Below are 144,179 nucleotides of genomic sequence, written 5' to 3'. Positions count from 1 at the left end.
TCAGCTGGTATTAAACACATCTTACATTTCTTCCAACTATTCTTAGCAATATGTTTTAACAAAAATTATTTTTCTTTCCATTTATTTTCCATTTCTAATATTAATCATTGCTTTATACTGTTGTCACTATTACACAGTACTTCAACTTGTGACATAGCTGAATGTCTCCACTTGGACGAAGCTGAATAGAGGAAACCAGCTTGTCACCTTCCATCCTCTTTACTGCTATGGACTGCTTATTCCAAAAAGTCACTTAAGCTGTTGAGAACCTTGTCAACATGATGGATTTTCTGTCATTTTACTGAAATTCACAAAAGTAAACTTACTAGATTGCTGGCTGAGGCCACAGAAATGTTCCTGGTTTCTGCCCACCACTGCCAAACAGTAATTGTAAGGTCCTTAACTTCATCTCAGATAGTTTTCACAGGAACTGCTTGAAATTGGATTCTACTGAATGTTCTGGTTTTGTCTGCGATAGTTAATTTTCTTCCCAGTAGCTGGTGCAGTGCGGTGGTTTGGCTTTAGTGTGAGAATGCTGATAATACGCCAATGTTTCAGTTGTTGCTCAGTAATGCCTACCCTGACCAAGGACTTTTCAGTCTGTCCTGCTCTGCCAGTGAGAACCGGCCTGGGAAGCCGGGAGGAAGCACAGACAGGACATCTGACCCAAACTAGCCAAAGGGGTATTCCATACCACAGCACGTCATGCCCAGTATATAAACTGGGGAGAGTCACCCAGAAGGAAGTGATCATTGCTCAGGTCAGGCTGCGTATTAGTCAACAGGTGGTGAGCAATTGTATTGTGCATCTCCTTTTAGTTTTATATTCTCTCTTCCTGTTATATCCCTTATCATTAATATTATTATTATTATTAGGAGTGATAGTATATTGTGCTTTACCTATTAAACTGTTCTTAACCCATGGGATTTACATTCTTTCCATTCTCCTTCCCATCCTGCCCAAGGAAGGGGGAAAGGGGGCGAGCGAGCAGCTGTGTGGTGCTGAGTTACACTGAAAGACGGTCTGAGCTGTAATCTGGGATCAAACCCTTGCTAGAGACATGCTGGTAAGCCAGTCACTGGCTGCTCTAACTTGACACACATGATTTTGCCTGCTGGTAAAGTCCCTGGTTTCTATTTAGGTGAGACTACCTGGACCTAAATAAAGCTCAAAAATTATAAGCATACATTCCATAAGACAGACACAGGTTTTTCTTTTGATTCCTGAAGAAGCACTGGAGGCACCTGTGTGAAAAATGAGAAAGAAGGACTAGAGATTCTGGGTAAACCAGAAACACCAGCTAGACTAACCTTCATGACTACAGCTGTGAAGCAAGAGCCTAACTACTAAGGCAGAATAACTTGTGCCAGTGAACATTGTTAAGACATGTAGACTGGTGAGGGAGGAATAAAAAGGCTCAACTGCAAACCCAAGCTTGTATCATCACCTCATGCTAGTTACCTGAAGCCAACCTAAAGCAATGAGGAACTTATAACCAGGACTGGATACAGTCGGCATCACTTATTATTCCTACAAGGTAAAATAAGTGGTTATAGTGACACCAGTGATGCTGGGCACTAGGAGATGAAAATCCTCAGGGAGAAGCATGAAGAGGCATTGACTGACCAGGGCTCTAATAGAGTTAGGGAGAAGAGGAAAACCAAAAATTTTATGATTAAACATATCTAAGCGGTGATTCAAGAGACATGTTTATGGTACATGGAACTTAAAGAGAAGCTTGCAAAATGGAAAGAAACTAAGAAGGCTTTGCAGTGAGGTATGAATTTAAGGGGGCAAAGAAGAGGTGAAGCAGCAACATCTTATGCATTGCAGATTAATTGCAGTGCTAACAGGAGAGAGAAATTGAGATTTAGAGAAATTCTTGAGAGAAGTTATTTGACACACAGGAGAGATCTTGAGAGTGTCTTGTATAAAACCAGAAATAAATCAGGATTAGAAGAAAAAGGGATAGGATATCTTTCCTTTAAAGGAAGTAAAAGAATGAGAAGGGAGGAAATATTGAAGGAATAATTGCCCAAAGGCTGTACTTGGTGAGGTTCAATTAAACAGTGGACAGGGAACGGCTGGACATCACAGAGTCAGCATGGGTATGACACACATCCTGAGCTGTGTCTACACCCAACAGAGCTTTTTTAGTGAGACTGGGAAATACGGCACTACTCAACAGCAGTTGCACACCTCCAGCATTTTCATTATCTGTTCATAAAGAGAAATAGAGGGTAATCTTGAGGCAGACTGAGCAAAAAATCTCCAGTTCTTACACATTATTTTAACTATCTAGAAAGACTGGCAGAAACAGCCAGTTTCAAAGCTGCAGTTTTTCCCCACAGTTGGTAGATCAAAGTCGGGATGCTCATCAAACTGATTTTTTTTAAATTTTGAGACTACCAAGTGTTTCAAGGCAACTATCATCACTCTCTGTTCTGGAGCATAAGGAGTTAACTCATTTAAAACTGACCATAAGTAAAATGGAAAAAGAGTTTGCATACACCAGTGCTGATCTCCAAGTACTGAGGAAAGCAAACAAGCCTGGGTAGATGAATAGGTTATGCAGCGCAAAGTCTTTCTGAATCCTTGGCACACACGAAAGCCTTGCAATACAGGTTTTCTGAAAGAAGTTGAGTATGCTTCCTACTAGCTGATAGGAAAAATGCCTAAAACAAGCGTGTTCAAAGTGCTCCTTGGAGTAACTGTATTTGCATGTAGGAATACTGCATAAGTACTTGTTGAACAAGAATCAGGAGAGCTTTGAGGGTAGGTGTAAAACATTAACAAAGTCAGATTACACATTTGGTATTGCCACAAAGTTCCTTGAGGCGGGCATGTAGTAAGCCTCCCACAGACCTGACGCAAAGCTCTCACAAGTAGTAGTAAACGCCCATAGATTTGAACGCAGACTGCAGATTAATAAGTGGTAAGCAATCAAATTTCAGTTTAAAAAAATAATTCAAGAAGCACATCACTGAAGATACAGGATTACATGACAGGTCAGCACAAGTTGTTCATGTATGCATGGATCTGTGTGTGCAAATGTGCAAGCTTTCTAAAGCTTTGGGAATAGGGGGCTAAAACCTTTGGAGAAGTCAATGAGGTCTTGACTTTTAAAGTAGCAGCAGACTTTTTATCCTCTGTTGGGAAGATTACCAGCTCAGTGATCTCTCAGGCCCTACAACCCTTTTTCCCCTTCAGGGTTAGTAAATGGCTCTGACCATATCCAAAAGCTTCTCACAAATCTACTCTCCTTTTGTGCAAAGACAAATCCTTCTATGAGGATTCGGCCAGCTTGCCAGCACACGTCATTAGGATCTCTGTCACTTAATCATGAGTGCGGTCTCTGCCTTAAATAAGTATTTTGGCTGAAATTTCTTTCCCTGTATTTGCTGCTGAGCCTCAGCCTGCTGTGCTGGACAGAGGAGGTTTCTGGTAGTGCAGTGGGAGGTGTGCTCCACCTACAATTCACAGCAGTGGCACACGGGTAGTGTAGCGTGTGTGGGCACAGCTTCAGCCAAACCCTGGTGTCACTCGGGGCTGTCTGCAGAGGAGCTGGGAGGGAAGGTGTAATGCCCCACACCCAGCATGTAAGGGGAGACATGAGCAGTAGACTTCCTGTCCAGGCTTTTCCCATACACTGCTGAGGCTGGCTGCCCATATCTAAACTACTGAGGTGGCATATGAACGGATGTCCATTTTCACAGAGCTCAAGAGGGTCCATCAATCAAAAGCAAATGCACAAATGCCTCCTGCCCAGTTATTCTGCTACTGTGGCTGGACCCAGCTTTCCACAGGGAATGGTGGGATTTCCTTTCCCCTACCTAGAAACTGAGCACATGTCAGACTTCCAGGACTGGAGCACCTGTCATATGAAGACAGGCTGAGAGAGTTGGGGTTGCTCAGTCTGGGGAAGATAATTATAGCACCCTTCTCTTCCAGTACCTAAAGGGACCTAATAAAATCTTGAGGACTTCGTGCAAGGGCCTGGAGGGATAGGACAAGGGATAATGGCTTTAAACTGAAAGAGGGTGGGTTTACATTAGATATAAGGAAGAAGTTCTTTACTGTGAGGGTGGTGAGGCACTGCACAGGATGCCCAGAGAAGGTGTGGCTGCCCAGTCCCTAGCAGTGTTCAAGGCCAAGTTGGATGGGGCTTGGGGCAACCTGGACTAGTGGAAGGTGTCCCTGCCCATGGCAGGGTGGGTGAAACTGTATGATCTTTAAGGTCCCTTCCACCCCAAACCTTTCTGTGATTCTATGACTGATTTCCCAGCTCTGGTCTCTCAGCACAGGCAAACCCAGCTCTCGATTTTGGTCGTTCTAGGCCAATCCTCTGTGCACGAAAAGCTGTGGCTTGATTTTTTTTGTTGGTGATGGTTTTGGTCACTTTTTGGTGGAAGCACCAGGTCTGTAGTGGAACTGAGCTTTCCCCTGGCAAAAAATCTCAGTCACTGCAACCACTCATGTTGAAGCCAAACTGAATTGTGGGTGTGGGGCTGAAGCATGGCTGTGGTTCAGGAACCTCCCTGGTGAAGCTCACAAGACTCAGCGAGGCTGAGTCATTGGGCTGACAGCACCAATTTTCACAAGTATGGACAGAATCATGTAGCAGAACTCTGTGACATCACTTATAATTTGCTGTCTTAAATGAAACTGGATAATTACACGTAAAGGCACTGGCATTGGCATCACTGCTACTTCTTTGTTATTACTATTGTTGATCAGGCATATCTTAATTATTATTAACCTGGTGGTGGTGGTGGTGAGCCTGCTGTTTGGTGAGGAAAAACTTCTTGTAAACAAGGCTCCCCTATGGAAAGGCGGCGCAACACGGACACACGGGGTCCGCTGCCCCCCAATAGCCGCCCTCTGCCGCCCGGCCGGACCGGGCGTTCCCCCCTGGCCAAGTGGTACAGCCGCCCCCTCCGACCTCCCCCCCGCGGCGCCCGATGGTTCGCGCCGCCGGGCCAGAGCACAAGGGGTGGTGGCGGCGGCGGAGCGGCGCATGCGCAGAAGCGCGTGTGGTGGCTGCGCTGTTGAGGGCGGTTGCGGGGGGAAGTGCGGCTGGTCGGGTCGGTCTGGGCCGGGCCCTCCCGGGGGCCCGTGGGGGCGGCTTGCCGCTCGGGGCAGTCCCGGAGCCGGGAAGGGCAGGCCCCCGATCTCGGGCAGCGCTGTGGATGAAGAACGGCGGGTGTAAGCGAGGTCTGTGCGCCGGATCCTCACCCCAGGTCTGCGTGAGGGGCTCGGCGGCCGCGGGGCGGGCGGGGATGGGGTTGTTCTGCCGGTGTTTGCGTGGGGATGCAGGCGTTGCCTCGGCCCTGCTGCAGCTGGGCTTGCCTCAGTGGATCGCGCTGTTCAGGGCCTGCTCCTGCCATCGGACTGGTGTGTTTTACTCTGTTTTTTCTCCAGAGATCTGGGGGAGGAGGGTGCTGCCGGGACTCCACCTTCGAGTCGGTCTAGTCCGGTGTGAGGCTCTGGGGCGGATGTGGTGTCCTCGGACAGAAGCTACCAGCTCACTCCCCTGTTTTGGACAGGGGCATCTGCGAGTACAGATCCCTCGAGTACAGATCCCTACAGGGTGTGGGTTGATGGTGGCATTTGCTGCTTGGTGAAGCAAGACTGGGGCATCTCACTAGGGGATCTGAACTCGGTGGTCGCTGTGGCTTTTTCATCTAGCTCCTACCAAACTCCCAAACGCGTTGTAGTTTGGAGCGTTTGCAGGCTGCAGTGGGTCTATTACCTGGCTTTTCCCTCCCCACAAATCCTGTTTTTTGAACTACAGTGTATTCAAGAAGTTTCGGCTGACTTGAGGCACTTACTGCTGGGCTGTTCAGTTAATGACACTAATGTTGTTAATAATGCACATTAATGTTGCTTGTCTGCATTCCATACTCTTGCATTTTTGGAATACGTTTTCTGTTGGAAAGTTGTTTAATATTCGGAGACTGATTGCAAAGTCTTGAGATATGATCCTGAAAGCCCTTTTCTGTGTACATGGTCCTGCTCACTGGATTCAGTTTTGTAGTTTTATGCCTTAAGTCTGTATCTGAATTGCACCCAAAGCCATAGGAAGTGGTAGAAAGTCAGTGAGAGAAAAGCAGGAGGGTAGGAGAATAATGGCATAGGTGAATAACTGCATGGTGCTGTTGAAGTACAAGTTCCATAAGTAAGAAAACAGGGCTTGCTTCTTTGTATTTTGTCTTCCTCTTTCTTGCCTTCCTAATTTATCCTCCTCGGCTTTTGTTTCAGTGCACTACTTTGTACTAATACAGATTTTGCAGGACAATTGTTATACACGTTGTTAAATACACTTAAGTTTGGGGGGGTTTTTTTGTCTGTCTGCCTGTATTTGGGATGACTGTGCCTAATGCAACAGGACTAAAGTTGTAACTGCAGTGGAACTGAGTTCTCTATGGTTTAGAATTATGTATATGGATGGCTTAGAAATTCACTTATTTTTTTTCTCCTTGTTCCAGATGGAAGAGTTCGTGGTTTCTGATTTGCATAATAGCAGAGGCTGAATAGGCATAAAGGAGACTATAGTGCGGGTGAGAAGTGTCAAGAAGAAATGAATCCTACAAATGCTGACCCAGTGTTTGAGACCACTTTTGAATGGGACTATCTCTTGTGGGAAGTTCGTTTGACATTTTTAGCTGCTGGCTTTTTAATCTATTTGGGAGTCTTCCTTCTGTCTCACTGGTTGTCTTCATGGATAAGTACCACTTATCATGCCTTGTATGCAAAGGAGAAGGTGTTTTGGAATATGGCAGTCACACGTGGTGTGTTCGGACTTCAGAGTTGTGTTGCTGGGCTATGGGCTTTGCTCGTAGATCCTGTTTTTCATGCTGACAAAGTGTATTCACAGCAAAATTGGAGTTGGTTTAACTGTTTAATAGCTGCTGGATTTTTCTTGCTTGAAAATGTAGCTGTTCACGTGTCCAACGTTATTTTCAGAACATTTGACGCGTTCTTGGTAGCTCATCACTTGCTAGCTTTTGGTGGCTTGGCTGGTCTAGTGATTAATGTGAAATCTGGACATTACCTGCCTTTGATGGGAATGTTGCTGGAGATGAGTACTCCCTCAACATGCATTTCCTGGATGCTTTTGAAGGTAAGACCACAGTAATTTTGTTTGTAACAGTTTTCATGCATCTCACTTTTCATAGGTAATCTGTGCAGTTTGTTTACGTAGCTTTTAAGTAAAATTGCGTTCATATAACTGGGACCCATGTTAGTTACTGTGATACCTTCTTTTTATCTTCATGGTATTTCTGTAGTCCTTCATACAGGTTTTTGTGTGATAACATGTGCATGTGGATAGTGAGATGGTATAGATCTGTTCTGAGTTTGGGGTGTGGTATGCATGTGGAGTTTCATAGCTCTGCATGAAAAAAATGCCTGAGAGCGTGTGTTCGTGAAAGCTGGGTATTTGCATTAGTTCTAGAGATTCCTCAGTTCACTATCTTGAAGTAGCAATCTCATTTCTGCATACTTTCTGTTCTTGTTTTTCTAGGCTGGCTGTGCTAACACCTTTTTCTGGAAAGCAAACCAGTGGGTGATGATCCACCTGTTTCACTGCCGCATGATTCTTACTTACCACATGTGGTGGGTGTGTATTTTCAATTGGAATTCTGTGGTAGAAAATCTGGGACTTCTTCATTTTACTGTTTTATTCTCAGGATTATTTGCTGTTACACTAATACTTAACCCATACTGGACGTACAAAAAAACTCAGCAACTTCTGAACCCAACTGACTGGAATTTTGAAAATAAAGCAGTGGAAAATGGAAAATTAAATGGTGAAACACAACAAAAGAAGAGGATGTGACACTGAAACAGCTGTTTCCTTGTAGGGTGGCAAAAGAATACAATGCAGAGTAATTCTTTGCCTGTGAAATAGAAGCTTTTGCTTGAAGCTCATTAACACAGTGATTCCTTGCTGGTAGGATTCTGTGTGCACCAGAAGTATTTTAATGCATTTTTTCTGTTTCATATGTGCATGCACATAAGATAGTCAGCCTCTTAAGATATACACCAACGATTTTGTCAGATTGGACAGTATTTCAAGTTCTAGTAGTGATGTGCTCTCTAATGGCATCCTTTGTCCTAATGCTTCCAAGTGGCTTTACAGTTAATTTGTCTATTAAGCTCAGCTTGAATCAAGTTTAGCTTGAATCCTATTTCATATGTGTCAGAGATACTGTTACTGGAAGTTATGTTGTTTATTAAGATCAATTATGAAGTGAGTTAGGTATGCATGGGTACCTAGTTCCTGTGTGCCATTTAGTCATTCCAAGTGGCTGAATTGGTCAGTGGTAGAATGCAGTCACAGCTGGGGTGTGGGGTTTGGTTTTTTTTCTTGGGTGGTTTTTTTTTTTTTCGTTTTGGGATTCTTTTTTTCTTCTTTTAAGTGCACTTGAGGAAGATAATTGAGTGTTCGCTGTCAAAGTGAGTTGTAGTTTCCAGTTTGCCCTTAGTATGGGAGGAGTTCATATCCACCACAAAGATGCATGTGGGGATCCAGGCATTTATTATGCTGGTGATCTAGCCAGGTGATCATAGCGGTCCCTTCTGGACTTGAAGTCCATAAAATACAAAAGACAACAACAGAATGTTTGGCTCCCTTTCTGTGCTTGAAAAGATAGCTGGTTGATTAGTAAGATTATTTTCTTTGTAGGTACCACGTGAGAGGTCATGTAATTCTCTTAGTGCTTTTGTTATGGTTCCTCTTATTTTTTTAAATTTTCTTAGTTAGAACCTGAGGGGGCTCCTCTGTGGAGGAAAGCCTGTGTTGCCTCCTTTAAGAGTTCAGTTATGCTTCCACTATTTTTATTTTCCTTCAAAGAACATACAAAGTGGCAGTAACAATCCTTTGCACTTTATCTGCTACATCACTAAGGCTTTCCTTGACCTAAGGAATAGGGTCGCTTTTCAGATATGGACTTGGCAAATTGTGGTGAGTGTTCTCCCACTCATCGCATTTCTTTGATGGCTTCAGGGTGAGGTGTTGGACCTCAGACTAACGTCTAAAGATCACGACAGAAGACAGTGACGCCTAGTGGCAGGAGAATGGCAAGGCTATTAAGTAGTTTTGTGCACTGAGCTAAGGAGATAAAAAGCCTGTCGTTTGAAACTTTTGTTTTATAGTGTGATGTGACTGCTACACAGATTTATTTTCCAAAACAATAAGACTGGGCAAGCCTGAGCTATGAAGAATTTTAGGTCAAGGCATATGTTAGAGGCTTTATGTGCTGATCTGTGGTGGAGCTCATTTTAAACATGTAAGGGAAGCACTGTTTAGTGTGAACAGCACCATGTTACTAATTTTTGGTGGAAATGTCCTTGATTTGATTCTGAGTGAAGGGAGGAAACTAGTGGTCAGGGTGTTGTGTTCCCTTATTTACTTCATGCGAGCACAGAGTTGAAGAGCTGCTCTGTGAGGGAAAGGAAACTTCTCACTATTAAGTCACAAATATAAGGCTAGATGTTGTTGATAATGATGAAGTGGTGAATGTCGGAAACTGACCATTTAGAATCAGGCTAATAATTTTGCACAGCAACCTGTCTGTTGTTCTGTTGATACTCAATAAAGAAATCTATATTTGTGCTACCTTCTTCTAAGCAGGCCAGAAGGGAAAGTGGGGGTGAGGGGAGCAAGTGGCTTTGTGGCACTTAGTTGCTGGCAGGGGTTAAACCACAACACAGTGTTTTGGCACTATAGAGCCTATATGAATGCCATTCTATAGAGAAAAGGGTTCTCTAAAGCTTAGAACTATGTGCTTCTCCTGAGGAGCTGTGTGTGGGAGAGTAATGTTAAAAGTGCTTTAGAAGAAGGCAGGGGATGAATTCCTTGGGAACAACCCAAATATGTAATCCAAATACATACCTTGCAGAGTCCAAACATCATTTGCAAGAGTTCCAGAGGAGAAGGCAGGGGTTAAGTCACCAGATATCAAAATGCTGGTGTACTCTGTGCAGCTTAAAACTGGAAGGTTTGAATTCAGTGAAACTAGGTGTTGGGGTTTAAGCTGAACCCAGGACACCAGGTAACAATTATGAAGATTTCAGCTATGGAATTCTGAAGAATCCTAGCAGAAAATGAAAGCATTAAAAGAAAAGTAAGTTTTGGCCAAGTATGTGATTCTTATAGTGGCTGGCTGAAGGAGAAGTTTCTGTGTGCTAAGATAAGAGAATATGGAGGGCTGGGGTTAGTAGTGAATTTGGGAATGAAAATTGAAATTGTGTGGTCCAAGTGGCACCAGCTTTCTAAAGTTTAGTACTTTGTTTTATCAATTTGTGTAGTGTTATGTGGATTTTAAATATCTCATTAAAAGTGTTTTTTATTATAATAAGGAAGTCTGGTTAGTATGCATCTTAGCAAATTTCTTTTCATGTAAAGACTGTTATAGCATATCTCAAATCTTTTGCATGTCTCAACAATGTAATTAATACCCCAGATCACCTGTTAACTTAAACATTGCTAGATCTACTAGAAAAAGGGAGCTATGCAATAAAGCAAATAACAGCACTCATTTCTGTTGGTTTGAGTGCACCTTTACCGTCCACCAAAAAATACAACAGACCATAAAACACAGACAACCTTTATTCTTCATCTTGATGGCCTAGAATTGGAGTTACCAGTTCTGTTACACAGGGACTTTTATTATACTTGAGTGTTTTCTTCCCCGCCTTTTGTTGCTCACTTTAAGGGGATTTTCTGGTTTGTGATTGTGGATGATTGTCTCATTGCTTTGAAACAAGACTCAAAAAGGTTCTCTAACTGAGGGGGTTGGTGTCTAATTACTTGTATAAATAAGTGCTGCTTTTCAACCCGAAAGTAGACTAGCCATAGTTTGTTTATAAATTTTATTAATGTGAAACTAACTCCAGTCCTGCTCGGCCTCACTTGTAAGGCCTCATCTACAATCTGATGTCGAAATATTCACACTTGGCTTCAGTAGTGGCTGGATCAGGTCACAAGGTGTGCTGCTGCCATGATTTGGAAAAATCTTGCATAATATCATTTTGGGTATATTTTTTTGTTTGCCTAGGTGACTACTGGAGACTTCATCCTCCCTTATTTTTTTGGACAAGCTTATTCAAGGAGTCCTGTTTGTGTCAGCTTTCTGGCTGAAGCTTTATAAAAAGCAAAACCAAAGCCACAACAAGGAATAAACTGTGATAGGGGTGTTTGGCATTTGGGGTTTTTTTTGGGGGGTGTTTTTTGGGGGCGGATATTTTTGTTTGTATTTAAGAAAAATGCCTGATCTAAGACACCCTGGCCAGACATCTTGTTCTTACCATATTCATACAGCATTCCTAAATCACAGTTTGTGTGCTTCTGTTTGTGTCCTGTCTTAGTTTTTTTTCCAAAACCTGTCATCCTTTCCCTTCCACCAATCTTTCAGTAATATTTACTGTCACTTGTAGTACAGGTCATGATCTTGAAGCAGGCGTGTTGCCACAGTGATATCTCTAATAGTTTTCAGCATGTACTGTTGTGCTCTTCTTCTGCTAAGTGCAGTGTCCAAGTCTTCCAGGTTTTCTTGCTTTTTCCTGGTAACACTGATCAAATATTGATGTTACATGCAGTAATAAGACACCTTTCTTAACCTCAGGGAGACTCCCACTTAAAGTGAATTTAGAAGTATTAAGCAAATTTAAGTTTGCTCTTATATAATAAAATGTTTGTTGAATGGCACAGCATCTTTACACTTTGTAAATAAATAAAAGTATTTTATTGAATAATTGTCTCCTGAGTTTCATTTACTCATGAAAATAATGTCTATTTTTTATTTGCTGTTTATTACTTTAACAGTTTTTGCAGTGCACACACTAAAGCAATGACTTGTTTATTTTGAAGTACTCTTGTTAAACTTGACAAAGGCAATATCATACCCATGTAAATAGCTATGAAACTTTGTAAACTTCAACTTTAATATATTATTACATGAACTTGTTTAGTTACATGACTAGAAGCTGTGACATATGTATGTATTAAAAATGGTTAAAAAGAATCACTTGCAAATGATATTTATGACTTGTTTCTTTGAAGTGTGGGTTCCATTTTTTTGTTAGGCTCTAACTGTGAAGACACTTTATTTGGTACCACATGCCACTGCAATGTTTTCGTATGGGCCACCTTAAAAACAACAAAACCCACAAAGCAACAAAACAAAACACCCAAACTTGTTTCATTGCTAAATAACAAAATGTATGTATTGTATGGTGCTTTGAAGGAATTAATTCCTGATGGTTTTTAGCATTAATGAGTTAAAGAAAAAAAGCATTGTTACTGGCATTTTTAATTATTATTCTGAGAATGCATTGTGTAGGCAACTGATTGGGATGATTTTGCTAGCTGTTCCTGTAGTGAAGTCCCAAGATTAACTGATGTTCATGTGTAAAGCTCCACTGTGGAATGTGTGTGGGTACAGACTGGGATGAGAAGAACAATGCATAGTAGTATTTGTATGAATAAAGTCCTTTTTTTGTAAATAATCTGTAAAAGGAATTTAAATGTTATTGATGTTTTGCTAGTCAAATGTTTTCAGTTAATAGGTAAGTATATTTTACTTAATAGCTCTTGCTGTATTCCCAGAAAAGCACACTTACACAGGCAAAGTTATTCAGCAATTACACTTTTTCAATCTCGTGTCATGGCACAAAAAATAACTGATGGTCATTAAAGTAAATGATTCCTGTTTCTGTAGGTGTCAGCATCCAGATGGGTTTCCAGTGTTGGAAGAATCATTACGTCCTTGGGATCTGATTGATGAATTAGCATGTTTTGCTAGCAGTGGTGTCACAGAGTAAAACCACGTGTTCGTGCAGCACATTGAGCCTTCCTCTTTCCATTAAGTAAAACCATGCTGAGTGAGGTAGACTGATAAAGATAGTGATGCAGCAAATGTGTAAGGACATAATGGTATTCAAGTTTGCAGACATGCCTATCTTCAAAGGAGAAGGGCCTGCTCACATGTCCACAAAGAAAGCAAGGAAATGTGTGTGTGTGCATGTTCTGATGAGTCAGCTGATGTCACTTCTGAGTCCTTAAGGACATGACCTGAGCAGAGAGAGCGGAAATTTAATGCTAGCTTTATTAGATATAGGATGCAGTACTTTGAAATATTTATTCCTCATGATTCTAGCTGCCTTTGCTCCTTTGAAGGCTTAGTTCATAGTAGAGGTCTGTATAAGCCCTCTGACACTGTTTTCACCAGTATGGTCTCTGATGTTTTACTGTCAAGACTCGAGTGGGGATGTGCCTTGTCTTAGTACTGGTAATTGATTGTGGCTGCTCCAGGTACTCACTCAGACTGACTTTTATATTGCTATATAGATGTGCAACTTCCCTCTCCTGCTTTACTACTTCTGCTGCTAAAACCAGATTACCATGTGGGCACTGCATTTTGTCACCAAAGCTGTGCTCACTGACGTTTAGGCATGGGGCTTGCACTGAGCGGGGGGGAAGTACACCTGAGGAAGTGCTAATTTTGTTGGAGGACTTTTGTTGACTTTCCTACATTTCTGAACCATGTAGTTCTGCTGTCAGTATCAGACAGTAAGAGTAAATCAAGGTGTGATCACTACAATACCTTGAAAAACGAAGCCAGGCAAGCAAACTACAGAGAAGTGGCTTGCATAGAGTACACCTGGAGCATCTGACAACAGCTTGATCATCTTGTCTTGTCAATCGTGTTTACAGGACGAAAGTGTTTCCTGGAAAGCAGCAGTAGCCTTACTTAGGAGTCATAGGATATAAGTATGAAGAAAATTAGGATGCTTTGGGATGAGTTAGCTGAAACTATTACATTGTACAGTGCTGAGCAGATTGCAGTTGGACATTCTGTGAACATGTAGATTGTGAGATGCTTTAATGCCTTTTTTGTCAGCAACATATTGCTTTAAGAATCTCTGTGACACTGGTTAAGGAAAAGTTTGAGGACTGTTTTTAGGACATCAAAGTTCCCAAGTAGTGTATTGCCCAAGACTGAAGGAGCCAACAGTGTATTCTAATTTATAATAATTTATTCTTGTATTATCATTGCCTTTTTATCTTACACAATTATATTTTTAGCCATGGAGTCTCTTTTGCATATTCATGAGTACAGATGAATCTGCTCTTTTATTTTCCTTATTTTCCTTTTCCTTTTTTATTATTTTCTTTTTATTACCCTAATACTTTATATTTGCCTCTTTTCCTACTTGAATTCCTTTTCCCGAAATACTGGTGGCTTAGAGTCGTACACAGTACTTCATATAAAGTCTTCTCGGAACCTTACTAGTACTTCTTTTCTGCCACTGGAAATAGCTCTGCCTCAGCCAAAGGCTGCATTTGTCTTTCACTGTTACATGACCTTAATGCTTCATGGTCCAATCACAGGGTATGGTTGAGCCCCCCAGCCAAGGTGGTGGTACCTTGGGGAAACATATGTAGAAAGAGCAAAACCATGACACAGGCAAAACGACTAAGGAAAAAAGTGAAAGAACCAACTCTGCAGGCACGGGTGAGTGGAGGAAGAGGGGGAGGCAGTGCTCAGCAGCCAGAGCAGAGATTCCCCTGCAGTCTCTGGAGGAGCCCAGGAAGGAGCAGGTTTATCCTGAAGGACTACAGCCTGTGGGAAGGACCCACTCTGGAGCGGGGGAGGAAGGAGGACAGGGAGGACCTGTTATGGACTAACCACAGCACCGGTTCCTCATCCCACTGTATCTCTTGGGGTGGGAGAGATAAAGGAGTTGGGAGCGAAGGAGTCAATTTGAGCCTGGGAGAAGTGTGTGTGTGAGGTGTTTTTACTTTTGTCTTTGTTTCTCACCATACTACTCTAATTTTAATTGGCAATAAATGTAGTTTCCCCAAGTTGAGTCTGTTCGGCCCATGACAGTAGTTGCTAGTGATCTCCCTGTCTTCATTCTGACCCATGAGCTTTCCATCTTATTTTTTCCCTGGTCCTGTTAAGCGGCGTGAGTGAGAGAGTAGCTGGGTAGGAGTCCAGCTGCTGGCCAAGGTCAACCCGCCACAAGAGGTTATGGCATCTGCTGTACTATTGCTCGTGCGCCACCCATGACAACAAGGAGCTGATGTGACACAAGGACTCTGGTGCTGAGGAATATTAAAATTTAGGAAAATTTGTTCCTAGTCTGCCTATTGGCAGTCTGAGAATTTGACTTGCAAAGGCTCCTCGTAAGCAGAGACCTTTTAAACGCATTTGTGAAAGAAGTCCTAGTGCAGGTAAAACATTGCAGTATTATAAAACTCAGTTGTTAGGTTAACTTGTACTGGTATGCTTAGAATTTACAAACTCTCCCAGTAGGCGTGCTGGTACATTAGGGAGATCTGGACAACAGACCGGCAGTGAGCACCTGATTAGAACATAAATGAGCAATGCTTTTATAAAACCAAATGTTATTTTGAGGTACTGGTCTGAATTGAAGAAAGCTGTGTGATTTGTCTTTAAAAATATTTGTGAACATACATATATATATAAAAATTTAAAAAAGTATTGACACTCAGCCTTGTTTGGTAAGGGCAGTAGAGGGGATCTGTAACTTTACAAGGCTCCAGCATGAGCTCGAGTTAAGCAAGGCTGTGGGATGTTCTGGCTTTCAGTGGTTTCTGAAGGATTATGGTAAGCAAATGACATACTGGTTTTGGGACATACACACACACACACACACGACAGTTGAGAACAGGAGAAAAAAGGTTTTTTTATTTCTAGTGGATGAATGAAAACTCTCTAAGAGAAAATGCTGATTGTAAGGAGAAGGAAGAAATCAAGAAAATCAGGCTGCACTGGAGAACTTGGCAACCTACATTTTAGTTATCCTGTTCAGATTTCATGCAGCATTTTGGAAAGCAAGCCATAGGAATGACTTATGTCCTTAGGTGTCATAAATTTCAGTTTACATTCAATCACCCCAGTCTCCACGGAGACAGAAAAAAAGGACTGTCTTTTTCACAGCAGTGTGTCACATGGGGCCAGGACACTGCTCAGTGTCTGTGGTGTCCTTAAGATGCCCAGAATGCATGCTGGAGTAGTTGCAGGATCTGTGGCAGCTTGGAGATGAAAGGCAGCTTTGCTGAAGCTGGAATGGGTTGTGCAGGGAAGCAGGCACTAGAACAGGTTCCCCAAGGAAGTTGTTGCTTTCCCACGCCTGTTCAAGGTCAGGTTGGATGGGGCTTGGAGCAACCTGGTCTAGTGGAAGCTATCCCTGCCCATGGCAGGGGGGTGGAACTAGATGATCTTCAAGGTCCCATCCAGCCTCAACAATTCCATGATTCTGTGAAGCCCCAGTAAGCACCAATGACGGTAAGTAAATTCTGGCAAGTCTTGTATCACCAGTAAAACAAATTTTAACATCATCTTCCTAGGACCTGGTTATGAAAAGCACCATGTTAACCCTGGAGAGAGCCATTATCTGAACTCTGGCTATCAACAAGTCATTATGAGTGGATAAATAATGAATTTCTGATTGCAATGATTAAGGCGCTAATTATGACTGCTATTAGATGTTGCCTTAAAACACTGCAGGAAAAGTGCAAGTTATTTTGGAAGTTAGTTTTGCTTTTTTATGAATTGATCTGCTATTGTTGGATTTGCCCAACAAGGTTTCCACAGGAACCTTCTATCAGAATTAGAGGATATTTATGTATGATGACCAGAATCAAAGAAGTTGTTGTCAAAGATCAAAAAGATTCAGGGAAGAAATAAAGGAAGAATTTGAAGTTTCTCTAGCAGTGAAAGATAATTATGAAAGAGAAAACCGAATGCACATGGATAATGAATTGGCTGCCAAAAGGAGAAGGATATTGCTAGTAAATTTTTAATCATGGAATTGAGTTAGTTGCATTTAGTCTAGATACGTATCTGTTCTTTATCATGGCCTTTAATGATAAGCAGTCGTTAAATAGTTTGCCCAAGACTGATTCCCAGCCATTTCAGTTCCTGAAATGATACCTGGATGAGAGTGAAGTGCAAAATGTTTAACAAAATTACACAAACAACAGGATGAAGTGGTCTCTCTGCTGGAAGCTGAACTGAATGCCATAGTGGTATTCCTGGCCTCCACCTTTACATATGACCCAATTTTCCCTATTCTTTCATTTGCAGATCCTATAGAGCTATGTGAGAATTATTTTAAGTTCCCACTATGATGAACTACATTAAAAAGAAGTAACTTTGTCAAAATGAAAACATTTTGGAAAGTGATACTTCTTAATATTTGTCCTGGGTTCAGCAGTAGCAGTCATTTTTTCTCCTTCTTAGTAGCTGGCGCAGCGCTGTGGTTTTGACTTTCGGCCTGGGAACAGTGCTGATAACACCGATGTTTTTAGTTACTGCTCAAATGTTTAGTGTGACCAAGGACTTCGTGAGTCTCATGCTCTGCCAGGGAGGAGGGGAAGCCAGAAAGAAGCAGAGACAGGACACCTGACCCAAACTAGCCAAAGAAGTATTCCATACCACAGCACGTCATGCCCAGGATGTAACTGAGAGTTACCCAGAAGGGCTGGTTCCCTGCTCAGTCGGGCTGGGTATTATCGGTCGGTATAGTGGTAAGCAGTTGTATTCTCTTCCCTTGTTATTTCCCTTATCATTATTATTATTGGTGGTAGCAGTAGTGATTTGTGTTATACCTTAGTTATTAAACTGCTCTTATCTCAACCCATGGGAGTTGCATTCTTTCGATTCTCCTTCCCATCCCTCCAGGAGTGGGGGGAAGAAAGGGTGGGGGGGAAGTAGACTGTGTGGTTCTGATTTATGGCCTGGGCTTAGACCACAGCAATATTTAATTTGTAATTCAGGTTGTATAAACCCACACAAAGATATGGGCTACTTAACATACATTCAATATTCATAAACTATAGAATGAAAAATGCAGGAAAAAGGTGGATTAATCAAGGATCATTTGAAATGCCACCATTTCCACATCATGTCATGATAATGAATTTAGAATACCTGGGCATGTTTCACTACTGCTGCATCAAAAGGAGCATGACTAGCAGGTTGTGGGAGGTGATTCTTGCCCTCTACTCTGCTTTTGTGAGACCCCACCTGCAGAGCTGTGTTCAGTTCTAGGCCCCCAGTGTAATGATGTTGACCTGTTGGAATGAGTCCAGAGGAGAGCCATGAAGATGCTTTGAGAGCTGGACCACCTCTCCTATGAAGACAGACTGAGATAGCTGGGGTTGTTCAGCCTGGGGAGATGTTAAAGCAGACTTCCTATGCCTAAAGGCGGATTACAGGCAAACTGGAGAGGGGCTTTTTACAAGGGCATGGAGTGGTAGCACAAGGGGGAATGAATTTAGGTTAGGTATTGGGAAGAAATTTCCTATGAGGCTGGTGAGGCACTGGCACAAGGTGCCCAGAGAAACTGTGACTGCCCCATTCCTGGCAGTGCTCACGGCCAGGCTGGATGCAGCTTTGAGCAGCCTGGCCTATTGGAAGGGGGTTGGAACTGGATGCTCTTTAAGGTTCCTTCACCCTAAACCATTCTATGATTCTATGAAGATCAACGACTTTCACGTGGAACATCAGATACAATTCCATGACCGGTGCCGTGGTGCATCCTCGCACGCTGGGTTTGCCTCGCGTGCCCGCGTTCTTCTTCTCTCCTCCCGCGGGGCTGCCTCCGCCCGCAGGTGCCCGTGCGGCCGGTCCCCGGCGGCGGCATCACGTGCGGATGCAGGAATGCGGAGGGGGGTGCAGAGCGAGGGGGGTGTGTGTGGAGGCGGTGACCGCGACCGGCGGGCTGCTGCGCCAACTGGGAGGCGGCTGCGTCCCGCCCTGCCCCAATGGCGGCGGCGGCTGTCCCGGGGAGGCGGTAACAACGGCGGCGGCAGCCGCGGGCGGGTCTCCGCCGGGATTCAGCAGCTGCGCTCGGCGGCGGCCTGCAGGCGGGGCGGGTGACGTGTCCAGGAGCGGGGGAGCCGCCGGAGCCCGGGCGGAGCAGAGCAGAGGGGGCCTGGTGGTGGCCTCAGAGCTCCCGGTGTCGGCGTTGTTCGCGGTGGAGGAGGTGGGTGCTCGTTCCTTCCGCGGCTGGCTGCAGCCGGCGGGGAGCGCTGGGGCTCGCTCCGGTGTGTGTTAGTCACGGGAAGTTTGGTTCTCCGAGACTGGCTCGGGGCAGCCTGACCCGTCCCGGCGCTGCGGATGCCTCGGCGGTGTTGTTTTGCCCGGCTGGAGGCAGGAGGAGAGGAAACGCGGTGTTTGGGATGTATCATTAAGCGGGTTTTGCCAGTGTAACGCGGCTTGGCGAGCTGCTGTAGCGAGGCTGCCAGGATCGCTAGCAAGCGCATATACTCTTTACCCGAACTTCCAGCTCTTGATCCTTGGTGAAGTCTCTTCCCCAGGGTTTTCGCTGGGGTTTTCTCTTGTGTGTATCTACCTCTTCGTGTTCGCGGCACCGGGAGCTGCCCGGGTCCAGCTCCTCTCCCCTCTTCAGCAGGTATGGATAAGGCTATTGAAAATCCAAACTCCCGCGGGGATGTAAGTTTCTTTCCACCCCCTTTCTCAGAAACTGCGTTCAACACCAGCTGTGTAGATGGCATCTGCAACTAAATTGGGTTTATTGACACAGGAGATAAATACTTCGGCACAGTAACAAATGTCCATTTATGTATTTTTTTTTTTTTTTTTTGAAAGGAGGTTTTAAATTGTCCTTGGTTTCTTTGTAACTAACGCTTTAACTGTTGGAGGAGTTACAAAGGTGCTTGTGGTGATCCTGGACCATATAGTTACTCTTGAAAGATGCCCTGTTCTTGGTAAGGCAAGAACAGCTTTTAAGGCTGGCCAGTCATTCACCTGGGCCAGTGAGTTAGCTTTGTCAGTAGGCCATACCAAGTGCTTGGAATGACAGCTGTTAATAATTTGCCTATAGCAAAGGCTTATTTTAAAGGCCTTTAGGTGGTGCTTATCCATCCTAAATTCCTTCCTCTTTCATTTAAGAATTTGTTCAGTCCATTTTGGTTTTCTTTCCCCAAAGCTACAAGGATCCTGGCTTTTATCTTGTGCTAGCAGGTTTGAAGTTATATAATTGCAACGTAGAAATCATCTTCTTTAATTCTTTCAGTTGTACAATTTAGCTACTACCATAAATGTTGTAGGGTTTTCCTGCATGATTCAGGAAATAAAACTGACTGTTTAACAACTGTCTTCTGCTGACTAAGCACAGTGGGGATGTACCAATGTATGTTAGTTTGTGACTGTTGTTATTGTAAAGAAGCAATAATAATGTTTTCTCAAAGCCATTACTGTGCTTAGTGAACCCCAGTGAGTGTTCTGTTCTGCAGTAGAAATGAAGTATTGCATCTTTCAAATTTTCTGTTGGTGCTCAAGAGACACAGATTTATTGCCTGAACGTGGGACGTGTTGGGCAGCTACAATTGCAAGCCCATTATTCAGGCAGGGGTTCTGGCTGTTCAGCTGTGTTCTTCAATGGGCTCTTCATTCTTTTCACTTGGGTGATCTGTTTGATCTTGATAATCTGTCTGACTTGCTTTGTTTAATCTGTCTTGTCTTTTTCTTTCCTTTCTGCCCTTGGGCTCAGTAGCCGATGAGCTAGTTACGTGTGTTTTATCTGGTTATGAACACTAGTTCTTTAGATGCTACAGTAAAATCTGATATTTCTGAAGGCTTCTGAAGTGAGATTTCAAGACTTTTCTAATATAGTCCATGGATTTCTGAGCTTCCCTGTGGTGCTGTATGTGAGATATGATCTACTATGTGAGTGGCAATAGGTGTCGTGTGATGGGGCAGGCACTGGCTTTCGTGGCTGATACCCACAGGTGGATGTAGTGGGAGAACAGATTGTGGAAGCAGATAGATGCTTGAAGCATGTGCTGTCTGTCAGCTCCTGCTGAGTGCAAGGACCTGGCAGGATCCTGTAGACTGGGGCTTAGGGAGTTCATACACTACAGGATGCAGGGAGGAGGCGTAGTGCTACGTGATGGGTGTGTGCAGGCTGGTCTCGCAGCTCTGAGGCAGAGACCAAATGCACAAGTCTTGTGCTACTCCCTGCAATAGGTCAGTAGTGAGCACACTCACGTAGTGAGGAGGCAGTTGCCTCCCTCAAAGTCCATGCATGGGAGCCCTCTTCTCAGTAGTAAGTGGTTACTCCCAGCAGGTGGGATAGGGTTTTGCTCATCAGTAAACTGTGACAATCCTTTCCTAGAGTAGAATACTGTGAAACAAGATGTAGCATTTATTGAGATTTAACTTTAAAAATCCAGAGTATTACATAGATAGTATTAAGATTCTGATTTTTATTGTAATTGAAACCAAGGTACCTCAGCTTTTTGGTTTTTTTCCTTCCAGCCCATTAACTTCACTGGAAATGTACTGACACCAGTTTGAAATACTAAGAACTTACTTTAGTCATATGTCAAATATAAAAGGTTCTGATTATCCTAAGCCTAGTAGCTGCATAGAATTGTAGAATAGTTAGGGTTGGAAAGGACCTTAAGGTCATCTAGTTCCAAACCCCCTGCCATGGGCAGGGACACCTTGCACTAAACCATGTCACCCAAGACTCCATCCAGCCTGTTCTTGAACACTGCCAGGGATGGAGCATTCACAACTTCCTTGGATAACCCATTCCAGTGCCTCACCATCCTCACAGTAAAGAACTCTTTCCTCTCTTTCCTTATATCCAATCTTAACTTCCCCTGTTTAAGTTTAAACCTGTTATCCCTTGTCCTGTCACTACAGTCACTAATAAAGAGTCCAGTCTTCAGTAAGATATAGCCTTAGTTTTGAGTAGGCTGAATGTTAGACATAACAGCAAGTTACTCTTTTTAACAGCACTTTTTTATTATTTTTTTTTTTATGTTTTTTTTTGGTTGGTTTTCAGCTGTTTAGGAATCCTTACATAGCTGAAGGAAGACAACAAGCTTGTCTAAAACCTGAAAGGCTATTGTCAAACTTCATAATTGTTAATGGAATTTAATGCATCTGAGAATAGTGCATTACTCATTTGTAAAACAGGAAGTCTATTAACTGCTTCTATATAAAGTAGAAATTATTTTTAGAACTCATTTTAAAAAAGTTATAAACTTTAGTTTATTTCTGAAGAAGCCAGGAAGCAAATTCTGCAATCCAGGAGGAGAAAGGGTAGTTTTGTTTCAGACTTTCAGGTTAAAATTTATACATTGTGCAGAGCTGCAGTCAGTTTATTCATGCATCTATAATACTACTCTGCTCTCAGTTTTGTATGTGGTGGAGAAACGAGCTGAGTGTAATACTTACTTTGTTCATTTTTACATATGTAGAGTAATAATTTTCTTCTTCTGTAGAGTGACTTACGATTCACGTTTTGCTTTTTCTTGAATTATGGAATCATAGGATCATAGAATAGTTTGGGTTGGAAGGGACCTTCAAAGCTCATCTAGTCCAGTACCTCTGCAATGAGCAGGGATGTAGAATCATAGAATAGTTAGGGTTGGAAAGGACCTTAAGATCATCTAGTTCCAACCCCACTGCCATGGCAGGAACACCTCACACTAAGCCATGTCACCCAAGGCTCTGTTCAACCTGGCCTTGAACACCGCCAGGGATGGAGCATTCACAACTTCTCTGCGCAACCCATTCCTGCCTCACCACCTTTACAGTAAAGAGCTTCCTCCTTATATCTAATCTAAACTTCCCCTGTTTAAGTTTTAACCCATTACCCCTTGTCCTATCACTACAGTCCCTGATGAATAGTCCATCCCCAGCATCCTTGTAGGCCCCCTTCAGATACTGGAAGGCTGCTATGAGGTCTCCACACAGCCTTCTCTTCTCCAGGCTGAACAGCCCCAACTTTCTCAGCCTGTCTTCATACGGGAGGTGCTCCACTCCCCTGATCATCCTCGTGGCCCTCCTCTGGGCTTGTTCCAACAGTTCCATGTCCTTTTTATGATGAGGACACCAGAACTGCACACAATACTCCAAGTGAGGTCTCTTGAGAGCAGAGTAGAGGGGCAGGATCACCTCCTTCGACCTGCTGGTCACGCTCCTTTTGATGCAGCCCAGGATACGGTTGGCTTTCTGGGCTGCGAGCGCACACTGCAGCCGGCTCATGTTCATTTTCTCATCGACCAACACCCCCAGGTCCTTCTCTGCAGGGCTGCTCTGAATCTCTTCTCTGCCCAGCCTGTAGCTGTGCCTGGGATTGCTCCGACCCAGGTGTAGTACCTTGCACTTGTCATGGTTAAACTTCATCAGGTTGGCATCAGCCCACCATAGAAGCGTGTCAAGGTCTTTCTATGTCTTTCTATTTTACAGTTTTAGATTAGAACTTCAGAAGGGATCTCATGGGGAATTGTCTTTACATGTAGAGGCTATAAGACATTTTGAAACTGTAATTCTAGCTTCCTGTTGTCTTTTACAGCCACAAGTGGATTTCCTTACTGTCCTTGGATGTTTCTTATGGAATATCTGTTGCTGCAGCTGTCCCTTAGAGAAACTTCCTTTGAGTTACAGTGTAAATTAAACACTGTGAATGCAATTGTTGAACCTGTCTTTTCAACCATTTTCTATGTTATGATGGGGCAGTAAATGAAGCTTCAGTGATAGTGGTATGAATTAGTCTCATTTTGTATATTTTCTGCAACATGTGGGGGAGGCATTTTCCATATCCAAGACCACCTTTTGCTAAAATCAACATTCATTATAGGTATTTTTTCCTCTCCTGTTCCTGTTCATTCAAAGTCTTTCTTGTTATTACACCTGCTAGTGAAAAATTAATGTTGGTAATTTTGTTTCTGAATCTACAAGTTGTTTAAAGCATGGAAAAGCTGCAAGCCTTGGTGCTTGGAAGTTAGTAGGGGTTCGTAAACTGAGAATTATGGAGACTGCAGGCATTTTATGAAGGTGCTCTTTATAGTAAGGAGATACTCTTTATAATAAGGAGGGGGGAGGTACATTAGCAAGACAAACAGAAATCCTTAGTGTGGACCTATACAACTGTCTTCTCAGTAATGTTGTTCTGTGCACGTGTGGTTTGTAGAGAGCAAAATCTTGAGACTCAAGATCTGTCACGTATCCATGAAAGGCAACTGCTGCATTATTAGCACCTATTGAGGTTTAAATAGCTTGGACATTTTCTTACAGTAAAGAATCTGAATTTTATTCATGCCAAAATACTTCAGATTATTTTGAAGCCAGGGACGTGTAAAAATACAACTTTTTGTTAAGGGAGTGATGACAAGTAATGATAAACAAGATTTGAAAAGTATGTTTTCAAATATGTGTTTTTTAGATCAAGAACTTGACTCATATTTTATTCTGAATTGCCTGAATCAGCATGATTCAGTGTGGGAAGTGATGCATAACTGCGCAACATTGATCCGTGTCCTGCATGTTCGCTGCTCATTCAGGAAGCCTGAAGCTTAATGTCAAATGTGTGGGTGAAGCAGTTAACGAGAAAATAAGTTGTTCTACTTATGTGGTGCTGAATAGGGGCATTATCTCGGGAAAAATCTGTTTCAGTGACTTGCTGTACTGTACAATACTTGTTACTTGGGGCTGAACCATGAATACAAGCTATTAGAATGCAAGCTCAAGGTCAAACATTCACTTTTGTTTCTGTTATGTACTCTCTTTTCTTGAAATGCTTTCAGCAAGATTGCAGAAATCATATTTTTTTTTTTCCTTAGAGATAGAGAGTACATGTGAGAAACTTCAAGAGAGTGGATAAACATTATTTTCTCATCTCTAAAACAGGATCATAAGTTATGGAGAAGTAGATACCAATATTTAGGTTTCCTTCTAGGACCACATAATAAATATTATTGTACATAATATTTAATGTTGCAAACCACAGACTAATTTGAGTTGTTAAAACTTCACTTTTGGACTATAGAAGGTGAAGAAGAGGTTTACTCAATCATTTCCAAATCAACAGGAGAATGAAGATGGCAGATATTAGGACTAGATGCTGAACTTAGGCTTCCATGGAAAAATGCCTTAGACATTATACATTTTTTTAAATTGAAGTCTGTTTGGTGCAGGTGTTCTTATTTAATTGATGTTTTAATGGCTGCATTACCTGGTTTATGATATATTTGCATAATATTTTGGTGTTATAAAAAGAAAATAAATGAAAATTGTTATTTTCTAGAGCGTGCATTATGACTGTATGATTAGAAATGTATTTCAGTATTTTACTCAAAATATTTTAGGAACACAGGAATAAGACTCTGTATTTGTATTAATAACTTTATTCACCAGGTGAAATAAATGTGTTCAATTGGACACTTCTGTAATTATCATGTGTAATGAGCTGTCCTTGATGAGAAACGGTGATTACTTTTTCAAGGACAGTAGTATCTAAGAAGTGAAAATGTGTAGGAAAAGTGTCTCTGTCAGGACTAGGTTTGCAGAAGATGGTAGGACTGATCTTCAGATCAGTGTATCATTTCACTTGTGTCATGAGAAAGAGCTTCTGATGGAAATTTTCGTGTTGTCGTCGGTATCTTGAAAGACAACCCATGCTTTGTAGAGCTAGGGGTCATGAATTTAATGCAGGTTTGACTAACACTTTCTGCTTTTGCTAAGAACTTGATTTACTGGGGAATCAAAATAGGTTTCATGAGGGGTCATTTTCCCTGTGACAAAAACACGGTAATTTGCATACGAGGCTCATCAGAATTACTAGAATAAATTATTATTTTTGTGTAATTTTTTTATTATAAAGCATTTATAAATCTCTGCATTGTAATTACATGTGCATAATAACATTTATGCAGCTGAAGCATATGCAGGTTTATAATGCAAGTGTTACGCCGCACTGAAGGATCTTCTCAGCAAGATTTCAGTCAAATCAGATGAAATTTCCAATTAAGGTAGTGCTTGGTCTGCAGTATTGAAAGTGTCTAGTTTGGATTAAGTTTAAAAGAAGAAATTTCAGAAATATGACTGCTTTTCTAGATGAAATTACTTGATTGCAGTAAAATTTAGAGCAAACTAAGAAAAATGCTCTTAGTGTTCATTTATATTTTATTTTGAGATAAAATATGTGTGCAACGCAGGTTATGATCTTGGACTAGTGATACAGTCCTCTAGTTTGTGTGGCACAGAACAAGAAGGAAAAGCTCTAAACCAGTTCTGGCTAGCAGTATGTGACGACAGCATTCAGTTTTAATTTTTTGGATGCTTGTGTTTGTTATGGTACACTTGACCTCCAGGATGGCCTCTAAAACCCAGGGTGGTGCCCCTTTTCTTCCTTTGGGTATTCAAACATTGCCAGCACAAAAGGCAGAAGCTAAGACTTATTCACTAGAAGTCAGGTGCCCTATGTACATGTTCAGGAACCTGTTCTTTTCTCTGGTTTCAGTAATTTTTTACCCTTACACCCTCTCATTCCATGAATATTTGTAGCTCTCAGCTTTCCCATCTATAAGCTAAATATAGTGCTACTGAGTTTACTAAAATCCTGTGTTCATGTTGGGTTCAGCAAGGTCTGCAGAATGTCATTATGATCTGGGAAGATGTATTACTAGACGGGTGAAAACTGGTGGGGTGATTGTGTTAGAGATGGCTAGTTGGTTGTAACTTACATGGAGGCTGGTAACTGGTGGTGTGCCTCACTGTTTGGAACAGGATGTGTCCTGTTTTATGTTTTGTGTGACTTGCAAGTCAAGCAATCCACAATTGCTCATGAAATTTGCAGGTGACACCAAACTGGGAGAAGGGGTGAGCAGTGGATGTGCTTGAGATACAGGGATGTCGCCCAGAGGGACATGGGCAGGTTGAAGGAGCTGGCTGGCAGGAGCTTTGTGAATTTCAGAATGATGAAGGCAAGGTTGTGCACGTGGGAAGAGGAGCTGCTCCAAGAGGAAGGTTCCCCTTCACTCAGCGCTTGTCAGACCACACCTGGAATATTGCATCCACACCCCACCCTGCTTCAGTACAAGAAAGATGTGAATAAACTGGAGCAAGTTCAGCACAATGCCACCACGATGGCAAGGGGTTGTAACACTGCCCTGTGGCAGAGGCTGAGTAAGCTGGGCTTGTTCTGCCTTATGGCAGCCTGCACCTGCCTGCTGGCAGGTTATCAAGAAGGTGGCAAGACAATGGCCAATGGTCATAAATGGAAGTAAGGGCAGTTCTAACTAGGTATAAAGGCAGTGTTTTTCTCTAGGAGGATGACCAAGCAGGAGAACGTGTTGCCTGGCAAGGTTTGAAGTCTCTGGAGATTTTCGGGATCTCAGTGGATAAGCAGCCTGGTCTCACCTGATAGATGACCTGGCTTTGAGGAGCAGGTTGGACTACATGACCTCTGAAGGTACCTGTTAACTTGAATGAGTCAAGCAGTGATTCTGTATCTTGCCTTGCAGTAATGATCTGTAAAGGGGAAGAACATAAATACTAAAAAATCCATAATGCCTTCTGCTTGTGTTGTGGGTAGGAGCCTTCAGACAAATCTGAAAAGGCAGTCTTTGCTTTCTTCCTCCTTTCCCCTCCTTCAGATGAAGTACTGAACAAGACTTAGCTTTAGGTGAAGAAATGTAAATAATACCCTTTAAAAAGAAGGAACAGAAAACCAGTCTTCAGCCATGTTCTTGGGGTTTGCTGCTGCTTGTCTGGGGTTTGCTGCTGCTTGTCTGGGGTTTGCTGCCACATTGTTCTCTAACTTCGAGTAATATGCTGCTTGGTGTGAGAGATGGTGGCAGAAAATAAAGTGAAGTAGTGTTTGGGGAAGTGGATTGAGCATGCAGTCTGAAAAATGTGCCTCTCTGTGGATCTGACATTGTTTGCACTGCAGCTGGTAATAGAATTTCCCCTGACTTTGAGTGAGGAACTGGGCTTTGTATTTATTTTCTACTTGAACATATGCAGTTCCTTATCTTTCCATTGCTTATTATTTAGGTAATTTTCTTTGATAAGCTGAAGAATAAAATCAGTACAGTATAGGGCTTTTACCTATGGATAAAACCAAATATACATTAAAAGAACTAATGTCCAGTCTTGATACAGCTTCGTTCAATGGTTTGCAGCATGTGATGATAGGCTGTCATAATATAAATGCCTGCTTCATTCACACCCACTATAGTATAAAAGCATTTCTTAAAAATACCCTACAGTTTGTGTTTCTTAGGAATGGTCTTAAACAGAGAATAAATTGTGCAAAACCCCCTAATTTTTTTATTTTTTTTCTGTTTAACAAAAGCCATCTTGAGGTATAGGGGGGAAAAAAGGAAATTCTTTTTTTTTTTTTTTTTTTTTTTTCTGCATTCTCTTCTTTTCTTGCTTCTCTGCACCCCCAAAAGTGTCTATATATCAAATTTCAGCCAGATTTACTTCCCAGTGGGAGTTCTGTAGTTACAGCTGGAAGAAGACTCAGTTGGGCATTACACAGCAATATTCATTAAGTGACATGAACACAGGAGGATTTTAGACACTCACGGGCTTCGTCTTCACAGTTTGTGGTTTGTTTTTTTTTATTCTTATTTTATTTAAGTTGTAGGCCTTCAGGCTTTCTCAGAGAAGGGACTTTGCAGCTTGCCTGCGCTAAGCTTTTTCCATGAGTCACAGTTCCTTGGAAATCAGTCTCCTTGTTTCATCTTTTCTGTTTTGTTTTAAAAAATGCTCACTGGCTCATTCTTTCTGCAGTGTTGAGTGAAGAATCCCGATGTCACTGCTGTTACAGTGCACACTCCTTAAAGAGAAGGTATGTTGCCTTTACAGTTCTTAGGATGGTAGAGCTGCAAAACTTGGCAGCGTGTGCCCTTTGGGAGCTCAGTGTATAGGTCCTGTGCCACAAGGTCTGAATGCTGTGCTGTATCGTTGTTTTGGCGGAGTTTGCATCAGTCCTGTTTCTGTTACCTATTGACTATTGTACAAGTAATGACTCCTGGAAAATAGTTTTGATGAAGTGTAAATGCAGATGTTGATCAGTATTTGTATTCCTGTAGCTGAGAACTGGTGGTTTGTTTTTTGTCCCACAATTAGAGGAAACTATTGAATGAAATCTGATGTGCAGCCATAGCTGAGAAACCTAGCCCTGAAGACAGAAAGAGTTACCAGAGGTAATGAGAGGGGAAACTGAGTCACAGAGAGAGACACTGGTTTTATTCTATAGTCTTTGGACAAGCACACAGGCATCTTTGTTTCTTTGCTAAAACTGCCATTTGCTGTGGAATTAGGATTTTAATCTAATGGATGCCAGGCCACTAGCCTCTGTTACATTAGCACTCTCAGATGGTAAGGTCTGCTGTGGGACATTGCAGGCTTCCACTTCCTTCCATGGAAGTCTGACTAGCTTTCATGGACGAAGGTGAGGGCCGAGAGGTGGAAAATTTGATATATGTTGGAGATCACTTCATAGTCAGCTGATCCAGAGTGAGTGCCATTTGAGGTCTAACTCCTTCAACTGCATGGGACTTCTCTCTGAGAAGGGAACAGTTTGAGTCATTAAATGGAGGTTATACTACCTTTGAGAAATGAATTTTATATGGGGAAAAAAGCTCTGTATTTTTATAACCCGTGTCACATCCAGTACATCAGGGCGGTTGTTCAGTTTTCAGATTCATAGTTTTATAATGCAGTGCACATGAACTTAAGAATAGCTCATGTGTTTCATGTTTAATAGGTTATATTTTCTATTTGCAGTTTCTAAATTCCTTTGGAACAAAATTTTAGTATTGTGTCTTGAAAGCACATAGCTGTTCAATTTCCTAAATAAATTCAGGTTAAAGTAAATAACATCTACTCAATGGTCACAGCATTGCATCTGGAATTCAGTACTCACTGTTGGGTCCCAGTACAAGTGGCAAACTGAAGCCAGTCCAGTGATTGCCACCACCATGGCTGTGGGAGGGAATAGGTCAGAAGAGGCTCAGGGAACTGGGTTTGTGTTGTTTAGAGAAGAAAGGCCTGAGTGGGGTTGAATTGCAGTCCTCTGCTCCCTAAGGTTAGCTTGGAAATAAGATGGAGTCAGGTTTTTTTCAGGGGTGCACACCAGCAGAATGAGAGGCAATGGCTGCAAGGTGCTGCAAGGGTAATTCCAGTTGGACATAAGGGGAAAAACTCTTTCCAGAGTGTCTGCGTAAGCACAGGAGTGGGCTGCCCAGGAAGGGGATGAAATCTCCACCTTCATTGGGTTTCAGAACTAGTGTGGAAAAAGCCCTGAGCAACCTGATCTGTTTCTGAAGACACCTGTGCTGCCTGTATGTGAGAACATTGAGAGATCCCTTCCAGTTTCATTTGAGCTGTAATTTCCATGATAGTTTTTTGAATGCACCTCTGTAGCTATGTGGTATGCAACTGGTTTAGCAGCAGAATCTGTGGGGAAACCACTTGAGCAACAAACGCAAACTGTGCCATATGCTGCTAGTCAAGTTAAATCATTTGTCTTAATCTTGATTTAAACATCTTCAACTTGAGTTAGTTCCCCTGCCTCTCAATAGAAGAGTGAAAAACTTCTCTTTGAAATATGGTGCTGTCAGAGATCGCTCATGAGCGAGCTGTCTGCTACATAAAATGGCAATTATTTTTATGGAGGGTATTACTGGAATGTGCAATACCAAGCTCTTTTCGCTGTTGCAGTGTTTTCCTCAGCATCTGAAAAGTGGAGAAAAATATGTGGAACTTCAAGATGAATTAATGCAATATATAAGTCAACACCTGAGGCATTCTTAAGCGAGAAATTGTATCTTTCTTCTTGTGAATAACTGCACTATTCAGATGGGAGCAAGCAGGTCAGTGCCTAGGGCTCTAACACTGGCTCTGTGTCCTTCCTTGACACAAATCTTGTGTAATTTGAAGCGTGTCACTGTGAGCTAGATCAAACTGAAAAACAAGCTGAAAACTTCCATACCTCTGCATATTGTTAGTGAGGAAGAAACGGATTTTAAAAGTCATTGTTGAAGTTAATTTCCACAGGTGTTTAGAATTTTTCATCATACATTTAAATAAAAATATAGCCTTTTAGCTACTCTTACAGAGGTATTTGGAAGAGATGCTGAGACTAAGTGTCAGGTTTCCTGGTTATTGCATGTTTCATGCTTGAAAATCTATGTTGCACTGATGATGCAACTTTAAATGAATAAAGAAGAATAGCTTTTTCTTCAGGCCATAATTTTCCCTCATTTTGGCTGACAGTTTTGGTGTGGCAAGGCACATTCCAGACATTTGTAAGCAGGAACACGCCTCTGAGCTCTGCAGATGTAAATTGCGGAGGGAGTCTTTAGAAGGGGCACTGTACAATGAAAGCCTGTAATGGAATATTTTGTGTTATAGAGAGATGTTGTAAATGTGGATGAATCCTTTCTGAGCCTTGGCTCTGAAGCTACTTGGTTTTATCTGGTTTAAAAAATTATTCAAATATTAATTATTTGATTTATTAATTATTTGATTTAAAAATTATCAAAGCTTTAGACAATTTAAGAGGAATGTTGTATGTTCAGAAAATGCATCTTGTTATGAATTGTCTCATCATATGAGGATCTTGAGCTACCAGAGTTGTTATCCTTCCTGGCATGTCTGCCCTGATGATTTGCCCTTGCATGCCTGATGTCAGGGAGGTAAATTGCCTGGTACCTCTAAGAATAGATCCTTTTTTGAGGCATTTCCTTCTCTTCACTGCCACATCTTCTGTAAGTGGCAATTGATTTGATGCCTGTATCCCAATTCATTTATAGAATCATAGAATAGTTAGGGTTGGAAAGGACCTTAAGATCATCTAGTTCCAACCCCCCTGCCATGGGCAGGGACACCTCACACTAAACCATGCCACCCAAGGCTCAGTCCAACCTGGCCTTGAACACCGCCAAGGATGGAGCATTCACAACTTCCTTGGGCAGCCAATTCCAGTGCCTCACCACCCTTACAGTAAAGAATTTCTTCCTTATATCCAATCTAAACTTCCCTTGTTTAAGTTTTAACCCGTTACCCCTTGTCCTGTCACTACAGTCCCTGATGAATAGTCCCTCCCCAGCATCCTTGTAGGCCCCCTTCAGGTATTGGAAGGCTGCTATGAGGTCTCCACGCAGCCTTTTCTTCTCCAGGCTGAACAGCCCCAACTTTCTCAGCCTTTCTTCATACGGGAGGTGCTCCAGTCCCCTGATCATCCTTGTGGCCCTCCTCTAGACTTGTTCCAACAGTTCCATGTCCTTTTTCTGTTGAGGACACCAGAACTGCACACAATACTCCAAGTGAGGTCTCTTGAGAGCAGAGTAGAGGGGCAGGATCACCTCCTTCGACCTGCTGGTCACGCTCCTCTTGATGCAGCCCAGGATACGGTTGGCTTTCTGGGCTGCGAGCGCACACTGCAGCCGGCTCATGTTCATTTTCTCATCGACCAACACCCCCAAGTCCTTCTCTGCAGGGCTGCTCTGAATCTCTTCTCTGCCCAACCTGTAGCTGTGCCTGGGGTTGCTCTGACCCAGGTGTAGGACCTTGCACTTGTCATGGTTAAACTTCATAAGGTTGGCATCAGCCCACCTCACAAGCATGTTGAGGTCCCTCTGGATGGCATCCCTTCCCTCCGGTGTTATCAACCGAACCACCCAGCTTGGTGTCATTGGCAAACTTGCTGAGGGCGCACTCAATCCCACTGTCCATGTCACTGACAAAGATGTTGAACAAGACTGGTCCCAACACTGATCCCTGAGGGACACCACTCGTTACTGGTCTCCAATTGGACACTGAGCCACTGACCACAACTCTTTGCATGCGGCCATCCAGCCAGTTCTTTATCTACCGAGTGGTCCACCCATCAAATTGATGTCTCCCCAATTTAGAGACAAGGATGTCGTGTGGGACAGTGTTGAATGCTTTGCACAAGTCCAGGTAGATGACGTCAACTGCTCTGCCCCTGTCCATCAGCTCTGTAGCCCCATCATAGAAGGCCACCAAATTGGTCAGGCAGGATTTCCCCTTAGTGAAGCCATGCTGGCTGTCACCAAGCACCTCCTTGTTTTTCATGTGCCTTAGCATGCCTTCCAGGAGAATCTGCTCCAAGATTTTGCCAGGCACAGAGGTGAGACTGACTGGTCTGTAATTCCCTGGGTCATCCATTTTCCCCTTCTTGAAAATGGGGGTTATATTTCCCTTTTTCCAGTCTTCGGGAACTTCACCTGACTGCCATGATTTTTCAAATATGATGGACAGTGGCTTAGCAACTTCATTCACCAGCTCCTTCAGGACCCGCGGATGGATTTCATCAGGTCTCATGGACTTGTGCTCATTCAGGTTTTTAAGATGGTCTTGAACCAGATCCTCTCCTACAGTGGACTTAGAGTCTTCATTCTCACAGTCCCTGCATCTGCCTTCCAAGACTTGGGGAATTTAGTTTATTATTTCCCCACTGTACCTTGAACTTCACTGTGTCCTTTAACTTACTCTTTTATACTTTGACTATGGAGGCTTTCCAAGGGCTAGAGCTGTTTTGTGTGCTGTAGCTAGCAGATGTTGTAGCTTCTTGAGGTTAATATCTATGGGCTGTGCAAGAGTAGCACAGAAAATTCAGCATTGTTTCTTCTTCTTCTGGGATGGCTTTTGGAAACTTACTTTGCCCCCTCAGCCTCGTTCTGAAATGTTTTTGACTCTCAGTCTCTTGAGTTAGAGTGAAAATGGGTTTGGGGCAGAGTGTGTGCATTGCTCAGCATAACAGGTCCAGTCTTTCCTTCCAGATGATACTAGAATATCACAATTAATCATGTGTATAAAGTGTATACTTAAAGCTTGTGATTTCTGTTTGCCAAATGGAGAAAAGCTTTATCAAAACTGATGTTTCCTAGAATTTTTATCCCTCTCCTCTTCATGAAGATTTTGAAACAGAATATGCACTCCAAACAGGCACTAAAATAGCATGCTTTAGTGATTTGCTTGTGATTGCCACAATGGGAGCTGCAGAGTACGAAATAGTTTTGAAAACTTCATCTTTCTTCAGCTGGCTTATTGTGATCATTAAAAGAATTGGCTCCAGTACTGAGGGCTGTGTACATAAAAAATTGCACTAAATGTATTTTGAAGCCAGAAGCCAGGCACATTTCCTCTCTTCCATAATGATATTAGCTAATAGGTATGGACTTGGCCAAATTGAAAAGGAGTGTCTCAGTGTTTGGAAACTATGTTAACCTACAAACATGTTCCCTTCATTTCTGCAGGGTTTTTCAGTCTGCTAAAGGCACGGTGGATATACTAGGATGGACACAGAGGAATTCCCTCCACCACCACCAGAAGGTAATTGAAATTGCTTGGGGTTTAAAGCCAATTTTCTTGTAACCATTTGATAAGATTTCCAAAACTGTTTTACCTCCCAGATTTCCATTTCCCCATATCATCTTAAGACTTGGCCACAGTGGTATTTTATTGAAACATGAGCTCCTGTCATCTACTCTGTCTTGTTCTTGGACCTTGCTTGCCGCTGTTGTGAGAACATGATGGAAGAAATCTGGGGAGCGAATTGTCCTTATAGTCGAAATCTGCAAATACATGTTTTCTGAGGCACCATGTGTGAACCACATCATCACACTTTTGTCATGTGCTGTGGCATTCTCAAGTGTTCATGCACGTGGTACCCTGTAGAGAAAAAACAAGTGAAGCCTTTGGCATGGGCAGGATATTTAGGCCTATGTTTCAAATGCCTGGACAAGTTTGGAGCCTGAATTGAGAAGACAGAGAGAGAGGGGTAAGTTGTTTTCTGTTAGGGCATGTGCTGCTTCAGCCAAGCATACTTAATCTGGGCAATACCTGCTAAGGGCAGTAGCTGAAGGACCTTCTTCTGATGCTGCAGCTCTCTAGCTACAAGCATTCCCATGGGAAGCAGAGGGGAAGCATGCACAGCTGAACCTCTGTGTGGTAGAACACAGGTTTTTTTGGGAGAGTATTATGTATGCTGGACTATGGAGCTGGTTCTGTAAAGTTAATACTCAGCGCCCCTTGCCTTCTATATGCTGGTAGCAGTATGGCCACTGGCGTGCCCCAGGTTTCAGAGGGCACAAAGGCAGGATCTACAAAAACACCGTGTCATTGTCTTCAGTGTTTATGCTCTCTCTAGGAGAATATTGCATGTGGCAGTTTTTTCCTGTTTGATTTCCTGTAAACACACCCTTGTGGAGTGCTTGTTATTATGCATCTTAAATCTTAAAAGCATTTGGCTTCTGGTAGGTAGATGCTGGGAGACTTCTTAGGAGAATTATTGTGTGCTTGTTCTGATCATCCCAAAGCACAAGTTTATGGAGACATGAGTTTTGCAGACCTGTGATTGAACCTGGTACAGCTGTTCTTAGTTTGGTAAAGCTGCTAGCACTGTTTGTACAGGTAGTGACTTTCCCATAAATTTTTGATCTGTCCCTTATATATGACATCATTACTTATGGACTTTCACTCTATTATATATCTTGCTATATGTGTGTATACATATAAATAATATACATTATTGCTTATAAGACATTTTACTTGTTGTTCACACAGAACTTATACCTATGTGAAGCCACTTAAGTATGAAAGAGGGTTTATTTTTTGTTGTTAGGAATTTGGGAATTTCCATCATAGATCAAACCTGCTTTCTCTCCATCTTAGACACTGCCACAAATAGAGATCTTGTACGAGATGCTACCTAGGAAATTTGGAATATGAAAGAAGCAGAAAGTTATGAAATCAGCTTTTAATGGGTTGGATTTCTGGCCAGCCTTATGTACAGTTTTGTCGATATCATGAGATATCATTGAGGTTCTTGTTGACAAAAATGCTTTTCCTGTCCTTATCCTAATCCTTGTGGTCAGGACCCTGAATTTAGCTCTGTTTTGTCTAGTAACAGTTACTGTGAGACTGTTTCTGTTGGATTATCCATCTCCAAAGCAATGTAGTGCAGTGGGGGAAGAGGCATTCCTAAAGAATCAATATTTCCACTTGAGCAGGGGCTGCCGTACTTCAAAGACAGCTAATAATTGCTGCAGCAGCTCCAGCTTTCTGCAGCGTGTCAGTGTGTGATTCTGACAGAAACTGAGTGATGTAGTTCAGTATGATTCCAGAATTCATGTTCTTTCTTTGCAAAGCTGTTTGTAACATGCTGAGCTATGTGTACTGTGTCCTTACCTTCAGACATGTCACTCCTTAATAGGCTGTTAAATAAATAATTTATTTAACGTAAATGAAGATTCTGCTCTACCTGATCTTGTGTCAATGGATACTTTCCCTGTCATCTCAAAAAGCTTTGAAACTATTAGAACTTGTATGTTGTGGTTTTTTACTTTACCGTTGGTAGGTTTCTTAAAGCATATTAATAAAGGGGATATCAGTGAATATAAGTTTTAATAAGGATACTAAAATACACTTTAGTTCACTTCCTAGGTAACTCTCATGAGCCATTTTGCAGGTGGAAAATAAGTGAGGATTTCAGGGCCAAGTTCAACCGCAAATACACATAACAATTAAAGGAAGGAAACACGCGGGATTTGTTTGTAATGATTGAGGGATTTTTTTTGGCATGCATAGACACTGGCCACCCATAGTTTCTGCACAGAATGGATGAGCAGCAGCAGCCAGTGCCATCTGAGGGGTGGGTGCATGGGCAGGTTATTGTGGCTCATAGTGAGGATGAGGCTCATGCTGGGTGCAGGACCCAGCATCATAAAAAAACTGTTCTTAACTTTTACGTAATCATTTTAAAATCCTGAACTGGGGCCACAAATGAAATCAGTGCGGCTTTTGGTTGGTGGTGTGTGGGTTTTGTTTTTATTTTTTTTTTTTTTTTTGGGGGGGGGGGGGGGATGCATGTTGGTGTGGGTTTTTTATTATTTTTCTTATTTATTTATTTTTTTTTATTTCTTGTGACCTCACAGGAATTTTTTCTCTTACCTGTTTGTTGTCCTAACAAATCTAGATGCAGTGTTGAAAGTCACATGGGTTCCTTTCCAGTTACAGGTGTATACCTTGAACTGTAAATCTCAATTTTATTCTTGTCAAGTGGGTTTCTACAGTTTTAACAATTCCACAAACTTATTTGTATCAATCCTAATGTATCTGAAGGGCAAAAATAATGGTAAGCCTTCAACTGTGCGTGGGGATGTTGTGAGAATGTATATGAAAGCTGTGGAATTAAATTAATGTTAAATAATGTCTTTTCATTAACAATAACTATCTGAATCTATACCTTGTTTCAGTTAAGATACAGTTAAAGTCAGTAGTAGGGCTTCTTCTGCCACTTCTTGATTGGGAAAAACTACATAAGCTAAAATAATGGAGTGAAATAACATATTTTACCTTTATTTAATTAATTTATTATGCTTACACAACATATCTGCTCATAGCTGTTTGGACATTCCATTCATTGTTAACTAGGCAGTGGCAAGTCTGTGCTAGTTAATTCCCCTACCCCACAGCAAAGTAAAGTACTGAGTAACTTTAGGAAAATTAATGCCCTTATGCTCCTTCCTCCAGACTACTTTAAAGAGTTGTTTCTTCTAGCTATGATTAAAAATTCCCTGATATCTTTCTCTGTATATTTTGAATGAATTTATTTGTTAACAACCCAGGAACACTGGATGGGCGTAGATGCAAAGACTTCCTTGACTAAGAGCATAATCCAAAAAAAAACAATTTCCAAAATTGACACTTGAGATGATATTGCTAGTTTGTGTTCCCTTCTTTAGTGTGTCTGTGCATATAAATGTATGCACAAAGTGCTGGTAATTAAGATTTCATACATGAAAATATATGATGTCCAAGTGGAGACCAGTGATAGGTGGCATTGCTCAGCGGTCGTTACTGCGATTGGTGCTGTTTGACATCCTTGTTGGTGACATGGACAGTGGGACTGTTGTACCCTCAGCAAGTTTGATGATGACACCAAGCTGTGTGGTGTGGTTGACACGCTGGAGAGAAGGGATGCCGTACAGAGGGACCTGGACAGGCTCAAGATGCGGGCCAGTGTGAATCTCATGAGGTTCAACAAGTCCAGGTGCAAGGTCCTGCATGTTCCCCATCCCTGGCAGTGTTCAAGGCAAGGTTGGATGGGGCTTTGAGCAACCTGGTCTAGTGGAAGGTGTCTCTGCCTGTGGCAGGGGTGTTGGAACAAGGTGGTCTTTAAGGTCCCTTCCAATCCAAACCATTTTATGATTCTAGATAAAAAATTCCATGGCTATTTTGTAAAACAGAGGATAATTCTAGTTCTCTCAGCAACAACAAAATAATAGTTTTTAAAAGTTAAATGGAAATGACAAATTTTATCATGGCTGTAAGTTGTAGTTATGTTTGTAATTGGTTGCTGTAATGGTGTGTCCTTAACCAAAGCCCTTTAGACAAGAAAGGGATATGCTGTGCGCTGCAGACTGTGCAGGGAGGAATTAAAAAGCTGGTAATTCCAAGAACCAGCAATCATACTGTGCTTCTCTTGTAGAGGAATAATCTGCACTAGCTAGAACCAGAGACTGGATGTTTAATGGTAGGATGGTGTTTGTGTGATAGCCTGTGCTTGTGCTATTACTGCTTTATTAGACTATGTAGTCTCCGGCTGTTTTTCATTACTTTATAAACATCTTAGTATCTTGCAAAGTGGAAGTCCTTTTCTTTAGGTATAGAAATGAGGTGTTTATCAGGTCCTATTTCAAAAGGAAAACCAGCTTTGTTTGCTCAACAAGATGGATGCCTGACAAACAGATTCTTGCCCAAGGGAAGCTGGGGTGGGGTGTACTCTCTGTGTCAGATAGGCTTCTGGTTTTACATTTTTGTCTCTGAACAGATCTGTTTCACTATTTCTGGTACATGGCACTACATCTTGTGTGATTTCTCTGTGAAAAGTATTGGAAAGTGTTGGATGTCTTTGCTCATACTGAGTATACTTGGAAAGAATTCATTTCAGTTGTCCTACACAGAGTTGCCTTGTACAGTTGCAAGACCTAAAATAAGCTTTAAGCTTTGTTTTATAATTGAGTCTATCAAGGTAGACTAGTATATAGTAATGAGATTTAGAGTATGGCTGCATCACAGTATAGTTCTTGAATCCTGAACAAATAGTATAGTTTTCTCATAGGAATTAACATATCATTTATATTAAATTTTTTAACTGAAATGCTGAAATTTTAGTGTCCGTACAAGGACAGTGTGAGAATTAATTTGATAGCAAAGTCTTCATATTATTGCCAAATACTCTCTTCACCTGAGAGAGGATCACTTATAACTCTTCATTTTGGAAGTATGAGGTACCCTTAAAGACCAGGTCTGGTGGAGTGCTGATGTTCACTCACCCACACCAGTGTCCCAAATACCATGGGTAAAGTAGGTGAGAAACCTTGTTCTGCTGATATTTGGAGTTTAAGATGTTCTTCAGTAGAATGAAATTGATCTTTTGAACTGAAAACAGACTGAGGGTATCTTCTAGACAATGATCACAACAGCATTTTGTACACCTTTTATATATAAATGTTCAGCTCTCTAGGGCTGTGAGTGGCATATTTCTTTGTTCCTGATACACTGAGACACAACAAGGAGGCCAAGGACTTAAATCTGGATATCCTGTATGTGATCGAGTGCTGTGATTGTCTTTCCGTGGTTATTTTTTGTTGCTTGCCTGGCAGTGCCGGAACACTGAAATAGTCATAGTTCCTCTGTCCCTGAGAAGGAAGTCTGGCTTGAGTCTAGGCATGAGAGTGAAGTAGGAATAACTGTACTCTCGGAAGAGTTCCAACTGGGATGACTTTACATATTTTAACAACAAAACCAGCAACTTTGGAAAAAATTTTTGGTTAACCTTAGTAGGGAGCTGCTGGAGGGCTGCTGTGTTTTGCTGTAGAGACACTATTTCTCTGTCATGTATATATTTCTTTCATATTATTTAGTTACCTTTTGTGCTGTTTAGTGAATAATCTCATATTTTATTTAGGTTTTAACTGTTTAAAAAGCTAATTTTGTGACTAAGACAAGGCAATTCAATTGGGGCTTTTATAATATTGGCAAGAAAAGCGCTTGTATGTTTTACAGTTTAGTTTTTGGAAGTGAAGAACTCTGTGGAAACCTAAGTTTGTATTTCAGACTAAAGTAAAATAAAAAGATGTTACTTACTATGATTGGGGGATTGAAATAAGAACTCTGCTTAAATTAAAATGCAGCTAAAAAGGGAGTTGGTATTGGGCTAAACAGCATTGTTTGTTAGATATCTATTTCCAGCATACAGACAGTTACAAATGATGGTAAAAGGGGAGCCAAGATTTCAAAAGAGTGAGAACAGCATATGAATTGTAGTTATGAATGGTCCCTTGTTTTTCAAGCTGGCAGTAGCTTGTTGGTGTCTGACATCCCATCTGTAACAGAACAATTTATTTATTTCTAAAGATCACATTTCTCTCAGTAAATAAAGGAAAATGCATTGTTTAAGGTAGAGATCAATTATTTTGCGTGACAATTCAGACAAGCTGTGTAACAAAGGCTAACAAGAAAATTCCCATTGCAGGAATGCAGCTATGGTGTCACATGTCACTCCTAATTATGTGGGTTTTTTTCTAGCCAAGTATATTTGAGCCTTGGGAAAAACATGACATAATAAGAAAATGAATAGGTTAATTAAAAACTTATTTCTGTTTTTAGTATCTACAAAGGAAACAGTTTAAATGTAATTATATCTTACTCTTTTTTTTAAGTAGTACAGTAAAATCTTTGCTAGATAAATATATGTTAAATGATCAAATGTGGTTTACTGTCAGATTTCCGAGTTTGACATCATCATCAGTACTTTGATAGTACTTGGTGTTTTCTTTCTGAGTAGTAAGTTACAGTTGTGTTTTCCAGTTCACTCAGCTGCTCTGTAAGGTGGCTGTCCTGACAGTGCTAGCTGTGTGTGCAGGGACAAGGTCCAGATAAGTTGATCAAAAAGAGCAATTCATGATGAGATAAAGGGCTTTCAAGGGATTGCAGCCTTTTGGTCTGGAGCAACTAGTATTGTTTGCTTTAAATACAGATTGCAAAGAAATTTGTACTGATTTTGGGATATTCTTTCAATGGATATTTGTGTAAGCTAAGTTTTGGAATTTTAATTTTGAATAGTGGGCCAACATATAAGGAGAATTATTTTTTTCTCTTGTGCTTTTGCCTTTTTTAGGACTCTTTTTGGGCATTATTAACTGGCCAGGATAGATTGTGCCAAATAACTGAGGGATTTTGTGGTTTTTTTTAAATTCTGTTTCTCTGATGCTGATCCCAGTAAATATTCACTAACCATGCCTAAAGCCTCTGTAGTGATTCCGCTTTACAATTTACTGAGTGAATAGCTGTTTTTACACATCGTTCTAATTCTTTTATGTTGTTCATGAGCACCGGTAAAAATCTGAGTTATGGTAAGTTAAATAAAATGTCTGAATTAATGAATAAAACATACATTAGGTGCTGCTTGCTTTTGCTACAGAGAGGAACTGAAACTATGCCAGGCAGTATGAAGAAACCATACTTGATAAACATCTTTTTAACTCTCCAACCACCTCTATAGGTTTTCTTTTTGATTCCTTATTGAAACAATCTTTCTAGGAAATGTGGCCATGTCAGTTTCATCTGAATGAATACAGAAGGTGATTTTGTCTGTCAAAGAAAGTTTGTTGCAGGAATACATCTCAATGTTAAATATTCTGTTGTTAAGCTCAATAACTTTGGTTAGGTGAAAGTATAATAGTTCCTGCAAAGAGTCTTCTGTTACGCTGTTACAGTTTTCTCCAGGGGCTGGAAGAAGGACGTGTGTGCTCCTGTGCCACAGGAATGCTGACACTGACAGGAGGCTTCCCAGTCTCCGTATTTCCCAGTTCAGTATGTCTGAGGGAGACAAGGTGAAATACAGGTGCTGTCCTGGGAGCAGTGAATTGGTTCAGTGTAGCATGTCTGGAGCATCTTAGCAGTCTGCTGGATTGCAGAGAAAGGCAGAAGTAAAATTAACTTTGGCTGGTATTGCTTTTTGCCACTTGTATATCTGATGGTGACCCACTCGTTTGCATAGGAAGAACACTTGCCAGCCAGATTCTTAAGAAGGCTCTTCATATTGGAAGAAATTTCCCCCTGTCTTCCACGTGGACTGGCTGAAGCTCTGGTTCATGAAGTTTGGTAACGGTGGTTGTCTTTGGGCAATGTTAGGGCCAGGACAGGGCTTCCTTCCCACTGGGTGCCTAACAAAACGAAGCAATGAAGAGGAATGTGAGGCTAATGGACTGAAAGGTCTCAAGGAAACACCATCACTGCCCAGCTCAAGCCAATGTTGTCTCAGGTGATAGAATTTCTGTTAGAAGCTGTGTTAAAAGGGTACGGTAAAACAGGGTTTTGGAGACTTCAGTTAGTGAGTCTTGATGTAAGAGTTACTGTTTTCTTGGGTTTGCTTGAGTTCCACAGATGTATAACAGGACCATAGTATGTTAGGGCAAAGAAGAGCAAGACATAATAATTAAAACAAATGCTAAGAAAGGGGATGCTATAAAACTCCCCATTAGTTGCTGGGGTAATGGATTTGTCAAGCTTTGAATGTATTAAACTTTGTTTACAAATCAGTCTGTTTAGTGTTGGGTGAAGGGGTAATGACAGAAATGACTAGGTCAGAAACCAGCTGAAATCCAAAATATTTTCAGTGTTGTCCTGAATTTACAAGACGCAACCATTCTGTTCCAGTCTATAATTTTTTTCTGTAGTAAAAGATGCTGTAAGTTGCTGTAAAAGTTCATTTCTAGACTGCTTCTTTGCTCAGAATATACTGAGGAGAAAACACAAGTAGTTAAATCTAAGTTATTTTTAAGCATGTTAACAGATTGTGTGCAGTGCTCTGGGAGTGTTAGGTGGAGTTACGGTTGGGAAGAAAGGAACCTGTGGCAGTGTGTCCAAAAAGACAGATTGAGCCATGAAGCTGCATGCATCTTCTGAGCCCAGCCTTGGCCATTGCCACAGAAGGAGTCTGAACATATGAACACTTCTGATACTGATAAGGAAGCCAGGTGCTTTTAGGTGTTCAAAGTTCTGCTTTTGGGAGTGCCAGCAAGTGTTTCAGTGGCGACATTGCTAGATAAAGGGTTGTTCATCCTGGACCAATGACACAGAATTTACTCATCCCTTTGCCTAAGTCATGTGAAGGTTCAGTCTGGGAACTATGTACAGTTGTTGGCAAGGTAGGGAAACAAACATGATCTAAAAATGAAGTCAAATCCCTTGCTACTTCATATCCAAAAATGTGTCAACCTGGTAGAAAGATGTTGCTAGGTGTGATCCAAGGCCTGGGATACTTAAGCTTTTGCTCTGGATGGGTTTCAGCTCTTTTTAGTATGATATATGGTTGATGTCCCTGAACTCTGTGCTTTTTTTCTGTAGAACTGGAATCTTGTACTCCCTGTTTTAGGTCTCCGTGGTTTCTTTCTGCCACTTCCTGCTTCACAGGACTCCCAATTACTCTTACAGTCTTTGCAGCCCAAGGTATTATCAGATGATACAGCAGTTTTATGTTGCCAATTAGAATGAAACAGACTATTAGAAAAATCCATATTCCTCATACCACTGAACTGTAAGTGCTTCAATGTAAAAAGTAATTGTTTGTAAAACTAGGTACTGATAAATGATGTCTGCTAGAAGGTGTGAAGAAATAAAGAACAAACCAGACTGTTCCCACTGGTGGAACTTTCCTTTAAAATGGTTGTTTTATCACAAATACATCAACTACATGGTCAAAACTGCATTTCCTAGAAAATTTTCCTTTTCTTCACATGATACTTGTATGCTGTGGTTAGTCAATGTGCTCCATCGCTGCACTGCTGGAGTTGGATATTTCATTTTCCTAATGACTATGCAGTCATCCTGCTGTTTCATTTCTGTTTTATTAAAGCTGTGTGTTTTTCCCAGTCCCTCTGTGGATTGTCCATTTGGCAGCATGTCCTAGGTGAGTTCAGCAGCTCATATGCACAGTAGCCGAGGCTATGCTTGGCTACACGGCCAGCACTGGCATCTATCTCTACCAACAGACATGTTGTACAGAAAGGTAGCTTTTGTGTTTTGGCTGCTATACCTCATGTTAGATGCCTGGTGGCATTTATACTAATTCAGACTGGTAACCTTGGTGCTATTAAGTATTATGTGTATCAGTATTCATAGAGTCATAGATTAGTTAGGGTTAGAAAAGACCTTAAGATCATCTAGTTCCAACCCCCCTGCCATGGGCAGGGACACCTTCCACTAGACCATGGCACCCAAGACTCCGTCCAGCCTGGCCTCAAACACCGCTGGGGTGGAGCATTCACAGCTTCCCTGAGCAACCCATTCCAGTGCCTCACACCCTTACAGTAAAGAGCTTCCTCCTTATATCCAATTTAAACTTCCCCTGTTTAAGTTTTAACCTGTTACCCCTTGTCCTATCATTACAGTCCCTAATGAAGAGTCCATCCCCAGCATCCTTGTAGGCACCCTTCAGATACTGGAAGGCTGCTATGAGGTCTCTATGCAGCCTTTTAATACTGATGGAAAGCTAATAGCCTTTACTATGGGTGATTGTTTTTCAGCATAGATGGGGACCTATCATGTATTTATGCAGATTTCCAAATAATGGCTGTACATACTTTCCTTACAGCATCTCGTTTTAAGACCTTTGGTTGCTGCACATCAGCAATGCTTCTTGATGAAGTTTTAGTGGCAGGTTTTACTAATATGGTGCTGAGGTGGAAGAGATGCTCAGGATTAGGCTAAGCCTACATTTCTGGCTGTGGCTAGCAATGCCAGTGTTACCAGTGTGCCGAGTATAAAGGCAGTTCAAGGAAATGGTCATGAAATGCTGATTTTTACATAACAGCCTTTCTGATTGTAACATAGCCAGCACCGGCAAACAACTTGTGGAATTAAAGGTGTACAGGTCTGGTGTTGTTGCTGCCACTCTCTGGGCAGCCTGGTTCATGTCTGATGTTTTTATTTCTGATAACTTCTGATCAGACTTGTGATTTTTTTTCAACTTGGTTATTTTAATTTTTAGCTAACTTTAAGTTTAATCTTTAGCTGTGTGAGCGGTTTGTAAGGTGCAATGTTTTTGGTATTTGTAAATCTTAAGATTCACAGATCTGAGCTTTGTTTCAAGAAATAAGATTTTTTTAGTATTAGACATGCTGTTGTTAGCAGTCGCTCTCTGATACTTGAGCAGGCAGATTCATCGTGTTTTTTACTTCAATTTTGAGTTTTGTTTTTTATCCAGAAGAATAATAATCCATTGTGAATGCTTGACAACATAATTAGTATGTAATGTGTGTATTTATGAAATACTAGAGAGACACTTTTACTTGTTTGTTTGTTGTTTATTTGCAGGGAGAGCCTACTAATTTGTGTGGTTTTGCTTTTGTTTCCATCACTGGAAACACTTTTAGCATGAATGTGTACTGTTAAGTTTTGTTGTATTTTTTTTTTTTTTCTGTAGCTGTTTTCCCCAGAGACTTGTAACACTGACATTGTGATCATGCCTTGGATGCGAGCATGGGCTGTGTGTAATTAGCAGCGTGCCTCTACCCCACGGAGTTTCCTGCAGCTCCAGCTTAGCACAACTGCAAGTGAAAGGGGAATGAAAGTTGTTGGTTCCAGTCTGCTTCCATGGGAAAGAGTGCTTACCTGTGTGTGTTTGTATACACAGTTTTGCGATCGATGTTTCTTCTACCCAGGAAAAAGGATGCTTTGTACCTGTGTGACTGCATGAGGAGCTGATTTATGGATGCCAGTGGTTATGTGGCAGGTGTCATGCTGTGACTTGAAAGTATCAGTGAAGGGCAATGTTTGCAGGAGCACTTGCTCCTAAAAGCCAGCCTTGCTCTTATGGAGTCCCTCCTGATCTGCCCTGTCACCCTGCATACCTCACCCCTCTCCCTGCCCAGGTGCTGGTAGAGCTGTCATTTGGGGAAGGGCAGAAGAGAGATGTGGGTACCAGAGTGAGAGCTGGGCTTATTCAGCCTGGAGAAAAAATTTGGAGGGGATGTTTTACAAGGACATATAGTAACAAGACAAGGGGGGATCACAGAATCACAGAATCCCAAGGGTTGGAAGGGACCTGGTTTTAAACTGAAAGAGAGTGGGTTTAGATTAGATATTAACAAAAAATTACTTTCTGTGAGGCTGGTGAGGCGCTGGCACAGGTTGCCCAGAGAAGCTGTGACTGCCCCATCCCTGGAAGTGTTCAAGTTCAGGCTGAATGGGGCTTTGAGTAACCTGGTTAATGGAAGGTATCTCTACCTATGGTAGGCGGGCTGGAACTAGATGATCTTTAAGGTCCTTTCCAACCCAAACCAAACCGTGATAATTCTGTTATTTAACTTTAGCTTCCTCTGCTGATACTGAAGTAGCGGTAACAAGTAGGAGATGTGAGTGGTAAAAAATACCATGTTACTTTCTAGCTGCAGGAATGCAGTCTAATCAGTGCTAAAAAGCAGGTTGCACCTTGTCGTGGTTTAAGCCCAGGCTGTAAATTAGAACAACGCAGTTTCTTCTCCCCCCCCCATCCCCCAGAGGGATGGGGAGGAGAATTGAAAGAAAGTAACTCCCACGGGTTGAGATAAAAACAGTCCAGTAACTAAGGTATAACACAAATCACTACCGCTGCCACCAATAATAATAATGACAAGAGAAATAAAAAGGAAAGAGACTTCTAGTTGATGGGCTATAGCAGGCAACAGCGTACAATTGAGTTCATTGGCTGTTTTCCCCTAAAATCAAATCCCCTTGAGGTACACATCGGACTTCCCCATCTTCCCGCATTACCCACCAAGTATATCCGGGTCCCTGAGCAAAAGCAATCCCACGAGTGGGTTTGCCTTTACCTGAAGCAGGAATAACCCAGACTGTCTTCCCCAGCAAATTCTTCATGTGCACCACAGGAACTTTGTCCCCCTCTACAATATGTAAAAGTTCTGACTGTGCTGGGCCAGCCCTGTTGGCAGATCCTCTGGTGTTGACCAACCAGGTGGCCTTTGGTAAGTGTGCATCCCAATGCTTGAAAGTTCCCCCACCCATTGCTCTCAGTGTAGTTTTTAACAGCCCATTGTACCGTTCAATTTTCCCAGAGGCTGGTGCATGGTAGGGGATGTGATATACCCACTCAATGCCATGCTCTTTGGCCCAAGTGTCTATAAGGTTATTCCGGAAATGAGTCCCATTGTCTGATTCAATTCTTTCTGGGGTGCCATGTCGCCACAAAATCTGGTTCTCAAGGCCCAGGATAGTGTTCCGGGCAGTGGCATGGGGCACAGCGTATGTTTCCAGGCATCCGGTGGTTGCTTCCACCATGGTAAGCACATGGCGCTTGCCTTGGCGGGTTGGTGGGAGTGTGATATAATCAATCTGCCAGGCCTCCCCATATTTATACTTCAGCCATCGTCCTCCATACCAAAGAGGCTTTAACCGTTTGGCTTGTTTAATTGCAGCACATGTTTCACACTCATGAATAACCTGGGCAATAGTGTCCATTGTTAAGTCCACCCCTCGATCATGGGCCCATCTATATGTTGCATCTCTGCCCTGATGACCTGAAGTGTTATGGGCCCACCGAGCCAAAAATAATTCACCTTTATGTTGCCAATCTAAGTCCATCTGAGCCACTTCAATCTTAGCAGCTTTATCCACTTGTTGGTTGTTCTGGTGTTCCTCAGTGGCCCGACTCTTGGGTACATGGGCGTCTACATGGCGTACCTTCACCACCAGGTTCTGCACCCGGGCAGCGATATCTTGCCACAGTGCAGCAGCCCAGATGGGTTTACCTCTGCGTTGCCAGTTGCTCTGCTTCCGTTGCTGCAACCACCCCCACAGGGCATTTGCCACCATCCATGAGTCAGTATAGAGATAAAGTACTGGCCACTTTTCTCATTCAGCAATGTCCAGGGCCAGCTGGATGGCTTTCACCTCGGCAAACTGACTCGATTCACCCTCTCCTTCAGCAGTTTCTGCAACTTGTCGTTGAGGATTCCATACAGCTGCCTTCCATCTCCGATGTTTTCCCACAATACGGCAGGACCCATCAGTAAACAAAGCATACTGCCTTTCACTTTCTGACAGTTTATTATATGGTGGGGCCTCTTCAGCACACATCACCTCCTCCTCTGGTGACATTCCAAAATCTTTGCCCTCTGGCCAGTCCATGATGACTTCTAGAATGCCTGGACGACTGGGATTTCCTATTCGAGCTCGTTGTGTAATTAGTGCAGCCCATTTACTCCATGTCGCATCGGTTGCATGATGTGTAGAGGAGACCCTGCCTTTGAACATCCAGCCCAGAACGGGCAACCGGGGTGCCAGCAGGAGCTGTGCTTCAGTGCCAATCACCTCCGAAGCAGCTCGAACCCCTTCATAGGCTGCCAGTATCTCTTTCTCAGTTGGGGTATAGCTGGCCTCAGATCCTTTGTATCCCCGACTCCAAAAGCTGAGGGGTCGACCTCGAGTCTCCCCTGGAGCTTTCTGCCAGAGGCTCCAGGTAGGACCATTCTCCCCAGCTGCGGTGTACAGTACATTTTTTATATCTGGCCCAGTCCGGACTGGTCCAAGGGCCACTGCATGAACTATCTCACGTTTAATTTGCTCAAAGGCTTGTTGTTGCTCAGGGCCCCATTTAAAATCGTTCTTCTTCCGGGTTACATGATAGAGAGGGCTTACAATCGAACTGTAATTTGGGATGTGCATTCTCCAGAACCCCACAGCACCCAAGAAAGCTTGTGTTTCTTTCTTATTAGTTGGTGGAGACATTGCTGTTATTTTGTTGATCACATCTGTAGGGATCTGGTGATGTCCATCTTGCCATTTTATTCCCAAAAATTGAATCTCCTGTGCAGGTCCCTTGACCTTACTCCGTTTTATGGCAAAACCAGCTTTCAGCAGGATTTGGATTATTTTCCTCCCTTTCTCAAAGACTTCTTCCGCTGTATCACCCCACACAATAATGTCATCAATGTATTGCAGGTGTTCTGGAGCTTGCCCCTGTTCCAGTGCATTCTGGATCAGTCCATGGCAGATGGTAGGGCTGTGTTTCCACCCCTGGGGCAGTCGGTTCCAAGTGTACTGGACACCCCTCCAAGTAAAAGCAAACTGTGGCCTGCATTCTGCTGCCAAAGGAATTGAGAAGAATGCATTGGCAATATCAATAGTGGCATACCACTTGGCTGCCTTTGGCTCCAGTTCATACTGAAGTTCTAGCATGTCTGGTACGTCAGCACTCAATGGTGGTGTGACTTCATTCAGGCCACGATAGTCTACTGTTAGTCTCCACTCTCCATTAGACTTTCGCACTGGCCATATGGGGCTATTAAAGGGTGAGCGGGTCCTGCTGATCGCTCCCTGACTCTCCAGTCTACGGATCAGCTTATGGATGAGAATCAGGGAGTCTCGGTTGGTGCGATACTGCCGCCGGTGCACTGTTGTGGTCGGGATTGGCACTTGTTGTTCTTTGACCTTCAGCAACCCCACAACAGAGGGATCCTCTGAGAGACCAGGCAAGGTGGACAGCTGTTCATTTTCCTCAGTCTCCAAAGCAGCAATACCAAAACCCATCGGTACCCTTTTAGGTCTTTGAAGTACCCTCTCCTGAGGTAATCTATGCCGAGGATGCGTGGAGCCTCTGGACCAGTCACAATGGGGTGCTTTTGCCATTTCCTCCCAGTCAGGCTGATCTCAGCCTGCAGTACAGTCAACTCTTGGGATCCTCCTGTCACTCCAGAGATATAGATGGGTTCCACCCCTTGACAGCTTGACGGCATCAGGGTACACTGTGCACCGTTATCTACGAGAGCTTTATACTTCTGCGGGACTGATGTGCCAGGCCATCTGACCCACACAGTCCAGTAAATCCGATTGTCCCCTATCTCCACCTGGTTGGAGGCAGGGTCCCTCTAACAGTCATCACAATGTTGGACACCTAAGTCGTGTTGAAAGGGATTATTCTTTGTTATCACAGGAGCTGGAATAAAATCAGCTCTTCCACTCCATCTGGGAACCTGCTCACCATAGACTGAAGCCGCAGCTCTCATGGGATGATTAGTCTTGACCCTTGTTCCTATTTTCAATTCACGCACCTGTTCCTCCAAAGCTGAAGTAGGTTTTCCATCCCACTTCGTCATGTCTTCTCCATGATCCCGCAGGTAAAACCATAGGGTGGCCCATGGTGTATGCCTTCTGTATCTTCTCTCTCGAACAATAGGACGTCTTTTGTCAACAGCTGAGACGTGTGTTGGTACACGTGAGGAGCTGGATAAATCAGATAGATCGTCCCTCAATTGTCTGACATCCTGGGACAGTTTTTCCACAGCTGAGATGATGGAAGGGGTGAGATTGTCTTTGAACTCTCGGAGTTTATGAATCATTTCACCCACTGTTAATGGTATTACGTCATTCCAGGTTACTGTTGCCAATGAATGGGCATATGATGACGGTGCATTCCGTGTAAGTTTTCGCCACATGGGTCGTGTACATTCGACTTCATCTGGGTCTATGGGTATATCTCCGTTATTCGGTTTGATGTGATAGATCATCTCTACGATGGCTGATTCCCTCAGAGACTGGATGCCTTTGTCTAAAGTAGCCCACTTGGCCGAACGACTCAGAACATCGTCCTTGTATGGAAACCTTTCTTTCACAGCTGCCAAGAGCCGCCTCCAAAGACTGAGGGACCTTTTCTCTCTTGCAATTGCTTTGTCAATTCCCCCTTCTCTAGCAAGTGATCCCAGCTGCTTGGCTTCCGTACCTCCTAGTTCGTGACCATCAGCCCCATTGTCCCAGCATCGGAGCAACCAGGTGATGATGTGCTCCCCTGGTTGACAGGTAAAATCTTTTCACATATTCTGTAGCTCAGTTGAGGTCTGAGGTCGAGAAGTCACCCCTTCGTCTTCTTCATCATGGGATGATGACTCCTGATCAGATGGTGGCCCGGGTGGTGAATACATTGTTTCTTCATCTTGCTTCACCCTTCTTGCCTCTTTTTTGCTTTTTCTCTTGCGTAGAGGGGCAATCGATATTGGTACGAATTGGTCTTCTGGTTTAGCTGCAGTCATTATCACTGTGCTTTGAGTAGCGGCTGTACTTGTCGCTGGGGGTGGTGTAGCTGCTGTGGTTGGAGCTGGGGTAGCTTCGCTGTCTGTTGCAGTCGAAGTCTGAGTAGTGGCTGTACTTGTCGCTGGGGGAGCTGCACTGTCTGTTGCAGTCGAAGTTTGAGTAGTGGCTGTACTTGTCACTAGGGGTGGTGTAGCTGCTGTGCTCGGAGCTGGAGTAGCTGCGCTGTCTGTTGCTTCGCCCTCAGATCCAGGGACATTTTTTTCCTTTTGAAGGTGCTGGATAGTGTTGAACAAGGCCCGGTAAGCATAGGCCAAGCCCCAGCACGTTGACATGATTTGTCCCTCTCTGGTATGACCAGGATGACAACACACCTCATTTAAGTGTTTTACTAATTCTGCTGGATTTTGCAGTTGTTCGGTGGTGAAATTCCAAAACACTGGAGGGGCCCACTGACCTAGATACTTGCCCATACTATCCCACATACCCTGCCACTCATGGCTGTCCAGCCTCGGGGAAAATCTCTCGGTTCCCCTATTTTGTCGTCTAACCCCAGACAAGACCCAAACCCGACTCTGCTTAACTCTTGATATCAGACGTAATGGTTGTGGACAAAACACACTCTGTACGCATGCCAACATGGTGACCCCCATCACAATCAGCAAACAGGTCTCAACAATATTAAAAGGCCATTCAAAACCTTCAAAACTCTCAAACGATGCTGTAAATGGTCTGGGAGGGGCACTGGTAGGGTAAAAGAAGGTCTCCTTCACAGACTGACTACCCGAGAAGCAGAAAAAAGATGTGTAATTGCTAAGCACTTGTATTATCTACTTCCCAAAGTATAAAGGTGGTGACCACACAGGGAACATAAGCCAGATCAGTTTCATGATCAATTTTTCTATTGTATTACAAGTCATTACCATAAAATACAATGAGACAATAACCTTAGCCCAAGCCCCACACTTGAAAAACACTAACACAGCAAATACCGGCTCTAAGTAAGCTACGGCATATTGAAACTGTGAGGTCAAAACCAGCAACTTTGAGAGCCAATAAATCAGCATTGTGACGAGTGACTATTAATCCAAAACACTGAATGCTTATCACAAATATAATTAGACACACTCCGGTCAGATCTGTTGTTATCTCAACCCTTCGTGCCCCACGTTGGGCACCAAAAAGAACTGTCGTGGTTTAAGCCCAGGCCGTAAATTAGAACCACGCAGTTTCTACTCCCCTACCCCCAAGAGGGATGGGGAGGAGAATCGAAAGAATGTAACTCCCACGGGTTGAGATAAAAACAGACCAGTAACTAAGATATAACACAAATCACTACTGCTGCCACCAATAATAATAATGATAAGAGAAATAACAAGGGAAGAGAACACGATACCGCCCGCCGGAAAAGAGCCCGACAGAAAAGAGGACGTGCCCTTCCGGGTAGCTCCCAGTTACATCCCCCAGCATGACGTGCTGTGGTATGGAATACCTCTTTGGCTAGTTTGGGTCAGGTGTCCTGTCCCTGCTTCCTCCCGGCCCCTCCTCCTCCCTGGCAGAGCATGAGACTCACAAAGTCCTTGGTCAGGGTAAACATTCTGACCAGCAACTGAAAACATCGGCTTTATCAGTATTATTCCCAGGCCGAAAGTCAAAACCACAGCACTGCACCAGCCCCTAAGAAGAAGAAAAACTGACTGCTGCTGCTGAACCCAGGACACACCTAGAAGCTGTGCAAGTGGTGATCAAGTCTCTTAAAGCCTTTTTGCAAGTTCCTGCTGTATATGAATCAGCGGTCATTTTCCGGAGGTTTACAAGTTGGTCAAAATGGCAATGTCTGCATGTATGGGTGTTCCTAGCATAAGGTTCACCTTCCTAGCAAATGCCAAGCCTCTGTTACAAAATTTCACCTGAAATAAAACGTGAACAGCTTGAGAGCCCATTCATCATGAAGCACAGTCAGCATGGTATGTTAGGCCCCAAATGGTTAGTTTTACAAAAGTAATGATAACTTCAAGAATTAAGTTATATCCTGTTATCTGCATACTTCCATTTCTTATTTTTACTGAGTGCCTTGCACGCTACATAAAGAGCTGGGCAGATTGTAACCCTTTAGAAATAAGGGTCTGAAAGGGCAAGCGTCTCACCTGAGAGATCTCTGGAATGTGTGACGGTTAAATAAGTACTCAGATTGATATGTGTGGCTGTTTGCTTTGATTTGCAATCTTTGTAAGTTATCAAATTTTGTAATACCTACAAGTGTTCTGAGATAGTAAACTTTTAATCCTTTTTTTTTTTTTTTTTACTGAAAAGTTCTGCCTATTTCAAGGTACTCAAGGATATGTAAGGAGCTGAAACATTTGGGGAATTTAGTTCAAAGGAAGGTGGGTCCATGCAGTCCCAAGTGTCTTGTTGCAATCCAAACTACATGAGTAAAAAAGATAGATGTTTTAAATGCACTTTGGAATAAGAACAAGCAGCTTCTGCCAGTCTGCTTAGCTTTGACTGTATTAATATTAATATTTTTCCATTGAATTATAATTATGTGTTTTCCATCTGAAGCTCTGATTTTTCTTCATTGGTCAGTGTAATGCGGTGATATGGTAAAAGCGACTAAAAATGTTTATCATTAGGGAAAAAAAAAGAAGAAAATTTGACATGTAGTATTAAGATTATATGATATCGCTAACATACTTCTTCACCCATGAAATCTGTATCAAGATATAAGGAAGAAATCCTTTACTGTTAGGGTGGTGAGGCACTGGAATGGGTTGCCCAGGGAGGTTGTGAATGTTCCATCCCTGGCGGTGTTCAAGGCCAGGTTGGATGAGGCCTTGGGTGACATGGTTTAGTGTGAGGTGTCCCTGCACATGGCAGGGGGGTTGAAACTAGATGATCTTAAGGTCCTTTCCAACCCTAACTATTCTGTGATTCTATGATTTGTTGAATATACAAGCTAGATTACACTTTAGAGGGACACCCCCATCCCCTCCCCCCCAGAAAACAAAAGTGTGTTGGAAGAAAAGCGACTCTTAGATGGGAAAAAGGATAAACACTTTTCCCTTCTGAGAACATGCATATTTACAATATCCTGTAGTCTTTAGAAAATTGTTTATTATGAATTCTTTCAAATCTAATAGATGAATTTCCTCTTTTTATTCCATAGTTCCCTGCTAACTTAAATAAAAAAAAGGGACTGCAACTGATTGCAAGGATGATATTCCTAATTATACAGAAGCCTTCCTTCGATATCTTTCAAACCTTAAAATGTAACATAAAATATTCATATTCTTTGATGGCAGTGTGCCTGTTTATGTCTAGGGCTTCCAGGTTTGTTACTGTGCTCCAAACTGAACTGTTCATGCTTGGGGTTCTGTTTCTTTCTTCCTTTATTGTGGTTTTCCATGGAAAAAATTCAGTTGACTTCTTGAAGATCATCTCTGATTTATACAATTGCAAGAGAGGGCAGTTTTAGGATGCTTCCCCCTATTTCCCCCTTGCTGTGGTTGCACTGTGTTCAAAGTGCACTTGATAAGTGCAGAGCTATTCTGTCTTACTTCTCTAAAATAAACTGTTGAAGAAAACTATTATTGAAGTTTCACTAACTTAATCTCAGCTTTAAAATTAATGGCACTCTTCTAACTCTTTAGCTGTATTACGCTGAACTATAATTTAAGGAAAGTGAATGGGAAAACAGATGGTGCAAAGAATGCTTTGCAATTGGCAGATTTTTGTTTAAATTTGCTTATGCCCCAGCAGGTCTCTAAACACAGCCTAAATTAGCTTGGTTTTGAAGTAAGCTAAAGAAAAAGTAATTTCTTTGAATAGCTTACCACAGAAAAACCTCAAATCCATGTGTTGTGCTAATAATTGAAAGTATGTATTCCGTTTTCTAAATTTGCACTTTCACATTTAATTGTACTTGAAGGAAAGTTTTCCATTATATCAGATATTTTTTTCATGCTTTAAAACCCTAAATAGAAATTTTTTAGAAACACAAGAGTTTCCCTGAAGCATTAGCAAAGCAAATGCTGCAGAATGGTATTGGCATAAGATTAAAAAGTTTAATCAGTTATTGTATTCTCATTGCTCTCTTTGGCACATGTGAAGTTTCAGATGTGAGTAGTGAAGAAAGGGCAAATTGGATTTTTAGTAACTAATTTAATTATTCAAAGTAATTCCAGGTAGACTCTGTAATGCCAAGCACTCTGATTATTAATCTGGAAAAAAAAAAAAAAATAGTGCATTTTAAAATTGGGTACAAAGAAAAAAGTCATTCTCTGTGTGGCTTCGGGGGGGAGGGATTGTCTTTGGGAATTCCCTTCACCACAGTTTTTCTCTGCAAGCACAGTTGCTTGGAAATGCACTTTTTGGGTTGATCCTTTTGATTTACAGGTAAAGGGTTGAAAGAACTGGGGATTTCTTCATAAGCATGAATTTCTGCAAGATGTATGACGTAGTAGGTATTTATCTGAGGTGCTGGGCACCTCTTCAGTTGGAGCAAAAAGCTGCCCACCCCTCTTTGTTATGAAAATACGTCTTCCCTCATGAAATAGTATGCCCTTGAGATTAAAAGCTTAAAGGAGAATATTTGTATAAGGTATGAGACTGAAGGGATCAGTAAACTTAAAGGGTTAAAGTTTATACCTGCAGAATTGAGCAAATGCAGTTGTGCAAAGCTGAAATGCAGTTTTAAAATTTTCTGAAGTTGAGGGTGTTTGTCTCCAGTGTGCCCTTTCTAAAGGACATGCAATCTGAGGCAGGAATTTATCTCTCTTTCTGTCCTAATCTTTGTAATCTTAACCCACTGTCCCATCAGTGATCCAATTTAGGAGATCTTTTCAGCCTGTTGTGCCCAATTACAGGGTTCTGTATCTTGTTGATTCATGATGCAAAGTAAATGTTTCTGAATAAACAGAAACAGGGCAGCATTAACAGCCATAACAGGAAAAGATTAGGTGCCATCCTCAATTACCCAAGTTGAGAAAATAAATTCCTATGTTAAGATTTCTTCCCACAATCATAAAATATGGGTTGGTTGCTCTTTTAGAGAGAATGGGGGGTTGGGCATGTTGAAGGGGATTTGTGCATCAGTTGCCCACGTTTTGCTCCTGGGTCCTGAGTCATTCCTTTTGCTTTTAGTATCTCAAATTACCTTTTTTTTGCCAGTGGCAGGTCTTGTCTGTCTTTGAGAAATGTCCCTGCACTGGACTTGAGTGCCTTGGGAATTGTATCAGTGTAAAAGTGCTGGAGTAGAGAGTTATCAGGTGTCTGATACCTAAGTTACATTTATATGCCCTCTGGGAGTACTTGGATCCAGAAGCTCCCTAACCTAGCTCAGAGGTGCCTACTACTCCTGCAGTTTTCCCTGTGTGGCTCAAACGTTTTGTAAGCATACATGCTTTTTCTTTTCCTGATGTCTAGAATTCAGCTCCAGTGGGTTCATGGCTCTCAGCTGAGCCTTGCTCCAGCAATGCCCCAAGTGTCCCGAGTGGCCTAATCCTGCAGGAGTGATCAGCTTATTCCAGTAACCTCATCTTTCCCCCCTCCCACTATACAAAGTGCTGACAGTGCTACTTTATGTATTTGAAGCAGTTGCTGCTGTGGTTCACTTATATAGTACAGTGGGAGGAGTGGCAGATAGCAGTGCATATACCTGGAAAGTTGTGGGCTTGTGGCTGTTACATTCTTGTGACTGCCATCTACCTACTTATCTGCCCTTGTCTGCATGACCTACCAACATTTCACACACTGGTAATCACAAAAAGCACTCTACTATTTCACAGGTTTGCATTTTCCAAGTATATGCAGGCATACTGAAAACAAAGAAATGGAAAACAAACCAACAGAAATAAATCAATGCTACCACCCCCTTTTTCTTTCTTTTTCCCATTACTGTCAAGCAGCAAGTAGTACAATCTAGTCAGATGGATGCTGAATCGGGAAGAATGCTGTGATTGTCTTGAATCACTTGGAAGAGCTCTGCAGGATTTTTTTCCCATCTTTTAGGGAAAAAAAAATTTGGACAAAAGCAAAACTGAAAAGCCTTAATCCAAAGGCTGACTTTGCACAGAAGGATTTTTAAAAAGCATTAAAATTTAATTAAATGTCCTGCTGCCTCAGCCGTAAACCATGACAATAAATGTAGGATAACCCCTTTTTTGTTCGTTAGTACTTTTGCAATTAGTTCACTTTTTCTCCTGCAGAGAGACTGCATGAAAGATCTTGTTATTTGTGGCTGTGATAAAATATGCTGGCTCAGCCTGCCTGAAGAAACAGAAGCCTTGGCAGGAATGCTGATTACCATGACAATCTAAGCAGCCTAGAGCTGTGGTTTGTGTGGGTTTTATCATAAAGATACAAAACGTGTCCTGGATGGTAGAGTAGCTGATAATATCATCATGACTCAGGAGACCCAGTTGTCCTTCCAAGACTTTGGTTTTTTTTCATATTGTGCTGCATGAAGAGGGGTGGGGGGAGCCCTGTCAACTTCATGTATCTTTTTGTAACATATTGGTATATTTACATATTTATTTCAATATATATTTTTATGCAATGGTTACCTGTTTTTTTTTTTCTAACATTTTAAATACATTAACACCTGTGTAAAAGCTAGGTATTGATCATGGGTTTGAGGAAGAGTTTGAGAGGAAGGTCAGCTTGCTCCAAAAAAAATCTTCAGATGACATTTCTGCATCAAGGGGATCTCTGGTAAGAGTTTTTCCTCCAGAAGGTAGGAGAAGCAGCTAGGGCAGGCCTAGGGAGGGAGGGATGTATGAAGTCCTTTTGTGTTGGGGAGCTGCAGTGAAGGCTTCTGGAAGCAGGGAGGAGGCTGGTGGGTTTGGGGAATCCCTCCCTGTAGCTTGTCTGCCTATGACTCCTCTGTGCAGTGTCTGTGACAGAAGCTTTGGACGCTGTGAGCAAGCTTCTTGTGTTGTGAACGCGTGGCAAAAACAGTGGTAGGTAAGGCAGTGAGGGGGTTTAAATCTTCATAGTTCTCCAGGCTCCTGTGGTTATGAACAATAGCACAGAGGGAAACTGCCCTGCACTTCTTCCTGCTCCCTAGCAGTGTACAGTGGCAAATCTGTGCTGCAGTGTCTTCACAAGCAAAGACAAAAAAACTTCCACACTCCCACTTCCTGTGAAGTATTAGGGTGTAATTGTTTCAGCCTTTACTTCTTCAAAGGTAAGAACTGCAAAAATCAATCCCTCTACCTCCAGTGAAGCACATCTTCTGTGTGGTAGTAGGGCTAATGGCATACTGTGTAAGGTCATTGGTTTAAAACTGTCTCAGGCTGGAGTAGGAAAACCAGTCTGCTGGTGTCTCATGATGTGTGTGAAGAAAGTTACTGTCATTTTGACACTGTTAAGAAATAATAGACTTTGAAGTTTGAGTTGGAAAGGAAAAATGACATGAAAGTATAAAGTCCCAAAGTCCCTGCACAAATAAATCAATTTGTGAACTTTTCTTGTCTAAAGAATCAGCTACTTAAGTGTTTTCCTAAAAGTGTTTTGCTTTTGGTTCATTATGGCAAAAGCAAGTGTATTTGCATTACCACTTCTGAATTGTTTTCCAAGTCATTTAATTGTTTACACTAAAGGATTTATTGAAAGCTGTATGAGGTTATCAACATGTCAAGGAGCTTTTGATCTGTTCCAGTAACCTGGAAATCGAAGGGCTCATTGTATAAGCTTCACTTGTAATGTGGAATGCTTACTGGTCCCATGAAATCATTTTCAAGAGCAAATAACCAACAGCATATCTTTCTGCCCAGTTCTAGAGCATGAACCAAAAGCTGTGGGTACAAATGCTGAAGAGGAGGATGAGGGAGAGCAGTTTGACTTTGACAGTGGAGATGAGATACCAGAAGCAGACAGGCAAGCCCTTGTGCCACCTTCTGCTGGTCCTGGAAATAACATAGAGCACCAAGAGGCTAATGCCACAGGTAAGTCAGCCTGTTGGGCTGTGCCTCCACTAGGCTGAATAGACAAGGATGATTATAGGATGCCTTTTCTTGACAATGCATTAAAATTACTTGTAAGAAGAGGTTTCCATGGAGATACCATACAAGTGTTCTGAATATTCCTGCTGGTTACACTCATAGTAGATTTGACAAGGCAAATAACCATCACATGCAATTCCTGTGAGGTTTCCCATCCAAGTGTGACATCCAAGCAAATGGATTGGTCCCAGTCACAGTGTCGTGTTACGGGAAAACTTTATGCCCTTGCGGTTCTAATGTCATGTGGATGGCTCAAGAGAAGCTGCTCTCACAGCTAAGCTTGCTGGTTGCTGATCTTAAAGATGACATGCATAAAAATAAATGGAGTCCGAATGTATGATTTTTGTTCATAAGCAGAAGTCTTATTTTATTAAAGCATTTCTTACAACACATGCTAATGTTCTCCGTGCTGAGGTGTAGTCTGGAAATCACTGTATTCTGCTCAAATTGACTACAGCTGATTTTTGCTGCCTTTGATCCAATTTCCTTTTGCAAGTGGAGTCATTTGTGCTCGTGGGAGTTAAAGACAGATAACTCTTCGGGTGACTGTACACTTTGAAAGCCTGGAAGTTAAATACCCCTTTCCATGAAGATTTGTTGTGCTTTTATGAAGTTGTACTCCTAGCTCAAAAACTTTGATCACTTTGATCACAATTTGCTTCAGAGGGGCCTTTGGTTCTGCTGTACCTTAGCTTGTCTCAAGAAATACCAGAAACTTTGTTTTCAAGGTGGAAAACTTGGAAAATTATTTTATTTTCTCTTTTCTTGACAGAGAATTTTCAGGACTGTTCTTTGAGGACTGTCCTAGTGACCTTGTTCTCTCTTCATGGCTATTCCTAAACTGTTTCTTGTATTTGTGTTTATAAGATCCAAATTCATCTAGAATCGGGATTTTAACCTTCAGGGTTTAAGGCTGTTTTGAGCCATGTGCTTATAATAAGTACAAGAGGACCTTGGTGAGTTGTCAGAAATCCTCCTATTCAGGATTTAGAAACCAGTGTTTCCATAGGCATGCTTGCAACTCAGCTTGCTTCACTGCTGTTGCATTCCTTATGTGTAAAATGGGGTGGATAGCACTACTGTGTGGGAATTCTATGAGTTTGCCTATTGAAAGCAACTTGTATAGTAAGGATTGTATCAGTGTTTAGAGTGTTTGCAAAGAGCAATATTAAGCAGCTTGAACAGGTCCGAAAAATAACATACTAATTTTTGTGTGATTTTTTCAACTAAAGGGGCTGGTAATTTAGAGAGCAGGGAGAAGCTGCGAACATCAGAACCTGTTGCAGAAGGCACTCCAGCCAAAGTCAGTCCCTACTCAGTCATAAATATTTCACCAATACAAGACAAAGATCCATCCTCATCGCCAGAACCCAGTCCTCAAGAAGAATGTGCAAGTCCAAACTTAAGTGGATATTCGGTTCCTGTCCCCTGTGGCTATGCTGTGCCATCTAATTTACCTTTGATACTGCCAGCGTACTCCAGTCCTGTCATAATACGCAGTGTTTCTGTAGAAGAAGAAGGTACTGTACTTATCCAACTTACTTTGTTTGAAGGGGAATCCTTGTTTAACTTCAGGTGCCTGTGCTGTTTTGTACATGCTTGTGTAAATGCTTGTGGAGCACTCAGTCTGGATGTGTAAGGGAGATTTTGTGTCAAAATAGAAAACTCTCTCCTGCAGTATGAATTAAAATTTCTTGTCTAACTTGAAAGGAAGATGCCAGTATATTTTGAAAGAGTTCCTACGGGACTCTGCTTGCTGTGCAAGGGTTGAGATACCCAAGTACAGATGCATTGGAAAAAAAGAATGTACGCTGTCAGTTCTTCAGCCCTTCTTTAAAGGTTTTTTTTGCCAGCACTGTATTACAACACATATAGTACAAGGGAGGACTTCTGTCTTACCTTGTCACTAAGAATGATTAAGGCTAATTCCGTTTTAATGTAATGAAATAATTTCCAGAGCCATAGTTCAGCGTTCAGGCCAAGTGGTTTCTTCTCCCACCTTACCATGCTTGATCTGGGTCCTGGCAGAGATCCTGTCCCTTTTATCTTTCCTATGTGCACTTCTGTTTGCTTGTTTATTTTCCAGTCCTTGTGGATTTAGTGTTACATTGGGATTTTTCCTTGAAGATTTGGCAGACTCTGTCTGTTCTGTGTGTTGTTACAGAAAAAGGAACATTCTCCTATTTTGTAACCAGAATTTGCAAAGCTGACAACTTAATTTCAAGAGAGCACGAGGAACAGAAAGCTCCTCAGATCCTGCCTTTCCCCCTGCCCCTCTTTATTTCTTGTATTTTGAATATAACCCTTGCTGTCTATCACCACCAGGAATATTGACAAATAAAAGCAAATGTTTGTATTTTTGTTATTACCTGTACAGGAATATACATTTGAGAGGTTAGAATTAAATGCATTAGACATGGTAATTTCTTCCTAACAGCTCTTATACCAAATCACTACATCTCTGAATTCTTTCATTTGTAAAAATGGATTGTGTGAAGAAACTTCTTAATGTTGTATAGAAGTAGATTACTCATTAGCAATGAACTAGTAAAATCAGTGTATGCTAAAATGTATCTTTTGAACCATGCTGGCACTTTGGTGATTATACATGTTTTTCTACTTAACAGGTACTCAGTCAGCAACTGAAGAATGTCATTATAATTCTGTAAACTCGGAGGAGCCTCAAAACGGGTGATTGTCAATCCAGCATGTTTTAACTACCTGCAAAACTTCAATTCCTAAGAAAGCTTATATTTGATAAATATCTGATTTTTACTGTGTGACGCTTCCATGTGTACTTTTTTTCCTGACTCTGTAACTCTGGTCATGTACCAAAATCAGCACTGGTTGAGGTCTCGTATATATAAACATGCATGATATTTTTGAAGGAACTAGGTTTAATTTTTAGTCATAGCAATGTCAGCTGCACCAGGCTGCTGGAGATCTTTTAGTGTGGCCTGCTGCTTTCAGAAGGACCACTGCCAACACTTTGTTGGATCAGCCTTGGCCTTGGTAGCTGAGTCTTGAAAACATTCAAGGATATAGATGTTGCAGCTTTCCTGGGCAGTCTTCCCTGCTACCCTTTGGTGCGCTTTCCCCTAATGTCCAAACCAAGTCTTCCAATGTGCGGTTTGCTGGCCATTCCCACTTGTGTATCATCTGACACTGAAAAAAACCCCAACAAACCCAGCCCAAAACTCAAAACCACTTCCAAACCAAAAAAGCCAAACCCCACCTCCATCACCTCTAAAGCTCTCTTTGAGATAGTTGTAGCTGCTGTTGGATCACCCCATAGTGTCCTTTTCACCAGATTAAATAAGCCTCATGTCTTCCACCTCTTTCCTTTTAGGCCATATGCTTTAGTCCCTAAATCCAATTTCTTCATAGTTTCTCAAGAGGTAGCTTCAATTTCTCCACAGCTCTCTAGAAGGAGAGTGTTGGGAAGCCAAAACTGGATGTCCTACTGCAGATTCAGCCTCACCAGCACCAACCAGAGGAAGAGAACAGTCTTGTTAAGCCCATTTGCTCCTGATGTAGCCAAGAAAGTGTTCAGTTGTGTTTGAAGTGAAAGAACGGCTCTCACTTCACTGCTTTCTAAGAGAGAGCTTTCTGTGTTCTGGTAGGGGAACTCTGAAGCAAAATATTTCTTCAGATAGGAAGGGAAGCGTTTTCAATTCCTTTGCTAAAGTTGTCAGACTGTTAAACAGAATAGATTAATAATCTCCTAATTACATGCTGCAGCAGCATTTTTGAGTAACCAGCAGCCCCAGAGTGGGAACTGGAAGGCAGAAAGATATTTGTCTTGTCTTCACGGTTGTTTAAAAACATTGTGGTGTAGCTTTTAATGTTTTTATTTTATGGCCTTTTTTTCAAGTGAAGATAACCAGGCAAAGAGAGAGGATGATGCACTGGCCAAGTGGGTTGCAGATCCTGCAAATACAGCATGGATGGAAAGTAAGTATCGATGAGCACCAAAGTGCAACTATATGAGAATGTCAGTTTTAAGTTGTGATCAACTAAAATCATTGTGTATCTTATGCACACGTATATGTTCCAGAGCTAAGTTATACCAGTTAAAACATTTGATGGTAATAAAAGTGTGTATTTTAGAATAAAGGCAACATTTACTTTTTCATGGAGTGCTTTTTGGAGTCTGGAGTCATTCATCACTGTCTTAGGGAAATCATTTGGCTTCATCAATACGTGTACAGTGGGAATTTGCTTCAGTTCAGAGTCTGCTCTGTGGCTGTATGTATCTTATGCAGTAATTGATAAGTTCTTGGAGAAGGTGGAAAGGAAGGAATTGACACTTTTTCTTGATTTGTGCCCTTGGCCGGCAGCTGTGTTTTAAACCAAAATGGAGACCATGTGGTTGGACAGGTTTTCCTGCCTGTCCTCAGCTCTTTCCACTGGGCTGGAGGTTTATCTTGCATGTCACTTGAAGTAACTAAAGAATTTGCATCCTTATTCTACCTCTTTATGTGCTACAGCGATCGTTACATTATTTAGTTTTGGGCCTTTAAAAAAAGTCTATTACAGCTTCTCTACAGCCATTTAGTAAGTCAATGAGCAGCCCTCGACAAACACAGAACATACGATAGAGCTGTAAAAGGAGAAAGAAATATTTGCTGTTGAATTGGATTTCTTTTTCCAGGCTACCAAAGATCATAATAAACTATGCAGATAAAATAGTGCGAAATTTCACCAATTCTTTATGCTGTTTTTGTGTGTTATTGTATTATTTGAATTTATGATTAGGTGTAATGGCAAGTGCTAGTGGAAAATGAGTCATATCTCTGTTGTATTCACATATGCCAGTATAACCACAATTCTTTAGAACGGAATATTTCAGTTGGAAGGGATATGCAATGATCATCTAAGTCCAACCTCTTCAGGACTGACCAAAAGCTGAAGCATGTTATTAAGGGCATTGTCCAAATGCCTCTCAAACACTGTTTGTTGGTCCCGTTAAAATTCCAGGGGGTTTCTCATTTAGTGTGTATTTTATTTTCTTTTCTATTTTACTTTTAGACCCAGATGAAGTAATTTATGATGACGTGCCCAGAGAAAATTCAGACTCTGAACCAGGTTTGAGGTCTTTGTAACATAGCCTTGTTGAAAGCAGTGTAATTTAGAATTATGTGTGTGTATACTCAATAGGTGTGTTAATTAAACAGTTAAATTATATGTAAATGGATTAAGACTGTCCGTAATCAGTAGGCCTTATGAAATTCAGAATTAAATTAACTCTTGAAAGCCTTTATCTCAGCAGGTGTCCTACACCACTCTTCTTAGAAGCTGAGTTACACTTTATTCTATAGATACTGTCCCGAATGCTTGAGAATTCTGTATATTAGAGAAATAGTGTTGGGTGTTGTAGCTGTAGTGACCTAAAGAAGGCAAGGTAGGTAGGAAAAGGATGTTTTAAATAGCTAAATAATGTATGATAACGTGTCATTGTTGTAGTTGTACAGAGAAATGCTTTTCTCTTGAATTCCCCTTCAACATAAAAATACATGAGAGATGGGAGCGCGGCTGTTTACCATCCTGAATGTGACGTTACAGAAATGTTTTATTGCAGCTTTGAAGTGGTCCAGTCCCTGATAGTGTGACCATGTGTGTAAGGGACAGAACAGATCTTGAAGTTGTTGCTGAAGCCAAGATTTTACCTTTATTGGAAATGGTGGAGTAGAAGCTCAAAAAGCTTATTTTGAGTTCTCACTCAAATCTGGTTTTCAATTTTTGGTTATAGTGAAAACTATGCTTAAAGACTGGTTGCTATTAACTGATGTGTTTGAGTAGATCGGCTTATTAGGAACTCAGTATCTACTTGCTCTCGAGAGGATGTAGGAGTATAATACTGAAATTGTAATGATTCAAGAAAACACTTCAGCTTTCTTCTATGAAAACTGTATTTATTTTTAAAGCTGTAACATTTTCATTTCTTGCCCTTAGTGGTGTGCAGGCAAGGTGGTTTACAAATTATTACTGAAATTTGTTTAATTTATTGTTTGAAGACATTGTGTTAAATTTGTGACTCATTACTGGAAGGTCCCGCAGTGGGCTGCATTGCTGTGGGCAAGGACATCTTTGCATTGTTGCTGCTCAGTCAGGTCTTATTTACTATGGTGCACGACTATTTGTTGTGCTAGATTGCCACTAAAATGTTTTCTTCAGTAAGTGTCCTTTAAAGACAGTATGATATATATAGAGGTTTAAAAAATTTCTGGAGATCTGATTCTTCCAAATTATAGGATATTTGTCTGTGATAAAGACAATTAATATTAAAATAATTGGTAAAAATGTAGTTTTTAGTCCCAGAATCCAGGTTTTAGGCGGATGTGTAAAATAAGTCAGCTTTTGTTTTGAGTATGTATTTTTTTCTCTTTTAAAATTCTTTAATATTAGGCAGGATTATGGGCAAGGTAACCTGCAGATATGGGAGACTCCTAGTGGCTGGTCGAGCTAAAGGAATGATAAGTCATGAAATATCAGTGTAACATTTTTCTTATTAGTTTGGTCTGTTATTCTTGAAGTAGTGACATTCTTGTTTGACCCTTGCAATGTTTTAGCATTTATCGTTTGAGCTGCTGCTGCTGATGTCCCTAAGACAACAAGCCTTCAAATGGAAGGATGCTTCTTCTCAGCTCAGACGTGTGTTCATATCTACAGTTTGAACTTCCTTTGAATTTGTTCTAAAACATGTTGTGGGAAGGACATAATGGTGCATTTTGAGTGGGGTGTGCTTTTAAAAGGATCATGGTGTGTACCGGTAACACTATCCTCTTTCAATACTCTGTTTCAACAAAGGCAACCTACTTTGCCTGCTTGACTGTTGGAATTCATTTATATTTAAAAATGTGTGTACCAAAGCTTAAAGTTCTTTGTAGTACATCCTGAGCAAGTTTTCTTATTTTCTAACAGACAAATTTCAATGGGGCTTTTTTCTAATTATTATTATTTATTTTGGTTTAATTCTTGCAGAGGAAATGATTTATGATGATGTTGAAAATGGTGATGATGGTGGAAACAGCTCACTGGAATATGGGTGGAGTTCGAGTGAGTTTGAAAGCTATGAAGAGCAGAGTGATTCTGAGTGTAAAAATGGAATTCCCAGCTCCTTTTTGCGAGGCAACCACAAGAGACATGTATGTATCCCGCAGTGCTGCTCAGTCACTGAGGTTACCCTCATTTCCAATATTTGCCTTTCTCACCTTTATTTCCTGTCTCAGTTCAGTTTCAAATACCAACAGCATCTTTTTAAAGGAGACACGAATCAGTGTGGGCCTGACAGTCCACAACAGATGTAATGGGGAAAAGATGAAAACATTAAATAGAAGCTCCTTAAAAATAAGCAACTCAGATTGGATAAAAGTGAAATTAACGAATATTTTTGCTTGTGGGCAGTTCCTCACCTTTCTTCTTTTGCAGCTACTGGATTAGTGTAAGTAGTAAATGAGTGTGGAAAACAATGTGAAGAACAAATGGGGGTAAGCCTGACAAGACTTAAAGTCACAAAACTGTTCACCAGTGTTCCCTGTCTTTCTGTGTTAAATCTGTATCACCTTGCTTGTTTGAAAGTGGCTGAGCTTAACAAAAAGAACCCCAAAAAAACCCCCAAAAAACGCCCCACCAAAACCCCAAAATAAAAGGTTTTTGTGATCAAAGAGAAGTCTGTAACATTTATTAAGAGAGAAGAGAGGTGGCCTGATTAAAATCATCCATCTGTGACACATCTCTGGTCTAGTATCTTTGGCTCCATCCCCACTGCAGGAGGCAGGAAGAACCTGACCGCATGGGTGCCTGCCCTTGCTGTGTATATCTGATTATACATCGGGAGGAGGGCCCGGCTCCCACGCTCTCACTGCTTTGGCTCCTCTCCTTCTGCCCTTGTGCCCTTTCCATGAGAGGGAAGTCTTGCCTGAAAGTGGGGCAGCCTCTTGCTGCTGGTCCTGTGCTCTGAGCGCTTGGAGGATGGGGGTGCAGGGAACAAGTGGGGACTGGCAGGGCTGGGCTCAGTGCCCAGAGTCACTGCAAAATCGTCGAGGCACTCCAGTATGTGCTGGGTAGAGAGAGACACCCACGAACCACTTCGCTGCTGCATACTGTTAGCTCCTCGAGCACCCTGTGGCTGGAGGATGGTAGGGGTAGAGGCCAGGGTGTCCTTCTGTGATACCCTTATTTTCATTTTGCAGTCTCTTATGATGAGAATAAAAGCCTCATTTTCTGTATATTCTTCCAATACACATTATCTGCACTCCTCCTACCTCCATCCTTGTTGCTCACCATTTGGAAAACGGAGTGAGCAGTTAACTGGTAGACTTGAGCTCCCACAAATCAGCAGTTTATAAGCTGAGTGATCATTCTCTAATTTTGTTTTGGTGTGTTTTTTTAAATCCTTTCCTGTTATCTGTAGCTTCAGCTTTGGCCATAGTCATAGGATTCTATTTACACATCTACACAAAGTGAGACTTAAAGCAGTTTTTTAACACACCAAGTATACTTTCATCTGTCACAGGAAACTGTTGGCAGTCAGTTGAGAGTGATGATGCTAGGATCAGGCACAATGTCTAAGCAAGAGACTGAGAAGTAGTGGAGCAAAGAGGTGTACTGTGGGATACTACCCTGCTGCTGACTTTTCCAGCCTGTGACAACAGGTTTTGAGGATTGGCTTGTGAGGATGGGGATGAGGAGCCTATGAACACATGGCTTGGTGGATGGAGAAGTCAGAGGCTGCTGCACCTACATGGGTTACTGGGAAGTGGAGAAGTCAGGAAACTAGAGAAGGGGTTTGGTGGAAAAAGTTTGGTAAACTTTTGGACTGCTGAAATGAAAAATAAACAAACCCCTCAACTATCCCTGCACTGGCACTTCAACACATACAGGAACCCCTCCATTTCATACCTTTTCTCTTCCCTTCCTTGCCGTAACTCTTATTTCTCAGCTCTTGTGACGTGCTGGGAAAACACTGTAACATCCATTTCCTTCTGTAGCCTTTTGGAGCCTGTGAGGGACTCGCCTTGCTTATTATTACTGGTGTCCATTGAAAAGAATGGGAAGGTTAGAGGTGGGATTTTTAATTTTAAGTCCTGGTGTGACTTTCCTTAAAGTCACTTTTTTTGTTATGACTCTTGATTATTATTTATTTATTTAAGGGTGGGAAGGCTTTTGTGCTATTCAGTATTTCTAATCTGTGAACCAGATGCTGTTTTTAATTAGACTGCTATAATGCCAAAATCCTCATGCTGGAAGTGATCGCATCCTGACCCAACCTAGTTGAGCTAAATGCTGGACCTCTCCCCTTGTTTTCAACTCAGTAGGCCTTCTCTTTCCTAATGCTTTCATCTCTTGCCAAATGATTCTGTTGACATCAAGTTGAGGGGGTTTCCTTTGGACTTCTGTTATAGGGTACACCAAATATTTTCTTGGTTTTCTGGTTATATTTTAACCTCTTACATCTGGCCTTCTCAAAATCTTTAACAAATAGTAATTAGTATTCCAGAGCATTTCTCCGTGATGGTTTCCTTATTTTGCAAATGGATATACTCATGTATGAGATGGTTACACCCATAGTCATACAATGAGGCTATGATAGATGAAATTACACAACTGTGCATCCTCCCCTGTTAGCATCTCCTTACCTGACTCACTGTCTATCTCCATCTTTTCAGGTACCAGCAACCTCAGGTTCTTCAAACTTTAAGAATTCTTCCAATTCACTGTTTCAAAGGACAGTCAGAAATACGTTCACTGGAGTGTGTGCTCCAACAAATGACATGGTTAAAGCTGATGCGTTGTTTCCATACAGTTTATGAGATGTGTACAATATAGTTAATACACAGTTAGCTTAGCCTAAGTGACTTTGTTCCTCTCTTTACATAGTTGCCAGCATAGCAGAAAGGCGCCTGCCTGGGTTTCAGAAAGTTCAGTGATGCACAGGAGTGATGATGGTCCATTTGTCAGGTTGGAGCTTCCCTACATGATAATTTTCCCTCAGTTGTTTGTGTATCAGTAGGCAGATGGGGCAATGTGCATGATATACGTGAGTGCTTTATCATGAAGTTTGCACTACAGGCTTTTTGAAAAGATTGTGTCTTTTTATACACTGTAGCTTTCACATGACCTAACGCGTTTAAAGGAGCATTATGAGAAAAAGATGAAAGATTTGATGGCAAACACTGTGGGAGCAGTAGAGATTCAGCAACTAAAGCAAAAACATGAGCTGAAGGTAGCGTAGTTGATTTTTGTAACTAGCTACATTTAACTGATTGCTTTTCCAACACAGACAATGTTGTCTCTTTTAATAATAATTTGAGAAAGCAGGCAATAACTTGTATGAAACTAATTCTAAATGTGCTGGTTCATTATTATGCAGTTTGTCTTAAAAGTACTTTGTAAAGGACCTTTTCTCATGCTTATTCTTAATGGTAACAGTTTTAGAAAATGTGATAGGGCATCATTGTCCTTCCCTGCTGACCAGTGCCCTTACCGCAGAGCATGAGCGAGGCGTACAGCTCTGGGTAAGATCTAAGAGTTAGCCTGGCCCTGGCTCTCCAGCCATGTGGGATCAAACTGTGGGAGTCAGAATCTTTGAATGGAGCCAATATGAAAAGGCTGTGGTTTTGCTAAAAGCTTCAGCTCAAACAGACAAATCGCTTGATTGCAGCATGACAACTTTGTGTGTGTTCTGATGTCGCTGATGATGTCAGCACAGCTCTGACAGTAGTGGGGATTTTTTGATGTTGTGGCATTTTGAGAAAGCAAAAGTGCCAAGCAGTTCTTTTAATAAACATTTCTTACCAAAGCAACAGGAATTCTTTTTACTGTAGTAGTGTACTATAAAATTATGAAGTTCTTAATTAGAATCAACTTATTTAAGTAACGAAATTATTAGTTGTAAAGTTTTCTTCAAAACAATGTTTAAGAATATAGTTAACATAGAACTGAGTCTAGGGGATTATCTTTAGATCAGAAATATTTTGGCAGAGTTAGTAGGACATTGGAAGATGGGGAAGAACCCTGGCCATTAATGACCTGTTCATAGTTCATTTGTTTATTATATAATGTAAATCTGAGCATTTAAGGCTATTTTGAGTTCAGATTTTTGGTGCAATTTTTTAAGCATTTCTGCTATTTTAGGTTTGCATACAATATTGCCATGAAGTGCCTTTCTCCAGGTTTGATTTTAAGAGAAAGTACACGTGCTCAGATCTGAGCTTTGATGGATCTGTGTACTTGCCATATATTACTTTGACTGTGGGCTATATTTATAGCCTAAAATACTTGACAGTGTTCTTTTAAAAGGTATTTTGATCAAAAGTATTTTGCATGGTGTGCATGCTAAAACGCATTCTTATTCACTGAATGTGTAGACTGTATTTTTTTTATCTTAACAGATGCAAAAGCTTATGAGAGCTGCTAGAGAAGGTACCAAAGATGGGCTTGAGAAGACAAAAGCAGCTGTGAAAAAGGGTCGTTCTTTCATTAGAACAAAATCTTTCATTTCTCAAGGTATGTGCTATTTACAGTGTTTGTTACTCTTTCTGGTTATTTCTGAGACATTAAGTGAATGGCCTAGCAGGTTTTTGTACTGGGAGCTAAGTACCAGATGCATGAAATCAGCTTTATAACAGGAAGGTATGGTATACTAGTCAGGTCAGATGACAATATGGTCAGTGCATCTTGAGTAGTTTTAGGTTTGGGGCATCTGAGTGATCTGAGAAACCTGAGGACCATAGGGGAGGATCCACTTAAAAACAGCAAAATCCCACTAAAACAGTGCCATAGATTCTATCTAGGTATGGAAATTATGTTTAGGTACCAAGTCTGTCCAGTTCCCTCCATTGAACAACTCCTGAACATCAGGAAAGTTTGCTGTCATGACATGGTTTTCAGTGGAGTGATAGCTGACTGTTTAAAACGTCTGTTGTGGTCAAGGAATACCAAACATTTTCTGCGCTAAGGAGTTGAAGTAGGGGAAGAGGCTGTTCTGCTTTATCACTGTTTGGTGATTTTTGATGAAAGCTGAGTTTGGATTGGGAAAACAGAAAGTGGGTTGAAGTCAAAAAGCTAAAAGTATTTGTATTCTTTCTCTAGTTAAGAACAAACATCATTACTTTGTCATGAGCCTCAGCAGCAGCAGTCCACAGTTAAGTTTTGCAAGAGGTAGGGGGTAGTAGCTGAATACAAACTTACTTATTCTTTAGGAGAAGTCCAAGAGATAGTATGTATTTCTGTTCACGTTTCTGCACAGCTAATTGAATGGTTGTAACTTCAGAGTACTATTTTAGGAAGCTAAAACCACAAGACTAGAACAAGACGTTTTTTAGTGAACAAGCTAATGTAAAGCTGCATCCTATCTGTAAGGATCCGGACACACCTCATATCCTTGTCATGGCCTCTGACTGCTTCTGAATTTACCTAATTCACAGACAGAAAATAGAAAGTTAGTTGTACAGATTTCAGTGATCAAAAATGTATCCTCAGTGTCTCGCTGTTGCACTGGAGAAAATGATAAGCTTCAGCAGGACAGTGTTAGAGTGAACCTGGCATTTTGCCTTGCGTTTCTAGATGTTAGGTAGCAGACACAGTGTATCTGTGGCTGGTTTAAACCAGCAGCCATTTATCAAACCAGCAGGGAACTAGTGACAAATTTGTCAAATTCCTTCCAGCCGACAAATCCGCTTCCCTTCCCTTTTTGTTCTGAAACTGTTTCTCATATTATTCTCTCTTTATCTCTAATTTGCTCCTGCCTGCTTGTTCGGCTGGCTGCACACTGCCACCTATCGCTGCACTTTGGTGTTGCTGTTTGAGTGAAATTAGTACATGAGGAGCAATGCAGAACTCATTATTCTCCTTTGTGATAAAAGCCAACATTTTGGTACATTTGGTTACCTACATTAGTTCAGTTATGGAAGGGTGTGTGGAATTTTTAAGCTTGATCATATTGTGGGTGTGTTTAATTTCTTCCCAAAGGTAATTTCTTTCAAAAGTGCTGGCCCTTTAACAGGGGTTAAAATACTGCTGCAGTATTTTATGTTATCATGTCCTAGTTATCATGTCCTGCACTCTGGACAGCCCTGTTGTGGCTGTGAACAGGGAGAAAAGGTCAAGCAAAAGATAGGTTGTTTCATGCCAAGTGGATTTCAGGATGCCTTTGAAAGATGCTCTGTGTTAGAGTGCCTATCAGTGGTGGTATTTATGTGATTCGCAGGTGATACAGAAGTGCTGTGAAGTTTCTTTTGTTTGGTAAGTGAAAATAAGACTGTGTAATTATTATGCTTGGAAGATAGAATCTTTTCTTTTTATTTTTCTTATTTTCTTCGTTTAATCTACATGTTGTGTAAGTTGATGTTTTGGTTGTTCAATTCCTTGTAGATCATAGATCATCATGTCTGGAAGAAGAGGAGCTAAATTTATTTATTGATGTGGACTGTATACATACAGAAGCAATTATGACTCCTATGCCTGAAGGATTATCACAGCAGCAGGTAGCAGGCTTTTAGAAATATGGTCTTCTGCCTCTTTTTCCTCCCCTTCTGCTCTATATCAATATTTCCCAGGTGCCTTGCTCTTCAAACATATTGGTGTTTAACATAAATTAAGTGGACATCAAATTCGGAACGGAATAAGTAGTTTGTTTAAAATTGGTATGTGGGCATATAGTTGTATCAGTCCTGAACACAGCCAGACATGCAAAATGCTGGTTTGCATTAAAAAATTTTAATAATTATATTGTTTCACTACCTGAACATTTAAACTAAATGTGGTGATTTTGAATGAAGAAGAGTTTAATCATTTTTGAGTCAGATGACATTTCCGTAGATGCTGTGGGATTTCTATTTAAATGTAGAAAATATCCTGTATTCTCTCTGTATCTTAAGGTTTCTCCTGATTAAAAAAAGTAACTTGTCTTTAATAAAGTCAAGTCTACAGAAAGAGTATATTTTGCTGTTTTACCTCAAACTCCGTAGTCACTATGGAAACCACTTCAGCCTGGACATCCCAGCTGGAGAGAGCGAAGGCCAGGAGCCCTTTCCAGCCTGGACTGCTCGGCCACGAACAAGCAGACTTTACGGATATGTTTTTTTTAAACAGCAGGTGGCACGATAGCTTTTGTTTAAAATCTGGTGCCTGTTCAAATACTATGTCCCTGGTTGGTCTCAGTCATGATACCTCTGCTTCTGGGACCTGAGTTCTTACCACAAGTTGTTTATGTTTGTATGCTACTGTTACAAGCAAAAATGGGAGTATAAATTTAAGACTTGCATGCAAGCCTCTTGTAAGTTCTGTTTTTCTATTGCAGTAACCTGGAGGCACTATTAAGTATCTATTTTGTGTATTACAAAGCCTGAAAAAAACCTCACTTTATACAGATGTTTATTCTTTTCAGAAGAGTGAACTGTGACTAGAAGTAGTTTCCTTTACAAGAGCAGCTGATATAATAAATAAAACACTGCTAAATCCATTTTAAACACAAATTAGACCAACTAATTTTACCGTATATGTTTTTAAGCAAGGTCTAAGATAATTTTGAAGTCTTTTGAAATGCCCATGCTTAAAAGAAAATCCTCTCATAACCTGCACTTAACTTCAGAATGTAAATCGTGGAGAATTAAAGGCAGCTGTGACAGAGAAGGCAGGAGGCCATGGAATGAGGAGCAGAGAGAAGCAAGTCTGAGACTTGAATTTCATGGTCATTTAGGCTAGCTGAAAATAGCAAAAGAGGCAGTTTTTGCTTCCTTTCCTTTGCAGTTGTTGGGAGTGGTTTCATCCTTCTGTTGTGCTGTCTTCTCTCTGAGTCTCACTTTTGAAAGCTCTGGAATGGGCTGGATTAGGAAATGGATTGGGTGAAAACAAATCCTTAAACCCAGCAAGAAATCTTATCAATAACAGAAGTTTAAATTTTAAACCAGAATGGTTCCCTATTCCTTCCTGTCATGTCACTTGTGCATGCATACAAAGTGTGTTTCAGCTGAATTACAGAAGCAGGAGATGGAGAAGGTGTGATAAATAGCCTGTAGTTTGTAAATATGAAATATGATAGCATTTCTTGAAGCTCTTACTACTTTATCAATAGGTATGAATATAGATGAGACAGGGTTTTCACTTATGTATGGTAATACCCAAAAAAGAATGCTGACTTACTTAGATACTTTCTCAGTGGTACAGTTCATATGGCCTTACCAAAAGGCAGTTAATGTTTGCTTTTGTTGCCCTTCAGGTTACTCCTAATAAATTTCTAAAACATATTTAAAAAAAAAAAAATTAGTCTTGAAGACTGATTTTGAAAACTGGTTACCTTTTTTATTGCAGCAATTCACTGAAGTAGCCAACATCATTTTTATACCTATTTATATTAATGCCTAAATTTATACATCTAAAATTAAAAGACAAGTTTCAAAAGTAGAGCTTGGAATTGCAACAGTTAGCAAAGTTTATAGATACAGATACAATAACTGTTGTGTTCTTTAAATAAATAATTTTAGAGTAATAGTAAATTTAATTACTTTGAAGAGATACAGTAGTATTTTATTGCAGTTCTTCTAGTTTTCTTCTATTGCTTTGTGTTTCTTGTGGTTCGTTAATGTGAGAATTTTATCATCAGCATTCCCAACTCTGATGAACATATTACCTGATTAGAGTTTCAGACAAGACTTTGTTTCTTCTACAGGTTGTTAGAAGGTATATTTTGGGCTCTGTAGTTGACAGTGAGAAGAATTATGTGGATGCTCTCAAAAGAATCCTGGAGGTACCTTAGTATCTTTTTCATTTTGTAATTTGGAAATTTGAAAAAATAATCAAATCTTTAAAGAATCTGTAGTGCGACTTTCATAGATTTTGCTACAGATGCTTCGTGCCAAATGTTTAGACATTTTGCGTGTGTACTGCTACATAAATGGGGTTTTTCCATTTAAGTCTTTTTTGTTGTTGTTATTTTCCCCACAGCAATATGAGAAGCCCCTTTCAGATATGGAGCCAAAATTACTGAGTGAAAGAAAACTCAAAATGGTCTTTTATCGAATTAAGGAAATTCTTCAATGCCATTCCATGTTTCAGATTGCGCTGGCGAGTCGTGTATCTGAGTGGGACTCTGTGGAACTGATTGGTGATGTCTTTGTTGCTTCAGTAAGCATATGCATCCAACCAGATAATCTGTTTTTTTATTTTATGCTTGCTATTCTATCTCCCTATCTTTCTATCTAACTTGGCCACATTATTCCTGTGTTCTCCAATGCCTGTGGCAACTGTCAGAGTGTGCGTGTACCATACTGGTAAGGAAACTGACACCAGCACTTGCCTTTGGCTTGGTTGGTAGATGTGAAAGGATTATGAGCAAAATTTTCAGGTTTCAATCAAGCTTTCAGATATTTAAGTAAACAGTTTCATTTTTTGGGAAAACAGATTCACAAACCCAACAAAATTAAGGTGAGATTGAGGCTTAGCATCTCTTAAAAAGTAGGTAGTCATACATAGTATGTTTGTTGGGAGTACTAAAAAACGTATTAGGTGATGTCCTGAATTCTTGGGGTTTAACTGAGACTGGGACACATGTAAAGAGTATTTGTAAAACAATATCCCACTCTTACTGAAGTCTCTCCAGTAGAGGACTGAACTACAGAAAGCAAGAAGTGTCCTTGGTTGATAGAACAACATTGTTCCTACCACTGGTGTGTGGATGGAAAAGGTTGCCTGGCTGCTGGTTTGAGTGCCTTGTTTTGCGGCCACCCAGCTGCTGGAAATTACTACCTTTTCATGCCTGCTCTAAAAGAGCTGGGATATGTGTCTCTGAGTGCTTTGACCCCATTTCAGTCAAAATGAAGTGGTTAGTAAAGATTTGCTGTTTAAAGCAAACCTGCCCTGTTTTGACTGAGCAAGTTAAGTATTGGTAATGAGATTAGCTCTGCAGAAGAAAGGGATTACTAAGGCAATGGGCAGCAGTCTTGCCCTTCATGCTGCTGTTTTCAGGCCACACAATCTGTCTGCTTTCTTGGTAAACTCTCACCAGCTGAAGATGGGGCATTGAAGGCCCTGGGACTTTGCTGGTTCACCAAGTGTGGAAGATAGGCAGCAGTGGGATTATCTGGGTATCCCAGCAGCTGCTTTGAATCTCAGTGGATGCCCTTTGATTGCCCATAGTCCTCAGGCTCTGCCCTAGTGTTATAGCCAAGATGAAGCTATTTCTGTAAATTTACATTTCTTCTATCACAGCTGTTATATCTTTAGATTTCCAAACTCTCTTCTACAGAAAGAGTATTTTGGATGTCACCAGTGTTGCTGTAGATCTAGCACTAAGCCAAGCAAAGCCCTTAACTCTGAGCAAGGCGAGTCCTTAACAGTCAGAATTCTGTCTAGTTATGCTTTCAGGGATCTTTTGTATTTATAGTTAAGGTTTACCCTTTTCTCTTTTCAGTTTTCTAAATCTATGGTATTGGATGCATACAGTGAATATGTAAACAACTTCAGTACAGCAGTAGGGATTCTCAAGAAAACATGTGCCACCAAACCTGCCTTTTTAGACTTTTTAAAGGTGAGTTTAATCTTAAAACAGCTGGGCATTTGATATAAATAAGACAGTGTAAATTATAAGTTAGGAGAAAATTTGACAGGTAATACTGCATATTGTGTGACTGGTTTTATGAACTTTGATTTCATGTTTTATGGATCTGGCACAAAAAAAGTCCCCATAGAATTCACTTCCACTACTGTATTTTCAGAGAATGACATGATGTTAGATCTAGGATGTATTTTGAACTGCAGAGTAGTTTTGTCGTTGTTCAGATCAGTTTAGTTTGTATGACTACTTGTGAAGGAATCCCTGTTTTGCCATCAGGTGAGCTTCAAATAATATTTCAACATATGAGGCCTCTTCTTATTTGTGATTTATTTTACTTCTAACTTCTTTATTATATTGTGCAGAGTAGTGTAACTAGATCTTATTTCCATTACAATTTCCTAGTATTTTGAAAATCGTGTTTCCAATTTAGAGTTGAAATTTAAAATTTCTGTGCAGAATACATGCTACCCTAATGAACATGATGCTTCTGATGATGTGCGCTGAGTGCTTGGTACATGCAGTAGAAGTTCTGTGAATCTCTGGGACAGATACCTTACAGAGGGTATACAAAATCCAGTGCAAGGCTTTTAGGCTACCTGTGACCCTGTTGGGAGCCTGGAATCTCTGCTTGTCCCATTCCCCAAGAGTCCTGGATTGCGTTGTGCCTCTCAGAGCAGTCACTCTGTTAGGTCTGTTGCAGTGATCCACCAAACATGGAAATTGGGTGCCCTAGGCAAATGAAATGGTGAAGCTCTTAGGTTGCCTAGAAGGAAAGCTGATTCCTAATATATCTTCCAATCTTAAAACTAACCAACAACATTTTGGAGTGTGGCCAACACTACAAAGGGTTATATGCTGGAAGCCTTTGGTCCCAGGAAGATCAGACTCTCTATGAGCGCATTGTCATTTCATAACTCTTGCACTGTTAAAAGCCAGTTGTTGCAATAGAGGCATAATTTATACCTTTTGTCACTGCTTGTCAATGCTGGTGCTACTCAGAGCTGGGGACTGACAGCTGAACTCTGACAACAGAAGATGTTTCTACACCTTCTTTTTTTGTATGTGTGTGCCCACCAGTATTGAAGACCAGAATCTTCACTACTGCTGTTTGGGCAGAAAAAACCCTGTTTGTGGAGATAAGCATGGAAACAAATTGCAAAGAAGCTTGATAGTTGTAGCAATAATGGCAATTTAAGCACAATGCCACTTCAATATTTTTTGGGGTGCTTTGGTTTTGAATATTCCCTCTACTCTCCTTATTCTGGATCAGCTGTGATTCTGGCTAAAATACTTCCAAATGTTGAATTGTCTTTTACAAACAGGGGTTTTTTGTACAAGCAGATGAAATTTGCCTGGTTTTATCTATCAGTCCTCTTAACCAAAGTAATGGATTCTAATGCTTTTCTTTCCAGACATAAATCAATGTTCTTTTCCTTAGTTACCTTTAATAAAGAAAATGAAAATTTCTTTTTGTTTGCATAGCACTGAGATGATGATGTTTTTCTTAGATTTCCTCTTAAAAACACATAGGTAGTTAGAGATTTATAGTCTTTTAGCCCCAAGAAATAGAGCAGCAATAGTAAATTACAGTCAATAAATCAACAGATCACATTTTTCAAACTTGAACAAGTTCATTGCCTTTGTTGTGCTTGAAGTTAAGCAGACACTTCAGTGCCTTGCTTATGTAATAAGCATGAATGTGCTATATCAATATATGCATGGGTGCTGCGTTGCTGGTGTGGCTTTATCCCGGCTGTATTGATTTAAGGAGGTATTTCAGGCCAGTGACATGCCACACTTTAATAGTGATTTTAAAAAAATATTCAATATTTGAAAATTAAATCTTTATAGTAAATGACAGTAAATTTACAGTACCACTGTATAAGTGATGTAGAATAACTTTCATTCTGTTACTGATGGAAATACGTTCAGGGAAGTAAACTGTGTGGCTTTCTTGCGTTGCAGCAGTGCCAGGAGTCAAGCCCTGATCGAATTACACTGTATGGTTTAATGATGAAACCTATCCAGCGCTTTCCACAGTTCATTCTACTATTGCAGGTAAATGATAAATAAATAGTCTGATTACAGGGACAGGCAGTAAATACACTGCAGGAAAAGCTTACTGAACTAGATTAACGCTTTGTTACGTGATAGGTTAGATTTAGCTTCTAAATCACTTTGCAGTAAAACTGTAGTTCAAATGTGATACTTGTCCATATCAGTTTATCTAATCACACTTAAAACCACCACTAGGGACTTTCCATCATTACTTTTCATTTAAGAAAAACACAGAAGGATGTAATTCATGCTTAGGATAGTTCAGAATATATGTGGGATATAGATTGAAAGTGCACTCTGTCCCTGCTTTGCTCACAGGATCTGCTGAAGTGTAGTACAACTTCCTTCTGATCTGCAGCGTCTTGATTTCCTTCCCATGAAAACTAGAGTTTGACAGGGAGTCTTCAGGTCTTGTCTGAGCTGCCAGTTAAGCTGCAGGAACAGCACAGTTCCCCAGTGTAGATCTGCTCTAGACCAACTTAGGCCATTTGTAACTCTGCCCAGATCATGGCAGGTCCATCCCAGTGAGCGCTGCAAGTTAGCTGTGTTTTGCAGATGCCATAGGGGAGGGGAGGGAAGGTTTTGTGGTGCAGGTCCAGAAATTACTGTGGGAGAGAGGTAGTTGTGGGGGAGCATGCAGGTGGGAAGCCATGGTGAGAGCTTTTGAGGTAGCGGAAGAGATGGAATTCATTGTAGCAGGAAGCAGTAGTGAATACACTGAAATTTTTAAGTGCTGTGGGAAAGGAGAAAAAATATAATTCAAATTGTTCCTACTGTATTCGTACAAAAGGGAAAGGCTTTGAGAAGCTGTTGTGACCACCATGAAGAAAGTAATTTGTTCTACTTGAGGATGAGTATGATGTCAGTGTGTTAGTTTGGAATAATAACAATAATAAAGATAATACAATATTATTATGACAGTATATGTCAGAAAAGTTTTAAGTCATTGTTTATGGACACCTATATATAGATATTATACTATAATACTGATTTTTCAAGTTGTGTTTAATATTATGTGCCTCTTTTTCATTTATATTTACATTTGCAGATTTTATATTCATTTTCAAGTTCCTTCTTTGTACTTTTGCCCTAAAAATGAGCTGTAAGTGACCCCATTCAGTATCTTTTCCGAGAACTATTAGGATAGAACAGTAAGCAATGTGCTGTCTGAATAGTCATTAGGTGTTCATTGGTCTTATTCGTTAGTAGTACTCAGGTAAAGAACGTTGTGATAAACTGTACATCTTGTAATCTTTTGAACTTGACTTTGAAATGAAATCAGATTTTTGTTTGTTTTATCATTTCCTCTCAGGATATGTTGAAGAACACTAATAAAGGACATCCTGACAGATTACCTCTACAGATGGCTCTTACAGAACTAGAAACACTGGCAGAGAAGTTAAATGAAAGGAAAAAGGATGCAGATCAGCGCTGTGAAATAAAACAAATAGCAAAAGCAATGAATGAACGTTATCTGAACAAGGTGAGAAAAGTAGGAGTGTATGATGGAAGAGTTCGTTTCTGGGCCTTGAGGGATCTCTAAAACAGACATCAAAGAGATACTTGTGGGTTTTTATGTAAATGTCAACAGCATGGGGTCATTCTAGTGGTAGGTTTGAGATGTGACTTTGAAGAGACTCGCTGCTTAAACCATTGTGTGCTGGAGTGAGTGGCATGCTGAAACAGCAGCAGTAGTATTGGTGTTCTGTAGCAGTGCTGGATAGAAAAGTCTTATACATTTTTTCTACATGGAAAAATTCAACATTTTATTTACTCCAGAACTGAGGAATTACTCCTATGTAAAGGAGGGAACCAGTTCCTTATACTGTATTGATTCCAACTACAGGTCAGTTCAAGATGTGCTATTGAATGTGTCCAAGAGCTGTCTTGTTTTAAGAAACATCCCAGTCTACTTCATTCATGCATTTGGATCATACAGTAGAAATGTCTTTAAAGAACTGTAGAAGGCATTCAGTAGGAAGGAAGGAACAGTCTTCTTCATTTGAGTTTGTTAGTAGTTATGTGTACTGTGGATATATATATATGCTTGTCTTATTTGCATCATAAATGGTTCCTCCTTTCCCATGAGATGGGGCATAAATGCTTCAATTATTGCTTTTGTGAAGTTACAGATGATTACACACTGGACTCCTTCTGAGATGGAGTAGTGGGGACGTGCTGAAGGAGTGCAAGGAGGATTTTTTGTGATACATAAAAGCGTAGTTTTTAGGATAATAGTAGTCAACCAGAACACAGTTGTTTTAAGGTATTTATCAGAAAAGGGTGCACATATAGTTTTGGAACAATGCCAGGCAGAGTGAAACAAGCGGTGAAGAAGGTGGATAGGAAATGAGGAAGTTATAGACTATTTTGTTCTCTTGGCCACTACCAAAGGTGGCGTTTGACCTGTGAGGAATTAGTTCATACTTGCACATAGTGCTGATCCTCAGCCCTTGAAGGCCAACAGCAAGAGCTATTTACATGCCATGCATCTCTTGTACATACAGTCTTTTTGGCAGTCTGATCCTCCCACCTGACCTCCCATTTTGGGACAGCTAGAACCACATTTAGCACTTAAATGGGCTGTGAAAGGTGGGATGAGGGAAGGAAACCATAGAAATTGTGGGAGATTTTTCTTGTTGTTGTTCTTTTGCTAGGGGACCTTTATCTGTGTGAAAGGTTCTCAGAGCAATTATATTCCATATTAAGACTGAAAATCCCTGCAGGCCATTTTGGTGGCAGCAGAAGCTGCTCTTTCTCTAAATGAAAAGCAAATTAATGAAGAGGCTTAATTCACTTGGCAAATCCACCAGTGGGCACTTATATGAAGATGGCAAGTGATAACCCATTGTATTTTATTTTATTTTTTTGCACCAGCTGTTAGATGTGCCCTGCATAATATGCAATGTTGATTGTTTTTAAAATCTAGCTACTCAGCAGTGGAAACAGATACCTCATCCGAACTGATGATATGGTTGAAACGGTTTACAATGACAAAGGAGAAATTATCAAAACCAAAGAACGACGGCTTTTCATGTTAAATGATGTGCTGATGTGTGCAACAGTAAATATTCGGTAAGACAATTCATACTTTTTTAGTGAACATTCCAGTTTCAGCTGGAAAAAATGATACTTTTTTATTATTATTGTTGTTTTTACTATGGTTAATGATTTTTTAGGAGTAGGTGTAATAAACGGATAACCAGCTTTGTTGCAGTCCTTCAGATAGAAGTGCTCTGCCATCTCTAGTTATTGCTGTGTGTTAGTGTTTAGCAGAGCACAGGCGTGCCAAGGTAGGATTTTTCTGCTCCTTAAGTTCATACTGTCACACACTCTCAAATCTGGAACTTGACATAATCTGCAAATTTTAAAAACCAAAACAAAACACAAAGCTAATGCATGTGGCCAGAACAAACCTGGAACTCACTAAGAGAGTTCCAGCTGGGGAAAGCTTTTATCTCTGAGAGCAAACGTTGAAGGATTAAAGCTGAGGTGCTTTGCAAAAAGCATATTTTCATAGCATCTTCTGTGTTTTAGTTGGCTGTATTTCTGTTACTATATCTCTGTGCATGCCAAGGTCACACTCACATTCACATGTTGCTTGTATCATTAATTGCTTTATGTGATGGTACATTTTGACAGAGAAAATGTGGAGCATTAATATCTTCCAAGAACAGCTTTTCTTAAGCATAATATGGGTTGGTATCTTAATTTATTACTGAAGTATGAATGCAGTACAGATTTTTGTAATCATGTGAATGCTTGGTTTCATGTTAGTGAGTGAGAAATGCGTGTAATAACTGCACTTCAGAAAATTAACAAGCTTATGTAAATTATCCTGTAATTCTTTCCCTTTACAAATTCTTCAGTTGCTTAGTAACACCTGGATATTTTCTCATGGCTGTTTGCAAGAACATTGCTTTTAACCATTCATATTTTATCTTCTTCCATACTATTATTGTCTTGGATTTTCTGTATTTGTCCGTGAAGTGGCAATGTGCAGTCTGTTTTCATTTTCTACGTGAAAAGTTCATGGTTATGCCAAGTTTCTGGGTTCCTTATGAAGTCAACAGTTCCAGTTATCACAGCACTGTTGTTCCTGTGGGCATTAACTGGTTATGAACAACTTCCTTTGGGATGCTAATTGTGCATGAATGTGTCATGGGGGTTTGCTGACTCTGAACAAGTTTAATAATGTTTTTCTGTAGCAGTTAAGGTTTGCTTTCCAACCTGCTTGTTTATATAACAGTGAGTTTTTAGAATAGTTGAACGCACTTTCAGCTTTATTCACTAGCAAAGGTTTGTGAGAGTTTCTTGGTGAAAGAGTGGGGCTCCAAATGCAAGCTGTATGTGTGGATTCCTTCATGATTTCATGGATTGCTTTTAAGGTGGAAGAAACTAACTTTGTGTCCTGGTGTCCATGACATTTTGTGATGCAAAATACAGTTAGGAACTGAAGGAAATCATGTGCCAGATTTAACATGACCTTTATCTGGTACAGAAGTTTTTGTTCAACATAAGCTTATGGTATAGAAAGTGCCACTTGCCTGTTTGGCTCACGCAGGATGAGCTTTATTTCTCTTAATTTTAGCTGTACACTGGTTAGGTATCTTACCTAAGCTAGGCTTCTGTTATAACAGTGGTTTTTAAGGTGCATGCCTGCAGAATTCTTCTGGAGCTGTAGACCTCAGAAGCTTTACATGTACATGTAGCTGCACAGTATGTATCAGCTCACTTCTCTTAACCACCTTTTGTCCAGCCTTTACAGAAACAGTCGACATACCAGGAGCCTGGGGACCTCTGTTGGTTCCTCTATTGCTGGCAAAAGACATGTATTTCGACAGAGTACATGACCCTCAGAAGCTCTTTCTTCACATGTAGCCTAGATGACCGGTTCAAACTGGAGACCCAACTTTTAAGTAGCAGCAGTTGGACAGAGCAGATTCTGTCCCTTGTGATTGAACAGCTGTGTCCTGCCTAGTCTTGTTTTCTTTCTTCTGAACTAGATCAAGAGTTTATAAATATTTACTTAAGCTGTGGCACTTGTGGTTTTTGTTCATACTTGCTTCTTTATTGAAACAAAAGCATGACTGTTGTGAATAGGTAGCTAACAACCTAAACATTAGCATTTAGGTACTGTTCTCAATAAATGCATTTTGCTGATTTCTCCCAGGCATTTAACTTTTGTATTTCAGTCATCTTTTCTGTGAAGTAGACCTCTTTTTATTCACTTTAATATCTCTTTTGTCCTTTATGACAAATATATGTGCTTTAATGTGCATAAGGGAATGAAGGAAACAAAGGAAGAGGAGTATTAATGCCATTTCTATTCCAAGTGAGCTTCTCCAGTGTGCTCTTCCCTCTGAAATGCCTGTTGTGATACACGTTTCCTTTGGGAGCAGCTCACGTAGGATTACTCTCAGAAGCCACAGCAGGTCTTCTGTAATGGATATCCTAGGCTGTGGGGCTTGGCAGAAACATTAGTTCATAAGCCATTGGAAGGTTATGTTGCCCTTGCTACTGCCGGTAGTCATTCAAAGGTCCCATCATTCATACTTCTCTAAACATAGCAGTCACTTCATTTGAGCACTGTTTCAAAAGAATTAGGAGAATATGGAGCCAAAGTATCATCCTAAGCACTTGTATTAGGATGTCAAAATGCACATTGGTCTTACAAGGTGGTCATTTATGTTTTGTTATAAAAATGTAGGGACTGTTATTGGCAGTCCTATGCTGTTTGTAAGCAAGACTATCTGCACCTGCATATCTGCTCTTTGCACTTCAAGAAAGGCCCGTCTCAAAAGTCAGCCTGATGCATGTATTTGTTTCAAGTTCTGCATGGCACTCAGACTGATAAACAGCAGATTTTAGAAACTAAAATAATAAATAGGATGCCATTAAACATAGTTGCTTGTCACAGCAGTAATTTGTGCATCTTCCAGCTCTTCCTATGAAAGCAGTGGCACTGTGACAACTGGACAGAGGTACTTATTGAAGTGGAGCGTACCACTGGGACAAGTGGAAGTCATAGAGTATGGCAGCAGTGAGGGCCAAGGAGACAACTGCAGGTTTCCACCCCAGCACTCTGCTGAGAATGTCGTCATTAACTCAAAGCCAAGTAAGTGACAGGAGTTACTGACTCTCACAGACTTTTTTGTTAAAATCATATTTGAATTTCAGTGGGCTACTGAAAGCAAAGGAAAGCATTTTGTGCATGAAGACTTCTGTAACGTGAACCGTAATACAGCTTCTTTCTTTGGAAACTGAGAATGCATAAACTAGTAGCAAGTCTCCTGCCTTGAAACATGAATTATTCTTATTTGTCCTAGTTCAGAGTTTTGTGCACAAATGCATATAGAGTTTTAAAGCATGAATGTGTGTGGGCATGCAAAAAGGTTTATTTTGGTGTTGTGTGCTGGCTGTTCTGTGGTAGCTGGTCATGCATGTGTTCTTTATCCCATAGTTAAAACAAGGAAGTTTCTCTCGATAAAAATGACTAGCCACCCTATTGCTGTGAAATGAGAGTCTGGACACAAATAGTTACGACAAAGTAGAAGTTGCCCATACATAGTATTCCACCCTTACAATGTAATAACAAGTGTTTCAGAAAAAAACCTTCAATTTTAATTTTAATGAATGTTTTTGAAGCAATATGCCAGTAGGTAATTTCCTCCAAGTTTCTCTCCAAAAATGACCTCAAGCTCTGAAGTTTGCAAGTTCTTTCTGTACTTGTTAATCCCTCCTACAAGCCTGCCAACTACCCTCAGGAGATGTATGAATTGCAAGAATTTACTTGGTAGCTAGCCTTTCATGTATAATGTTATTTTTATAGCCTGTATTTTGCCTAAATACTGTACTTTTATGTGCATTTAATATATTTAGATTATGATCCCTATTAATGGACTAAAAGGTACACAAATTTCGGTGTTAGCTCAGGGAATTATTTCACACTATATTTCTTTAATATTGCAGTACTGGCGTCATGAATTTTCCCACAGTTGTGCTGAAAGGAGGCATAAATGTTATGCTTCAGGATGGCTTGAGGTGCAGATGCAGCATTTAATACCCCACATATTCTCCAGGATGGTTATTTTCAGGTCTTCTTGCTCCTCCCTTTGTAAATAGCCATATAAAATTTTTGTAGGTACTTACGTATCAATTTCAAGGGTGACTTCATTCTTGCAACTCCTTTTAGCATGAATGGGCTACTCTGACAATGATATTAAAGTTCTTCTATTATCATTTACCAGCTGCTGTATTCATAACCCTGAGAGGAGTGTAATAAGGGAGCATATTACTTATAACTGGGAGTCTCTCTTGTAGGTGAGTGTGGGAGGAACAGCTTGTTGAATATTCCTACTGCAACTTTGTGCAGTGGCTTCACAGCTGATTATACCAAATCCTTTTCTGTAAGCAAGATCAGATGGAGAAGTGGAGCATGAGAGGAGAGGGAATAACTCTTACCCAAATAGTCCTTTAGAACCTAATTTAACCTCTTGGCTTTGAGTTTTTTTCAGCTTCATGATGCTTAGTGACAATATCACACTTTGTACATCATTTGTAGCCTCAACCTTCAGATTAAATGGCTCTTAATTAGGTAAAAGAAGAGCTGAACTAATTGTTCTTTTGGTGAGTTCTGATTGTTGTATTCAGCCTTCTAATAAAAAGGAACAAAAGATAAGAAATAAAAAGGCTATGAAGGATACTGGTTATACAAATGAATAAATCTTCCCTCAGCTTTAATCAAACATTTCTGCCAGATGGCCCAACTAAAATTAATATAACCAATCATGAAAGCGGAAAAGCATAGCCTTGCTGTTTGCATGTACTGCTATGTCTGTGTTAGCTGTTATTCTGAATGTAGACTTTGTCTAATTGGCCTATATAGATAAGTTTGAATACACACGTAATTGTGTTATTCTGTGGAGTTGCCCCTTAGTGTCAGTCTTTTTGGCTGCTAAAGATTACAGAAGCTCAGAAAGTACTGTCTTACTGCAGAGAGAAAGGGACTGGTAAGACTTTGTGTAATGGTCCATTGTTGCTTGTTAATTTGCATATACCAAGATGCTGCATTTTATAGTTGATGATGACACAATCCTTATTATCGTATTGTTGGTGAGACAATAGTCTCACGCAATAGGGTATTTACCACAAATTGCAAAGCACATCCCAGTGGCCTCATCGTATGTGGTTTTAATAATATGTAATGATCAAGAACAATTTGGGATGCTACAAGCAAGATCTTCCTTTGATGATGTAGATCCGTGTCTCAAACCTTATCTTCAGTTCATTTCCAGTTTGTAGGAACTGGAGAGATAAAGAATAATGATAATTCTGTGTAAAAGCACTAAGTAGCAGGGGAAAGTCAAGTACGTGACCCCTGTGAGGCTGGTATTCTCACATTACTGCTGGGGTTAGCAAAGATTCTTGATGGGTTCTGGTTGTGTCCTTGTAAGAATTACTGGTCATTAGTTATATTTCTCTTATCATGGCAGTTTCTTCTCTGCCAAAATCCTTTTTATGAGGAGCCAACTGTCATAAGCATATCTTACTATTTTTTATTCGCTAAATGTAGTTGATGCTTTCTGGCAGAATAGTATAGTTTAAGATGCAAACTTTACTTTGCATGATACAAAGAAATTAATAGCTGAATTTGAATTACTCTCATATGAGCTGTAATATGCAGCTGCTTAAAGGTTGATAGATTTTATTAGTACGTATAAATCAAGGGCACGCTTTAGTACTGTTCTAAGGTGGAAAGCAAGGGCTACGTGAACTTGGCTTTTATTAGGCAAAATCCTCAATTTGCAGCTTTCTACCCAGCTCTGCTTTGCATACCAGTCTTTTGTCTCTGAATTCTAGAGGAGAACACATTCAGCGGCTGTTAAATTCACTTTTTCCTTTTTAAGCCCTTTGTCTTTTGATAGGAGAAACTGTGTGGCCTGAGGATATGGTGGGGAAAGCAGGAAAGTTTTGCTAGAGTGTATTCTGCTATGCTGCTCCTGTCCTTGATGTGCTTTTGCTTTATTCCTGTTGTTCTCCCCTATTCTGAATTTCAGTATTTATTCTGTGATGGGCTTGCTTGCATGTTTATGGGTGAATCTTGCTACTTCTGTACCTCAATTTCCCCACATATAAAATAAACTGTGCTCTGGGTAGAAACCCTAATGTGTCCAGAGGGAAGTTAATGGAGGCCACCGATCATTTAAAACATGTCCATAGGTAATTGGGATCTTCAAATATCATGTTACCTCATAGACGAATTTAAAAAGTAATCAGTGACCATTCAAATACTAGGTTATTGCTAACTATTTTTTAAATTAATTTTATCTTTCTTTGTTATTTTAGATGCCGTAAGCATTTAAAGCAAATTAACGTCTGTTATCTTTTTTTGCTAATATATGCTGCTTCATCCTGAATAATTTTAGTACTTGAAGGGATTTATCTGCTGGCTATTTCCTTGGGTTTTGGTTTATTAGAGGGTTGGGGGTTTTTAGTTGGCTTTTGAGGCAGCTTACTGCATAGCTATATTCTAGGAAATTATTCAGTCAAAATGGATGAGAAGTTGAATCAAATTTATGGGAAGAGGGCACCGAAAAAGTTAAATGTTACCTGTATTCTTCCAATAAAAAAGAGAATGGGTGAAGAGCAATGAACACAGCTTGGTTAATATGACATATTTTAAATATGCCTTCTGAAAATATAAAATATATAGTCAAAAGCAAATTTGTAACTTCTCAGCAAAATGTACTATATTCCACTCTAGGAGAATCAGAACCTTTACTTGCAAGTCATCCATCTATACATAAAATCACTGAAAACACAGTTATTTATTATGCTTCTTAAATGGAAGTATAGGAGCCAAAGTCAAACATACTTTCCAGAGATTCAGTTTCTCAGACTCCTGGCATGTGTTATTACAATTTTGCAGCACTTTATGCAAACTGTTGATGGTTTATGAAATGTGGTTTCTGTGCTGAGATGGATGCCTACCTGTTTGGTGCTGCAGTGAAAGCAGCCACACAATAACACACAATAACACACAACCTCACAGTATCACAGTATGTTAGAGATTGGAAGGGACCTCAAAAGATCATCTAGTCCAATCCCCCTGCCAGAGCAGGAACACCTAGATAAGGTTACACAGGAATGTGTCCAGGCGGGTTTTGAATGTCTCCAGAGAAGGAGACTCCACAACCCCCCTGGGCAGCCTGTTCCAGTGTTCCGTCACCCTCACTGAGAAGAAGTTTCTTCTCAAGTTTAAGTGGAACCTCTTGTGTTCCAGTTTATACCCATTACCCCTTGTGCTATCATAGTTTGCCACTGAGAAGAGCCTGGCTCCATCCTCGTGACACTCCCCCTTTATATATTTATATACACTAATAAGGTCACCCCTCAGTCTCCTCTTCTCCAAACTATAGAGACTCAGCTCCCTCAGTCTTTCCTCATAAGGGAGATGCTCCACTCCCTTCATCATCTTAGTTGCCCTGTGCTGGACTCTCTCCAGCAGGTCCCTGTCCTTCTTGAACTGAGGGGCCCAGAACTGGACACAATATTCCAGATGCGGTCTCCCCAGGGCAGAGTAGAGGGGAAGGAGAACCTCTCTTGACCTACTGACCACCCCCCTTCTAATACACCCCAGGATGCCATTGGCCTTCTTGGCCACAAGGGCACAGTGTTGGCTCATGGTCATCCTGCCATCCACTAGGACCCCCAGGTCCCTCTCCCCTACACTGCTCTCTAACAGGTCATTCCCCAACCTATATTGGAACCTGGGGCTGTTCCTGCCCAGATGCAGGACTCTACACTTTCCCTTGTTATATTTCATGAAGTTACTCCCTGCCCAACTCTCCAGCCTGTCCAGGTCTCGCTGGATGGCAGCACAGCCTTCTGGCGTGTCAGCCACTCCTCCCAGCTTAGTGTCATCAGCAAACTTGCTGACAGTACACTCAATTCCCTCATCTAAATCATTGATGAATATATTAAATAATACTGGTCCCAGTACTGACCCTTGAGGCACTCCACTAGATACAGGCCTCCAACTAGACTCCGCCCCATAGACTACAACTCTCTGGCTTCTGTCCTTCAGCCAGTTCGCAGTCCACCTCACTACCTGATCATCCAGGCCACACTTCCTCAATGTAGCTATGAGGATGCTGTGGGAGACTGTGTCAAATGCTTTGCTGAAGTCAAGGTAGACCACATCCACCGCTCTGCCATCATCCATCCACCGTGTTATTTCCTCATAAAAGGCTATGGGGTTGGTCAAGCACGACTTCCCCTTGGTAAAGCCATGTTGACTGCCCCTCATAACCCTCTTATCCTTGACATGCCTTAAGATGGCACCAAGGATAAGGTGTTCCATCACTTTCCTAGGGATGGAGGTGAGGCTGACCGGTCTATAGTTACCCAGGCCCTCCTTCTTGCCCTTTTTGAAGACTGGAGTGACATTTGCTTTCCTCCAGTCCTCAGGCACCTCTCCCGTTTCCCAAGACTTGGTAAAGATGATGGAGAGTGGCCTAGCAATGACTTCCGCCAGTTCCCTCAGCACCCGCGGGTGCATCCCATTTGGACCCATGGATTTATGGATGTCCAGATTGCTCAACTGGTCTCTAACCCATTCCTCATCAACTAAGGCAAACTGCTCCATTGACCTGACTTCATCTGAGGTCTCAGGAGTACAGGGCTCCAAGTTGTCCATTCTCTGGTTCTCAAGAACAAAAGGGGTGAGCTGTAAAAGTTTTTCACAGTGATTTTATTTAAGAAGACCAGACTAAAGAGAGTCTGTAGAAGCAAAGGGAGAGAGCTAAGCATCCTACCATTTCTGGGTGGGAAACCAGTGCCTGTCAGCAGTATTCTACAGCTGATCATGTGATTACGAGACATATGCAGCATAGCCTATGGTTTAAACAAAGAACTGTTTAATTTGAGCCTCATGGCTACAGGCTGAAAAAGACCCACCTGTACTATATATCGTGCAATCATTAGATGTGAGATAACAGTAAAATAAAAAAAAAAAAAAAAAACAAACAAAACAGGTTACCACGTTTATGGCTGCATTTTAGTGGTATTTTTTTGCTTCACAGGTTTATAATTCCTAACTGATTATCAAACCTCAGCACTGCTAACCATGGCTTCTCTCCTTTCTTTGTCAGACTTGCAGGAAGACATTTGTACTTCTGTTTCCATTCACCTGTGGCTTTGATCTCCGGGGGTTTTGTTTATTGTCAATGTAGTAGTGACACAACCCTGAAGTGCAGGCATGATTCCTCTCTTCTGAGTTTCCTTCTATCTGATGCAGTTACTTCTTGTAGGTTTGCGAGTGTTGCCAGGGAAACAGGTGTGGATGTTTGATGTGCTATAGCGTGCTCGTGTGTTTCTGTTGATGTCTTGCTCAGTGGAAAGACAGCTTTTCTCAAAAACAGAGCTTGTGCTGCTGTGATTGCCATCGCTGTTAAAGCGAGGGGGTTTTGCTGGCTTGTCTAATGAGAACTATAGACTTGGGGAAGGCAAAAAAAATTTGTCAACTTTATCATCGCTTTGAGGCTAGACGAATGTAATGCAATGTCTAGAGTACTAAACATTAAATGGCATATGAACTCTAGCAGTGATGATAAGGTTTTATAGGATGATGTGTCATGAATTGCTAGCTGAACTAACTTTCACCTCTGTGAAATATGTATAAAGTAATAATGTAAATCTTTATTTTAAAGCTGTTGAAAACAATACTGTACACTAAAGGATATCTGCTGTGTTCATAAACATAGACTATCATTGACATATGCTAACAAAAGACCAGAGATTTAAATAAATCTAACTTGGCCTGTTCAGCTGAGCAAACTGGGTGACATTAAATAGTTCACTTGTTAAGTGGATATATGTTTCTAGTTGGTGGCTTGGGTGTAGAATAAATTAGGTGTTACATGTTTGTCTCAGCCACTTAGGATGAGATTCTTCTCTTTGACTTTTTTTTATTTGTTTGCGTAGTTATAGGGCTTGATGTTCGCCTCCTATAAGCCTTTTTCTGTGTTGCTAGGGGTCTTGTTGATGAGTTGACAGAGTAGTAAAATGAGTAGAAACCAAGCTGTAAGCAAGTGAGTATGACTGGGGAGGTAGGCTCCTCAGCACGATTTCCATGAGTTGTTATAACTAGTCTGTTGGGAACTCTAGGGAAAACCTTTAGCAACTTGGCCATTTTACAATCACCTGCAGACCTGTCTTGAGATCCCTGCAGTACTTTGATCATTCAACACCTTCGTATGTATACTTTCACTGCCTGTTTAAGTCAGTGCTTATCTTCTTGCATCCAGTTCCTCTCTTGCCCTTCATGCCCATGCAGGTGCACCTCGGAGATCCTGTGCAGCCCCTCTTCCTCTGTAGGAGGGCAAGAGCTTCCAGGTCCATGCTGTCCTCAGCCTTTCATTTTGGGACCTGTGAGAGGAAAGGGCCATAGCATCTCTTTTCTTTCACTCTAAATTCTTTGGTTCCAAGATTTTCCTTCCTCATGGGAATAGAGCCAGGAGCTGGAGTTCCTCTGATCCATACCTGCAGTCAGCACATAGTCCAGGAAAACACTTGACTGTTGTCCTGGCTTGAGAGATGTTGAGGACCTGGGCTTATAGGGTCTGCATTTGTCAGTGTATTTGGGCTCCAGTGTTTCTCCCTCCTATCCCCTACTGCTTTCGCTTCCTTCAACATATCTGGCACAGTATAGCTGCTTCTGTCAGCAGGAGAAATATTTATGGCATTTTATCTGTGAAATTCCCTGGTGGTCAGGATTAACTGGAGTTTAGTATAATCCTGAAGCCATGTTCCTAATGTATGAGCTACTTGTCACCATCTCAAGACGCTTTGCATTTCCTTGGTGTTCTTGCATAATTTTACTCGCAAATGGTATAGCATTATGAAGTTAATACCTTATTCAGTATTTGTAGTTGCAAGCTGTTGATTTTATCTTTGCAGTGCTCAAACTGTGTGAATAAGCAGGTTTGTGGTTGAACTGTAGTTTTTGTGCAACCTGTTTCTTTGGTGCTCAGATCTGATACAGCGAGACAGGTCTCAGCATTCATGTAATTACCCATTGAAAACAAGGTATTAGCAGCTGACAGGGAGGTGAAGCATGTTAAAAATACTTCGTCAGAGTTGAGACTTGGGAGGTTTGTTTCCCAGCACTGTTCTGTGTGTATGGGTGGCATTTGGGTCTTTGTGATCCGGACTTGAAGAACTCCCGTGTCTTGCATGGCAGTGAGAATAAATACATTAAAGAGTTTTAGAGGCTCAGATTATCAGATTCAGGAATTAAGCTTACAAAGATTACTTTTAGGTGCTTACAAGATTAAAATACGGTTAGACTGAATAATGTCATTTCATGTTTATGATAATGCTCTTCATGTTGGTTGATGATGATGGGTCCTGACTGTATTGGTAATTAGGCTTGCTTTATCCAGGGGTTTATTGCTTATCGCTTAATATTGTGTAGGTGTTTGTGCTGCTTCTTTCTGCACTGAGTTACTAAGCCTAATTTAGGGTTATGCTTTAAAGCTACATGTGAGTAGGTGCTAAGCTTTTCATTTATGGCTGCCACCTAAGCTCTTATCTTCTGAGGTTGCTCCTGACTTCCCATTTGCTTCAATTTCCAAACCTGGAGACTGATACACTCTCTAAATATTTGTGTAGTTTGGACCTGAGAGTCAGGTGAGCTACAGTTGAGCTACGGTGGCTCAGATTTTTTGGGTGCATGCAGCTGTGGACATCATGAGTTGGATTTGGTGTGAAAGAACAAAAATGGGTAAGGCATAAAGTCTGCTTTTCTCTTACGAACTTTAAATTGACCTGTGGGCTTGTTTGCATCTTAAACTAGGATTTTGGATTCACAAGACTATTTTTTTTTTTTTTTAAATTAGTATTTATTTTACTGAAACTCCAGTTGGCCATTAAAATGCTCTCATAAAGGAGAAACGAGAAAACAACCCACCCACATGCTTCTCTGAGGTGTCTATGGAAACAGGAGAGCAGCATGAGTGAGGAAGTGGAAGGACACAAATAGGAGGGTGGTGCTGAGGGAGCTGTCAGGGGCTTTGCTTACATAACTCAACATGCAGAAAGCTTGTTGTTCAGCATCTAAAAAAAAAATCTCATCTGTTTTGTCACTGGCTTTAATACTCGTTCAGAATTTCCAGGCGGAAGGTGTCAGAGGTGCGGAGGCAACTCCCTTGTATATGGCTGGTGCTTGGATTTGTCAAGTTCTGTGCAAGAGAAGATTTCAGTGCAGCAGGGGATCCTCATCCCTGGCCTTCCAGAAAAAGCTAGGTGTTCTGGTGTGGAGGGTTTTGTAAAGAGAAAGTGAATAGTACTTTAAGAATGGGCATAAGTATCAAGTGCTAAATGAATGACAATTCATTGGAATCCAGGTATTCCAAATATTCAGAATCTTTTTGCCAGTTCTTTTTAACCATTGCTGAAATAGATTGTTTGTATATAGAAATGCCACATAAAGGTCTGCCACATAAAGGTCTCCTTTTCCACTTTCACTGAGGAAATCAGTTCCACTAGACCTCCTCAGGAAGAATGCTTTTTCTCCTTTTGACAAGTTCTCTTTCCCAGGGCAGCTTCAAGGTGTTTGTCTGTGTGTTTTGTGTGCCAGATCCAGGAGCATGATCCAGTGCCACGTGCAGGGGAAGAATTTTTCAATTACAGCTGTAAAATCTTGGCCTTTATTAATGGTTTCTGGTTTTCTTTCTTTACATTAATTATCAAGATCTTCAGAGAACAGGAAACTATTTAACTTCAAGTATAACGCTGTCTCAGACTGTCTCCATTCTTGTCCCTCATGAAGGTGGATATCTTTAAATTGAGCAGTGGGGTGCTGTCTGCCCATTACTGGTTGATGGAAAAAAAATCAGTGAAACATTTCCAGGAAAAAGTCACTTTTAAAACAAAATAATTGACTATTTCTAACTGCATTTAAGTAGTTTTCAGTATAATACTGCTACGTTGTCATAGTTTAACCTAAACATGTTAACCATCTCATGACATCTGCCCAGTTTATTATGAGCTGATCAGGAATTCATCTGGTATTGTGATGCTTTGCTTTCCAGAACACTGTACAAGCTTCTCAGGTTTAGACACGTGTTGCAGAAGGGGCCTAATCTTTTATTATTTGTTCTGAGTAATTCTAATACAAGTACTAGTTCAGACACAGCAACTTTTGAAGTTGCCTCCCACATATATAACTTTTCCCCCACTCCAGGTGATTTTTGTGCCCAACATGAGGGTTGACTCTTTTCCAAATCTCTTCCTTTCAAACACTTGGTGTTTCAGTATGCTGCCTGGATGCATACAGATGGCACTGTGGGAGGAAGCAATACAAATGTGCTCAGGCTCAAAGACCAGATTGTAAATGGCAAGTCAAATTTGGGATCTACCAGCCTTTTAGAGTAGCCTTCAGACCTGGCATGTTCTTCAAGCTCATCAGTAATTTAGTGGTACCCTTCAGTAATGCTGGAATTATAGTCAGCAATATAGCTTTTCTCAGTTTTAGTTATGGTTTTCACATGTTGAGCATTTGTGAACTTCTATTTTGTGTAACACCTAGTTGACTTCAAGGCTCTGTGTGTCTCAGAAGTGATCTTTCAAAGGACCTTGAATTCCCATGACACATCAGTTCTCACTTCGTGTCAGTATGGCTTTTTATAAAGCAATTTGCATTGATGTACTGTGGTTTTGAACCATGTGGAGCAAAGGTCATTAGTATAATCATACTCAAGGCAGATCTTGTCAAGATTGGTTACTTTGCAGTAAAAGAGATACCCACGAGTGTATCTATTAACAGCCTTTGTCTTTAACATGATATACAATACAGAAATGCTTGCAAGAATAGCTGTGATATTGAGAATATACTGAATGAGGCTTTTCTTTTATTTGCATGCCACTTGGATTTGTGTAATGCTATTACTTGAAAAAAATCCTTCTAATTGGGAATAAACAGGAGTTTAATATGGGAAGAGACCACCTGAGCCATTGTGCTTGCTTACCCAGGAATAGACATTTAAATTGTGGGTGACTGCGTCTACTCTAGGCATTGCAACACTATTTTTTTTCCCCCTTTTGTAACATAAATCTGTGATAAATGAGTAATTCACGAGTGAGGATCAGAACATACAGCAAAAGCTAGTGGAAAATGCGTACAAATAACAAATCACCATGGAAAATAGATGTGTCCCTTAGTAATTCTTTGAAAGGAAGGATAGGGTGTGATCAGCTCAGGATTATAATATCCAATATGCTTGTGGTGCCCATGAGAATTGAGAATTTGGAGGAACAGGATAGACAACAATCCCAAGGGAGAGGCTGCTCTGCCAGTGCCCATTAAAGCAGCTGCTGCTGTGCAGGGAGACAGCTCAGCTGCTGGCTGTGCTCCCTAGTAAAACAGCCTGCTGCCAAAGGTGGGAGTTCTCCCCCTCTGCCCATACCCAAGCATTAGCACACAGGTACTTCTTTTGCATGTGTGTATTCATGCACAGCCTTCCAAATCCGTATATTGCCTAAGCCAACTGACTTTAACCACACCCAGGGAATTTGCTGCGGGCTTTGAAAATGCCTGGATGTAAATGGGCTAAAATTGCTTCTGTTTCAATTATAAGAATTACTTCAAACCAGGCAGGACTAGTGAATTTAAAGCTGCAGTGCCAAGAGTAACTCTGGGAAACAAGCAGGTAAATAAGTGTTTAGTACTGTATTCAAGTATATCTTGGCTAAGGAGCAGTTTTACATAGCAGCAAAAATCAGTTTAAACTTTGACGTCTTTTCTTCCCTCTAAAGCAAGTGGCAGTTTTGTTTTCTTTTTTAACCTTGAATATATTTCATAATAATGCTGTGCACGGAATTAGGTATTTTGCATGCATTGCTGGTGTTTGGCAGTGATCTTGCCTGTTGCAGGGAGGCACGAATTCCTCTGGTAAAATCTTAGCAACAAAGGAGCTGATGAAAAAATTCCTGCTAACTTACATGTGGCCAAGATTTCACCCTTGATCTGTAGGCGGAATGCGAAAAATGTTGCCTCCAAAACCCCAGATGTGGTTATTGGTTACAGCACACTGTGTTCTCCTCCCTGGGCACACTGTCCTCTGTAACACATAGGATGTGTAGAGCTGGGGAGAATCTTCTCTAAACTCATGGAAAGTTGGGGTTGTTTTCTTTTTTCACATTGGAAAAATAAATTGTTTTGGAGCTTGATAATCAGCAAGAGTAGCTTAGAAACAGGAAGGAAATGGCTGTATCATTTGTGAAACATTTCAAAGTACAAAAAGAGGCCAACCACGTATCTGCTTTGGAGTGAAGCCAAGAGTTTTTCAGTGCTTTTTACAGGAGGGGGGGAAGGTGAACACCCACCCCAAAATAGCCAGCAATCAAGCGGTCAGGGAACATGTGTGGGCTGAAGCAGCCAGTCTTTGGCTTTGAACTGAGAAACACATCTGATGAACAGATTAGTGTGCCCCCCACCTCCTTCACCCCAGAAGAACCCTCCATCAGACAATTCTCAGCCAGTCGAACTAGGAGTCAACATTTTGTTAACCACCAAGCAGCTAATCCTATGTGTGAAGAGTAACTTTACAGAACCCCATTCAGAGATGAAATTGTTGTAAGTTGTTAACTCATTATCCAGGCACAAACCACATGGCTGGTTCTCAGCTCTCCTCTGAGTCTGTCATTGCTGATCTCTGAAGCCTAGTGATTTTTCTGTGTTCCAGTTTGTGCCCACTGAGGAATTCCATGAAAGTACAATATTAGCCATAGCTATTGATCTAGTCCTTGATTGACTATTAAAATTTCTTCTTAATTTGGCTGTTTCTTTTGTAGAACATCAGAGATGGAGGCAGGCTCCTTTAATTATGTATTGATCTGCTTTTTGGCTTTCTTTCCTGTGCTGCTAATGTGATCTCTAATGAATAAGCCTAAAGTGACTTCTGTTTCGTTTTTCTATGTGACAGAATTTCAGATGCCAGGTTAGTTTATTTGCTTTGGCACTGTTATTTGCATCCTTTTTATCTTGACTTATAAAAAGCTTTATAAAATATGCATGGTGGAGACAAAATGGACCAGATGATAATTAGTGAATGAAAGTCAAGATTTATGCCTTATTCCCAAGGCTGGAACAAGGATATTTTTAAGAGCATTTGTAGCTCCAAGAATAGAGGACAGCTCTTTTCAGGCATGGTGAATATATATACACTGCACAGGGCAAGTCTGTCTGTGTAAATAGTTAAAGTTTTCCTTATGGCCTCTGTTGAAGACTGTGGCATAAAGTCCTCTTGGGGATACCTTGCAGTCATTCCTTTTCATAGTGTAGAATAAATGTGATGATCTTTTCTTATGGACTGATTTGGTTTTAAGGGTAAGAAGGGCTGGATTGTTCTTTTAATTAACTTTCGGAACAGGAAAAGAAGGGTGGATGAAAGTTGCATCTATTATCTGGCTGGGTAAACAGTAGTAAGTGCCCCAGTAAGTCACTCCCCTGTTTAGTGTTTAAGGGCAATACACAGAAATCCTTTCATTGATTCCATTTGACAGAAGATTTAAAGGCAAGATAATAATTTGAAAATTTATAGGAATGTGTAATAGCTCAGGTTAATGTTGCATTTTCCTGCAGTGAAGTGAAAAAGTCAGAGATAAAGTAACCCTTAACATTTTCCTTGAGACTTTAAATTTTGTTCTCTTCAAGGTTTAAGGCAGACTCCTACCTTAATATAGTGAGTTGTGTTAAAGAAAACCATCCAGTGATGGCTTCAACCTGTATGATGCCTCCAAATAGGGACATGTCTTCAGAAAATACAGTTATTTTGATACGTAACTGGCAATATACTAATGATTGAAGACGAGTTTTCTTGTGTGTGTTTATTTTTCACGTTTATTGTGGGTTACGTTATTTTGATAGCTTTATGTTTGGCTTGCTGCCCTCTGGTTTATACACTGGTCCGTGTAGCAGACATAGGAAACATAGGTGCTCAAAATGTCTTGGCTGGCAGCTGTCCTGTGTCCAGCACTGACCTGCCTGTGTCCATGCTCTTGATCTGTCCACAGAGTGGGTAGCCAGCATCATACTTAGATTGTGTTCTTGCAACACAGGTTTGAAATCCTTCTGCTCCAGGGAAGTTTGCCACCCTTAAGTAGCTTCCAAAGTTGTGGTAAGGGTGAAGGATCCGTAGTTTTGATACTATGCTCTATGAGCTAAATAGTCTGTGGGGGTTTCCTGGAAAGATAATGTAGCCCAGTTCCTGTCATACAGCCAAAGAGAAACATGCTGACTCTGTATGAAACAGGGTGGGGTTCTTTACAGAGAGAAAGTGCTGTTTCCACAAGAATTATATACCCATCCTGTTCCTAACATCACGTCTGGAAGTCAGAGTGCATTAGCAAGAAGCTTTGTGCATTTTAAGTAGACAGTTTATCCTACTATCAGTATAATTCTGGAATGAACGTTATCTTAAACACATGTATTTATTGATGGCTAGAGCAAAATGTTTCTGTTGCCATTAAGATTTGTTGCTGATCTCAGTGAAAATCCTTTTTTCACTTGACCATGGTTGCAATAAAATTTCAAGTGATTCAGTGAAATTGCAGGCTCATGTTAGAGTTAGGATGTGGATATATGATTCAGAACTGCCTTGCGATCGATTAAACAAATTGAGTTTTAAACCTCCATAGTGAAGGATACAAATAGCTTTTTTGGCTTTGCCGTGTGACCAAAAGGAACCTTCAGGAAGGATGTTTAAACTGAGGTGTAATAACAGCAAGTCTGCTGCTTGATGCTAAGCAAAACTTCCACGTCAGCAAGAAATTCTGGAGCCAGTGAAGCTTCAATGTTTGTCATAGTTCTAACGCATGCTTGTTAAAACTACATATAATGCTCTCAGTCATACTAGATGAACAAACATGAATCTTCTTTGTAACTGTAAAAGGCAACAGTAAGGTGAGCTAAAAGGAAATGTCTATGGGAACGCCTGTACATGTGAAGCTAATACGTGATAACATACTACTTACCTGTACTTTCCCAAGATGTATTTCCAATTCTCTGTCTGCAGGGGTATTAAAATGAAGTATCAGTGATATGTGTATAAACAAAGCACTCTGATTTTTAGAAGTAATGAAGACCCTAGGTGCACATTGGTGTGTTAGTTGCTTTTAAAATCTAAAATGAGCGTCACCGATTTTGTTAACCTTGATTTTCATAGTGCTAAGAATTAGCAATATATGTTAATATTATCTTTGCCATGCTTTCCTCTTTCAACCAAGAATTACATCTTTGTATATAACCTTATGTTTTTATTCATTTTAGATAAGCTCTATATGGGACCAGGGCAACTGTACCATGATCTGCAGAACCTTTTACATGACTTGACCATAGTTGGTCAAATTAGTCAATTAATAGGCAGCCTTAAAGGAAACTATCAGGTAATAAACAAAGCTGGATTTATTTTTCAAATATGTTCCTGTTGTAAAGTACCATAATTGTCTCTCCCTAGGAGTTGTGTAAGGCATTTTTCAGTTCTCTCTGTAGAGTGTAATAATTTTTACCTCTAGTAATTCATTTACTTTTAACTATTTAGCGTTATAAGTAGATTATAACTGTCTTTCTAATCTTGTTTTTCTTTACTGTTTTTAAGTGTAAATGGATACTACAAGTGTCTGCATTTGCTCAGTAGCTGATAAGCTTATATGGGAACACAATTACATTTTGATCTTATGAAATTGGATTCTTGCGGTTAGACAAGGTAGTAGAAGGATGGTTGGTTGGAGGGAGCTCTTGATGTCCATCCAAGCTCATAATCCTGGCTGTCAGGAGGAGCTGTTCCTAAAACTGAGTGCAAATCACAAAAATATGAAAAGGATTCTTAAGGGAACTTCAAAAGCAATTTGCTTTGGCGTTCTTCACATTCCTTTTATTTAGCTTATATTCTGGCAAGTGAACGCAATAATTTAACAGTGAATTTCAGAATAAGTTTTCCACAGGCTGAAGACTTAAAAATATATGTATGTATATGCTTTTTTGCCCTTTGTTTTACTTGCTTTATGTATGCTTAGGCACAATTTTTAACTCTTACCTGCCACCATAGACTGTAAATATATGTGTATGAATATGTATATGAAAGCTGAGTTTCTCTTGGGATATCTTGTCTTCAGAATCAAGGGCATTAAATAAAACAAAGTTTTGTGAAAATATGTACTGTGAAGGAAGTTTATGGAAACAGTACCTTCGGACAAAATTTCACAAGTATTTGAAGGTAAACTTCAGCTGCATTTTTGGGAATATGTACAGCAGAGATACAATAAGATATTCACCCATTAAGATGTACAAAACCTTTCTGCCTGTATTTCTAGTCAGAGCCTTACCCATTTTCCCCTGGCAAGGGGATTGGAACTTGATGATCTTAATGTCCTTTCCAACCCTAACTATTTTATTAAGATATACAAGACCTCTCTGCCTGTATTTCTAGTCAGAGCCAACTATGTTTTGAAAACTTAAAATTCAGTCAGTGTTTCCAGGTAGAGATGTTTTATCGATAATTAGATACAAGATAATTAGAACAGTTTGGTTGAGGAATGAGGTCAGCTTCCCCATTTCTGAAAAAGACCTCAATTTTCACAAAATTCTGACTGTGGAAAATTAGTGTACTTTTGTGTATGAGTACCTGTTGCTATTGATGCTTTAAGTGTCACCCAGGTGTGCTTTTTGCCTTCTGTGACCAAACAATCAGCTTGCTTATTAACTCAGGATATTATTTCAGCATCATATTTAAACAGATTCCAGCTGGACTGACAGCTTTCATGATAGATCTGTAAGCATTTTGGATCAAAGATTTGAACAAAAACATATTGGCAGTATGATTTGTAGATGTTTTCATGAGATTTTCTTTAGAAGCAGGATTTGTGGGTTTTGTATAACTCACTGAAATGAAGTAAGTGTTGTGTGTACACCTGATGCAGATTTACATAATCTGAAAAACATTTGGGAGTGTCATCTGTATATCATCAAACTGAGCAATGTGAGATTGAATCATCAGATCAGATATGTTGGAATTTTTTTACAGATATTTTTGAAGTGTGTTTTCAAATATGGCTAAATTTTCCATGATTAAAATGTGGATTAAGTGAGGCCTAGGTGCCAGAAATTGTTTGTTATATGCAGACATCACCTTAGCCTGTTGGAACTAGGCCAGTAGGCTGGTACTGAATCTTAGTTGTTTTAATTTTTCAGAATTTAAACCAATCTGTAGCCCATGACTGGACCTCAGGTTTACAAAAACTGATTTTGAAAAAAGAAGATGAAATCAGAGCGGCAGATCGCTGTAGAATTCAGCTGCAACTCCCAGGAAAACAGGACAAGTCAGTAGTAATCTTGATTACAAAACTTTCTAAATGGGCTTATGTATTAGACATAGAAGTACCAGGGAGGATTTGAGAATCTTTAGTTTTACCCCTCTTATGTCTCCACAGTTAGCTTCTGACTTCTGCTGTCATGCCACAATGCTGGGAACTTGCATGTAATTTTTCTGTTCCTCAACCCTGCATTCCATGTGCAGGAAGAGAACAACTTTGACCATGCCATCTCATGGGCAACACCCGCTGTTATATTCTTTCACCAAGGGGGTGTTCTTCTTGTACCATGTCATGTAAAGTCTAGGAAGATGGGTGTATAGCCTATCATAGCCTGAATGCTTATGTCAGAGCTGTGCTTTTGTCTAAGTATTAGAAAATAATGAAGCTTCATCTTACTCAACGTTTCTAGCCATGACTGAATCTCATACTCAATGTGCTTACAGTGGCTGTTTTTTTTTTTTTTTTTTTTTTCTGTCTTGCAGGTCTGGGCGGCCCACTTTCTTTACAGCGGTGTTCAATACATTTACCCCTGCCATCAAACAGTCCTGGATCAACAACTTACAAATGGCTAAACTGGCCCTTGGTAATTCTTAGTTACTCAAATTTCCTATCAAGTTTAGGTAGCTCTCAGTGTGCGTTGTAGGGTTTGCTTGTTTGTTTTGGTGTTGTTTTTTTTTTTTGTTTTTTTTTTTTTGTTTTTTTTTTTTTTTTTTTGGTGTGTTTTTTTTTTTGTTTTGGTTTTTTTTTTGTATTTTTATTTTTTAGAAAAATCACTTTGAGAAAAAATTATCTGCAAATAATAAAATTGCAATACAGTGAATAGTAGTGATTGTGTATCGCTACAAAGTAATGGTGTTATAGGTAGGATGGAGGTTATGAAAGAATAGAATTTCTGTAGTACTTTAATGATGTGGTAATCATTATTAGTTATTATATCTAAATTAAAAAGAATGAGATACCCTATAGGACAGATAAGTGAGGAAGTTATTCCATTATAAACTTATTTCTTCAGATCTTACAAACTTTATAAACTTTGAACTTCAGGTTCACATTTCTGAGTTTTAGCTCAATGATTTTAGCTAGTAAAGCCAATGGGTTTATTTGGTTAGCTTTCTGAACATGAAATAAACTCATGGGTGTAGTTTTAATATAATGCAGTCTGTAGTTGGGTATGTAAAACTCAAGTTTTCTTGGGAGGGAGTTTTTCAACATAAATCTGTAGTCTTCACTAGAAGGATTATCACAAATAAACCTGATCTAAATGGGAGCAATAAAGAATGTGCTGTCCTGTGATGTTATTAGTTCCCTGTGTTTGCACAGAGGGCATAGCTTTCCATAGATACTTGGGATTTTGAATTGAAGGTTGAGAAACGTTAAGAATATGCACTTTCTAGAAAGCGAGGTTCACCAGTACATCCTCAAAATACTGTGGTAAGGTACTTTCATGGTATCTTACTGAAGGCTGGCAAAATAACAAAAATAAGAGAGAACGGATGTCTATATCATTCCAGGAGGAGAATCCGTGTAGTTTTGAATAGTTATGATTAGTAGTTAGTAGTGATGTCACACAGGTAGAAAAATGCTATTTGCAAATCAGATTTCCTGAGGTTTTCCGTCCTATTTTAATAACCTAGTTGACAAGATCATTTAGAGAACACATTTTCCTAGTGAAAGGTTCTTTTTTTGCAGTATCAATATGTATCTGATCTACTATATTGATTTTTGCTCATATTTTTATGATGTCATTCATGCATATATGGCAGAAGAACAGCCTGATCAGTATTAACCAATCCTGACAGAATTCTTTTCTATTTCTCTAGAGAGGTGTAGGTGAATATTCAGTGTAAGCATTGTGGGATATTTGTTGTTTGTTCTTTCCATTGCAGCTGAGGATAACCTGTTAGGTTGGTTCTGTGTAGAAGATGATGGAAATCAAATAAAAAAGGAGAAACATCCTCTCCTTGTTAGACACATGCCAGTGATGATGGCCAAGCAACAGGAGTTTAAGGTGAACAGAATTTCTATATGAGATTACACTTGCTTTTTTTGTGTGATACAACTGCTAAAGAAAACCATATTGTAAATACATCTATTAGTTAATATTTATTATTTCTCTTGAGTTACTACTTTGATGTAAAACCAGTTGCAATGGAAGGTCCAAGAGGGCTACAGGAATGCAAAATACTGCAATCTTTGAAGCATTGAGAAACATAGTGTTGACTTTCATATAGTACGTAATCTGTTTTCAGGTGTAAGCTCACCACTTAATGAAAACAGAACTGCTGGGAGTTATGAATTGATCTCAGAGTTTCCAAGTGCTTGTTTGAGGCTCCAAACTATCCTGCACCTTACAAAGTGCAGGAATCTGATGTCCATGATAGCTGTCCTGTGCTTGTGTGACTGTTACAGCATCTTCCTCAAATTTCTGATTTTCATTAGCGCACAGAGAGCAATAGTTTTAAAATTATTTTAAAAGACCAATTTTATGGGGTTTTACATAAAATTTGGTTCTGAGCAATGGTGCAGAAATAGTCTTAATGGCTCATTTTTAAGGTAATATTGTCAGTTTGAAGTCATATTGACCTGACTTTAATGATGAAAATAAGTACAGCATATCCAGACCAACAGATGTAAGGGAATGGTGCTAGATACTGTTTTCAACAATTCTTCATCAGGATTTCTTACTGACCGTCAGTCAAGCTTGTGCAAAAACACTAATAGTAGTAAAATTGTATATGGCTAGAATCCCAATGTTAAATTGACATGGTTGCATGGATACTGCTTAGAGCAGTGAGTCTGCAGACCTCTTTGTTTGGACAGCCTACACAGGAGGGAAGTTCAGCTGGCAGCTTCATTTTCAGTGTGAGTATACAGGCATGGATATTGAGGGAAAATGATTTCTAGCTGCAAATGCACTTGAAATATGTATTAGTGTTAAATCAAACCATTCCTATGATACTGGTTTTCAGAGCAGAACTGTCGTTTACAACAACCAAAGTCTACTGAAAGTCTCTGGTCTCCCATACAACCATGGTTATTCTTGTCTTTTTGAACAGTCAGCTTTGAATACTTTTTAAAACCACCACTGGTGAAATAACCCAGCTAATTTAATTTTCTGCAGAAACTTTAAATGTTTATGTCTTCTTAGAGCTTATGAGTTTGTAAGTCCTGTAGCTCCATGCCAGGAGCCTTGAAGGCCCAGGCTGAAGTCCTGTAATCAGGTCACAACAGGATCTGCTTCTTTTGAAAGGAAAGGCATGTCTGTGGCCCCTATTGTTGGGTCATGGTCTTTGCTTTGATCACCTCAGGAGAATACAATGTGTGGCAGTATTTACCTGAGCTTTGAGTCAGCTTTGCCAGGTTTACAGCTCCTAAAGATAATGTGGGTGTGAGCCCAGCTATCATGCCTGATTGTCCTAAATCCTCAATATTACTGAAAAAGATGATCTAAGTATTATTGGTGGTTTCCTTTAGCCTTAGCTACGGTTTGGGTGTCAGGCCACAGCTTGGGCGGGAAGAGACACTTTCCTTGGCTTGTTGCCTCTCTGCATGCTGCTCAGGCTGCCCAGTAGTATAATGAGCCTGTTACAACTCCCATCAGAGCAAGTTTACACCCCAGGCAAAGAGCTTCTCTCAAGATTGAGAGTTAAACTATGAGGGTTTAACTATGGAAAAACATCACTGGTTTTGACTAAGATGCAATGTAACACAGAGAAGCAACAAGCAGCTCAAGAAATATCCAGCATGCAGGCTGTCTTGTCTTTCCCTAGAGATGTCACAGCTACTGTAAATCACCACTATGAGTAGATAGCTTCAGCATCCGTTAAATGAGGCATGTCACGACTGGCATGGATAGTGGGGTTTTTTTGGTTTTTTTTTTTCCATCTATTGGTTTCCATCTTTTATCCTTATACTGAATTGCACTTCTGAAAATTAAGCAAACTGGGAATTTAGAAACCTTAACTTAAACCTGCTCATTATGGTGAAGATGTCTAAGTTAATACTAACCAAATTGTCTCTAGTACTGCAATATAATCACCATGACGTTGATGTCTAAGACAAGAACATTAGTGTTAATTATAGAGAATTTTGTCTAAAAATTGGTGTCACACCTCATCCGAAACCTTTTTATTCTCTACACAGTTATGAATTGCTTGTATATATTTTAAAGTGCTTACATAAGCTTTAGGGAGCTCTGCCATGGATACTGGGGAAAGTAGAAATCTATGACTGTTCAGAAAAATGCCTGTTTTCAGAACCTTGGTGCTTGAATGATTTTCGGAGTTGGGGTGGATTTAAATTTACATCTTGAGCCTGGTGTTGCTTTCACATTTTTCTTAAGTGGCTTTCATGATAAAATTATGAGCATGGTTATTAATTTACTGACATGATGACATGAAGTTGGGAAGGGGTTGGAGTAGTATGGTTTATGGTGTTAGCATTCAAAATGAGTAAAGCATCTGGAGAAATACTTTGAGGAAAAACATAAAAAAAAGAAGGGCTGATAGTAGGACAGACACACAAGGCATGCTCAGGCAGAAATAAAGAGCTTCACAAGTACAGACTGAGGAGGTGATTAAGTAGAAGATCTATAAAACTAATTTTTCATAAGCCAGTAAGGTAAGGATTGGTTAAAAATGTAATATTTTTACAAAGAGAAAATAATCAGTGTGATGTGTACAGGCTTCAGAAGAGGTATTCATGATGTATTGCTGCTAACAGCTCTGCTAGAATAGCATGTTAAAGTGAGAAAGTTCTGCACTCTCAAGTATATGAAGCCAATTTATCTGGTGGAGAGATGCCAGTTGGAAAAGTGATGATAAAAAATTTAAAATAAAGAACTAAAAATAATTTCTTTCTTAAATTTTAAAATGTAATTAGTTGATAATAGTTGATAGTCCAGAAGGAGAGACTCATGCAGTGTCATGATATATTTCAGCCTTATGTGTAAAAGGACACTGTAGAAGGGAGGTATGTGGTGGCAGAGATGAGAAGGAACAGACTAACGATTGTGGCAAGGATGATGTGTCCTGGGTTCAGCAGCAGCAGTCATTTTTCCTCCTTCTTAGTAGCTGTTGCAGCACTGTGTTTTTGACTTTCGGCCTGGGAACGGAGCTGATAACACCGATGTTTAGACTGACCAAGGACTTTGTGAGTCTCATGCTCTGCCAGAGAGGAGGGGAAGCCGGGAGGAAGCAGGGACAGGACAGAGTAGTATGTCATGATGTTAGGTTGGGTTGGTTCTTTTGTGATTCTTTGATATCCTTAAATGCTTTAGTTAATTACAGACTAAATTGGGCAGAAACAGGCACATCCTAATGTGGTGACTGCTCTCTTTTCCTTTGAAGATTGAATGTGCTGCTTATAATCCTGAACCGTACCTCTCTGCAGAAACGGAGTCAGATTCCTGTGCCATGGAACATGGTTTTCTTTGGGTAAGTGTAATCTTAAAAGCTAAAAGGGAGCTGTCACCTATTCCTCTTCACTTTTTTTTTTTTTTTTTTTTTTTTTTGTGACTCTCCACAACATATGGATCTGAAATAAATTTGGGGATTTTTTTTTTCTGTTTTGTTTGTTTGAAGATGGACTTCTATAAAGGATATCTAGTAATTTTGTTCATGGGATCTCCTTGTTCTCTGTAGGGTGTCATGTATGTGTGTGAGATTTATTAGTGTGGCACAGAATGAATCCCAAAGTGCTGAGCACATTCAGGAGTGAGTTATGTGCTGATTTACAATGAGGGCTGCTAAAACCCATATGAGCTCACACTGTCCTATTGTCTGTTTTCATGTTTTAAAAATGCTTTAGCCATAAATAATCTGTTTAAGTCTGTACATAGGAAAAACCTATTCTGGCATATTGTAACAGTCCCAAATATGCAGATATTCCAGCAAAGTGAGATACCCAATACTTGAAAAAAAAAAAAAAAAACCAACAAAAAACCCAAACAAAAACCCCTTAATGATTTCAGGAGCTTTTCTTGTCACTAAAATAACTGAAATTTTAAGGGAACCTTTGTGAAATAAAAATAGAATTTAGAAATAGTTTTTGTCAGTGGTCTTTTTCATGGTGATTCATGTAATTTCTTTTTGCTTTGTTATTTGTAAACAGTTATCACAACTATATGCCAATAAAATCTTTCTGCTGCCACAAAATGTTATTTCTTTCTCTTTGTATGTGTTCTTATTTAATATAAACATAAAGAGTTGCTATACAAAAACACTGTTGCTTGGGCAGAGATTTATTTGTTGGGTTTTTTCAGTTTTGGGGGTTTTTTTTTGTTTTGTTTTTTTTTTTTTTACTTTTCCCAGGTCTCAAAAATGTACAGATTTGTGGACATATTGATGATACTTAGTTCTGGATCAGGGAGAAATTTAGGACTCTTATTTCAGAAACTTTACAAAAAGGTTTATATTAATCCCTCTTTCTGTTGGGACAGAGCATTTATTTGTAGACCTGTTACTGTGCAAAGGACAGGTGTCAGCTATATTATTTAAGAGTTTGAGAAAACGTATAACACTGGTTATTAATATATTACAGTTGCTTATTATAATTGTATTACGTTATGTATATACATGAGTCAGACATCAGAATAGACCCTAATATTGCTTCTTTCAAAAAAGAACTGTTTTTGTGACTATAGAGGGGAATTTTGTGTATATAATGTTTTGATGTCTCCTGTATTTGTGCTGAATTATTGACTTGGTTATGTCTTAATGCATGAAAAATCATATTCATGCATCTAACTTGAGATGCATTCCTGAATTAACATTCCAGTCATTCCTTCTTGTTAATACTTATCTTCTAGAAGATAAGTATCAGTCTTGGTCATATTTTGTGTTTTTATTTTTATATTCTTTATTTTATTTTTATTTCCTCTATCCAATTCAGATTGGCAGTTGTACTAATCAAATGGGCCAGATTGCAATAGTCTCATTTCAAAACTCCAGCCCCAAGGTTATTGAGTGCTTCAATGTGGAATCACGGATTCTCTGCATGGTCTACATACCGGAGGAGGAGAAACTGAAAGAGCAAAATAAGGCTCTAGACTTGGAAAATGTTCTTGCAAAAACTTCTAATGTACCTACTATTTGCCTTGGCATGGAAGAAGGAAGGTAATTCTTATTTTTAGTGTATGGTGTATGATTTATTCATTAGGTTCACTATTCTGTAGCAAAATTGTGTGAGACTTCCAAAAAGAAGTTTTCTTTTTAAAAAAGTATCTGTGTGATATCCCAGTGATCTCAATTTATCCTTTCCATCTAAATAAAGGAAAGAAATATACTTTACATGATTTTAGAATATACTGTATAGTAGTTGAAATTAAAATGTGTATTTTTGAAAGGATTGATTCATCACACATCATGTTTGAGAAATATAAATATTACTTTTATAATGTTACAACATAATCTTTAGCTATTGGAAAATTTTCAGGATGACGAAGTGTTAATGAGGAACCCATTGACCATCTACACTGTGATATTGTGCAGGATTTGTCATGCGAATAAATAATATTGCTGTTTACTATAGAACTGTTGACATGAAGCATTTTGCTCTGTTTGAACTGGTGACCTTACTGAGTCATCACTTGATTTATAATGAAGAACAAAGCTACATTTTTTAAACTTATAGGTCAGTAAGCAAACAGATCTTGTTATAGCTAGTAAGGGCAAAAGTATGTAACTACATGTGATTTCTGAAGGTGTTGCTAGCCTGTATAAACGAAGGAGAACAAATTCTCCAAGGAATACGTTTCCAGAAACCACAACACCTAATTGTACTGATTATCTTTGCTTGTGAAGTGCAATGAATTCCATGTTTAACTATTGAATATTCCTAACATACCCGCGTTAATAATCGCTAGGAATGGTGGGAATTCTAAGTATAATTGGTGTCTGGTAGTAAGCTTTTCTTCTCTTTTCCCTAGTACTCCAGGCAATACTTAATCCATTTAGTATTTATTTTAGTATTTATTTATTATATATAATCCATTTAGTAGAAGTTTTGTTTGGATTTTTTAAACTAATAGAAAGTTTTGAGTAGACTCATAATAAGGACTTTCAACAGAATTTTTATTATGTCTCTTGTTGAATACATGTTTCTCTAGACAAGATAATATGAAAAGTGTTGTCATATGTCAATGTTGCATAATTGCAAATTGTCTACATAGACATTTTGGAGAGTCAAGATACTCCTTTCCATACTCATCTTCCTATGAATGGAAGACAGGCTGAGGAAGTTGGGGCTGTTCAGCCTGGAGAAGAGAAGGCTGCATGGAGACCTCATAGCAGCCTTCCAGTATCTGAAGGGGGCCTACAAGGATGCTGGGGATGGACTATTCATCAGGGACTGTAGTAACAGGACAAGGGGTAACGGGTACAAACTTAAACGAGGGAAGTTTAGATTGGATATAAGGAAGAAATTCTTTACTGAAAGGGTGGTGAGGCACTGGAATGGGTTGCCCAGGGAGGTTGTGAATGCTCCATCCCTGGCGGTGTTCAAGGCCAGGTTGGATGAGGCCTTGGGTGACATGGTTTAGTGTGAGGTGTCCCTGCCCATGGCAGGGGGGTTGGAACTAGATGATCTTAAGGTCCTTTCCAACCCTAACTATTCTATGATTCTATGAAGGAGAATTTTTTTTATTCCCCACCAGTATTTTATTCTAAACCTCTTTTTTGCATATTCTGATAAGAATTAAATAAAACATCATTTCAGAGGTTTATTTCTTCTTGCTTCTTTTTAATAGTATCTCTATTTACAAAAGTTGCCAAGGCTCAAAGAAAATTCGACTCCAGCACTTCTTCACTCCTGAGAAATCAACTGTTATGAGCTTAACATATATGTCTCAATACTTGTTTGCTGGCTTGGTAAATGGAAACATCTCAATCTACACAAAAGCAGAAGGTAATGTAGTGATATCATTTGATAGCTTCCTGAGGAACTCACATGTCTCTATTTTGACAGAAGGGGTTTCCCACTCATGTTTTCCAAAAATTCTCTGTAAAACTGCTGTACTAAGGTTACTGTACATCTTAGTACTTGTGAAAAGACTTTTTTTCTTGTTTTGAAGCACAGTAGAAAGTTTTATATTCTTCCCACTTTTCCCATATGATACATATGAAAACTGGTTTGCACTCCTTAGCTTAAAGCCTAAGGTCTTCAGTGTTACAACAGTCCAGAAGTTTGTGGTAAGAGAAAGTATACTGTATTTTACACAGCACAATGCTAATTCCACTTGACTACCCAGGATCAGTGTTTGTGAAAGACAAAAATTACCTCTTAGTGGAGATTCCTGTATATCTCATTTGAATTGACAACTCCATTTTTACTGTTCAGATAGAAGTCTTTTCTATGTGTGTGGCTCATGCAGTTTACAGTAGAAGTCCTTTTCCATTAACAACACTGTTGTTGTTATTTTGTATTATTTTGTATCTACCTAAGTAATTGGCTAAAATAATTTGAGTAAAGGAGAATCCCAGAATACTTCTGTACCAGAACTGTATTTTCCAGAGCTTGTTGGGTGCTTGTCTGTGTATCTCACTAACTTTCCTGCAGTACCAAATACATGTATAGTTAGATCAAAATCAGCAAGGCTTTAGTCAAAGTTTTAAACCTGAGTGTTTAAGTGAGATGTTAGCACAGAGACACCTAACCTTGTAAAGTACAGAGCCAGCAGAGATCTGGTGTACCTTATTAGCATGAGCTGTATAACAATGGTTGTCATACTTTTGTAATCAAGTGGGCCCTGTAAACAGTGCAGTTGTATTTGAGTGGCACAATACCAGTTCCTTTTAATTTATTTATTTATTACCACTGTATAGTAACTATTTCTTTGTTTTGGAGGCACAGGAGTGAGGCCTTGATCCTACTCTCGTAACATCATTTTTGATGTTTCAGTTTTTGTACCTGGATAGGGTAGTAAAGTGAATCTGTCATCCTGTCTGAAAGGGATTGGTATATTTAAGCTGTTTGAAGACTGTAATTGCTGTCACTCAACTTCTTCCGGAAAAGAGCACTTTAAAACCTCAAGCGGCATCCTTGGCAGTATAGGTAAGAAAGGATGCATGGGTTGCATATCTACAGAGGATGTTAAGCACAGGGCATAGCTGTTAACCAGAATGAATTACGTTATGAGCTGGAGTTTTGTGTAGTATTTTGCTAGGTATTCAGAGACTGCAACAGGCTCTATTTCAGGATTGCTGAAGCTCTGAGATGGGAAATAAACATTCATGTTTTTCTGACTCATCTTGTAGTTCCTTTCCTTACAGTTGGGTCTGTCTGTGTTATTTAAGTTCTTCATGCCTCATGAAAGTTGTGCAAATCAGCTGTTCCTGTGTTAACGTTGATATTCCTTAGAGGTGGCTGTGGTGGTCATGTGAGACAGTGAGCCCTGGAGGGGTGTTTTTATGAGCACTGACCTATTTTACCAAACAAAGGAATCCAAGTGGAGAAACAGGAGGAAGGGGGAATGCAGCCCCCAGAGAGCTTTGTGCAATTCATCAGGGTCACCTTCTGTTCTACAGAGGGGTTACTTTCCAGCCATGACCTTCAACTTGGTTTTTGGACTATCAGCATAAAGGAAATTAAAGGATGACTTAGAAGTCAATGTGAAATATGGTCACTGTGTTACAAGGCTTCTTTATTTGAAGTCTGAGAAGGATAAATGCTATGGGATGCACAGGTAAAATGGTTCTGCAGCCTGTGTGGGGCTGCATGAATGAAAAGGGGTAATCTTTCTTCTAGGATGAAAGTCCACCTCACAGTCTCTAATAGAGTTGTGATCCTTGTGTCTTCCTCTCTGGGCAGAAAGTGTAGTGGATCAATGATGCCTTCATGTATGTAGTCAGAGACCCATGACTTCTGTCATTCAGTTTCAGTACCCAAATAGCTCTAATTCCTCCTGTTTTCAGATGACTCAATGCATGTGAATATCCAGCTTGTTTGCAAACAGCAGGCACTTTCTTCTGACTTTCTTCACAAGAGAGCTTTGTCAGATCAACAGCCACTAGTGTTCTGACTGCAGGAAGTCTTGACTTGAAGTAATTTAAAATGGAAACTGGGAAGTACGTCTAGTAAACTGAGGGACACATGCTGTGTTAGTGGGAGAGTTGAAGGTGCACAGTGAGATTTCCTCCTTTATGGAGGGTAGTTATACTGATACCTCTGTATCTCTGTGTCTTGACTTACTAGTTAAAAAGTACTTAAGCCTGAATATATTTGAATATAAATTAAAATAAAAGTCCTGTGAAAATTTCACAGAAAGACTAGGATGTAGGTCAGCTAATATATTAATCCTAAAAATAGGAGCTCTGATAATTATGCTCAATAATCCTTAATTTTATGTGGGCAAGAAGACTAGTTTAAGGAATGGTGAAACAGATAATGCATTAAATGTTGTTATATACAGGAGTGGTGGCGATGCTGGCTGACACCCTGTGTGTTGGGAACTTGTTGACGTTGCTATTAACTCTTGCACAGTTGCCAGTCTGAAATATCGTGTATTTAATGTTTGCCTCAGGGTGAATTATTAGGAATATTTCCAGGCGAAACACTTCTAGAAGATGTTAAGGAAAAAGTAATTGTACTGTTTTGGTTTTTTTTTAAAACATAACAAAACCCCTTTGTGGTGATAGCAGACAGCCCAGATGTGTTTTCTGAGTGACGTAATAGCAAAAAAGGTCAGTGCGTGTTTGACTTCCATTCACAAAAGTATCTTAGGAAAGGGAAAACACAATCTTTATTATAATATAGGTGTATTGTTCCTCATATTCTGTAGTCAGTTCCAGCTGCTTCCTTTCTTCTGTATGCTGATAGAAGAGCTACTTCCTTTCCATAAAGTCTTGGAAAGAGTATTGGAGAGGAACAGGAAAAAGAAAATAAAAACCCAGAATGACTGTGGCAAAAATTAAAATGTCAGTAGTTTCAGAAAGAGTTTGATTATGATCAGAGAAGAGATGCACAAAAAGGACGTGTTGCTTTGATTGCAGTAGCTATCCTTTCAGCACGTATTTGGTATGAGAAGCCTTTCACTTGTGTGTAGAGCACCCACAGCAAGTCCTTGCATGTTCACCCCTAGAATAAATTCACAGTGCTTTGCATGCTCAGTGATCCTTCCCTTTAGCTCAGTACTGGTGAAGCTGCACTTGAGGTATTGAGTCCAATTTTTTGGCTCCTCAGTGTAAGAGACATGGATACACTGGAGAGAGTCCAGCACAGGGCCGTTCCAACGATGAAGGGACTGGAGCACTCTCCAGTGATAACAAGCCGAGAGACCTGGGGCTGTTCAGCCTGGAGAAGAGAAAGATCAGAGGAATCTTGTCGGTGTTTGCAAATATCTGAAAGGAGGGTGGAAAGAGGATGGAGCTAGGGTGTCTTCAGTGGTGTCTAGTAACAGGACCAGAAACAATGGGCACAACCTGAAACACAGGAGGCTCATTCTGAACGTCAGGAAACACTTTTTCACTGCACAGGTGACCAGACACAGGAGCAGGTTGCCTTGAGAGGTTGTGGAGTCTCCATTAGAGCATTAATAAAAAGGAAAAGGACCAAAACTGAAAGGAAATTAAGTAGTAAGGGGGAAACAGTTACAACAGTGAAAGGGTAGTAAGTCAGTTCAGTAGCAAGATACCTCGATCCATTTGGCAAGACAACTGTGTACTTTGACCAATGCAGAAAAGGAGGAATACGTGGAATGTAAAGCACTGATGCCAATCTTCACAGCTTGGGTGGATCTATGCACTGTTCCAGCATGTCTGAAGAGTGTGGTTCTGGCATGTGATCTGCCACAGAAAGTAGACAAGGTGAGAGCTATTGCTGTGAAAAGTAGGGAATGGCATTAGGGAGAGGACTACAGCAGTGACATTGAAAAAGAAATAAATAGTGTTGTCTTGACTGTGTAGTCACTGTTAGCAGTATCATCTATACTTGTTACCAGAAGTATGTTGACATTGCTGTTGGTTTTATTTGTGTATCTCATGCTGGAACATCCAGCACCAGCCCTTTTTACAATTTTAGGTAGAGCTCTGTCAGCTGTTTAGCATGAAGACTTTTTGCATATGTAGGAAAAAATTACTATATGCATGTGTAGCACTGGAATTCCTGATTACACCTTGTTTAGAAGAGCAGACCCCAGTGTCTCATCTTACTTCCAAATGTGCTAAACTTTTTACTTCTGTAGCTACCATCTTACTCCTGAACAGTGCTGGTTTATGGGCCATGTGATGGAAAAAATGTTTGTGCTCCACTGCACAAATTAACCAACAACCACTGTTCCCAGGGCTGTGTTGGCAGCTGTGCTGAAAGCATCAATAGCACTGCTGAACAAGAGAGGAGACTACCAACAAAAAAAGCATGTTTAGTTCAGCTCAATTGAAACCACAAAGAAAAAACTACTACAGACTTTAAAAAAATTTTGACAGATAAACTATATTTTATTAGATTATCAGACTTCAGAGCACCGTCAAATATTTAGAATACTAAATATTAATAAAATATTCTAAATAATGAGAAATGTTTAAATAAATTATTAGAAAATAATATTTTCCTTAAGTTTTATGGAAGCAAACCACAGAAAGATAATAGCCAACATTCTGCCCCATAAAATGAGCAAATGAACATTGGTTAAAACTTTCCCTATCTGTTTAAAATTTAAATGAATACAAGGATCACTGAGTTTCTAAAATTCATAAAAACCCCAAGACTAATAACAAAATGCACTAATGGAAATAATGTCCTTATTCTTTAAAGGCGTAGAAATATTTTATGAGCATAAGGTACCTTACTTTGATGTCCAATACAGGCATTGCAAGATACTGTTCAACACTGGAGTATAAACTATAGCACATAACTATTGAAGAGCTAGAACTTGCAAAGGGTATCAGAAATGGTGGCATAACACAGATCTGTTAGTGCATTGACAGAATAGTGCTTAAAAACTGTGTTCTCATGTTTTAAATATTTATCTAAAAAACACATATCAGAAGTTATGACATCTTATTTCTAGAAGCCCCTAGAATTTTTTGTATTTGACCCTGTTCTCAGATTTTGGAGATGCATCTCATTCCTGCAAATAGCTGTACCCACAATTCGTATGGATGCCTATGTTTGGTTACATTCTTGTTATAGAAACTGCCTGAGATTGTCATATCCTGTGTACTAGGCATTTGGTGTATCTGTAGTAAGAGTCTATACCTGCTTTGATGTGGTCAGGTTAACATCTTGGTCAACTAAAACTTGCAAGTAATTTTTATGTGTTGTTGTTACTTGTATGAGCTTTTCTAACAAAGCAGAAAGAAAACCCCTATCTCTTCTCCCACTGTTTCCTTCCTGTTTCCACCAGTGTCAGGCTTCAATCTTGTATTTGTTCAGGGTGCAGATTACTGATTTTTTTTTTCCACACACAGACTAGCCTCTGGTTATAGGATATATGTGCTGCATATTGCATCTCATTCAGTATCTATATGCTTAGAAGACTTTATTGTCTATGGCTTTTTAGCATTCTAGAAACAATGATGACCATAAAAGCTGTGCTTATTTACAGAACATAAGGCATCAGTTGCACAAAATTTAAAACAAGCCACACTTCTGTGGGCTCTCCTGTAGGTATTCTCCAGCCAGGTCTCCAGGGGCCACATTATATACATCTCCATTGCTTATTTTTCTTTTACTCAATTCCTTCTTTTCAAAAAATACTTTGCTTGGCTCCTTGCACTGGTTTTGTCCTATTGCATGCCTTGAGGTTTTGTTGGCAAAAGTTTTACCTATTCTTCTTGCTTCTTTTCTTTTTTCTTAAATCCATAACTAACCAAAGATTTATAACATCAAACAAAGCTGTTCCATATCTTTTGCAAGTGCTGCACCTAATTTTAAATACATAGATAGTGCCAGTTGTTGAGCCTGCTTGCATAAATATATCTTGAATCTCCAGGTGTTTGCACAAGTAGAATAGAGATAATACTTCTTTTCACTTAGATTTTAGAAGCAATGAACTTTGTATCAGACACATAATATGAAATGGCCGCCATTGAACATGAAGTCTGTGCAGGCAGGTATTGAATAGGGTCTGCAGAGAGATGAAGAGACAGGTGGGAGAATATTATGTTTTCTTAAATGTGTGATTTATATAGTCTTGGATCAACTTGTGAACTAGACACAGACTTGCTAAGCAGTTTTGGTGAGGAGTGATAAAATTCTTGGTCAGCAACATGAAGTTGTGATCTTGCTTTTAGTCAGCAGCTGTGGTTAAAGTGTTCACTGAAGTATGTTGGATTACCAGGCTTAATCCCCTGCCTTGCTTGAGAGGATTTGTACTTGTGCTTCCCAATCTCAAGAGATTTCCCTGACTGCCACAAAATAAGAGGAGAGGGATGCACAGTGCTTAATTTCTCCTCTTGGTGCCATTCCACTTTGTATAATTAATTAAGCTTTCACTGAGGCAGGGACCAGAACACAGCTGACCCATCATTTAAATACTGCCCTAATTTACCAGACTAGAGTTCCCCCCTGCCTACCGTGGCCTTTCCCCCACCCCATTTGTCTGGTATGCTGTCTGATCTGGAAGACAGCAACATTTGCAGGAAGAAATAAAAAAGTATTACAGAATAGCCTTATCACATGGCTAGGGTCTGGGTATCTTTGGATTTTTCCAGAACTGATATATCAAGTGGTATTGCAGTTTCTTTGCATGAAGTTGTGGTGACATGAAAGACAGATCTCTATCTCACCTTTTTCATATGTCCAATCCCACTGAACTCTGAAAGCGAATTTGATAAAGTGCTCTGCTAACAGCACCAATGGAAAATGGGTTTGTGTGTACTGAGTTTTGATATGTGTATTTGTTGAATCAAATATTCATAACACTGATAGCATTCATAACACTGGCAATATTGAACTCACCTTCTTACCTTGCAGTGTTGTTCTAGAACTTTCATTTTGCAGTCGACATCCACCTGACAACATTACTAATTTTCCTTTTCACACAAAATTATTATATAGGCTAGATAATACTTTTAAATAAGACTTAATCGAAATTAGCAGCCTAATGCTCAGCCATCTGAGAAGCTGTATGGAAGTTAATGGCACAAAAATCCAGACTAAAAAAAAAAAATACAATAAATTAGATGCTCAAAATTTAATTTAAATAAAATTTAAGTCTGAGTCCACAGTCGGGATCCTGAAAATCCTTATTCACTTGTCACTTCAGTATCAGCTGTATCTTATAGATTAATGTAGAGCTTGAAGTTATTAAAAGAGCTGTTGAGTTCCATTAATGTGTTGAGGTTTTTTTGTTCTGTACATTAATGTGGTGTTCAGTATGAAAATACAACCTTATCTTTCAGAAGAATCTTTATCCTTCAGAAGATACAATAAGAATGTACTAGAATTATCCTAATTATCCCTAAAATGAAACGAGGGTGCTATGTACTGGTTGCATTTACAACTTCTGCAGTCATCCTGACTTTGTTAAGTTATGCTACACACATGCACACAGCTCAGCTCTCTGGAGGCTTTGCACTGAACTGCCTACAGTGGTTACAGCATTTGTAGGGTATGGGCAGCCTCCAATTAAGAATTTGAGGATAATGTGGTTGCTAGCAAATGAAAACTTCTCAGAAGTTTTTTTATTACTAATGGTACATATGAGTCATGAAGAACACAGTGACTTTGAGATTGCTGGGAGAGTTTCAGGCTAATAACTGGAAACACTCTTCTTACTTGCAAACTAAAATCATGAAAATTATTTGGATGGCCTGAAACTCAATGTCATTTTTACAAAGATGCTTACAGAAGAGAGCCACATCCTGAGAATGACTAAGCGAAGGTTGTATCATGCAGATGGCAGAAGCAATGAAAAGTGCTCCAGAGCTGGGGCTTCTCATTATTGTTTCTGCTGTTATTGTGAAGCAGGAAATTTCATACCCCTTTGCCTAAGCAAATAATAAAAGATGCACTTGTTACCAGGGAGAAAACAAAAGAAACTTTGTACTTCAGTGCTTGACTAAAGATGTGTTTACCTTGATGTCATCAATCAAAATGTAAGCAGTTAATGAGTTGAAACCAGTGTTGATGGAGAACTTCTCTGCATCTTATGTAGGTAGAAGGCTTTAAAGTGAGGATATAAGATCTTTTGACATATTTGTCTCAATTTAAAAACAGATACTTCAACAGATTTTGATACTACTAAAGTATAGTGGATAGAAATGCAGCCTTTGAGACCTTATGTCAATGAGTGCTTACAATAGAAATAAACTAAAAATATTAAAATTATTATTGACATATTTAGTCTATCAATCTGTATGTATAAAAGACATAGCTGCAACTATTTCAAGAAGCCTATGTTGCTAGCTCCTAAATTTTGGAGAGAAATAACCTGCTAATCCTTGCTGAAAGAAATGGCAAGTGAGAGTGACTAGAGCAGTAAGACGTGGTGTGCAGGTTTTATCAGATCTCTGAATAATTTATTGCACCACATACACATGCATAATTTTATTTGGATGTGCCAAATACACTCCACAGAAAACAATGTGAGCTATAGCGGGGAGGGGGGGAACGGGGGATGACACACGGGTCACAAACAGGCAGGAAAAGTGAAGATATGGTGCAAAATTAAGTTTTTATCTAGTAGCAGGAAGTTCATTCCATCCATGTGCTTTTAGAGAGTCCTCTGAGCTCATTAGAACCTACAGCACAAATCTTGCTGACTACTTTTCACATGAAAGATGATTCTGGCCTAGTTAGAAACTTGAAATAGGTTGGTTGTGAGCTCCTTCTGAGTGGAGGGAAATTATATCGACCATGGCTTTCTAACTATATTTTCTCTGGAAATGAAAATAGAACAGCAATGTGGATTTCTTGTTTACCAATTAATCCAGATAAAATCTGTTAAGAAACAAATACATGAGTGTTTGGCTTTGTTTTTTCTCCTTAATGTTGTATTACCCATACATACTTACCATGGAAGCTAAAATTAAACATACATAAAGAGCAGTGTAGCTTGAAGTGGCAGCTTGCAGAGATTTGAGCAGTAGGTAGGATTGAGAGACAGTGTTTTCAAAACTCTTTTAAAACAAAGATTACCATTTTGTTGTGAATAACCTTTGTTCTTCTTTTTTATTGAAGATGGGACTTGGAACGCGGAACCTCAGAAGATAGTTAAACTGGGGGTTCTGCCTGTTAGAAGTCTGCTTGTGATGGAGGAGACCATTTGGGCTTCATGCGGTGGGCAGATTTTTATAATCAGCACTGTAACGCATTCCATAGAGGTAAACACTTAAACTCATTGTTCATATACTATGCTATGGAGCATAAGTGGTAAATTTTAAATGTTAAAATCTATTTAAGAAGCTTTACAATTCACAAAGCTTTTAATGGAAGATGTTTTCAGTTCTGTTAAATCCCACTCCCCATAGTTTGAAATTCTGCCATAGTGCTCTCTGCTGATGGCTCATTAGACCTAGGTTTGCTTCTGTTTTCCCCCAGGTTTCCATAAGGTGCTTAGAACTTGCAGAGTATTCGGGGCAAGAGGTGCGCTTAAAAATGAGATCTGAGTAAAGGCAGCAAAGAAGTGGGTGGCTGTAGGAATTCCTGTTAATTTCAGAAGAAGGTTTAATTAAGAGACTGCGTCTGTGTAGTTAGATGTTACTTGTACCTTGTGATGATTTCACAGGACATTTCTTCAGGGTTTTGCTTCTCAGTAGCCTACAAAAATTTGCTTTCTGTAAGAACATTATCCTGATGAATAATCATTAAAAAATCAGCTTTTTGGAAGGAGAGAAGTGTTAAGGATACAAACTCATATTTGTCACCACATTTTCCAGCAAGTGTTAAGCCCTCATTTCTGTCAAAACTGCAGCCTCCACCGAAAGAGTGTCCTTGTGGTCTAACATTTAGAGTTTATGAAACATTAGGAATTAAACCTCTTTTCAATCTACAGTACAGTTACACTGAGTTGCATGATGTTTACAGCCATGAAGTTCTTTCAAACAGGAGTTGTGGTGATCTCACAGCCTCCTTCTTTGTGTGCTTTTTTGTTTCATTGATGATCGTGTTTTCTCCCAACAATTGTCTATTTGGTACAATTGATTCTGTGAGTCATTGTCATGGGTTTGCCGGGAAATAGCTAACATCCTAATTCCTCTGTCTTTTATCTGTACTTTCTGAGAGATTTGTTTCATCAAGCAGATGGTCAGAACATGTATTTTCCTACTTGTTTTTCTTTAAGGCTTGTTTTGCTGATAATTTGAATAGTATGATGAGGGAAAGATTTCTGGAAGAGTGATATGGATAGGTGCTTGAAACAGAATTTTATTAGCTTTGTTGGGGGAGCAAGGTAGCTGCTGGGAGACCTGGTTACTCTCCTACAGACTTGGATGATGAATCTCTGATCCTTACCAAGAAATACATAGTGACAGTAGCAGATTGCAGCCAGATTGTTCCTGTGTGAGGTGGTTACATACAGCCAGATCTGTGTAAATAAGTTTGGCAATTCTGGCCTAATTCTATCACAAAGCTCTTCCTAGATCTGGTGGCAAGGCTGCAGTTTGGGCTTGGCTGTGCTGTTTTGGCACAGGGTTTTTTGGGGTTTTTTTGTTGGTTTGTTTGTTTGTTTGTTTGTTTGTTTTCAGAGACTGGCTGAGGGTCATCTTTATTCCATAGCAGATTTGGAACCCTATATATTAGGTTTGGATGTTACTCACTTTTTCTGCTTCTTATCTCCTCTGATATGGATAAGGCTCTGAATTCACTTGTTTTAATGATATGCTGCTGTAAGAGAATGTTTTAGGAAATGTCTTCTATTGGCAGAGTGCCCCAGACTGGCACAATGCCTCAATCTCCTTGGCAAGGGATGTGGGAGAAACACATCAATTGCTGTTACATCTTCACTCTTTCTCTGAAGAACAAATTAGTCATTAGTCTTGACCCTAGATCTAACAGTTGTATTGCTGTTTGGTACTGACCTTGATCCAGTAGTGGTCTCTGTGCCTGTAGACCCTTATGCTCTGCAAAGGCAGTATGAGTTTGTTTGAAAACAACAGATAATGCCAGATTATTCAACAGAATAAAGTCACCAACTGAATGTTATTCCATCCTGGTTTGTTTCCTGGTTTGTTTCGTCTAGTTTTAAAAAATTGGCCAACTATACATGAGTTACTCTGAAATGTTCAGTTGGATAAACAAAACAAATGAAAATCCCAATAACATAAGTGTGTGTTGCCTGAGTACTGTAACTTCTTTAAAGTAGTAGAAGTCATTTGTTTTACCCTGTGGACAGTGGTACCATTATGCATCTCTTGTGAAGCTTGAGAAATCATGTTTCAGTTTTGGCGCAATCAAGCACCCCCTCAAAAGAAATACTCCAGCTATGCCCAGCGCTGCTGAAACAATAGTGTGGGGCTGTGCTGCTGGGCAGGCTGGCTGCGGCATCCAGAACATCTTCTGCAGCTCTCCTGTTGCTATAGAGTTTGAACAAGGCAGCCTGAGGGAGAAAAAGCTGAGCTCTGACTAGAGAGGAATGTAGGTATAAAAACTAGAAAAGAAAGGAAAAATGGAGTTCAGTTTATTTTTTTTTTTTTAACAAAGGGAATAAGACATTTTTGTCTGTTCGTAGGTGTATTTCTTGTTATGAGAAGAAAACAAATGAAGAAAAAGGTCAGATACAGGTTTTCAGATTGACATGTAATTGAAACATGTCAAAGTTAACCTTCATACAACAACTTGTGCTTTTGTAAAAGAGCATACAGGTTTGGAGTATGTTCCTGCTCCATATTGGAAGTCCCTTTGAATGAGAAGAATAGTTCTTTTTACATGCTGCTTGTGGTGTTGACAGTTTTACTTTAAATGTGTCTGTGTTTCAGCAGACAGCTGTACAATGGCAGGGCAGTCTAAGTGGGAGTATAATGAGTTGGCTGATAAATTGGAATGTGACAAAAATGCGTGTACAAATTGTTTACAGTGGCACCAGCAGAATTGTCAGCTGTGGTCAGAGAGCTCCAGAGAAAATTAATTTCTTAGGATCCGCTTTGTTTTTCTTCTAATATCAAACAGTGCAAGTTGCTGGTCAGGTTCACTTCAGTGGCCTGGGATGTGTCCCTGAGAAGTTTTCAAAAGTCAGTTGGTCATCTTTGCAGGGATGTACGAGTCTGTAAACAAAAGTTAGTCTTTGAAAAGCCTTTTTGCAATTAAAAAGGATTTTGCATCATGGAAGTATCAGGAAATTTAGTCAAAAGAGTTGTTACTGGCTTTAAAGATGTTGTTCATGGGTGAGTTCTTCTGTTGAATAAATTGTATGATTTTCAAATTGTGTATATCATTTGGTAAAGAATGAGGAAAACAGTGACTATAAATGTGCTTGCCAGATGTGCTTACCTTGCATTCCGCAGTGGTGTTATTCAGAGAGTCAAAAAGTAATATAGTAACACTCGAAATTTGAACCGCTGCCTAATAGCTGAAGAGAACCTTTTCTGTTCATTTACTAAAAGCTGAACATATGCAGAATAGTGTTAACAGATGAAAATTGCTGAGGTCAGTTGCTGAGGTGAGTAGCTCGAGAGAGGACGCCTTCAACACCGGAGCGGGGAGGAGATCAGCGTCCAGGAGCCTCTACTCAGAGCGGCAACAGCCACCGAGGGAGTCTCAGGTCCTCGACAGGACTTGTCCAGGAGCCGTCAGCTGACGTGAGCAGCTGACTCACAGGGGGCGAAGCCAGGAGGAGCGGCACCAGCTCTGACTGGTTAAAAACCTGCCCCTGGGAGCGCGAGCCACCAGGAGCGCGGCGAGGCAGTTTGTGTGGGCAGGTGAGCGGGATGGTGAGCACTCGCCTTATGACCAGGGCCCGGTCTGGGAGCTCTGCTCTGGCTGCCCCAGCGGTAGCCAGCGTAGGCACCCAGACAGAGCCGATGAGAGGGGAGGCTGCAGTGCAGAGCTCGGGGCGTAGAGAGTGCTTGCAGTGGTCTCCTGAGGAAACGGTGCCCAATGGGCAGGGCTGCACTCGGTGCTCCCTGGTGGAGGTCCTTCTACAGCAGGTGGCTGAGCTGCGGGATGCTGTTAATAGACTGCAAGATGTCAGGGAAGCTGAGAGGAAGCAGGACTGCCTCCTCCAGGCCCAAACTGTGCACGGGCCTCAAGCGTCCCCTGCAGCTCATGGAGGAGTGGAGGCCATCAACCCAGGAAGCTGGGAAACAGTAACAAAGAAAACCAACAAAAAAAGGAGGAAGAGGACAATTAAAAGCAAGGGGCTTCTTCCGTAAATCTGTTGTCCCCACCCAGAACTGCTTTGCTGTCCTCCATGAGGCTGATAAGGAAACGCACTCACACCAGAAACAACTGGCTGATGCACTGATAAAGAAGATCTCTACTGGTGCTGCCAGGAAAAAGAGGCGGGTTGTAGTAGTAGGGGACTCGACTTTGAAAGGGACAGAGGCACTCATCTGTTGGCCTGACCCAGTCTCAAGGGAGGTGTGTTGCCTACCTGGGGCATGGATCAGGGATGTTGCAGAGAGGCTGCCTGCTCTAGTGAGTCCCAAGGACTATTACCCACTTCTAGTGATCCATGTGGGTGCTAGTGATGTTGACAGCAGTAGCCTGGAGAACATAAAGGACTACAGAGCCCTGGGAGAGGTGGTTAGGGGCTCTGGAGCTCAGATTGTCTTTTTGTCAATTCTCCAGGATACAGGGGGAGGACGTTAAAAAAGCTAGGAGGATTGGCCAGGTTAATAAATGGTTAAAAGGGTGGTGTCATAGTCAGGGGTTTCGTATCTTGAACATGGGACCCAGGTTTGTAGGCCAGGTCTACTGGGGGCTGGTAGAGCTGATCTGACAAAGAAGGGGAAGAGTGGTTTTGGTAGGAGGCTTGCCAGGCTGGTCAAGGTTGCTTTAAACTAGATGTGTTGGGGGAGGGGGGCATCGTTCCACCCCAACACACCCAGTCAGTTGCCAGCGCCTACAATAAATGCTCGGAGCGATGCAGAGATATTCCAGCCTCTCCAGCCAATGAGCCGGCTTCATTTGGAGCTTGGCTCAGATGCCTCTATACGAACACCCATAGCATGGGGAACAAAAAGAGGAATTAGAGATGCGTGCACGACTGCGGGAGCATGATATAGTAGGCATCACAGAAACATGGTGGGATGGCTCCTATGACTGGAGTGTTGGGATGGAAGGTTCCTGGCTCTTTAGAAAAGACAGGCCTGGCAGGCGGGGAGGGGGAGTTGCTATTTATGTTAGGGATAGGCTGGAGAGTATGGAACTCTGTCTAGGGATGGGTGACCAGTCAACAGAGTTTGTGGGTCAGGGTTTAAGGGAGAACAGTGATGGGAGACATTATTGTGGGGATCTGATACAGACCGCGTGATCAAGAGGAATCTGCAGATGAAGCACTCTACAGACAGGTAGGAAAAGCCTCATGCTCACAGGCCCTTGTTCTCATGGGGGACTTCAACCACCCTGACATCTGTTGGAGTGAAGGTACGGCCCGGCACAAGCAATCCAGGGAGGTTCCTCGATTGTATGGAAGACAACTTCCTTCTGCAAGTAATAGAGGAGCTGACAAGGAGAGGTGCCATGCTTGACCTTATGCTCACCAACAGGGAAGGGCCGGTTGGAAATGTGACGCTCCAGGGCGACCCTGGATGCAGCGATCACGAGATGGTCGAATTCGAGATCCTCAGGACAGTGAGAAGAGCGTGCAGCAAGCTCACTGCCCTGGACTTCAAGAGAGCAGACTTTGGCCTCTTCAGGAGCCTGCTTGGTAAGGTTCCATGGGATACAGCCCTAGAGGGCAAGGGGGCCCAAGACTGTTGGTTGTTATTCAAGGATCACCTGCTACAAGCTCAGGAGTGTTGCGTCCCAACTAGAAGGAAGTGCAGCAAGAGGGCCAGGAGACCTCCTTGGATGGATAAGGAGCTGCTCAGGAAAATGCAAAGGTAAAAAGAGGCTTATAGAAGGTGGAAGCAAGGACAGGCGGCCTGGGAAGAATACAGGGATGTTGTCTGGGAAGCTAGGGACCAGGTTAAGAAAGCTAAGGCCCAGTTAGAATTGAACTTGGCTAGGGATGTTAAGGATAACAGAAAGGGATTCTGTAGGTACGTAGCGAGTAAAAGACAGACTAGGGACAACGTAGACCCCCTCCTGAAGCTATCAGGAGAACTGGCTACCTTGGATTTGGAGAAGGCTGAGGTTCTTAATGACTTCTTTGCCTTGGTCTTCACTGGAAAAATCTCTGACCACACCACCCAAGTCTTGGAAGGCAGATGCAGGGACTGTGAGAATGAAGACCCTAGGCCCACTGTAGGAGAGGATCTGGTTCGAGACCATCTTAAAAACCTAAATGTACACAAGTCCATGGGCCCTGATGAAATCTATCCATGGGTCCTGAAGGAGCTGGTGAATGAAGTTGCTAAGCCACTGTCCATCATACTTGAAAAATCATGGCAGTCAGGTGAAGTTCCCGATGCCTGGAAAAAGGGAAATATAACCCCCATTTTCAAGAAAGGGAAAATGGATGACCCGGGGAATTACAGACCAGTCAGTCTCACCTCTGTGCCTGGCAAAATCTTGGAGCAGATTCTTCTGGAAGGCATGCTAAGGCGCATGAAAAACAACAAGGTGGTTGTTGACAGCCAGCATGGCTTCACTAAGGGGAAATCCTGCCTGATCAATTTGGTGGCCTTCTATGATGGGGTTACGGAACTGATGGACAGGGGTAGAGCAGTTGATGTCATCTACCTGGGCTTGTGCAAAGCCTTCAACGCTGTCCCACACAACATCCTTGTCCCTAAATTAGAGAAATGGCACAGCTACAGGTTGGGCAGAGAAGAGATTCAGAGCAGCCCTGCACAGAAGGACTTGAGGGTGTTGGTCGATGAAAAAATGAACATGAGCCAGCAGTGTGCGCTTGCAGCCCAGAAAGCCAACCATATCCTGGGCTGCATCAAAAGGAGCGTGACCAGCAGGTCGAAGGAGGTGATCCTGCCCCTCTACTCTGCTCTCGTGAGACCTCACTTGGAGTATTGTGTGCAGTTCTGGTGTCCTCAACATAAAAAGGACATGGAACTGTTGGAACAACTCCAGAGGAGGGCCACAAGGATGATCAGGGAACTGGAGCACCTCCCGTATGGAGACAGGCTGAGAAAATTGGGGCTGTTCAGCCTGGAGAAGAGAAAGCTGCATGGAGACCTTGTATCAGCCTTCCAGTATCTGAAGGGGGCCTACAAGGATGCTGGGGATGGACTATTCATCAGGGACTGTAGTGACAGGACAAGGGGTAACGGGTACAAACTTAAACGGGGGAAGTTTAGATTGGATATAAGGAAGAAAATCTTTACTGAGAGGGTGGTGAGGCACTGGAATGGGTTGCCCAGGGAGGTTGTGAATGCTCCATCCCTGGCGGTGTTCAAGGCCAGGTTGGATGAGGCCTTGGGTGGCATGGTTTAGTGTGAGGTGTCCCTGCCCATGGCAGGGGCGTTGGAACTAGATGATCTTAAGGTCCTTTCCAACCCTAACTATTCTATGAAAAGAAAAAAAATATCCCCTTATTTTTAAACAGCCACTTTCTCATTTGGAAAGTACTACTTTATGAAGTAATAAGGTATGAAAAGAATATTAAGTGCCTACTAAGTATAATATCAAAAGTTACACTTTGTGAAAGATTGAACTTCTCTTACTTATCTATGATCTTAGCCTGGTTGTTGAATTTAAGTGGAGAATTTGAACAGTATATCTATAGCCCTAATATACCCAAAATATAGCTGCTTTAGACTAAAAGCTTATCCTGAGGAACATGTAATTTAGATTTTGATGCAAAATGACTAAATGTAACTCTTAATTACAATGTATAGAAAATTTAGGTGTACTTTATGTACTGTGAATATTAGAGCAGATATTTACTTTCATATCCCTTAGAAAGAGCTTTCTGTCCAAGGAACATTTTGTCGTTTGCTTAGCCAAGGAACTTTAATGTTTATCATAATAGCTCTCTGTATTTGATAATAGCTGGAACAACATTAAAAGGCTGTATTTAGCTTCAGAGGCAGTTTACTTTCAATATAAAACTGGGGAAAAAAATCCGTATTTTTTAATAATTGAAGAACTTTGCTACAGCTCTATCTTGTACATTAACCGGAACATGCAGAAAGGTTTTGTCCTTCGTAGAGCCATGCGGAAAGGTTTTGGCCTTCGTAGAGCCATGCGGAAAGGTTTTGGCCTTCGTAGAGCCATGCGGAAAGGTTTTGGCCTTCGTAGAGCCATGCGGAAAGGTTTTGGCCTTCATAGAGCCATGCAGAAAGGTTTTGGCCTTCGTAGAGCCATGCGGAAAGGTTTTGGCCTTCTAGAGCCATGCGGAAAGGTTTTGGCCTTCTAGAGCCATGCGGAAAGGTTTTGGCCTTTGTAGAGCCATGCGGAAAGGTTTTGGCCTTCGTAGAGCCATGCGGAAAGGTTTTGGCCTTCGTAGAGCCATGCGGAAAGGTTTTGGCCTTCGTAGAGCCATGCGGAAAGGTTTTGGCCTTCGTAGAGCCATGCAGAAGTTTTAACTGGTAAGGCACTAGACCAAGGGAAACATCTATCCTCTAAGTCTTGTGTTACCTTCAGGTGGATTTTGCTGCTTCTAATGCTAAGTATCAATATTTTGAAGGACAGAAAAAAAACACCAAACTAATACTTTTGAAAATCAGAAGTGTCTGAGTCAAAAAGCAAGCCACAGTATTAAGGCTCGCATTGTTACGTACATAGGTGAGCAAATAACTGTGTATTTATATTCATAAATTATCTGTTATTTCTGAAAATTACTTTTTCCTTGATTCTATTATCTGTGTTCTGAAAAGACCACCTAACAGAACAGAAGAAGTTTTTTTATTGTTTAAAGCAGAGTTCTGCTGTAGATAAAAGTAACATTAGGAAGAAATCTGCCCACTCATCTGTACCTCATCTGTGGTAGTTTTCCCAAAGGAGTATCAATAAAAAAATAAAAATGCCTTTTAAGTTCAAGCTGTTGCAGGCTTGCCAGCCACTACCATATAATAATTTTAATAATTACAGTATCTAAGTTGCTGTGAAGTCACTCTGTCTTTAGGCTGAGAATCCTTCCATGCTAATGATGATGTATTTTCAAATAAGGGTAACATGAAAATTTAAACATCATATGCAGCAGTCAAAATGTGTGCTGAGCAGAGGACACATGCCCTTGACATGGAGGACAGAGATACAATGCATGCACTAAAAAGCTGATAAAGAAGGTTGAATGATGTTCCTCAGTTGCATCTCCCCCAGAGTCATTGTTTTTCTTACAGAGCCATTTTGAAGCCCATCAAGAGGAAGGGATGGTCATCTCCCACATGGCTGTTGCTGGAGTGGGAATCTGGATTGCCTTCACATCTGGATCTACGCTTCGCCTGTTCCACACTGAGACACTGAAACACCTCCAAGATATTAACATTGCCACACCTGTTCACAATATGTTACCAGGTAGCTGAATCACATCACGTGATAACATTTTTGTTTTATCTTTAGCATTGTTATGTACAACACTCTCCAGAGTGTTGTAGATTAGGACAGAATCAGAAGGTCCATCTAGAACTTTGAGTCTGATAACCGTCTCATGACTATTTGATTTAAGAAATCACAGCCTGTTGCCTGCCCAGAAGAACAATGTGTGCAGTGAGCTGATTGAGTAGCAGCTGTCCTCCTCAGAGGTTATAAATGTAATTATACAGATAAGCAGGTGGATTCTTCTGTTCAAGTAGGGGCTTGGGGTGTTTTTTTGTGACTGAAGCAGCAGGACAATGGAGTCTACCATGAAAATGTATTTGCTTTGCAGAGTTTAGCATTTGCATTTACTATAATGGAGTCCATTTGCCTAGGATTTGGACCAAAACCCACTTGCTTAATTTTAGTTATATCCGTAGTCCCAGTGAACTCAGCTGAAGCACTCACATGCTGCCATTTCGAGTGTGTTCAGTGTTTTGCTGGTTGGAGCTTTAATTTGTTGAATTAAGAGGTTGATCTTATAAGTAAAGATGGAACCTGTGGTTGCTGCGATAAAGTTTAACAGATCTTTAAGAGTTTTAAAACAGAAGCTTATTAAAGACGGTTGCACTGGCCTGTATCAGTTTTGAAAATGAGTGGCTAGGACCTGAGCATCAGCAAGCTTATCAGGTGGGAGCTGTGGCATTGCTAGCAGAAGGGACAGACAGAAAAGTGGTGCTGGCGTGGCTGAGTGTAAGTTCTCCATGAGATGACAACCGTTCTCTCTGTTTCTCCCTGTTTATAGACTGCAGTGGACTGTGCTGCTGCAGTTTTTATGGGCAATGTGTGCACCAGCTTTATCACTTTGTTTCTAGGAGAAGCCAGCACTTCCCACACTGAGATTATATTCTTACAACAGTTAGGTATAAATCTTGCTTCAAAAGTGCTTCACTTCCTCAGTCTTCTTTTCATGTTTTCTTTCAGATGGCATTAGCTTTGCAATAAGCTATATTTTAAATTGTGTCCGTTTATATTATGTTCTAGACAGGGTGTTTTTTATGTGTGGTGCTTGTAGTTCCAACACTGAACAGCAGCAAAGGGCCCTCCTTTAAATAAGTGATTTGATTAAATTCATCAGTTATGCAAGGAAATCAAAATCAGTTGTAAAAAAATTAACTTTATGTTCTGCTGTTTATAGCAGGGGGAAGAAGGGAAGTGGGGCCTTCCTTACCCATTTTCTGCATATAAAAAACTTCATAAAAATTAGCTTTAATGTTCATTGCCATGGCAATAAAACTGCTGATGTAACAAATCATCTTCTTTAAAAAAAGTTTTAGCTAATTATATCTCCTTAGTGTCACTCTTTCCCATTTGAGTTCCTTTTTTTTTTTCCCCTCGGTATCTTTACAGACAGCATGCCATGAATGGAAATGGAAATTTATTTCAGGAGTAGAACATTATTACAACAAACGTTCCAAGGGAGAATCCATTCTAAAAATGAACTTCAGTTATTTCAAAGCAGCTCTTGGGGCTGTTTGTATGATCCCAACAGTGCTGCAACAACAAAAGCTAAAAGTCAGAGGACTAGGAGATTTACATAATAAAGCAGCAGTAAGGACCTTTTGGAACTAAAAGCAGCCAAAAAATAAATCAAGGTCTGTGTAGTATATCCTGAGATTAAAAAAAAAAAAAAAAAAAAAAATCAAAAAATCCCAAAGTGAAACAGAAAAGGAATTAAATAGACATGTATTTACAAGATACATATTTGCCTTTGTTGAAGACTTATAGAACTTTTATTTTTAAAGGAAACAGCTCTGATAGTTTTCTGAAATCCAACAGGAATTCTTTAATATGCAAAAAATAACAGACAAGTAAAAATTCAACCAGTATCAAAACAAAAGAGAAGAAATTGGTGTCAAAATATTGCTAAGAGTCTTAAAAGGGTAAGATTTTGATATAACTCCAAAGAAGCTGGACTTATTTTGCCAAGATTTTAGTAGGAACAATAATATGTAATGTTGGCCAGATAGGCTACCTGGAGATGTTGTTTGTGTCTTCATTTAAAGCAATGTAAATAAGAGGAGCCTCACTCGATGAAGTTAATGAAATAATTTTGTTGTTATACAGCAGAAATAAAAGAAAAAAAATCCTGTTGCTGTCAGGAATGGTTACTGTGAATTGCAGCTCTGTATTTAAAGGATAGCTGTACTAACTAAGATAGAGGAGTAGGAGGTTCTCATAACCTTAGTAACCAGTTCTCATAGCATTAGATTTTCTCAGTTTTGTTTTTAGGAGAAGGCTGCTTTAAATATCACTGTCTGCTGTTGTTATTGTAGAGGAGAGGAAGGAATTTACCTCTCCTCTCAAGGAAGACAATCCCACAGGACAGAATCACAGAGGAATGAAGTGTAAGGGAAATGGCATAGGACATGATTGTCCTTACAATTTTGCAAGGTTTAGTAATACAAAAAGCAGGCTGTGGCTGGCAGAATCTTTTATCTGCTGGATGTAACTTTGTAAATCTGTGGCAGTCTACTTATGAAGAATGAAGCTGGAAGGGCTCTTGCTTTCTGGAGTTATGGGAAGTTTGTGTGCGGGAATGCAGGACTGGAAATTAAACCAGCATCCTGGGAGCAACTGTGGGGTAGACATTTAGTCCAGAGCGGTCTGCAGTACCTTTACTTCATATATCATCAGAAATACTTTCTAATAATGTATAAGAAGCTTGTGTTCTGTAACAAAACAGCAAAAAAGAACAAATGCTATATGAGAAATGAAGAGAATGGCTGAAAGAGCAGTGTCATTGTTAACAGTCCAAGTAACAGTTTATTTTACTATTTAGTAAACAGTACAAATGGCCAAGTGCAGCTCTCCTAGCTGAACAGAGGGCATACTGAACAGCAGAAAAAACCCCAAATCTATTAACATTTGAAGTCAAGTATATCCACTAATGCAGTGTACTTCCTTTGTAAAGCAAGTTTATGCTTAGTGTTTGTGATCTTTTGTGATCTGTGGTTGAAATCTCCACAAAGGCAGCTTTTTGCAGCCTTTATCACAATGCATCAAAACCAAAATCATGCTGTATGTGAATAGGCTGCCCAATTGTTTTGTCATAGTCACATTCAATATTTCATTATTCAAGAACATCTTTGAACACGTTTTTCTTTCAGCTGTAAGAGAGTTTGTCCTTTTAAAGAGGTTACTGTGACCTTGATACATATCATTTCATTGCTTGTATGGATGATGACAGGTTACTTGTTCAATGAAGAGGTCATTTCTGCTGAAGGTGCTGTTTTCTGTTTATATCCATATATCCCCTAATGATATGTGTTTCCTGGAAACAGATGAGAAAGGCAAAGAAAATAAAGAAGTATCATTTCCTCTGTGCAGAAAACAAACTCTACTTTGAGGCTTACAGCTTGCTTTTGTCCCCACCCCACCAGGTGCCAGACCATAAAATGCAGTGGTTTTATGATTTTACTGCTGGGAAATGATAAAAATATTGGGAGAAACTTCAGGTCAGCCCAATTGATCTATACAGTAGGCTTATTTTTCATATAGTAAAAGCAGCATGATCATGTAAGGGGATATGGACTAGTATGCCCTTTTACCTACCTATGGCTGGCTTCAGAGGATCTATATGGGAACACATGAGGATTTACCCAATCTGGTGGTGGTTGTAATTGAGACCTGAGAAAGGTGAACAAAGAGCAGAACATAGACAATAAAGCCATTTGTCCATTCATAAGTGTAATTGCTGGCTTTGTTCTTCGTAAAGTTGTTCTGGTCAGATTATTTACAGGGTTTAACAGCTCTGTCTGCATTGGGACAGTGTGATCTAAAAGGTGTCCTTTAAAGATTAGAGTATTTGATTAGTTTTGGCATTTAGGTTTATAATTTTTTCTTTTTGTTAATTTCTGTGCTTACTGTATAATGCATTCTGCAGAATTGATTTTTTTTTCTGAATTCAAAATATGTCAGAAAATCAGGAAAAAAACCAAACTAAAGAATATGATTTCAGACCTTGGCTAGCAGATAAATTAATATTTTAAACTAGTATTTCAGTATTTAAAAAAAAACCTAATTTTTTATAGATATATTTTTTTAGTTGTTACATGCTATCTCAAAGTATATTTTCAGATGCAGATGTTTCCTGCTTTTCCAGGATTTCAAAGCAGGGGTTTTCCTTTTGACCTCACTATAGATGGTTCATGCCTGCAGTTATGCTCAGTGTTTAAAATTCTAAGTTGCTGGCTGATAATTTGCTGTGTTCACCTATGGAAACAGTAATGCATATAACCAGTTTTACCTGGTAAAAATTACTGGTTAGAAGTTGCTTCAGGGTTGGAGTATGAAATCATGCATAAAATTTTACATTTTAAATGCCTAAAAAAGCATTAAAGGTCTATTGTTTTAAATAGTGAGCATCGTGCTTCTGCGTGGGGTTTGAGAGGTAACAGTACAATTGGAGCCTTTGATAAAAGCTTAAAAATTGTACTTTGATCTGTTTGTAGTTTGCAAAACAAGCTTTAAGTAAAATGGAGTGAGATTAAGGTAATCTGCAGCTACTTTGCACTTGCTGTGGTGCTGGTTATGGTAGAGGACTCACATGTCATGCATAACTTGAGCGAGCCTGAGCTCTAAATCATGGAATTCAAACACCAATTTTTGAAAACTCCAATGTACAGAAGTGTTTGGGCACCACAGTTTGAACTCCTTTTGTGCTGAAGGAGTGCATTTTGTGCTTTATTTGAAAACTAGATTAATCCCATTAATATCTTAAACTTAAAAAATCCAAACTCTCCCCCCCCAAAAAAAAGCCCACACCCAAAACCAAACCAAAAAGCCCCAAACACCCCACAAATAAAAACCCACACCACAGCAAAAAACCACCACCAAAACCAAAACAACCAACCAAAAGACCCCATCAAAAAGCAAATTCCAAGCTTCAAAAGGCTTGTAATTTACTGTAGACATAGACCATCTATGACTGTTTAGCTGAGGAGAAATGATGCAGTCCTACCAGCATAAACACCTACAGTTCATGGAAAACAACACAGGTAGCTGTGAAGGTCCACATGAGCAGATGGAACCTCTTCAGCTTACTTGTGCTTGTTACACCTGCCAAGGGTGACTTAGTCATCATGCCTTTAGAGTATTTTAGGATGTGGGTTTGAGTAGACAGAGCTGGGATTCCAAGTCTTGCCCTACATGTGCATTTTACAACACACCATTGCTGGGTTAATTGTAAAGTTCTGTGAGGAAAAACTTGACCTGGTCTGCCTTCTGCTTTCCAGTTGAGTGCTTTGGGCTTCGGTCAAGCCACTCCTTCCCAGCTTTCCCACTGGGTCTCTGATTCATATATTCTTGGATGTGAATTGGCTCAGCTTCAAGGAACGAGATGGAAAATGCATTTATTTCTGATACACCATAATTAAGGTCCTTTTCCAAAGTGTGGAACATGTGGGTTCATCCAAGTTGTATCAGATGTGGAATCCAAATTCCCTACTTACTGATGAAGTGATTAACAACTTGAAAGCTGTGATGAAGATGGAAATGACTGCTCTCTTGCATGTAAAGTTAATCATAAATGCAAGAACATGTAGGGTTTGAAGTTGGAGGATTCCAGCAGAGTTTAAGTGCTCCTCCATATAAACTTAAGCCATGGCAAAAGTTTGGGCAAGCTGTAGTTTCCATTTCTGAAACTTGTCAAGGCCATTTTGAAAATCCATCTGAACATACTTAGTAAGCATTGCAAGCAAAACCTTTGTTTTCATTAGGAAAATAACAATCTATAAATAATATATTGTAGAAAATCACAGAATCATAGAACAGTCTTGACTGGAAGTTACTCTAGAGTTCATCTCGTCCATCCTTCTTGAAGCAGGCCTGATTAGGTCTGGTTGTTCAAGGACTTGTCCAGTCAAATTTTTAATATCCTTGGATAGGATGGAGATTCCACAACCTCTGAGCGATCTGTTGCAGTATTTGACCACCCTTATGAAGAAGAAGCTTTTCCCTACTTACAATCCAAATTTCCCACATTCCAAATTTGATCTGTCTGATCGGATCACTGTGCACATCTGAATAGAATCTGTCTGTCTTCTGCTAACCCTCCCATCACATAGGTGCAGACAGCACTTCCTTTAAACTTTCTTTGTACACTATGTGCTCCACTCTCCTCGCCTTGGTTGCCTTCCACTGAACCTTTTCCAATATGCCAATGCCATTCTTGTATGGGGGACCCAAACTCAAACAGGGGGAGACAGGACTTCTGATACAGTTTCACAGAATAAAAACTAGGAGAAAAAAGTAATTGTGAACAGGTTTGAGTCTTGAGTATAGTGTGTTATGGCAACATATTGTTGAGTACTGTGAAGTGAAATGCCTTTCAGTTTTATTGCTGAGAATATACAAACACAGTCTATATATAAAAGTATATTTGTAAGAATAATCTATGTCTACTTTTAGATACTGTGGTTTAGAGATTTAGGACAGAATGTTTCAGAAATTTAATAATATTTAAATTGTCATGTATGTAAAGTTTTAATACCACAATCCAGCAAAATATTTGCCTTTTTGATGAGTGCTTTGCTGAATGAGAAGATGCAGCTGACTCTGTGTGTGTCTGAAGTGACTTTGATCTAGGCAAAGATTATTGCTGTAAAGTAACAGAGCACTTCCTGAACTCTGCAGGGCAGCAACGTGTTTCTGTGACCAGCCTCCTGGTGTGCCATGGCTTATTGATGGTTGGAACAAACCTGGGTATAATAGTAGCGTTACCAGTGCCACGCTTGCAGGGGATTCCCAAAGTAACCGGTGAGTGAAATTTTCAAACAGATCAAGTCCAGTGGTGTTATACTTAAGATTTATTTTCTCTTGTGATGGTAGTTTAAGTAAACCTACCAAATTGCATTGTTTAGATATATATCTGAGCTTTGCAATGAAATGATATTTGTTGTTCTTCCTGAGCTTTACAGTATACCCAGACACTTGTCTAGTTTTGTCTCAGTTGTTTGAGCTGGAACAACTGTTTTTCTTTAGGGCATACGAATAGGATAGGCATTAATCCTGATGGAGTACAGTGAAACATATGGGGATGAGAAGAGAATGCAAATAATCTTTCTTCCAGAATTGGGGAAAATAAATGCATTAGGTTTAGAGACACAGATGCTGAAACCATAGTGTGTTGTCTGACTGTTTATTCAGTAAATTGGTTTTATACCCTTTCTCCCCAAACAGGAGACCTGGAATATATGAGAATATATCTTTCATTTTTGTGACAATGATCAAGATTTTTGTGTTTTGGAGAGTTCAGTTACTTTCTTATTACTGCATTTGAAATACAAATGCATGAATACTGCTGTATCACTTTGCAAATGTTTAAGGTACTAGGAGAAGCAAGATTTTAGATGTATGGTTAGTAGGGGCTTTGCACCAGTGTTTTGGATGTTTTGGGTTCACAGTTCTGCTTGAGCTTTGCACTGTGATGGGAAGCCGGCAGGTTTTGAGGCAAGCTGTTTGAAACTTCCTTGGAGAGAGGGGAGAGCGTATGTAACTTTGCAAAATGAAAACTAAATCCTCTGTGTTCAGCAAAATATGCAGTGATAATCCAGTATGACACAGGATAAATGTGGAACCTATGTTAGGTGAAAATAAATGCAATACAAGAAAATGCATAGTGGCAGAATCAGAAGATCTCTCATTTTATTCTTTCATTGTCTGTTTTCATTATTGTGGTTTATATCATCTGTATGTTCTTGCATTTATTTTGGATTAAGATTTGTCATATTTCACAGATCCACCAACATTACATTTAGAGATTTATTTTTATAGTCTTTGATATTGTGTTTGGAATTTGAACTGAAAAATTGTGAATTTTTCCAGGTTTGCTTCCAATAGTGATAATTCATCTTTATATCATTGCACTTGCTATAAAAGCAGGATATGTTTTATTACATCCTGGAATGCATTAGGGAGTTAGGGATGGACAGAGTGATTTGTAGGGTTGTGGGGTTTTCCCTTTGATAGCCTAGCTCTTTCCCATATTGTAGCTATTTTGTAGAATCCCACTTTTTTTTCCTCTTCTTTTTTGCTGTAAAAGCCACACATACTGATATTGTTATAGCTTCTGAATTTGGCTGTACACAATTTGGGTTTTTTGTACATTTTAATGATTCGCACAGTGTAAATCTTCCTTGTACCACAAACATCCCACTGTTTAAATACTTTTTTTTGAAAAAAAAAAGGGGGGAAAATAATGGTTTGGTCATTTCCTTATGAATCTGCCATGGTAACTAGACAGCCATTTGGAGGATGAGTTCTAATTCCAGCTGTATAGTGTGGAGGGGTCTGTTACAGTGAAACAGGTCTTCCTCTCTATTTTGGAGAGGTACAGAAGTACAAGAGGATTAATTGAAAAACATGGATTACTGGAGAAAACTCAGTGTTACATTTGTGAGAACAGTGCACAAAGGTAAGTCAAACTAAATTTATAACACCATGTTTCAGGTGATTTATTAGTACAGTCCTAAATCACTTGTGGTACATTAAATTACTTTTTTGTGCTTTTTTTTCCTGTAAATTGTGTACACACAAGGCAGAATAAGGTTTTAAGAGTTATGCTATTCTTAGCAGATTTCATTAATCTTGGTGAAACAATGTACTAAAATAATGTTCTTTAGTTGTCTTTCTCTTTTGGCTCCAGGAAGAGGAATAGTGTCATATCATGCACACAATGGCCCAGTCAAGTTTCTTGTAACGGCTGCATCTATAAACAAGAAGAACAGAAACAAATTGCGGAACAGCCTGCCTCCTGGCTCAGAACCTAAAGATGATAACCAAAAGAATGTTCTGCACAATGAAAGACCAGGCTCTTCCCTTAGTAATGCCCATGACACGGCAATTTGGCTGGGGGGTTCAGTAGGATCCATTGCACAAAAAAGTGACTTGTCATCATCTTCTGGATCCCTTACTATGTCTCATGGATCAAGTTCCCTAGAACACAGGCCAGAAGACAGTAACATTTATGAGCTTTTGAAAGATCAAAATATCTCATTTAAAAGTAAAAGACAGAGATCCAAAAAAATGAAAGCAAGTTCAGTATTAGTCATTTCTGGTGGCCAAGGACACAGAAGAGTGAACAAGAAGACCAAGCAGCAGCGACAAGATGAACTAGTGTCTTCAGTGATGGTCTGGCAAATCCCACTATTAAATATCTAACTGAACTAAATCCAAGACACCTTCTGCTATTAAAAAAATCTGATATCCTTTTACAGCAGATACCAGCTTAGGACCCAAATGGATAGACTTTATGCACCTGGAAGCAATTTCAGCAGACTGTGATCACAGGATTAAGAGTTGCAAGATAGTCTTTACATACTTAGAATATTCTGCAGTATTAGGGTATCGGAAAATGTTCAGCCATTGATGCTGTCCTTGATACTTAGAACAAAAAGGATCTGTTAGACACTTTTAAATGGTTTTAGAATCTCTACCTTATTTATATTCACATTTATAAATATAATAATTATATTCTATAGCACTTAGAGAAGGCAAGGAACACATGCCATGTCTCATGCTGGTTTTTGCTGATGTAAATCAGCTGTTGTTTCTTTTTCCAATTTGGCATATTGTATGGACTGTAGATTTTAACAAATTAGCAAATATTTTAAAACAATAAATAGTCTAATGCAAGCTAATAATAATTTGGTAATTACTAAAATAGTTTGTAACATTGTATCACAAGCCAGAGTTTGGCCGGGACAAAAGCAGTTATATTAATTGATTGGTATTTGTTTATTTCAAGATAGAAAATAGATTTTAATTATTATTAATATTTCTAATGCTCAGTATTATTAAAAACGTTGCAGTACAAAATGCATTCATGTTCTTGGTAGGTGCAATGTGTCTGTGACTCACCTTCATTACACAGAGAAAGTTCAAAAGATGGCTTACAGAACGCTTACAGAAAACAGAAAATACAGGTACAGGGCAGCTGTGCATTGTAGTGCTGTTAACATTCTCCCTGGCAACTCAGTACCAATGCTTCACATGGACTATGCCATTTTTAAGGCAGATGCACATCCAGTAAATTAATAATGAAATTGTTAACTGGAGAGAAAAATACTAATATTGGACTATCTATAGGAAGTGCAGGGTAATCACTGTGGGTGTAGGCCCTACATCAATTGATTTGTGCTGTGTCCTCAGGCAAACACTAGTCAAATAATGTCACAGCACAACAGCAGAGATATGGTCATATCTTAGTGGTGTTCACCTCTTTCCAGCCAGAATTTCAGCAAAACATGGTCACGTAAATGGATATTGTGAAAATAGCATGCATAGCTTCATTCACTCAGTTGGGGAAGCAGTTGCTTTGGTGCTGTTAGAGGGCTGAGTTCTAAAGAGAGACCTAATTGTCATTTCTTAATGAATCGGTGTGTTTCCAAAAGAAACTCTGAATTTGGGATTCCTACTGAAATTGCTTTTTGCACTACTTGACTGCACATGTGAAGTACAAGACAAAGCCTTCAGCTCACAAAGATGTTGTGATGAGACACATCCTGCAGTCAAAATATGTTTAATACAGATAACATGTTGAATTGAGTCACTGGAAACATCCTTTTCCCTCCTCAATAGACTGAAAAATGCAGAGAAATTAGGATGATTAAGTTTCCTCTGAATATGTGAAGAACTCTAATACTGCCCATCAGTAAAATGAAAATTAAATATATCTGAAGCAGAACATTTCTCAGATATATGCAGTGAGTAGAATCAAGTAAGACTTTTGGCTGCTTTGGTACCATAATTATTCCATATCCCATTAAGGAAAGTTATTTGGTACCATTTAAATTATTTCTGCTACTTCTAAAACAAGCTCCTTGGTTCTACCATGTTTTGTTTCAATCTGCCCAGTTTAAATCAACATCAACCAGAATTAGAGTGTTTCCCAGCATGTGACAGTTCAAAGTAAACAGTACTAGAGACTGAATTATTCTGTTTGATATGAGATAAAGTTTTGATTGGGTTGGGATTGGGGTTTTTTTGTGTTTGTTTTTTTAATAATATTTTTCACTGTTAAGTGTTGCTGAAATTTATTTTCTTTATTTTGCAGCAGATTGGTATATATCTTAAATTTTCAGTCTGTTTGCTCTAACAAGCAAGCTTCTACTGAGGTGACCCCAAAATCACTGGCTGGGCTGATATAATAAGTTTGATGGAACACCAGAATAAGGTCAGGTCTTCCTGCCATCTGCCAACTAGTACGTGGGACAGAGGGAATGCCAGCACAATCAGTTTTTGCCTTCTAGGTGGCACCAAGATAGGCATTTCAAATATCAGATCAGCATCCTGGTTTCTTCTTAGAGGTTTTGCCCACACCCTACATTCTTATGAGAACAGGTTTCTTGAGCCATAATAGCACAAATTTCAATGAGTCATGAAGGACACTTGTTGCAGCTGGGATTGTAGGCTTAGGGTCTTCCTTATTGTTTTGTGCTTTTATTCCGTGTCTTTTGCTGTGTATCTTGCAACTTCAGTTCGATATTGTCAGTGTTAGCATGGGCTTAGGATTGGCATGAGTCCTGGTGCAAGGAAAAAAAAAAAAAATAGGGCAGAGTGCCTCTAAGCCAGGCAGCTGGCAACATTTCCCCAAACTTTTCCTCTTCTCCCTGGCTTACTGCCTGGGCTTGCCCAGCTTGAGGGATCAAGGCCAGTTGCATTTTCTACGCTCTTCCATAGCTATGGCCCTGGGAGCTGCTCTTTGCCCACTGTGTGGAAGTACTACCTTGTACAGTTTAATGTATGTATATTGAAAAACAAGTTAAAAGATTCTTCTGTGTATAAAGCATATATAACCTAGTATTCCTTTGCTACACTGCAGTAAAAAGACCACAGGTTTTTTTCTGCATGCTTCTTGGATGTGGGATTCCACATCTGTGCCTTCAGGACTACTGTCTTGTGGATCTTTATCACTAGGAGCAATTAGCAGAATCCACCATACATTCATCTGGAAATCCATGCATGGCGTTATTACAGGGTCTGCTAGGAGTAACACATGAGAGTTTTAAAGTGAAATTCATCCTATCTACTGGCTGAAATGTAAGTTTCTTCAGTTTTATCAATTAACACAGTAGAAACAAAGTACAAATCTGCTCCTCTGTTGCCAGTGTGACTTCAGTAAGAGCAGAACTGGGTCCCTCATTTACATTATGCCATTTTGAAAATATGTATCTATTTATCTTACTAACCTGTAAAGCAAAAAAGAAGCTGTATGTATTTATAAATATACATTGACATAAACTAGATTTTTAGTAACTAACTGAGCACAAGGAGCAATGTTTGTTTTCTAATACTCAGCTAATTGGTGTTACCTTCTTATGGAAACAGGCAGGAACCAAAGTTTCCCTTACAGCTGGCAAATAGTCCTTATAGCTGTTGTAGACTGTGCTGCTAGATAGGTTGGATTTTGCTTTCCGATACTGCTTTTCTAGATAAATAGAAGTTATGGAAAATACTAGGAAAAGACCGGAGCAAGTATAACCACTATGATATCTATATATGTTTTCTAACACATGGTAATGTCTTTTATAACATGAGCCATACAACTTGTGTATTTATGTTCAAAGTATAAACTGAGATAAATGTTTAATAAAAAGTATGATAAACATTAACTTCAGAAGTACATTTCTTGGGTCACCATTTAACTAGGAAACTAGAATTTGTGGCATGCATTAATGAATAATACACATATTAATGGACTCATGAAAGGGAAAATAGGGTATGCGATTAGAACAACAAGGACGCATCTTTTTAGGTTTTTAGTTTCTACAATTTAAACACCAGCAAATAGAATTTCTCAAAATTATTCAGTCTCTTAGAATAAGTTTGACTGGTGTATCAGTGGACCCAAATAATCTTTAAGCAGTAGAATTTCTGCTATGCAGTCTACATGCAGTTTGGGCAGCATGCATGGTGCGTAAAAATGAGAGGAATTAATATTCCAAATGAGTGTAATACAGCAAAGTGTTAACAGAGGAAATTAATTTTCAGTTGCTAACTGGCAATTCTTTCTAATTAATCTGCCCTAAAGAGTATATACAGAGCCCCATGATTGTGTTTAAATATGGAGACTTGTATTCATCGGAGTCAGCAATAGCCTTTTTGTGTGTACCTGCAATATTATAAACAAACAAGAAGAATTACTTACTGCTGCTTGGTTGCTAAGTAAGGCCTGCCTTTTTGTTCCTGTTCTTATACCACATCTCTTCAATATATGGTTCTGAAAAATGTCAGTTCACAAGAGTGCAGGATACTGTATGTTCATGCATCTGAAGGCAGATTCTGTCCCACAGGGAATTTACTGCTCATTATTTATGGCTTTGAGGCTGAGAGCTAAACATTACCTGTTGGAGAGAAGACTGAGTTTTGAGAAGCATTTCCTGAACTATGCTTCTGTGCTTAAACTTCAGCGTTCCTCCTCCTTCTATCCTATTTAATTTTCTGAGCACATAAAGACAAATAGTTTTTTGTAAAATGTGCATTTGAGGAGAAAAATCTGTGGTTTGAAAGGTGCAGCTATAATGGAGGGTTCTGTAAGAGTTCATCTGTATTGCAATGAGTGATACCATGGAGCTGATACAGTATTTTTAGATTGCTTTACATATATTTGTAGTAATAATACTTCACATAATAGTCCTGTTAGGCAGATTAATATCATCCGTAGCTAGGAAGAAGCTGAGTTGAAGAATGTTTGCCTGACTTGAAGCTGCATGATGACTCTGTGAAAGCACACAGATTAAAGCCACTACTGCTCTTTAAGCCCATGATTAGCCCTTTAAACTGCCTCCTTCTTGCAGGCATCCTGTATGTGTGGTTGTTGAAACTGTGCTAGTGAACTGGCCAGGAGTAGGGCAGCAACTTGGGCACTGATCTATGATCATAGTCAGTAGTTGGCTCTCTGGAACTGAGCCTGGCCTGGGCTGGTCCCATCAGACAGCACTGGCAAGGCTGCTTATCTGGGATATTTTGGGTACTGATTAACAACATGGATGTAAAATGTGTGGTCTCACTTGCATAATAGGCTCTCTGCCTCTGGCGTCTTGATGCTGATGTGGCCTGACATGTATCCATACAACCTACTTCATATAGGAAGGTTGCCAGCAGTCTAGAACTTGAGACCAGTCTCTTACGATCAGGAGACAGAAATACATACTAGCATAGACTTGATACCCATACATACATGTGCCAGTGGTTGGGATGAGGAGTCTTCTTGTTACTCTGTGATAGTTCAGCTGCATGCACCATGCCACAGCTCAAAATTCTGGTTTATTTATAGTTGTATGTAGAATCTACATCCCGCTTCCTCACAAATGAGGCATGCACACTGCAAGATCTATCTGTTATTGATTTAAGAAATCTAGCTCAATATCTTTTCCCAATTGGTTGATATGCCGCTGCCTTGTACTTGTGCTTACTTGATCCTAGCATTTTTCCTGAAAGGCATGCTTGCCTACCAAACTCCCAGAAACACTCTTTCTCTCCTAAAAAAAAGAATTAAAATAGCAACACCGAAGCAGCTTCAGATGAAAGGTTCTGAAAATTTCCTAGGCAAATGAGGATTTACTGTGTGCCTCTATTTGAAATGTAACAACGTCGATGTATGATCGAAAACACCTCAAATGTGTTTGCCAAGCTCCATAAACCACATTGTAAAGGCAGTCTTTCACAGCATGACCTTCAAAGGCGTTCAAACAAAATTTTTTTCCTACAGCAAAACAGGCCTTGACAGCAGAACTG

The 144,179-nt window shown here is 40.3% G+C and overlaps 2 protein-coding genes across 8 annotated transcripts; both read left to right on the top strand.

The window, feature by feature from the left end:
* Positions 1–5,041: 5,041 nt before the first annotated feature.
* On the top strand, positions 5,042–11,710 carry CLN8 (CLN8 transmembrane ER and ERGIC protein). Of its 6 annotated transcripts, none has more exons than XM_080615226.1 (4): positions 5,042–5,240; positions 5,422–5,558; positions 6,489–7,123; positions 7,526–11,710. In XM_080615226.1, exons 3-4 carry the CDS (start codon positions 6,581–6,583, stop codon positions 7,838–7,840), a joined length of 858 nt encoding a protein of 285 aa, XP_080471352.1. In that variant the 5' UTR covers positions 5,042–5,240; positions 5,422–5,558; positions 6,489–6,580; the 3' UTR covers positions 7,841–11,710. The 6 variants fall into 6 exon arrangements, with proteins under 6 accessions (XP_080471352.1, XP_080471351.1, XP_080471354.1 ...); XM_080615225.1 differs by having other exon boundaries at positions 5,422–5,573; XM_080615228.1 differs by having other exon boundaries at positions 5,422–5,590; positions 6,967–7,123.
* A 22,428-nt stretch (positions 11,711–34,138) lies between these two features.
* Positions 34,139–138,602, top strand: ARHGEF10 (Rho guanine nucleotide exchange factor 10; the record flags this gene model as incomplete). Of its 2 annotated transcripts, none has more annotated exons than XM_080616264.1 (28): positions 34,139–34,175; positions 58,709–58,879; positions 60,169–60,456; positions 61,564–61,627; positions 62,811–62,890; positions 63,968–64,024; positions 65,921–66,084; positions 69,048–69,164; positions 70,333–70,447; positions 72,314–72,426; positions 74,610–74,687; positions 74,885–75,064; positions 76,350–76,466; positions 78,459–78,551; positions 79,864–80,034; positions 81,481–81,626; positions 84,494–84,669; positions 99,886–100,001; positions 101,806–101,933; positions 102,410–102,510; positions 103,814–103,935; positions 107,276–107,362; positions 108,819–109,042; positions 110,674–110,831; positions 120,045–120,187; positions 129,206–129,380; positions 136,077–136,199; positions 138,088–138,602. In XM_080616264.1, 28 exons carry the CDS (start codon positions 34,139–34,141, stop codon positions 138,600–138,602), a joined length of 4,059 nt encoding a protein of 1,352 aa, XP_080472390.1. The 2 variants fall into 2 exon arrangements, with proteins under 2 accessions (XP_080472390.1, XP_080472389.1); XM_080616263.1 differs by having other exon boundaries at positions 60,163–60,456.
* Between the last annotated feature and the right edge of the window lie 5,577 nt (positions 138,603–144,179).

Source organism: Psittacula echo (genome assembly GCF_963264785.1).
Source record: "Psittacula echo genome assembly, chromosome: 4".
NCBI lineage: Eukaryota > Metazoa > Chordata > Aves > Psittaciformes > Psittacidae > Psittacula > Psittacula echo.
This window is presented reverse-complemented; position numbering and strand designations above follow the sequence as displayed.

What these genes read in the sequence shown, in the direction of transcription:
- CLN8 (XM_080615227.1), top strand. Translation starts at nt 6,581, where the DNA reads ATGAATCCTACAAATGCTGACCCAGTGTTTGAGACCACTTTTGAATGG. An exon ending in TTTCCTGGATGCTTTTGAAG is followed by an intron (nt 7,124 to 7,525) that starts GTAAGACCACAG and finishes TTGTTTTTCTAG; the next exon opens with GCTGGCTGTGCTAACACCTT.